This window comes from Heptranchias perlo, chromosome 9, assembly GCF_035084215.1.
Source record: "Heptranchias perlo isolate sHepPer1 chromosome 9, sHepPer1.hap1, whole genome shotgun sequence".
Taxonomy (NCBI): domain Eukaryota; kingdom Metazoa; phylum Chordata; class Chondrichthyes; order Hexanchiformes; family Hexanchidae; genus Heptranchias; species Heptranchias perlo.
This window is the reverse complement of record NC_090333.1, coordinates 78,029,500-78,153,071: the sequence shown is the minus strand read 5'-3', so window position 1 is coordinate 78,153,071 and position 123,572 is coordinate 78,029,500. Positions and strand designations below refer to the sequence as shown.

Here is a 123,572-nt window from a genome sequence, read left to right as displayed (position 1 = left end):
TGAATCTGCTTCTACTACTCTTTCAGACAATGCATTCCAGATCATAATGCTGCTTAAACAAATGTTTCCTTGTGTTGCCTCTGGTTCTTTCGCCAATCACCTTAAATCTGTGTCCTCTGATTACCAACCCTTCTGCCACATGAAACAGTTTCTCCTTATTCACTATCAAAACCGTTTGTGATTTTTAATACCGCTAACAAATCTCCCCTTAACGTTCTCTGACAACAACCTCAGCTTCTCCAGTGTCTCCACATAACTGAAGTCCCTCATCCCTGGCACCATTCTAGTAAATCTCTTCTGCACCCTCTCTAAGGCCTTCACATCCTTCTTAAAGTGTTGTGCCCAGAATTGGACACAATACTCCAGCTGAGGCCTAACCAGTGTTTTATAAAGGTTTAACATAACTTCCTTGCTTTTGTTCTCTATGCTTCTATTGATAAAGCCCAGGATCCCATATGCTTTTTTAAACAGCTATCTCAACTTGTGCTGTCACCTTCAAAGATTTGTGTTCATGCACCCCCTTTAAAATTGTACCATTTAGTTTAATTGCAACTCCTCACTCTACCAAAATGAATCACTTCACACTTCTGTGTTAAATTTCTTCTGCCACATGTCTGCCCATTTCACCAGTCTCTCTCTATGTCCTCCTGAAGTCTGTTACTATCCTCCACGTTGTTTATACATTTCTGAGTTTCGTGTCATCTGCAGACCTTGAAGTTTATACCCTATATATCCAAGTCCAGGTCATTAATACATATCAAAAAGAGTAGTGGTCCTAATACTGACCCCCCCCCCCCCCCAAGGGAACATCACTATATACTTCCTCCTCCCCCCCCCCCCCCCCCCACCCCCCCACACCCAGTCTGAAAAACAACCATTCATCACTGCTCTCTGCTTTCTGTCCCTTAGCCAATTTTGTACCCACGCTGCCACTGTCCCTTTAATTTTGCTAACCAGTCTATTATGTGATACTTTATCAAATGCCTTTTGAAAGTCCATATACATATTAACCGTGCTACCCTCCAACCCTCTCCATTACTTCATCAAAGAACTCAATCAAGTTAGTCAAACACGATTTTCCTTTAACAAATTTGTGCTGACTTTCTTTTATTAGCCCATACTTTTTCAAGTGCCAATTAATTTTGTTTCGGATTATTGTCTGTAAAAGTTTCCCCACCACAGACGTTAGGCTGACTGGCTTGTAATTGCCGGGCTTATCCCTCTCCCCTTTTTTGAACAGGGGTGTGACTTTGCAGTCCTCCAACACCGTCTGCATATCTAAGGAGGATTGGAAGATTTGTGGCCAGAGTGTCTGCAATTTCTACCTTTTACTTCCCTCAGTAACCTTGGATACATCCCATCTGGACTGGGTGACTTTTCTACTTCGAATACTGCCGACCTTTTAAGTACCTTCACTTTATCTATTTTTATGCTATCCAATATCGCTACTATCTCCTCCTTTATTGTTACATTGGCAGCATCCTTTTTAGTGAAGATGCAAAGTATTCATTTAGTTCCTCAACTGTACCCTCTGCCTCCACAATATCTTTTTTGTCCCTAATCGGCCCCACCCTTCCTTTGACTACCGTTTTACTATTTAGCGGCGAACATAAAAGGGAACCATAATCTATTATCATACTGTCTCTTTGCCCCTCTTATTCCCTTTTCTTTTAGATCCTCTTACTTTCTGTATTCAGCCTGCTTCTCTACTGTATCATGGGCGTACATTTGTCATAAGCCTCTATTTTCTGCTTCATTTTAATCGCCATATATTTAGTCATCCAGTGAGCTCTAGCTTTGGATGCCCTTTTCCCCCTCGTGGGAATGTGTCTACTCTGTACCCGAACCTTCTCCTTGAAGGCCTCCCATTGTTGAATTACTGTTTTCCGGTTCTTGATTCCAAACCACCAAGGCAAGATCCCTTTTTAACTCACTAAAATTAGCCCTCTTCCAATTAAGTATTTTTACATTTGATTGTTCCTTGTCCTTTTCCATAACTATTCTAAACCTAATGATCTCTGTTCCCCATATGCTGCACTTGATTCCCTAGAACTAGATCCAGCACTGCTTCTTTCCTTGTTGGGCTGCAAACACACTGATCAAGAAAGTTCTCTTGTATATATTTCAGGAATTCCTTCCCCTCTTTGCCCTTTACACTGTTAATTGAAGTCCCCCATTATCATTACTCTATAGTTCTTGCATCTTTCTGTAATTTGCTCTTCTATCTCCTTCCCACTATTTGGTGGCCTATAGTATACACCCAGTAGCGTAATAGCTCCTCCTATTCCTTAATTCTAACCAAATAGATTCTGTCTTTGACCCCTCAATTACATCCTCCCTTTCCAGTGCTATAATAGTTTATTTGATCAATACTGCTACCCACCACCCCCTTTCTTTCCTTCCCTATTTTCCCTGAATACCTTGTAGCCAGGAATATTAATTACCCAATCCTCTGCTTCTTTGAGTCAGGTCTCTGTTATTGCCAGTATATCATAGTTCCATGTGGCGACTTGAGCCTGCAGCTCACCGACCTTATTTACCACGCTACGTGCATTTACTCACACACACTCCAGTCTCATCTTGGACCGCCTCGCATTTGTCTCCTTTTTGATCCCTCCCATTTCTGAACTATACTTTATTCCATTGCTGCTACTTGCGAGTAGAATTTTCGCGGGGGTTTCCCGATCTCCCCTCCTAACTTCGGCAGAAACAGTCAAAGTTAGAGTGGGTGATCAGAAGAACCCCCAGATTTTCCAGGTTTTTGTGTTTTAAATAATACCCATTTTTAATTCCCATTTTCGCCATCCTGCTCCATTCAGGAAGAGTGGAAGGTCCGAACTGTGGACCCTCCACAGCTGGTGTTAATGCTGATCTAATTATTAATACTTATTGTGTTAAGGAGTCTCAAAAGTGCTTTACACAATTGATTGCTTTTTGAAGACAAACCACACTGCACCAGTAACCTTGGCAGTGAGCTGCCCAACCAGCTAATTATTTTTTTTCTCTCTCTATGGTATTGGTTAAGGGAAGAAAGTTGCAGAACTGTTTACATGAAGCCTGTCATATGGGGTAGGTTGCTTTGCAGATTTACCCCTCCCCTCATCTGAAGATGGAGTGTCTTTCTGCCACTGTGAAGTACTCCATCACATCCTACCCCTGGAGGGTACTTTAATGCTGATAATGTAGGCTGGAATTTAAACCTTTTTGAGTTGTGTTCTACACAAGTGATGGGGTACACAGTATTTTTGACTGAATAACATTTCATTTATAGCATTGAATAAATCTGCAGTGTACATTGATCATTGTAGGTGTCTTGTGCAGCAAACCCACCCCATCCACATTTCATATTATTTGAAAATCCTCATTATTTAATAATTTCAGTTGAATGGTTACTGTACACTTCTGTAGAAATCATATTTGCAGATAAATTATTCAAATGTCAGTGGAAGCCTTTGTGTTTAGGTGCTTGGCTTTATTTATAAGAATAACTTGTATTATCTCCCTCTTTATTGTAAATGCTAAAAAGTTTAATACATCAATGACTTAAGTACTAGGAATGCTTTCAGTGAATTGGTCTGGAAGAAATTGGCATGCTATATATTAAACAAAAAGGGAGAAAAGAAAGGCAAATGATCGAAACCTGAAATAAAAACCAAAAATGCTGGAAAATAAACAGGTCGGTCAGTCAGCATCTATAAATGGAAATGGCAAGTTAACGTTTCACAAGGAAAGAATTGTGAGGAACAGTCTTACACTGAAAATTTAATCTCAACTCTTTACAGTTGCTGACTGAGCTGCGATGTATTTTCAGTGTTCTGTGCCCCTATACTATTAGTCTGTTGAACCTCGCACTAAGTAACTATGATAGTTACCAGCGAAAGTACTCATAACCATCATTTGAAAACTCTTGTTGCAGTATTTATTTGGGTTTCTTTGTCTATAATAGTGCCTCATCACTAAGTCACAGGGTGAAATTGTGTGTCACATCCACTCTTGTGTCCTGCTTGCTCAATAAAATTAGATGCCATTGAAGTTTATGGGACATAACACTGAATGTGGGATGGATCTGATTGACCTGTGATGTAATGAGGAAGCAATGTATTTCACTAAATGTAGCCAGATTGCTAACATCTAAGTAACTAGTCTCTCAATTTTGACCATTGCACACAATCAGTTCGAATAACATGTATGAAAAAGCAAAATTGGGTGGCTTTTGTCCCTACTGTCTTCCAAGTACAACTAGGTCTGATAAATTGCTAATAGTTTGATTTTAGGACAGACCATCCTTTTCCCTTTTTTCACCCCATAAGAGGGTCTCTCTCAAAGTTTTATTGGTCCCACACATTGTTACAGCACAGAAATAGGCCATACTCTACATCAAGTCTGTGTTTTTCTCCCAAGCCTCGTACCCTAATCCCACTCTCTGGACATCCCAAAACATTTACAGCCAATTAAGTATTTTTGAAGTGTAGAAGCCAATTTGCACACAACAAGGTCCCACAAACAGCAATGTGGTAATGACCAGATAATCTATTTAGTGATGTTGGTTGAGGGATAAATATTGGCCACACAGTGGGGCAAGCTCCACTGTTTTTCAAAATAGTGCCATGGGTTCTCTTACATCCACCTGAGGGGGCAGATGGGTCCTGAAAGACAGCACCTCAGAGTGCAGCACTCCCTCAGTACTGTACTGGAGTGTCATCCTAGATTTTGTGCTCAAGTCTCTGGAGTGGGACTTGAACCCATAACTTTCTGACTCAGGCGAGAGTAACACCCACTGAGCCAAGGCTGACACCAATGACTCTGCATTGAGTGTAGTTTATGGCAGATAATTTCATTCTAAGCATTCCTCTGAGGAATTATGTTCTAACCTCCTAATTCTTTTGCGATTGTAGAATTGCTGGTGTTTCAGTGAAACAAAAATGTAATTAAAATCATCCAGTTTGAAAGATGTTCCATTCAATAAGTTTTAATATAAAAAATAGCTTTTTTAAAAATAAACTGACATGCCGTGGACGGTAGTTGCATTCCTGCAATGACGGTCACGAGGGCTGCAGCAGATGTCCCACCACAAGATAAATGGCACAGACACATTTGAATAATTATGTAATTTAAAATAAGATCAGAATATTTTTGTACTGGCGTTAGTCTAGCGCACTCTATTCTAATAAACAAACATTGTAAAAAAAAAACTTAATTAACCTTCAGTTCTGTTTGCTGAAAAGTTTATCGTAGTGTTAGCAGCAGGTTGGATGTTATGAATTAAGAACTAAAATTGTTGAGGGGAATGTCGCTGACAGCCCTTTGTCAAAAGTTGCAGGATCTAACAACTTTTAGTTTTTTAAAAAAATACTGTATTAGTAAAGTGATTTTCTTCACAATGTTTTGGTTTTAGCACACAAATGAATTACCCACTACAGCAACCACTCTTGGAGCATACATGACTGCAGCTGCAGTGGAGCAGTTAGTGCAGAGCAGCAATGCATAGTTCAATTTCTATTTGTTCACTATGCCCCTTAAAGATGGTAAGAATGATGGAGTGGCTTTAAAAGCTAAAGACTGTAAAAGTTAAATCACTACATATCCACACTAATGTTAGCATCCTCTCTTTTTTTCTTGTCTTGTTTGAATGTTTAATTTTGCTTTTAAGTGATTGACTTTTTGTGAAGGAGCTGATTTAATGTAAACCCTTAACATATGATCTGTGAAGCACTCCCAGAATGGTGCATCCAAATAATTCAGCTCCATTGCAATTAGTGGGCTCAGTAATTTCTCCAATCGTGTCACACGTAAGCCTTCTGATTAATGTTAAACCTCATTACAGGCTGCAATTAAAAAGACTATTTCCAAAACTCTGGTTAAACCTGGAGACATTAATGTGAGCATACTGTAGGTGTGGTGTGATGCATTCCCTATGTGGCAGAGAACACTTCACCTCCTTACGGATGGACAGCATCAGCACAAGATCTGCATTGTGCACAGATGAGATGAGCTGCTGAAAATGTAGCCCATGATGCTTATGTCAACTTGTTTTAGCCTTTTTGCTTTGTGAAGACGGTTGTTTCATGATTTACTTTTAAATTATTTTACTTTATCCTTCCAGAATTGTTTTGCTAATTAAACCCAAAGTTTCCCACTTTTCAAAATTTATGATCTAAAAGTACACATTTGCTCACAGCAGATTTCACCCAAATTTAAAGGAAAAATCACAAGGCCTAGTTCTAAGTACATATTTTAATTTTTAAAAGATCAGTATGGTAGAAATGAGTAAGTCAAGTTAGTGGTGCTACTTTTGCCAATTTCCTTGAGTTCTAAAGATGAGACTAAGTATTAGATTTATGCAACTTGGCAATTGCATCAGCTTCAGGTGCTACTTTTTGACTTTTGTAAGTGGTTATGAGAAATAATCAATTTGTGCAATTTCCACAAATAAACTAAGTTTTGTTTCCAAAGGTGTTCCTAGTCAATGTCTTTTTCTCTGATGCTTTATAGGTAAAATTATTGCACCATGCACTGTCACATTTAGGAAAGAACTGTTTGACATCTTTAAAATCAGTTTAGCTATAAGATAACTAATAAGGACAGACTGGCATTGGCACAATAGGCCAAATAGCCTCCTTCTGTGCTGTAATTTCTATATCTTGTGAAAGTCACCCAGGGTGGAAATCTAGTGAATGAGGTCATGGAGACAAAGTCGTCACCAGAAGTGAGGCAGCTGTTTGCAATGTGGGCAGTGATGAGTGAAAGGTTAGGAGAGGGCATTGGATAATGTGAATTAGTGTGTGGGGGTGGGTGTAGTAGGAAGTTGTCTGAGCTAAGCATATCAATGACCAAGTTGGCAAAGTCAATATGAAGGGAGAAGTCAGAGTCTAGCTGTCCTAAACTCAACAGCTATTTGATAGTCCATCTGGCCACTGTAGAGTACATATGGAACATGAGATTTTTTTGGTGCTCAGTGTATGTGTTTACCTCCTACTGGCAGTGTAAGGATATCAAGTTCTTTACTCTTCTATATAGTAAAAATTCACTTTTTAAATTTAGGTTAATACTTTATTAAAGTTCATGTCCTCTGATAAGATAATAGATTTCTCTTGGTGGTTTGGTTCAACAGTAAGTGAGGATGATCATCCTTATGAATGCAGAGAAGAGGAAGATCAAGTAGTTCCACTGAAGATCTTTGACTTAAAGCATTGCAGTTTTCCCTAGTAAGTTTGTTTTTAAAAAAAGATTAGAACACCTGGATTTTTTTCCTTTTGGCACTTACAAGAAACTACACAAACACTTGGGATAATAATCCCAAGTAAAATTCATTCAACACAAACCTCTACTGCAAGCCTTGGCAGGTGTATGAAAGCAGAAAGTTATTGAATAAAGTCTGTGCAACACTTTTTTTTAAAAAGTGGGATTATGGTCCCTTCAGTTCACATCTATTAAAATATAGTCAGAGGCTGACAGTTGCACAGCTTGAATGTTGTACAAGGATCTAAAGATAATCTGGTTTTAGCAACTCAGTTTCATGTACAGACAGAATAAAATTGCATTTGGTGGAATGGGGAGCAGAAATGTTGAATGTTTCTGGTAGCTCTCTAGGCACATCGTATCCACCTTTTCCTCCTGACCAGCCAACAATCTTGTGATTCAGCCTAATAACTGGTTGTTTTCAGAACAGGAATAATGTCATTAAGCCCTTGGGGCTCCAAGGAAGACAAAAGTTTGTGATCCAGTCAAATTTAGTCCATGCTCCTGCAGAGACGAGGTTGGTACTGCATCTGATGAAAAGCCAGCTCAGTTAGGAATGGCAGCACGTGGTCTAAATGCTTCCTGGTGAACAGCTGTCAGGGAGACAAAGGAAAACTAACACCACAGCAGACTAATAAATCAAAGTTAGATAAGCAGTGAAATAGATTCTTACGGTCCATGCAACCTGAACCAAGCACAGAACTCCAGTCTCCATTGCATGTCAACCTTCTCCACACCACTGCCTACCCAAGCTGATGGATGTAGTTCCACTTTGCAACTGGTTACTTTATAGCAGCAAAGAGGAGCCAAATGAAAGCACACCTCCCATTTGCCATGTAAATAAGGCCATTCTCAGGAAAAAAAATTTTGAAACAAAGCCCACTGCTGGAGTGGCAGCAAGAGGACTAACACTAGCTTCACTCAGTCATACATTATGGAAGCAGTGAGGGAAAAATCAGTGGCACCAAAAAATGCAAATGGCAGCCACTTTATTGCATTAGAAACACATAATATCCTGATCTTTCTACAAAATAGTAACATTGAAGAGGTTGGACATATTCTGACTCACCAGTACATACATGCTGTTGTGGGTTTTTAAAAAAAATCAGTTTTATACCCAAGTAGGGACTGCCACACTGCCAGTAAGTGTCCTGAAATTCACTACAGCTGCAATGCAGGGGGCAGGGGCTTCAGCAAGCTGGGGTTTCTTTGGGCCATCATAGGAATGGCTAGATAGTATGCAAATGAAGGAAAAGGGTGAGATATTAGAGTGTGTGTGTACCTGGATCAGACAACTTGCATCTGTCAGTCTTAAAAGGAGATAGGGATTGACATCAGTGAAGCGAACAGATTTTTGTAAGCTTGCCAAATTCAGGAGAGATTTTGAAGCAGCTAACATTACTCCATGGTATATATTTTTTTTAAAGTTGTATTGTTACAATTAAGGTATTGGTCAGGCTGCACCTGGAATGCTGTGTGTAATTAATTGTAGAAGGATGTTGTTGCCAGAGACGGTGTAGAGACTAGCAACAAACATTATGCCAGGCATTTCCACTTGTTTCCCATGGGAGAGAGGAAATTTTAAAGTGATCTAATTGAAGTTTAAGATTATGAAGGGTATAGACAAAAATCTAACCAGGCAAATTGTTCACTATGGCACAGCTTTTCAAACTGGGATGTGCAAAGGGATCTAAAGGGCCCATTTCTATTTGTTGACCAGCGATATACTTTAAAAAAGATAGCTCTCTGCCTTCATTTGGACAGGACAACTAATATTTGTGGTGAGGTTTGCACAGGTTCCCACACAGAAAAATTTGAAAACCTCTACGTTGAAGGATTCCAATACCAGGAGAAAAAGATAAAATGAAGGAGTCAGGGGGCACTGTTTCAACCAAAGGATAATAGAAATCTGGTGGACTACAAGAACATTGATGCTGACACCAGAGCACCTGAAATGGAAATAGTCCTATTTCATAGCACTAAGATCCCTCATCTTGATGGAGAGAAAAAGAAACACACTGCTCATTAAACGAGTTGAGAATTTTCAGATCCTTGCTTGAACTCAAGCTCTGGGTTTGAGTTTGAGGAGTGGTTGGAGTCATGAATGGGCATACGGGACACTGAAAATTTTCTGGAGAAATGGGGAGGGATGAGGCTATGGAGGGATTTAAAAACAAGGAATGAGAATTTTTAAAAGAGACGTTCCTGGACCAGGAGCCAATGTAGGTCAGCGAGCACAGGAGTGAACAGGACTTGGTGCGAGTTAGGATAAGGACAGCAAAGTTTTGGATGAGCTCAAGTGTACAGAGGGTGGAAGACGGGAGGCTGGCCAGAACAGCATTAGAATAGCCAAGTCTGGAGGTAACCAAGGCATAGATGAGCTGACGCGGAAGTAGGTGGTCTTGGGTGATGGAGCGGATGTGGTCGGAAACTCATCTCGGGGTCAAACAGGACGCCAGGGTTGCTAACTGTCTGGTTCAGCCTCAGACAGGGAGAGGGATGGAGTCTGTGGCGAGGACTGAAGACAATGGCTTTGGTCTTAACGTTTAGTTGGAGGAAATTTTTGCTGATCCAGTCAGACAAGCAAATCAGAGAGAATGGAGGGGTCAAGAGAGGTGGTGTTGAGAGAACTGGGTGATGTCGCCAAGGGGCAGCATGTAGTTGAGAAATAAGAGGGGGCCAAGGATAGATCCTTGGGGGACTCCAACATAATGGTGCAGGAGCGGGAAGAGAAGCCGTTGCAGGTAATTCTCTGGCTATGACTGGATAGATAAGAACAGAACCAGGCGAGGACAGAGGAGGTTGTGGACGAGGTTCATGTGGTCAACCATGTTAAAGGCTGCAGACAGGTCAAGGATGAGGAGGGATAGTTTACCATGGTCACAGTCACATAGGATGTCATGTGACTTTGATAAGGGCTGTTTCAGTGCAGCGGTAGAAACCTGATTGAAGGGATTCAAACATGGGAGTTGCAGGAAAGATGGGCATGGATTTGGGAGGTGACAACATGTTTAAGGACTGGAGAAGAAGGGAATGTTGGAGATGGGGCAGTAGTTTGCATAGACAATGAGATGAGGTCAACAGTATTTTTGGGGGGGGGGGGGGGGGGGAGAAGGGGATGATGACGACAGCAGATTTGAAGGGGAGGGGTACAGTACAGAGGACTGTTAACAATATCAGCTAACATGGGAGCCAGGAAGGGAAGTTGGGTAGTCAGCAGTTTGGTGGGAAAAGGGTCGAGAGAGCAGGAGATGGGCCTCGTGGTCAAGATGAGCACGAAGGGAGCCAGGAGAGAAACTAGAAAGATGAGAGTTCAGGGCTAGGGCAGGGGGGAACCTTGCGGGAAGTTTGGCTTGTTGGACGAAGGGAAGTGCAGAGGCAGCTGAACAGATGGTCTCAATTTTAGAAGTCTATAAGCTCCTCTCACTTGTTGAAGGTGAAGATGGAGGAGGCAGCAGAGAGGGGTTTAAGAAGACTGTTTGTAGTGAAGAGAAGCCGGGGGTCTGGAAAACCGAGCAGTTTTGGTAGGAGATCAGGACCCGATAGTGCTTTATGTGGTTCAGCCAGATCTGGTGATTGGCTAAACCAGTTATCCACCATTAACGTTCAATCTGCCTCCCTTGGACTTAAGGGAATGGAGAGGAGGGCCGTACCAAGGGGAACAACCAGGGTGATGGTTTTAATGGAAACAAGGGCATCAAAGGTGGAGGTGAGGACATGACTGAGCAGATCAGTAGCTGCAAAAAATGTTGTGGACAAATGTAATGCACAAACAGCATTAGAATAAAGAGTTCAGAAATAGGAGGGAACAGACGTGGGGTGGAAAACACGAGGTAGACTAAGATGGGTTTAGAGTGCAAGTGTGTAAATGCACAGAGCCTGGTAAATAAGGTTGGTGAGCTGCAGGCACAAGTAGTCAGTAGTAGTGGGATGATGATATAGTGGCAATAACAGAGACCTGGCTGAAACAAGGAGGATTGGGCACTTAATATTCCTGGCTACAATGTATTCAGGAAAGATAGGGAAGGAAAAAGAGGGGTGTGGTAGTATTGATCAAATGGTGACTGTGGCTCTAAACTGGGCATAATTTTTCACATTGTGTAGTATGACATTGTCTGCAGTATAGTTTCTCTAAATCTAAATACAGCTTTGCATCACTGAAAAGGGGATTTTACTTGCCTCATTTGCTTACATGCAAATTCAGCTACCATCTGTTCTATGAAGGCACAAAGTAGTTTCATACACCATCATTTATAAATGCTGACTGTTATTTAATCTGTTGAAGTGAAGCGAAGCAAAGCAGGTAGGAAGGGAAAAAAAAAGTAAAATGTTTCTCTCTCCCCTCCCTCCTCGAATCTAGAGTTCTTTAATAAAAAGGGGAGATCAGCTCGTTGGTAAGGATTTTTTTTTAAATTAATGAACTTTTCCACCATGGAAACCTTTTACGCCAGGATACTCATAGTACAGCGGCATCTGGGTCTGGCTCCATAGCATAATCTCAACAGGAAAGCAGCTTGGCTACCTGAAGGCTGAATTTCAGACTATCTTGTGCCGCTAACCTTGGAGGAGGCTGTACCATTGGAGCAGCTGTTTAGCGAGTGAATTCTTTTGAGTTCAGACTCAAAATGGTAGATCACTACAGGAGGGAAATTAAAAGAAACAAGACAGGAAGATATCAAATTATTCTTCCTGAAATTGTAGACGGGGGCGAGAAGAGGGAACACTGTACTGAAAATTCTCTGCACGTTAATATCCTTCAACACAGAATTAATGCTGTGGAAGTGGCATTCTATTTTAATCCAAAAGGGGCATCAGTTTCTCACCTTTAGTTTCCCATCGCAGTGAGCAGATGCTACAGCTGTTGAGACCTTTACCAGCCGCGTAGCTGCAAGCCGCACCCCGAAATGCCGGTAGAAATGCGAATGGAGGCTGCTCATGAATAGCTGCACCTCCTCGATAGTGATTTCGTCCTCATCTGTGTGGATGCTGTCCCACAGCTCTTTTGCGTCCTCTGGATGAATACTCAGCGAAATGGTTAGTTGCACCGGGGGCACAGACCACTCCAGCTCCATCACACGGTGGACAGAGTCCGAGAAACAATTGGCCCACATGGCAGCCATCCAGGACAGATTCTCCGAACTGATGGGGAAGGCACTGACGTAGCAGTCGAACGTTTTCTGCAACCACTCCCCCACCATGGCCGTAACTGTTTCAGGGCCATTGGCAAAAAGCAAGGGTAGACAGGTGAACTCCACTGGGAGAGACTCCAGGAAGCCCAAGTCTCCATCAACGCAGCACAGCCACCCAGACCACACCACTTTCTCATCAGCTGCCTGCTGCACCCAAGTCTTCGTTGTTATCTGTGAGGAAACAGAAAATCCCTTTTATCCCCATGTCGCACAATACTTTGAATATTTATTTCCCCCTTCTACCAAAAGTCCTAACATAATTGCCCAAGTGGCCATTCTTCATGTGCAAGACAGCACAATGCTCTTGGACATTCCCTGACAACAAGCCCGATGCCAAACTGACCCAGACTAGCTGGGTGTCACTGGATAGTAATCAGAACTCTACATAAACTATTCCCCTTCTGTAGCTCAGGGATGCAGAAGCCAATTGTTATACCCCATTTCCACCTGAGCATAGATCCGCTAACTCGGCAGAAGGTAAGGATCAAATCTGGTGCCTTCCTAGAGTTAAGACAATAGTACCCTATCATAACGAGTTTATCCAATGAGCCACAGAGAAGGGAATATGGTGAAAATGGTAAATAATGTTTTGCAGGTACCATGTGAGAATTTATTTAGGGTGTCACTTTGTACAAAGGGGAAGTGAGAAGGATTTTTTCTCCCAGGTGGAGGGTTATTGGAACATAGAATGCTTAGCAGTGGTGGCAGAGATTTACAGTTAAAGGAGAATGATAAATATTTGAAAAGGAAAAATCTAAAAGGAAATGGCGAAAAGATAGCGAAATCAGATTATGGGCACCTATGATTTCTACGATGAAATATTTTCTTTACTGCACATAGGCAACCACGGGTGTGACCTACAATCCTCCACCTTCATATAACTTGTTGTGCTAATATGCTATGCTGTCATTTTAAAGGTTACCAAAACTGTCAGGGCATTGCCCCCTCCCCAAAGTACTTCAAAATTTCCACATTGTGCAAATTAAAGTCTATCTCCAGCCAAGTCCCCTGCAGCGCCGATATAGGTTGAAAGTATGGCTTAAAGTGTAGTTTAAAAACACTTGAAATTATGGTTCTCTTAACTTGATACCTAGAGGAAATAATATTGAACGCTGCTATACTCTGCAACAAATCTAAGCCTATTTTTAAAAAAATGAACCACATTCTTTCCCGAAGGTGTTGATTCCTGTTGACATACCGTCCCACAGGCACAAGGCACCTCACCCAAGTGGTCATTTTTCATGGATACCCAGAGATAGTGAGAAAATATTTTTCAAGGACGAGTTAAGCGGGCGCCTCTCTATGCAGTTCCACGACTCCAGACTGGCCCAAGAGCTGATCTCCGGACCAGCATTGTTTTCCTGGGATCAAGTGACTCTGCAGCAGCTTCAAGGCTGGTCTGCCAAGTCATAGCTCCCGCTGTTTTCCAGGGAGCCGTTCCAGAATGTTCCCTATCAGTGACGTACTGGAGCAGTCCAGCAGGCAAGAAAACTTAACTCAAGAATCTCTACGCCAGATAGAAAATTGAGAAGTGTGTGTATAAAAAAAAGCATCAATTTTGAATCCACCCCACTACAAAAATGAGCAGATAATTCAATAATGAATACTTTCCCCAGACTTTCCTTCTCCTTTGACTTGTCAGCAAATACTGACAGTATGTTTGTAATATCCCCCCTCCTTTGCCTTTTTTTTGCTTTAAGTGTCTTTTGTACTGCTCCTTTATTCAGAGTGTTTAAGAACTCTTGAAAGAAATACACTGAATATGGATACCAAGGGAGAATAGATGAATACCTACAGAGGTAAATCATCACCTTAAGGAGAGTAGCAGAGGAGAAATAAAAATCAGACAGAACCCACCCCCCAACACAATTCAGGAATTTAGATCCAACACAAAGTTCTATTTTCAAAATAATTGGGCTATATAAAAATATGGCTAAGTCATACAATTGTTTTTGAACCTTCCCTCATGGCTCCATACCTCAGTGAGTCAACAACTTTGGGAGACAAAAACAGTAACAAAATTTTTTTAAAGAGAATTCAGAGTAGTGGGTGCATACAAAAGAACATACAAATTAAGAGCAGGATAGGCCATTCGGCCCCTCGAGCCTGCTCTGCCATTTGATAAGATCATGGCTGATCTGATTAGGACCTCAACCCTACTTTCCCCATCTACCTACTATAACCGTTGACTCTCTTGTTAATCAGGAATCTATCTAACTCACCTTAAAAATATTCAATGACCCTGCCTCCACCGCTCTCTGGGGAAGGGAGTTCCACAGACTCACGACCCTCAGAAAAAATTTCTCCTCATCTCCATCTTAAATGGGAGGTCCCTTATTTTTAAACTGTGGCTCCTAGTTCTAGTGTCTCCCACAAGGGGAAACATCCTCTCAGTATCTAACCCTTCTAGTCCCCTCAGGATCTTATATGTTTCAATAAGATCACCTCTCATTCTTCTAAACTCCAATGTATACAGGCCCAACTTGTCCAACCTTTCCTCATAAGATAACCCCCCTCATCCCAGGAATCAGTCGAGTGAACCCTCTCTGAACCATCTCCAAAGCAATTATGTCCTTTCTTAAATAAGGAGACCAAAACTGCACACAGTATTCCAGATGTGGTCTCACCAATGCCCTGTACAACTGTAGCAAAACATCTCTACTTTTATATTCCATTCCCCTTGCAATAAATGACAACATTCCATTTGCCTTCCTAATCACTTGCTGTACCTGCATCCTAACTTTTTGAGATTCATGTACCAGGACACCCAGAGCCCTCTGTTCCTCGGAGTTCTGCAATCTCACTACATTTAAATAACATACTGCTTTTCTATTCCTCCTGCCAAAATGGACAAGTTCACATTTTCCCACATTATACTCCATCTGCCAAATTTTTGCCCACTCACTTAACCTATCTATATCTCTCTGCAGACTCCTTATGTCCTCTTCACAACTTACTTTCCTACCTACCATCGTGTCATCAGCAAACTTAGCAACCATACATTCGATCCCCTTCATCCAAGTCATTGATATAGATTGTAAATAGTTGAGGCCCAAGCACTGAACCCTGTGGCACTCCACTCGTTACATCTTGCCAACCTGAAAATGACCCATTTATGCATACTCTGTTTCCTGTTAGCTAACCAATCCTTTATCCATGCTAATAATGTTACCCCCATACCATGAGCTCTTATTTTGTGTAGTAGCCTTTGATGTGGCACCTTATCAAAAGTGCCACATCAGTGCAGGAGATGCGATTTGAGTCATTAGAAGACGGACCTGCCCTTGCAGTTTTCACTTATTTAGGAATGGAAGGTAAATGGATAGAAGCAATTAGGAAAAATATAGTGCACGCACATTCTTGTATGTTCTTTTAGGAGAAGTAAACATCCTAAGTCAGTCAAATTTTAGGTGAAGTATATCACAAAAACATCTGCACATCATGAGTTATAAATTTTGCTATATACAGGAAGTCAAAAATATATTTGGGTAAGCCTAAGCCACTCCAGCTTTCTTACTATTTGAAACTGGTTTACAACCTAACCTGTATGAAGACAGCCTCTGGATCACTCTCAGTAGCTCGGAGGCCTGCAAGCATGGAGAATTTAGCCTTACTGGCAAGCTCGATTCCCACTTCCACTGCCATCCCCTTCTTCTTCTTCTCAGTAGCGATAAAGACCGACAGCTCGTTTGAGTATTTCTTCAGCATGGTGTAGGAGAATCTGTACAGAGGGGTTACGTGATACAGACGCCATTGTTTCTGCAGCAACACTGCAATCTGCTCTGCATTCTCCTGCAAAGAGGACAATGAGGTAAGAGTTTTGCCTCCAATGCACACAAGGACCTGGACTGCTGCAATCTTTTGGTCCATCAATGGGCAGTTAATCTTTTAAATATCTGGTGATGTTTCAGTTGCAAATGTGAAGGCTGAGCTCACTTAAGGAACAATAGGGACACATCATCCTTGTGCACTATCGCAGTTCAGGAAGACTTTCAAAGTGTTTCATCACTGTATAACAGTACAATGATTCTGAAGGAGCCGTACTCATTCACCAGACGGACTCGTCAAAGTTTACAAAATAACAGACAACTCACTATAACATAACCCGATGACCACGTACAATAATGCAAAATATTCTTGCTTGTTGACTGCATTACTCGCACCAACTGAGACAACACCCCCCGCCCCATCAAGTGATATTATTGCTAATATTGCAATCCCAACAGTCTAATAATTTTAAGTCAGTAAAAATGCATTAAGCCAAACAATGATGAAACATGGGCCTCCACCAACAACATTTGTGTTTATATAAATCACCTTGAACGTAGAAAAAAAGTGTAATTAAGAAAAAACACCGAACCAAAGAAAGGTATTAGGAGGGATGAATAAAAGTTTAGTCTAAGAGATGGTTTTAAGGAGGGGGTCTTAAAAGAAAGAGGGGGGAGTTGGAGAAGCAGAGAGGGTTAGGGAAGGCATGGGGTGTAGGCAGCTGAAAGTATGGCCATCAATGGTGAGGAGGGAGGGAGGGATACACAAGAGGCCAGAGTCAGAGAAATGGAGAGTTTGGGGGGTACTGTATTCATAGAATTATGATGTGGAGATGCCGGTGATGGACTGGGGTTGACAATTGTAAACAATTTTACAACACCAAGTTATAGTCCAGCAATTTTATTTTAAATTCACAAGCTTTCGGAGGCTTCCTCCTTCGTCAGGTGAACGATGTGAAAATGATTTCGAGGATTTCATTTTCACATCGTTCACCTGACGAAGGAGGAAGCCTCCGAAAGCTTGTGAATTTAAAATAAAATTGCTGGACTATAACTTGGTGTTGTAAAATTGTTTACAATTCATAGAATTAAGCAGCATAGAGGCCATTCAGCTCATCGCGCCTGTGCTTGAAAGAGCTATCCAATTAGTCCCACACCCCTGCTCTTTCCCCATAGCCCTGCAAATTTTTCCTTTTCAAATATATAAAATCGAATTCTGTTTTGAAAGTTATTATTGGATCTGCTACCGCCACCCTTTCAGGCAGTGCATTCCAGAACATAACAACTCACTGTGTAAAAAAATTACTCCTCATCTCCCATCTGGTTCTTTTGCCTATTATCCTAAATCTGTATCCTCTGGTTACCCACCCTCCCACCAGTGGAAACAGTTTCTCCCTATCAACTCTATCAAAACCCATCATAATTTTGAACACTATTAAATCTTCCCTTAACCTTCTCTGCTGTAAGGATAATAATCCCAGCTTCTCCAGTCTCTCCATGTAACTGAAGTTTTTCATCCCTGGTACCATTCTAGTAAATCTCCTCTGTACTCTCTCCAAGGCCTTGACATCCTTCCTAAAGTGTGGTGCCCAGAATTGGACACAATACTCCAGCAGAGCCCTAACCAGTGATTTATAAAAGGATTAGCATAACTTCTTTGCTTTTGTACTCTATTCCTCTATTTATAAAGCCAAGAATCCCACATGCTTTTATAACAGCTGTATCAACTTCTCTTGCCACAGTAAAGATTTGTGTATGTGAACCCCCCCCCCCCAGGTCTCTGTTCCTGCACCCCCTTTAAAATTGTACCATTTGTAGGGCTAGAGGAGGTTACAGAGAAATGTAGGGACAAAGTAACAAAAGGCATTTAAACACTGAATTTTAAATGTGAGGTATTGGGGGATCAGGAACCAATGTAGGTCAGCAAGGACGAGTGATAGATGAGCAGGATGGTGCAGGGTGATGATAGAGGGGTGTATATAATTATGAAAAGATGGGACAGAGTTGATAGAAACAGACTATTTCCATTGGTTGAGAGGTCTAGAATAAGGGGGAATGATACAAGAGATTTAGGAGAAAGCAACAGAATTTATTTGTTTGTCTGACACACATGCACGTGCAACCCTCCACCCCACCTACCCATCTGTGGAATGCACTACAAGTCAGTGAGTGAAGGAAAGTGCATGTCATTTAAGAGTCAGTTACATCGGTGGTTTAAGGAAAGGGATATGGGAACAGGACAAGCGCATGCGATTAGGACTACTTGTGTGGAAGATAACACCATCATGGACTAGTTTGGGCCAAATGGCCTTTTTCTGTGTTCTAATTTCTATAAAATTGTTTTACTCGTAGTGTAAAAATAGTTTACTTTTTTTCCTCTCTCCAATCATAACTCTCCTCCCTCCTTCCCCCTTCCAGTCCCAGGACAAAACAGCAAATGTTCTATTTATGATGAAAATCAAGGCTGTTAGTTTTACTGACTACTGGCAAGTCTGTTCTGGGAATCCTCCGCTTGGCTGGAGTCTGGCGAAATGGTGTCTGCATCCGCAATGTCCTCAGAACCACTGGAGAGGCATCTGTATTGGCAAAGCACACACCCAGCCGTGCCATTCCTGCCTCAGCAGCAGGAGTCAAGTGCTCCATATTACACCTGGAATGAAAAAAATTAAATAAACGTGAAACATGTATAATTTTACACAATATTTGGGCCAATGGAAGCTCCCAGCCCAAAATAGTTGGTTGGTAGCCCTAATTTTTCATTTAATTTCATGAAAAATGAAGAAACAAAATCAATCACTATTAGAACCGTGTAAAGATAACGTGAAGCATTCAAAAACCACTGTAGCTATGCAATTCAAACTTTCTATTTAAAAAAAAAATCACGATTTCCCCCCCCCCCGATTAACATTTTAAAATCCATTATTCTTTTGTACTGTATCTAACAATACTGACTGCCTTGGCTGACACAAAGAATGGACACTGCATGGGGTATCAAAGGGCATCTGTGCAATCATAGCTCAGCAAGATAAGTAATGCAAGGGGACTGGATGGTGCAGCAGTTTCAACTTTAGCCTTTTGCAACAGCGGCCTGGGTTCAAATTAAGCTCAGACCCCAAGTAAGATCAAAGTAGTGTTTACTGGCTATACAATTCCTAGTGAGTTTAGGCATCGCAATCCAGTTTCCAGTTAGCATTACCTCTAACCCAGCACGAATTGGTACTCTTACTTGGCAACAGCACAGTAAGGCTGAAATGGAAAAAGTGCACATTGGTGCAGTAGATGTTCTTCCAAGATTGGGGCAGAGACAAAAAAAAAGGAATTTTGGGGTACAGTCATACTGTCTTGTTAGTGTCATTCCAAAGCTGTTTCTTAATTGAGATAATTTGCTTATCAGTAATGCAAAAGCAACAGTAAAACTCTTTAGTAGGATCCCAACCTGATATCAGACGACAGGAATGCAAGAGCCTCTGGAGGAAGCAGTCTCATGCTGCTTGGGTTTATTAATGTATGGAATACAACTTTCGTGCAATGTAAATATGTACAAAGCGGACAGTGAGACTTTGACGGAGAACCATGCAGTACCAAGGTATTGCTTGCTGGAACCAATTCTGTATAAACACATCTTTATTCTGCAGTTTAAGTTGTTTTTTTTTTATTCGTTCACGGGATGTGGGCGTCGCTGGCAAGGCCGGCATTTATTGCCCATCCCTAATTGCCCTTGAGAAGGTGGTGGTGAGCCGCCTTCTTGAACCGCTGCAGTCCGTGTGGTGACGGTTCTCCCACAGTGCTGTTAGGAAGGGAGTTCCAGGATTTTGACCCAGCGACAATGAAGGAACGGCGATATATTTCCAAGTCGGGATGGTGTGTGACTTGGAGGGGAACGTGCAGGTGGTGTTGTTCCCATGCGCCTGCTGCCCTTGTCCTTCGAGGTGGTAGAGGTCGCGGGTTTGGGAGGTGCTGTCGAAGAAGCCTTGGCGAGTTGCTGCAGTGCATCCTGTGGATGGTGCACACTGCAGCCACAGTGCGCCGGTGGTGAAGGGAGTGAATGTTTAGGGTGGTGGATGGGGTGCCAATCAAGCGGGCTGCTTTATCTTGGATGGTGTCGAGCTTCTTGAGTGTTGTTGAAGCTGCACTCATCCAGGCAAGTGGAGAGTATTCCATCACACTCCTGACTTGTGCCTTGTAGATGGTGGAAAGGCTTTGGGGAGTCAGGAGGTGAGTCACTCGCCGCAGAATACCCAGCCTCTGACCTGCTCTCGTAGCCACAGTATTTATATGGCTGGTCCAGTTAAGTTTCTGGTCAATGGTGACCCCCAGGATGTTGATGGTGGGGGATTCGGCGATGGTAATGCCGTTGAATGTCAAGGGGAGGTGGTTAGACTCTCTCTTGTTGGAGATGGTCATTGCCTGGCACTTATCTGGCGCGAATGTTACTTGCCACTTATGAGCCCAAGCCTGGATGTTGTCCAGGTCTTGCTGCATGCAGGCTCGGACTGCTTCATTATCTGAGGGGTTGCGAATGGAACTGAACACTGTGCAGTCATCAGCGAACATTCCCATTTCTGACCTTATGATGGAGGGAAGGTCATTGATGAAGCAGCTGAAGATGGTTGGGCCTAGGACACTGCCCTGAGGAACTCCTGCAGCAATGCCCTGGGGCTGAGATGATTGGCCTCCAACAACCACTACCATTTTCCTTTGTGCTAGGTATGACTCCAGCCACTGGAGAGTTTTCCCCCTGATTCCCATTGACTTCAATTTTACTTGGGCTCCTTGGTGCCACACTCGGTCAAATGCTGCCTTGATGTCAAGGGCAGTCACTCTCACCTCACCTCTGGAATTCAGCTCTTTTGTCCATGTTTGGACCAAGGCTGTAATGAGGTCTGGAGCCGAGTGGTCCTGGCGGAACCCAAACTGAGCATCGGTGAGCAGGTTATTGGTGAGTAAGTGCCGCTTGATAGCACTGTCGACGACACCTTCCATCACTTTGCTGATGATTGAGAGTAGACTGATGGGGCGGTAATTGGCCGGATTGGATTTGTCCTGCTTTTTGTGGACAGGACATACCTGGGCAATTTTCCACATTGTCGGGTGGATGCCAGTGTTGTAGCTGTACTGGAACAGCTTGGCTAGAGGCGCAGCTAGTTCTGGAGCACAAGTCTTCAGCACTACAGCTGGGATGTTGTCGGGGCCCATAGCCTTTGCTGTATCCAGTGCACTCAGCTGTTTCTTGATATCACGTGGAGTGAATCGAATTGGCCGAAGACTGGCTTCCGTGATGGTGGGGATATCGGGAGGAGGCTGAGATGGATTATCCACTCGGCACTTCTGGCTGAAGATGGTTGCAAACGCTTCAGCCTTGTCTTTTGCACTCACGTGCTGGACACCGCCATCATTGAGAATGGGGATGTTTGCAGAGCCTCCTCCTCCCGTTAGTTGTTTAATTGTCCACCACCATTCACGACTGGATGTGGCAGGACTGCAGAGCTTTGATCTGATCCGTTGGTTGTGGAATCGCTTAGCTCTGTCTATAGCATGTTGCTTCCGCTGTTTAGCATGCATGTAGTCCTGAGTTGTAGCTTCACCAGGTTGGCACCTCATTTTTAGGTACGCCTGGTGCTGCTCCTGGCATGCTCTTCTACACTCCTCATTGAACCAGGGTTGATCCCCTGGCTTGTTGGTAATGGTAGAGTGAGGAATATGCCGGGCCATGAGGTTACAGATTGTGGTGGAATAAATTCTGCTGCTGCTGATGGCCCACAGCGCCTCATGGATGCCCAGTTTTGAGCTGCTAGATCTGTTCTGAATCTATCCCATTTAGCACGGTGGTAGTGCCACACAACACGTTGGATGGTGTCCTCAGTGCGAAGACGGGATTTCATCTCCACGAGGACTGTGCGGTGGTCACTCCTACCAATACTGTCATGGACAGATGCATTTGCGACAGGTAGATTGGTGAGGACGAGGTCAAGTAAGTTTTTCCCTCGTGTTGGTTCGCTCACCACCTGCCGCAGGCCCAGTCTAGCAGCTATGTCCTTCAGGACTTGGCCAGTAGTGGTGCTACCGAGCCACTCTTGGTGATGGACATTGAAGTCCCCCACCCAGAGTACATTTTGTGCCCTTGCTATCCTCAGTGCTTCCTCCAAGTGGTGTTCAACATGGAGGAGGACTGATTCATCAGCTGAGGGAGGACGGTAGGTGGTAATCAGCAGGAGGTTTCCTTGCCCATGTTTGACCTGATGCCATGAGATTTCATGGGGTCCAGAGTCAATGTTGAGGACTCCCAGGGCCACTCCCTCCTGACTGTATATCACTGTACCGCCACCTCTGGTCGGTCTGTCCTGCCGGTGGGACAGGACATACCCAGGGATGGTGATGGAAGAGTCTGGGACGTTGGCTGAAAGATATGATTCTGTGAGTATGGCTATGTCAGGCTGTTTCTTGACTAGTCTGTGGGACAGCTCTCCCAATTTAGTAAGGAGGACCTTGCAGGGTCGACTGGGCTTGGTGTTTTGCCGTTGTCGTGTCCGGTGCCGGGTGGTCCGTCCGGTTTTATTCTTATTATGACTTTTCGTAGCGAGATTTTACAACTGAGTGACTTGCTAGGCCATTTCAGAGGGCAATTAAGAATCAACCACATTGCTGTGGGTCTGGAGTCACATATAGGCCAGACCGGGTAAGGGCGGCAGGCTTCCTTCCCTAAAGGATATTAGTGAACCAGATGGGTTTTTACAACAATCCGGTAGTTTCATGGCCATCATTACTGATACTAGTATTTTAATTCCAGATTTTATTTTAATTAAATTTAATTAATTAATTGAATTTAAATTCGCCAGCTGCCGTGGCGGGATTTGAACTCATGACTCTGGATTTTAGTCCAGGCCTCTGGATTACTAGCCCAGTAACATAACCACTATGCTACCGTACCCTTAAGTTGTTAATTGTTTCCATTTGATTTATATCAATTAGTGTTAATTATATTTAGGAGGAGGTGTGTATTAATTGGGACCTCATTCATTTATAAAAGCTGATCTAGGGTGTGGTGTGTTGTTGGGTGGAGCTCTGTGAATAAAGGCTTGGAAGCAACTGAAGACCAGGATTTAGTATTCTATCCTTCATCACCAGGCTATCCAGTTTAGAACATAAGTCTACGATTCATGGTATCTCATTTTCATGCTTTATTCATTGTGGGGCTTATGATTGTGTTTTCTATCCACAATTATAATGTTTTTTGGGGTTTACTCTAAATATTTTATTTGGGTCCAGCATTACCAACCACTCCCATAAGCAGACATTGCATCCTCTACCCAGTATCTAGGTAAATGAAAGAAAAGACCCAAACTCAAACAGACAATCCTTGTCACTATATTCTGGTTATATCAAAACAGTAAAGATGCCTCTGCCTGAACTATGAGTCAAAATACATCAAACCTTGAAATCAGTCATTCGCCTCTTACGTGGTGAAACACTGTTGCAGAGTCAAATTAGCCCAGTTTTTTCTGTTGGCTACAGAGTAACTGTGAACCGATTGGTAAGCACAGGTAGTCCAATATGAAATCCCTAACTACAAAGTTGTCAGACAAAAGGACTGCAAAGCATCATTGCTGTGAATATTAGCCAGACAATAAAATAAATTCCCTCAAACTTGCAGAAAATAGCCAGCAAGTACTGATATTAATCCAGTCTCTCCTCTCTGGTCAACAATACCAAGAATATAGAAAAAAATATCTTCAACAATTCAGGCACCAGGACTATCTCAACATGTCAAAAACAGTAGATTTTAGTAACTGTCACAGGGCTAATGTCACCAATTTCATACCCACTGACATATTAAATGTGTTTTACTGCTTCCATGGCCATTTAAACTGCATCATATCCAGCATCAATGCAATAAAATTGAAAAAGGCATCACACAGCCAGAAACTAAAGGCAGCTTCATGACAACTTGTGAAAATACAATTGTGAAAACCACTAATTTTACATGTAATGACTCTTCTCACACTAACCAAATCATACCCACAAGTCCTGCTCACCGACCTACATTGATTCCCAGTCCTGAAATTTAAAATTCTCATCCTCGTGTTTTGATCCCTCCACGGCTTTGCTGCTCCCCCATCTCTAACCTCCTCCAGCCCGACGACTACCTCAGAAGAAGTTTCCATGTCTCCAACTCTGGCCTCTTGTGCATCTTCCCTACAATCGCTGTCAGTGGTGGGGCAGAGCTTTCAGCCCCACTCCCTAAACCTCTCTGTCTCTCGTTCTCTCCTCCGTTAAGACCCACCTTAACACCAACTCTTTGGTCAATCTTTTCATCATCCCTCCTAATAACTTCCTCTTTGGTTGTGTCCATTTCTCGTCCGATTCCACCTCTGGGAGGCGCCTTGGGACATAGAATTTACAACACGGAAACCGGCCATTTGGCCCAACTGATTTATGCCATCGTTTATGCTCCACACCCTATCAGCATATCCTTCTAGTCCTTTCTTTCTCCCTCATGTGTTTATCTCGCTTCCCCTTAAATGCTATTCGCCCCAACTATTCCCTGTAGTGAGTTCCGCATTACAGAAATTCTACTTCACAGCAATTATATAAATGTAGCTGGTGGTTGTGAGCAGCCCGGGCCTGGCGCTCGGCATTTCAGTGACACCGGATCGAATAATCCCTCCCTCGATCCGGTCCCTGGTGCAGAGACTCACCGGCTGCCCCGGGGAGGGGCCCTCTGGCGATAAAATCCTTCCGTTCAAAAAACCGCCATCCAGAGGTTCACTGGCGGTGCAGCTTGACGTCCGCGGGAGTCAGAGGCCGCCCCGTTACTCCGGGCGGGGTGGGGTGAGCCCGGCCGCCGGTCCGCTGTGTTTATAACTCGGCCTCTCCCGCGCCTCCCGCTCCGTTTAAACCATTCTCCCGTCCTGCACCGCGCTGCATGACGACAGACCGAAACAATCGAATTACGATCGCACCGCAAAAAAACAGGAGGAGGGGGGAGCGTAGAGTCGATTGGTTGGGTCTGTAGTGAGGGTGAAAGGTCAGAGCAGGAGCGGTGTAAACGCAGGGAGCCGGCGGGACTGTTGCGATTATCGGTGATAGTCTGTGGATCCCCTCCCTCACCAGGAGGGCGCGGGAGTGAGAGGCCCCCCCCTCCCCGACCTGGGAGTTGCTTTTATCGCGAGCGCTTGGTTTGGAAGATGGCGCAGGCGAGGGCGGTGCTGAGCCGGGCCCTGCTGCGTTCTGCGGGACTGAGGGCCCTTTGTACCTCTCGCTGCATCAAGAAGGCCCAGCCTCTCCAGAGCTTCCCCTCAAACCGCCCCCTCAGAGCCCCGAGAGTAAGTCCAGGTGAGGCCCTTGTCACCCTGAATTATTACCTTGAAGAAAGAACTTGCATTTACACGGCGCCGTTCACCACCTCCCCCTTACAGCCAATGAAGTACTTTTTGAAGTGTAGTCACTGTTTTAATGTAGGGAACGTGGCAGTCAATTTGCAGACAGTAAGATCCCACAAACAGCAATGTGACAAATGACCAGATGATCTGTTTTAGTGATGTTGATTGAGGGATAAATATTGGCCCAGGACACCGGGGAACGCTCCCCTGCTCCTCTTTGAAATATTGCCGTGGGATCGTTTACGAGGGCAGACGGGGCCTCGGTTTAACGTATCATCCACAAAAAAAACAGACATACAGCAGATCTTGGTGCAGGGCTGAAAATCTGTGTATCAGATGCTTTTGACACTATGGTCATGTGATAGAGATTTGCATTTGTCTGTTGTACCATATCTCAAAATGATTCAAGTTAAGATGTTATGTGGACCCCCATGGCAGTCCTTTTGTGCACAATAAGTTTGCACTAGGAGCAATGAGCTAATCTGTTTTGGTTATGTTGGTTGAGGAAGGAATGTTGACCAGAGCACCAGGACAACTCCCTGCTCTTTAAATAGTACATCAGGATCTTCAGTATCTATCTGAACAGGCAGATTTTAGTATCTCATGTGAAGGGTGGATTTTTTTGTGAGGGTGAAAATGAGTTTCCTTTTTAAAATATTTTTCTCCCTATGTTCTGCCCCACAAGCTATGGACTGCCTGCTTCATTGCTGTTGTGAAACTGGCCACTTGGAGGTACCCAAGAGTGCTCTCTAAAAGTGTCAGCCTTCCTCATGGTGCTTCCTTTGGCTGTAGGGTTGCGATTGGCAGTTCATCACTTAAGGGAGGATGTTGGTGCTCCAATATCCTGCTATTTTTTAATCTACTGATTCTATGAAGATCAATATTCCTACTGTTGACCTAAACACACTGCATGTTGGCTTATAAACATGGTTATATGAATATGGTGACAGTGGAGTTGTTTAAAATAAAATTGTTTGTGTTCTGTTTCTCTCTACCAAAAAACCTCTCTGACTTTATATTAATCCATTATAATATCCAGATTGCTTAAACTAGGAACTAAAGACCCACACTAAAATAGATGTATTGTTATGGAAGTTGAATTAATTAGTTATTTTTAAGCAAGGGACTAATTGTACAGGATCTCCAGGCATGTCTTTGAACATTAAGGGACCATCCAACACTGACACTTTCATAACAGTGCAAAGAATATCTAAAGCAGGCTGTATGCACCTGTATACAAGTTTTCCCATTATAATTCTTGGGTAGTTTCCATTATAAATGTGGATATGTGTAAACTTGTCACAGTGTAATTATACCCTCCCCTCAGTGGAACTACAGCACCATCACTCATGGGAGTGTGTAATTACGGTGTCTAGACAATTTCTATGATAAATGTGGACATATAAAAATAAGGACAGAATGTATGACTTTATAATAGGGATTGAATTATGTCAGCCCTCTAACTCTGTTTGACCTGATGCCTACACATGGTCTTGACTCCCTGTGTGAGATTGGTTGATAAGTCCTACATTAGAACAGCAAAATCGGTTGCATCTCAGATTCAGATTTATGCAAATTAATGGGAACATTCAATTAAACCATCAAGACTCCATGGTATCCACTGAGTGGCCCATGAAGACTAACAGCTTGGACATTCCTGTCTTATAGTTCTGGGAGAAAGGGAAAATGAAAGTGGCCTCTCTCCACCCTGTGGAAAAGATGTCAGTTATGGATAGACCCAAACACATTGCACAGCAGACCCTCAAAGTGTCAGGCCAAACTTGAGTATAAAAGTACCTAGTTCTATAGGTCCTTTTGTTGGGTTTGGTGTTGTCCATGGCTTCTCATTGGTGGATTTGCGCAATCGTATGAATTTAAATCAGTTACACGTGGAAAGATGAGATTACAATTGAGCTTTTCTTGTCTTAATTTGTGACATCACCTCAACCTCTTGATACATTGCTGTCTTCAAACACCTGATGACTGAGTATATGCTATCTCTTTATAGAAATTGTGTATGTATTTACAGCGTACGTGTATAAACTGCTTTGTTTTCCTGTTCCTTCAGCTGTAAACGGACTTAGAGAAACTACAAGGATGGCTGTGTGGGATGTGAAGAAATTCACACCAGGGCTATAGTGTGTTTGTTTTAATTTGTGCTCAAAATGAATATGTCAGTGAATGCTGGGGAGTGGAACACTTTTTCCAATGTTACCACTTAGTATCAGATTTCAAGCACTCCCAGATCAGGTGGCCATGTGACTTTTTTTTAAATATGTAAAAGGTGCTATATAAATGCAATAGTTGTAGCATAGCCAGCTATTGATCATTACTCTTTTTACTCTGCCCCAACCTCAGTTGCCCCCTACTGCACTAGCACGAATTTCTTCACATCCCACACAGCCATCATTGTAGCCTCTCTGAGTCCATTTAGTCCCAAATTAGATCCCATCTTTTGCTGCGGGCCCATGCCGATTTGGAGCTGGGAAAGCCCAGATCCGTTTCAGACAGGACACTTGCAGCTAACAGAATGAAGGCCTCCTCTCTCTATCGGTCTGGGCTGGAGAAAAAGGGCAGCTGCTGGTCCCCAGCTAGTGTTATTTTTTTAAAAGAGAGAGGGAGAGAAGCAGGGAACTAAGACTGAGAGGACAAAAAGTTGTAGCAGCGAGATTAACAAGTTTAACATCTCGGTTGTGGCATATGCTATACATTTACATTCATTCCCTGTTGTAAATACACAGTTTCAGAACAAATAGCTTTTGTTTGAAGTGCAAGGGAGTTTGGTGGGGAGGACGGGTATTAGCAGGTTTGATCTCCAGAGGCTCTTTAGGTTCCTGATATCACCCAGAACTTTCAATGTCAGCGAACAAAGCCAGGACTTTTTCAAAAATGTTCTATAAAATACATTCTTAGGAGGGAGTGAGGTGACCTCAGCCATCCCACAATGTATATGAACTGCAGTTTCAATTTATCAGGTTATATAAGGGCCTTGATAGAAGTGCTATCCTAAGTCCCATATCATTCCTATATCATCATCCAGCAAGAAGAACACTACATTAAAGCATGTTTTTTTCCTGGCCGGCCTCCCATCTTCCACCCTCTATAAACTTGAGCTCATCCAAAAATCTGCAGCCCATAACCTAACTCATACCAAGTCCCGTTCACCCATCACCCCTGTGCTCGCTGATCTACATTGGCTTCCAGTCTGGCAACTCCTCGATTTTAATATTCTCATCCCTGTTTTGCAATCCCTCCTTGGCCTTGCCCCTCCCTATGTCTGTAACCTCCTCCAGCCCTATAACCATCCAAGCTCTGCGCTCCTCCAATTCTGGCCTCTTGTGCATTCCTGATTTTAATCGCTCCACCATTGGCGGCCGTTATTTCAGCTGCCTAGCCCTAAGCTCTGGAATTCCTCCCTAAACCTCTCCGCCTATCCACCTCTCCCTCCTCCTTTAAAATGCTCCTTAAAACCTATCTCTTTGACCAAACTTTGGCCACCTGTCCTAATATCTCCTTATGTGGCTCGATGTCAAATTTTGTTTGATTACGCTCCTGTGAAGCGCCTTGGGAGGTTTTACTACTTTAAAAGCACGATATAAATTCAAGTTGTTTTTAAACTTATTTTAGCTTATCACACACCATTCTGCGCCTGGCCAGCAGGCATTCATTAACGCCACTCTGGGTAAAAGCGGGCAGGCCCTCTCTCAAGTAGCCTTTCTTCCTGTTTGGGGTGCTGGGAAATGCTTTGCCTCTTCCTTTTGAATTAAAACAAAAAGTGCTGACTGTACACTCGATCTGAAAGAGAGAGAAACATTCGGGCTGCGATCTGTCACCAGAACTGCTGTGCATATCCAGCAATGTTTGTTTTTATTTTGGATTTCCAGCATTCATGGATTTTCTTTTCAGCTTTCCCACGTGACTCCCTGCCTATGATCAGAAACTCACCCGGAAGGAATTATGGGCATAAACTACTCCAATGGTGCTATGCCACCTGAAACAAAGTGGGCTTCTCAAAAGCTGCAAAGGGCATCGGCATTCAGTGGGTCCATTTGGTATTCAGCTGGAGAAAGAGCTATCGGTGTGATTGCCCCATGAAATTCTTCTTCTCTCCCTCCGCAGACCTGAATAGTTTTGTCTTTCGGACTCATACTTGTGGGGAGCTGTGTGCTGCTCACATCGGTCAGGAGGTCAGACTCTGCGGCTGGGTTCAGTATCAGAGGTATGTACAGTGTCTTTTGTTTCTTTTACTGATTTGTACCATTTATAAGGACAGGGATCAAGGTATGGTGCTTAAATGTTTGACATATTAAGTATAAAACAGTGCTAAATTGATCAGAAACAAATTCTAAATAAGCAATAAATAGCTTTTTTGCAGTCTATTTGATTTTGGGGAGTCCACGGGGATTGCTCAAAATCGTCAGCATTTTCCATAACAAACTCCTTTTTATGATTCACACTACAGATACTTTTTCTCATGTCCCATGAAGAAATAGTACTTTATGCTCTAAAACAAGAGACCTCTACGTTCCGTCATTCCTCTACCCCCTGAACTGATATTTAGCAGTTGCTTTTGCCCCTACCCTGCCATTCACAGTGCACAGCTGAGAGAGTGGGTGGCCAGCTCTGCTTCAAACCTCCCCTGGTGCTGCTCTAAAGATGCAATCTGCAGACCCTCTCCCTAAGCTGTAGAAATGTTGACATACTCACCAGTGATGGAGTTTATAAGTTCAGTCTTTCTAAGAAAACAAGCAGGGGGATTAGGAATGGGAATGAATAAAACATTGGCACTGTTTTTAAATATAGCTCAGTCTGAACTTCCTTCAGCGTATTGTTTGTCACTCTCTCTGGATATCTCCAGTGTAGGTACTGTAAGTTGCTAGCTGTTTTCTTCTCTTCCTTGGTCTCCTGGACTCTGCCTGTGGATGCATAGGAGCAATGAACAGCTCCACATCCTCTGCCAGAGTTCCTATGTGGTCACAGCAAGTTGATGGGTGCAATCCCGGCCCACTTTGTTTTTTCCCCCCTTTTAATATCGCCCAGGTAGTGTGCAGCATTGGAAGAAGCCAGGGAGCAGTTCACCCCCAGCTGCCAAGCCTCTTGACTGAGGAATAAGGTGTAGCACTAGTAGGAGGAGAAAATGACTTCCTACTGTTGTGTGTGTCATTAACTGTTTTTGTGTTTGTTCAGACAGGGTGTCTTTATTGTGCTGAGAGATTTTGATGGTTTAACACAGATTGTGATACCACAGGAGGAGGTAAGTAGGTTTAGAGTTTAGCAATTTTTGTGACAGTAACAACTACAGCTGCAGGACTTAATTTTAAAAATTGTAAAACAGTAGGCTTAGAGTTTAAAGAGTTGTCAGTATTAGTGATCTAAAAAAAATTGCTAATTTTTTTTTAAGCCAAGTTGTTCTGAAATCAGAGCATTTGGTAATTTTGTTTTTTCTCTCCTTGCACAACCTCTTGGCTGAGGATTCCAGTGCCAGTGCCAGCAATGTGCAATAATGTTTGAGTCTCTTTTCCTCCTTCCCAGTTTGGAAGTGCCAGTGTGACTCTCAGGGCTTCCTTTGATGCCACAGATGAGCAGGAGCCCACAGCCTACGATTCCATAGCACATTGGGTGGCAGTACAGACCCGACCGCTTGCAGTGGGCTCGTTGGTGGTGTTACGATTTTCCAGCTATAAACGTGGAGGGTAAAACCATAATAGGTTGGCCGGACATATTACCAAGTACAGTCCCCACTGCTTAAGAAGCCTCCTCACTACTGTGTTCATATAAAGAAAGACTTGCATTTCTATAGCACCTTTCACGACCTCGGGATGTCCCAAGTACTTCATTGGCTTTACATAAATGACCAGATCCATCTGTTCTAGTGATGTTAGTTGATAGATAAATATTGGCCGGGACACTTGGGAGAACGCCCCTGCTCTTCTTCAAAATAGTGCAATGGGATCTTTTACATCCACCTGAGAGGGTAGATGGGGCCCCGGTTTAAAAAAGAGGGCACCTCAGACAGTGCAGCACTCCTTCACTACTGCACTAGTGTGTCAGCCTAGATTTTGCGCTCAAGTTTCTGGAATGGGACTTGAATCTACAACCTTCTGACTCAGAGGCAAGAGTGCTACTCTGGTTGGTACATTTGAAAGTCACTGAGTTGCAGCTGCTACTCAGCAGTCATTGATAATAAAGAAGGAGTTTAGTGGCTTTAGGGCCTAGTCGTCTGGAATCCAATTACCAAGACAAAGGGCTGATTTCGTAACCAGACCCTTTCCCCAAGCTGATGTTCTGCCACCCTGATCTCAAAACAAAGGTGTGTAAATCAGTAAATCCAAGGATTTAACACGGTGTGAAGAATTTATGAACTGCCTGAAATAGCCGGTGTGCTTAATACGTTAAAAGTGACACCTTTGTGTAATTGACTCCTATTGTATTGGTTCGTGGTCAGCGCCATTTGCCCGATTTATAGATGGCTATCCGTGATAAGCGTAGACGGTATCAGTGGTGGGGACTGTATTGGTAAATCTCTGCCTTTTAGATTGACCATGCAGTTTACACCTGCAGCTTGTGCTGTGAGATCTGTCAACCAGCCATGTTACACATCACTGATTTTTACATAAGATGTTGACTTTTTTTTTGTCCCTAAAAAGATGGGATTTCATATTTGAATTTGATTGTGATGCCTCTCTCCACAGTCCACTGCACACCTCAAGAAGATACTCTGTGAACTTCCTCTCGAGTCTGTAATCACTGTCACTGGAACAGTCATCCCTCGACCACCGGGACAAGCCAATCTGGTCAGTTAATAATTTTTGTATCTCCTGCACCCCTAAAGTCTTTCAGGATGTGAATATTGTTTCTTACAGGGCTCTTTGCATTATATGTCTCTGGATTAACTGTTGTCCTACTTGCCTGAGACAGATGTGTGTTAAGATTGTCATTGGCTTTGCCAGTTAAAGTGCATCTATCTTCCAAAGATTCTGCTATGGTACATCAATCCAACTGTCTGTTTTTGCCCATTAAGTGTCATTGCACACTCCTCCCCCTGTTTACTCCTTTTAGCTCCTTCATTCCTGCTGCCAGATACCATTCCACATTACACTCACTCTCAGACCAGCCAGTGTTGCTTTTGAACCAGTAATTTTTGAGAATGCTTTGTCCCTGTGGATAGTGCCTATCCTCTGCTCGAGAAGCACACTCAAAGACTGGGAATTTGCTATGTGATGAATCATAGGCATAAACCCACATGGTTACCATTCCATGGCACAGTGTATAGAATACCCTGTGCCTGCTACCAGACTGTGGCAATGTAACAGTACTGTAACAAATTTGTTTTCCCTTGTTTTAAAGTTATTTTCTTTTGTCAATTTTTGCCATTATAAATTCCTACACCCACACTTATAATGGAAACTGCCTATGTAAACTTGTCATGCTGTAGTTATACCTTCCTACCAGTAGTAGTGCTATGGTGCCTCAGGTTTGCATGTCCCAGCTCCCCAGCCTGTGATCCACCAACTCTGTTTCCCTTTTGCTGTATTACTATAAATAATAGTGCAAATCAAAGTATATCATATAACAATATGGACAGAATATAAGACTTTAAAATGCAGATTGAATTATGTCTCTGCACCCTTGATTGAATTACCTCCTATATGATAATGCTGCTTCACCTGCAGAATACAATTGATCTTGACTCCATGGAGTAGATCTTGACTTTGTGCGATAGTACTGCACTGAAGTGTCAGCCTAGATTATGTGCTCAATACTTATAAAGAATGCTATAAACTTTGGGTCATTCAGGGATTATGCATTTTTTCTTTTTCACTGTTGGATATTTTTGTTGTGCAAATTTTAATATGATTTAGTCCGGACAGTGTGAAACCTGCTCGATTTGACAGTTTACCACTTGTGTCTTAGGAGATGCCGACAGGTGAGATTGAATTGCGGATGCAGCATGCTGAGATTCTGAACAGATGCAGGAAACTGCCCTTTGAAACCAAACAGCATGTAAAGGTGAGTCCTGGAGTTTAAACACAACACTGTGTTGTGCTAATTGAAATGTTATTTTTTTCCCCACTTTATCTCTCCTCATAAAACTCTGCGCACTTCATTTCATTTCTCAAGATGGCTGGCAGGTGACTTACTCAAAGGTCTTTGTATCGCACTGTAAGCGGATACAAGATGCGATAGGAAAGAGCCGGGTTGCCTTTCTGTCAGAGTGACATGGAGTGTTTCCACGTCACTCTTACTCTTGTGATGCAACATGGTTTCAAATTTCTCTTGAATTTGAGAATTCAGCCATGATGCTGTTTGAACTCCCGCTTTTTCTTTTCCCCTCAATTTTCCTCCTTCCTGTCCTGAAGCTATTAACTTACTTTGGGTTAAGGTCCCAAGAGTGTCAGCAGCTATACAGTAAATCATCCAGTTGACCATTTTTCTAACTCAGTTGTTTGAGCCTTGCCACAATGTAAGGGTGGGGTGGGAGGCATTGTAGCAGGGCCCAATTCTGTCTACACCCAACAACCATGCATAGGCAGCTTTCAGCACAGGTCACTAGATTGTGATCTGGTGTAGGAGCCCTGGCCAGTCTTTCTTCTCCCTAGGCCAGGGCCAATTATAGACCCCCAATTTCCACCCCAGCTGAGATCAGTTACCTTACCATAGGCCAAGGATTGCACTTGAAACCTTCCTGGCAGCACATTCACCAAATCCACCCTTCACTACTTGGAAGCTGAACATTCTTAAGGATGTTCCCTGCCACAAGATAACCACCGTTGCCTATTCGGCCACTTCCAGCATAGCAGTGCATTCTTTTCTTTTTTTGTGTGTTTTGCTTTTTCTCCTCTCTCTTCCTGAGAATAAACTGCTGATTTATCACAAAAAACAACCCTTAACTGTCATCATAAAGAACTGACTAAAGTCTTGCCAATTGTAGCAGGCTGTTTTGAGTAACTGGTGGCACTAAAATTTAAAGCCAGAGATTTATGGCATATTGGCTGCCATATTTGCCTACATAACGACAGTGACTACTTCAAAGTAATTCACTGGTTGCAAGTCTCGTTGTGATGTCCTAGGTGTTATAAAGATGCAAGTTCGCCTGCCTTATAAAGAGGGCATACGCCTGGATCTCTATTACTGATAGCATTATAGCAAAGGTATATTGAAAAGGGTTTCTTACCCCATTCCCTCCAGTTTTTCTTTTCTGCCCCATCTCTCCTAAAGGCAGTGACTTCTACAGGCTAGAGCCATCCAAGAGATTGTCCTTTATGAGCTTGGACAGTGACTGTTAATGGCCTATTTGATCATGGAGTCATCGCAGTCTAACCTGGTTGTGTCCTCATCTGACAAACTTCCAGCAGTGATGCTCCAGCAGGGCTCCAGGTTGCTAATTTTCTCCCCTCCTAGCCCAGAGATATTGAGGCCAATTGTAGTGACTCCAACTGCTACCCAATTGAGATTATTAACTCAGCTCAGAGCAGGAATTAGTCCTGGATAGTGTGGCTCAATGCCACACTGAGCCATTGGGAGTGGCTCTACTGAAGAACTTTCTAAAGGAGACTTGCTGCACTTGGTGCTTCTCAGATTATATGACTAAATCTGACAACAGCCCTCCTGATACAGAGTCATCAGTGACATTTTAGACAGATTAATAATAACATGTAATTAATAATAACATATCCTCATTTTCCCTCTGGTAAAAGAAGCAGAGGGGAGATGAGGAGAATATTTTTGAAGCAGCGAGTTATTATGATCTGGAATACACTGCCTGAGAGGGCGGTGGAACCAAATTCAGTGGTAACTTTCAAAAGAGAATTGGATAAGTACTTGAAGAAAAATTTGCAGGGGAAAGAGCAGGGGAGTGGGACTAATTGGAAAGCTCTTTCAAAGAACCGGCATAGGCACGATGGGCCGAAAGGCCTCCTGTGCTGTAAGATTCTATATTTTAAGATTTTATTTTTTGCCACTTTCTGGCATGTCAGGCTGTTCTTTTAATTCTGAATTTCTACTATTTTGTAGAAGTCAGAAGCACTGCGTATGCAGCACCGCTACCTGGACCTGAGGAGCTCTCAGCTGCAATACAGCTTGCGACTGCGTTCACAGATGGTTATGAGGATGCGGGAGTTTCTCTGTAATTTACACGGTAAGAAACTCTGGCTTGCATGGATTTCACACCTATCAACCCATTTTGTACCTTTACCTTTCTCCTGTTATAATTATTTTTCCTATTTCTATTGTAGTAGCACTCTTGCCACTGAGTCAGGTGGTTGTGTTCAAGCCCCACTGCTGGGTCTTGAGCACGTTTCTAGGCTGACACTTCAGTGCAGTGCTGAGGGAGTGCTACACTGTCAATAGGGGCGGTCTTTCAGATGAGACATTAAACCGGGGTCCCACCCTGCCATTCAAAGCACAATTCAAAGAAGAGTAGGGGTGTTCTCCTGGTGTGCTGGCCAACATTTATCCCTCAATCCCAACACCTCCAAAAAAAAAGACAAATTAACTGGCCATTTATCTCATTGCTGTCTTGAATCTGCACTTCAGAAAGCAATTCATTGGCTGTGATCCACTTTGGGACATCCTGAGAATGTGAAAGGCACTGTACAACTGCGAGTTGTTTTCTTTCTTTTACTTTATTCTCCCATTACCTTTCCTGAGTCAATGCTGTTCGTTGTCTCTGTGTTAATTCTGACCTGTTGTTACAAGCTGACCCAAATGGATTTTCTCTATTATACTATAATAGTTGGTGTTTAAATCGCACCTTTGAGCAATTCACTCTTCTATGACAAAGTTGCAGTTTGGTAAAACCTTATCAGTCAAAGAATGTACCAAATAATAGGAGGCATGAAACGTGTGTGAAGTTGTGCTGTTCAGCAAGTGTATTCATTCACTACCTGACCACCTTCTCCTGTTTTTGTCTCCAGGTTTTGTAGATGTGGAGACTCCAACGTTATTTAAGAAAACTCCTGGGGTAAGTACTGCAAGATATTTCTCTTTCTCTTCCTCCTCCCCCCCCCCCCCCACCCCCCCTCCACAACAGTTTATTTTCCAATGTATATCATTTTCTCTCCTCTTTCAACCTCCATCCTGACACACACCATTCCTAGCCTAGAGGGCGGGTGGGTGGGCTACCTGCTCCCAGGCCAATGCCATTCTTGATTTGGTCACAACAATGTGTCCAGGAAAAGTCCGTGTTTGTTTTCCCTCTGATATCCTCCCTCCCTATCTCCCTTTCGGGAGGAAGTTGGCCTCCTCTCAGCATCTTGCTGTGGAGGCACATTCAAGAGCAGGGTATTGCCATATGGGGGATTCTGGCTCAAACCTGTTTTCTTCCATTTTGTCATAGAATCATAGAATGGTTACAGCACGGAAGGAGGCCATTCGGCGCATCGAGTCCCACTCCCCCGCCCTTTCCCCATAGCCCTGCAAATTTTTTCCCTTCAAGTACTTATCCAGTTCTCTTTTGAAGGCCATGATTGAATCTGCCTCCACCACCCCCTCAGGCAGTGCATTCCAGATCATAACTACTCGCTGTGTCAAAGTATTTCCTCATGTCACCTTTGGTTCTTTTGCCAATCACCTTAAATCTATGTCCTCTGGTCTTTGACCCTTCTGCCAATGGAAACAGTTTCTCTCTATTTACTCTGTCTAGACCCTTCATGATTTTGAATACCTTTTATCAAATCTCCTCACAACCGTCTCTGCTCTAAGGAGAACAACCCCAGCTTCTCCAGTCTATCCACGTAACTAAAGTCCCTCATCCCTGGAACCAATCTAGTAAATCTCTTCAACACCTTCTCTAAGGCCTTCACATCCTTCCGAAAGTGCGGTGCCCAGAACTGGACACAATACTCCAGTTGTGGCCAAACCAGTGTTTTATAAAGGTTCATCATGACTTCCTTGTTTTTGTACTTTATGCCTCTATTTGTAAAGCCCAGGATCCTGTATGCTTTTATAACGGCTTTCTCAACCTGCCCTGCCACCTTTAAAGATTTGTGCACGTATACCCCCAGATCTCTCTGTTCCGGCACCCTTTTTAGAATTGTACCCTTTAGTTTATATTGCCTCTGCTCGTTCTTCCTACCAAAATGTATCACTTCAAACTTTTCTGTGTTAAATTTTATCTGCCACATGTCCGCCCATTCCACCAGTCTGTCTGTGTCCTCTTGAAGTCCAGCACTATCCTCCTCACTGTTCACTACGCTTCCAAGTTTTGTATCATCTGCAAATTTTGAAATTGTGCCCTGTACACCCAAGTCCAAGTTATTAATATATAATCAAGAAAAGATGTGGTCCTAATACCGACCCCTGGTTGACTCCATTTTATTCCTTCCTCCAGTCCGAAAAACAACCGTTCACCATTAGTCTCTGTTTCCTGTCACTTAGCCTATTTCGTATCTATGCTGCCACTGCCCCTTTTATTCCATAGGCTTCAACATTGATGATAAGCCTATTATGCGGCACTTTATCAAACTCCTTTTGGAAGTCCATTTACACCGCATTGCCCTCATCGACCCCCTCTGTTATCTCATCAAAAAACTCAATCAAGTTAGTTAAACACGATTTGCCTTTAGCAAATCCATGCTGGCTTTCCTTAATTAATCCACACTTGTCCAAGTGACTATTAACTTTGTCCTGGATTATTGTTTCTAAAAGTTTCCCCACCACCGAAGTTAGACTGACTGGCTTATAGTTGCTGGGTTTATCCTTACACCCTTTTTTGAACAGGAGTGTAACATTTGCAATTCTCCAGTCCTCTGGTACCACCCCCGTATCTAAGGATGATTGGAAGATTATGGCCAGTATCTCCGCACTTTCTAATCTTGCTTCCCTCAGCAACCTAGGATGCATCCCATCTGGACCGGGTGACTTATCTACTTTAAGTACAGCTAACCTTTCTAATACCTCCTCTCTATCAATTTTTAGCCCATCCAGTATCTCAACAACCTCCTCTTTTACTGTGGCTTTGGCTGCATCTTCTTCCTTGGTAAAGACAGATGCAAAGTACTCATTTAATACCTCAGCCATGCTTTCTGCCTCCATAGATTTCCTTTTTGGTCCCTAATCGGTCCCATCCCTCCTCTTACAACCTACTTACTGTTTATATGCCTATAGAAGACTTTTGGATTCCCTTTTATGTTAGCTGCCAGCCTATTCTCATACTCTCTCTTTGCCCCTCTTATTTCCTTTTTCACTTCCTCTCTGAACTTTCTATATTCAGCCTGGTTCTCACTTGTATTATCAACCTGACATCTATCATACGCCCCTTTTTTCTGCTTCATCTTACTCTCTATCTCTTCCGTCATCCAGGGAGCTCTGGCTTTAGTTGCCCTACCTCTCCCCCCTCGTGGGAATGTACCTAAACTATACCCGAACCATCTCCTCCTTAAAGGCCACCCATTGTTCAATTACAGTTTTGCCTGCCACTCTTTGATTCCAATTTACCCGGGCCAGATCCGTTCTCATCCCACTGAAATTGGCCCTCCTCTAATTGAGTATTTTTACTCTAGATTGCTCCTTGTCATTTTCCATAGCAAATCTAAACCTTATGAAACTATGATCGCTGTTTCATAAATGTTCCCCTACTGACACTTGCTCCATTTGGCCCACCTCTTTTCCCAGAACCAAATCCAGCAATGCCTTCTTCCTAGTTGGGCCGGAAACGTACTGGTCAAGAAAGTTCTCCTGAACACACTTCAAAAATTCCTCCCCCTCTTTGCCCTTTACACTATTACTATCCTAGTCTATATTAGGATAGTTGAAGTCGCCCATTATCACTGCTCCATGGCTCTTGCATCTCTCTGTAATTTCCCTGCAAATTTGTTCATCTTACTCTTTCCCACTAGTTGGTGGCCTATAGAATACACCCAGTAGTGTAATGGCGCCTCTATTGTTTCTTAATTCTAACCAAATAGATTCTGTACTTGACCCCTCCAGGACATCCTCTCTCTCCAGCACTGCAATATTCTCCTTAATCAATACTGCCAACCCCCCCACCTTTCTTTCTTTCCTTATCTTTCCTGAACACCTTGTATCCTCAAATATTTACTACCCAATCCTGCCCTTTTTTTTGAGCCAAGTCTCCATTATCATCACAACATCATATTCCCAATTGCGCCTGCAGCTCACCAACCTTGTTTATTACGCCTCGTGCATTTAGACACACTTGTCAAAAACCGTTGGAACACCAAAGCACTACACCAGCTGAGTAGAGCTCCTTACCAGCTTCACAATAATGCTTCATCTTATGCATGGTATTTTTTTTAGTCCCTTTCCTCTCCTGAAGGAGGTGACTTATGCTGGGCACAGCAGTTCTAATGTACCTCACTCTAGTTGCTATTTTACATGTGTGAGTCTAGACAATGAGTGTTGGCAGGCTATTTGACCATGAGGAGCACTACACCCAAGCCCAATCTCATCCTTGCCCAGTGTACATGCACTAGTACTTCCCAGCAGGTGACAGTGGAGAGCAATTGGGGACAAGGACCCTGTCTGAATTTTTTTTTGTTCCCCTTCCAAACACTTGAGACCAATCATTGTGACTTCACTGCTGCCTGGCTGGGATCGGATAACTTAGCACAGGCCTGGCACCTTCCTGCTCTGAGTACATTTCCACACTACGTGATGCATTTCCCCACTGAATTACAGGGGAGCTGTTGTGGTAACTGTCACTTAACCTTGCCTCAATGACTTCTGACCTACAGAGATGAAAACTGTACAGATGGTGGACTTCCCTGGTTCATGTTTCCCAAGAGAAGGGTTTTATATGGCAGGATAGGGTTCCTTATTGTTGTAATGGAGCAGCCTGTTGGACTAAGGAACTCCATCCAGTGGAAAAAGATAATCAGCAAAACCGAGAGTAGTTCATTTCCATATCTGCCAAGGCTGGTATTCCAACTCCGTTTCTGGATCAGATTTCAGAGTTGCACTGCTAGATCTACCCGATTATCTGTACAAGTTACACTTAATCTTTATTGTTAAATGGTTACAAGAGCTCCCCAGTGATCTGTACAGACCAGGAAGGTTCCAGGTTCAATCCCCATGGTGTGTTGATGTTAGCTGAACCGCTGTTGGGGCCTCAATAGTCTTGGACCAAGGAGGGGAAATCAGCCAGGTTTCCAGCCAAAACCGAGTGAATTTTTGAGTGTTTTACAGCAATAATAAAATTGTTGTGTGGCTCCCCCCAAGTGGCACATACAAACCAGGTTCAATCACATTCCATCTTTGTCTTCTAGCTGTGCTACAGCACCAGTCAGTGCCTCCGGCAAAAGATTGTTTAATTCTTCTTTCTCATTTGCTGGTAATGCATTTCTGTCAGTTTTCATAAATGATCAAACTCTAGTATAATTTGTATTTTCTCAAAACAGTAGCCCAGGATCCAGTTCCAGTTATAGAAGCACTGTTTCAGCTGCCTGTATTCAGTGTAAATTTGTGAGTAATAAATTGTAACTGGATAAAATCAGGCTCAATATTTTTCTCAATGCTTCCAGTAACAATAGTTCACTTCAAACTGCTGGCAAGTTCCAATAACTTGGCAAATGCAAGCACATTGATTTTATAGACCTCCCAGTTTCAGTGCCAGCAGTGATGGTTTTATGTAAAAATTATTAAAATAAGTGAAAAGATCACAGGCAGCAATTATTAAACCTACACTACAGCACTGAGAAATGACTCTAAGCCTTAGCTCATTTTATAATGTTATCTAGGTTTTAATGTGACATACTATACACTACTTATTTTACATCGCATACAGTTGTAGATGTAATTGTCATGAACACAAGAAGTCTTCTGGTCAAAGTAGTACAGTGACCAAGCAATAAAAGCACCAGTATCAACTCGACAGATTGAAGGGAGTGATAAATGCATACAGCACTTTCAATCTGAAAGCAAATTCATGAGGCACAGAACAGAAATGATTCTTTGGCTCCATCTGGTAGCAATGAACAATCGGTCTGCCCTCTGGTTTGAGGCATTGATTCAACTGTGCTGTGGATTGGTAAAATACTGTCTTTCCTTTCTTCTGTGACACAGCAATCTGCACAGCTGATAAACCTGAAACAGATACTCTGCTTGGAAGAGTCTCATCTCTTTTCTCCTCTGATCATGACCAGGAGAGGTGGATGCTTATTGAAGTCTGGAGAATGAAGAGCAAATGCTAATTACTGGCTCCAAAAACAAATCTCTTCATTCCACTAAAATGTATCATTAAACCTAGTGTGTGAATCTGGGCAAAAGAATTTTGTGGCATACTGAGCCTAAAATTGTTGAACTGTTTCAATTTTTGTTTGAATTTTGTTTCAGTTGATTTCCTAACTAATTCTGTCTTTTAAAAAAAATCAAGAGTTACTTATTTGACAGTGAAGAGATGATTGCCTTTCTGAACTAACTTCCATATGGTTATGAATGCCCATGTTTGGAGCCATGTGATGAACAATAGAGCCCTTGACTCCACTATGATCCATACAAGTACAGTATATGTTTGAAGCAGGTGCCGTCTATATTACTACTGTCAAGAATGCAATACGAGCTTTCTCTAGATTTACCTTGTTGCTTGTTCTTCAGGGAGCCAAGGAGTTTGTGGTGCCCTCGAGGGAGCCAGGGAAATTTTACTGCCTCCCGCAGAGCCCTCAACAGTTCAAGCAGATGTTGATGGTGGGAGGACTGGACAGGTAAGGCCCTATGCTGCCCATGAATGAGTACAAAAATGAGATGGCTACTTTTAAGTTTCGTGGATGTTAGACCAGTCGAGGTGTTGATCTGACCTCATAAGGCTGACTGGAAGAGTACAACGTGCACAATTTAAGGCCCCATTGCAAACCAAATATCTGTGTGACTGCCAGGAATTTGCTTGTTAATATTTGTTCCATATAATTCATAAGATACTAGTCAGCGATTTATTTTCTGTTTTAATGGTTAATAAATCACAATTTGTGTTGGCCAGGTGACGTGTTCTGTAACAGAGGAGAGGAATGTGAGTTTGTGTCTATCATTCATAATGTGGTATCTGCCACATCTCAGCTGGGCTAGGTCATATGGCAAAAGCTGCAGAGAGGAGGCAAGGCACCACCCCAAAGCTGGAAGTGGGAAGCCTTTCCTGTACCATTTAGCAGCACACTAACTCTTTACACTACAGATGAGCAATAGTAGAGTTTGGGTGCAGATCATCTAGTCAGTTAATTGTGGGAGAGTGAAGAGAGAGCCCAAGTTGTAAACTTCGCAAAACCTCTACTGTTTTCAAAGTGTGCATGTTTTTACTATTGTGTAGCATGTGAAAAATGTCGTCTATGAATTTCTAATGCTGATTATTACAAAGCAGAACAGGAAACACAAAAAGGGTGCACTGAGATCCTGGCACATGATCCTTTGAGTCGGGAATGCGAATTCGTAAAATTATCCCTTGCATGCTTTTATATTCTTTTTATATTCAGCTTTGCAACATTGAGCATTAGAATTTCAGAGAAAATATTTTTCAGGTGTTACATAATATAAACCAAAGCATATGTTGAAAACAGTAAAGATGTTGCAATATATTACAGTTCGGGCTCTATTTGTGTTCACAAAAAAGGGTTTTCCATAAGCAGACCCATGTCTCCTATAATCTGAAACATGCAACTTTAGGCGTGACATGAAAGGAATAGTGGGGCACAGGACTAACGGTTATCTGTTGATCGTGGCCTTTTGCATGGACTGTCTAATATTTGTCGCCTACTCCAAAACACCACACTTCCGGACCATATCTGGTCTCCATATTATAACAGTTCTGGCCTCCATATTATAAAAAGGATATAGAGGCACCGGAGAAGGTGCAAAAAAGATTTACTAGGATGACACCAGAACTATATTTATCAGGAAAGATTGAACAGGCTGGGGCTCTTTTCGCGAGAAAAGAGAAGGCTGAGGAGTGACCTGATAGAGGTCTTTAAGATTATGAAGGGGTTCGATAGGGTAGATGTAGAGAAGTTGTTTCCACTTGCGAGGGAGTCCAAAACTATAAGATAGTCACTAATAAATCCAATAGGGAATTCAGGAGAAACTTCTTTACCTAAAAAGTGGTGAGAATGTGGAACTCGCTACCACACGGAGTAGTTGAGGCAAATAGCATAAATGCATTTAAGGGAAGCTAGATATGTACACAAAAAAGAAAGGAATTGAAGAGTATGCTGATGGGGTTAGATGAAGTAGGGAGGGAGAAGGCTCTTGTGGAGCATAAATGCCAGCATAGACAAACAAAGGAACTCTTAAGAATATAGATAATAGAAGCCCATTTTAAATTTACAATATATTGGCCTATCTAAAATTTCATATCAAGAAGATATATTGGAGAGCTTTAAGGTTTGAAGCAAGATCGGTCTTCAGCTTCCATCACACCATGCTCAAAGTACTGCATCAGTGAATAACTCCCTGTGCTGTTATGGGAAAACCAGTGAAAATTGTTATTCTGATGTTGTCTGTCAATAATTGCAAAGAATTGTGGTTAACCTTAGACTCCCATCATGTTTTCTTTAGAACTTTTTTTTTGCAGTATTTTAGTTAAGTAGTAAGTGCTGATTGCACTGTGGGAGAACTGGCTTAAAGGACTTTTTAAGTCACATATTAACAAGCATGAGTGAGATGGCTTTAAACAGTGCCATTTTACTTTCACTGGTGAAATTATACTTGAAATGGCAAGTATGTCAGTGGTGCTTTGCTTTTCTCCAACAACAGAGGTATTACTGCATGAGCACATCAGTGCTCTGACTTTCAGATGAAATTGATTGTCAAGTGTGTGTAGTCTGCTTCAACTAATGGTATACCATTACTATTTACTGGCATTAGTCTATCAGTCGGGCGAGGGGGAGACAAGGGTTAGATTCACAGACCAGTTTCTGCACTATTCTGTTGGTCTAGCTGTTATACTGTAACTGACAACATTTCCAACCCCCTGACCTGTTCAGGAACATTATGGAGGGGGAAGGGGAGTGCTGCTTCCTAACACAACCAAATGTATGTCAGTACCAGTGTGAATTTGGCATCATAATGGTTCTATAATTCAGCATAAAGTAAATCTCAATAAAGTTGTGGTCATCACCCTGGGCTATTTCAACTTCAAACTTGCACATTAATTCCGACTATCCCGTCGTCAAACTCACTAACTCATCTGAAAGTTTCCCTCAACAATGTCATCTGTAGGGCAAGTGCTTTGTTATTGCTTCAATCTGTGCAGAAACTGGCGTTTTCACTCCCTCTGGTATCCTTTATGCAGAATTGCAGTTGTCGGGCAACAAATTGTGCTATAGGCAGTAAATGTAGAAATTCGTGGGGTCACATTTGGCCCATGCCCATCTCACTTGGCATATGCCATCAGTACTTACCTTACCAGAAAGCCAAAAAGAAGTTCGAGTTTGCAGCTGTTGGACATTTAAGGGTGAAACTTCCTCCTTAATGAGTGCCAATTATTGCTCAGGTGACCAGCAAGCAAGAATAAGCCTTCAGGATTTTTTTTCTCCCAAGTTTTACATTGTATATATAAAATAGTGAAGTTAGGTACACATATTGCGCTGATTCACCTGCAACAGTATTTCTACAGGTACTTCCAAGTGGCTCGTTGCTATAGAGATGAGGGTTCAAAGCCAGACCGACAACCTGAGTTTACCCAGGTGAGCTATGGTGAGTTTGGAATTCAAAGGGAAGGAGGGACAGGAATAATTTTTCAATCTTTTATATTGTTGGTGTTAATGAAAATTTAGTCCCCAGTGGTGATTAATCCACTAAAATAAAAAAAATATAAACATTGATACCTCAAGATATATATGATACATAGTAACTTATTTTATAGCAAAGTGCCAGCAAAACTATTAATTTGTGTCACCGGCACTTGATACATAAAGCAATCTATCTGACAGTTTTTGTTGTAATCGCTAGCTTCTAGAAATGAATACATCTGAAGTCAGTGGTGTTGCTCCCTCCCTTGAGTGTTAACTGATTGTTTAAATTATACTAAGTTCTACCATCACTGATCCCCATTGGTGCATTTTAGATCGATATTGAGATGTCCTTTGTAGACAAGACAAGAATTCAGAAACTGATCGAAGGGCTAATAAAGTACTCCTGGCCAGAGGAAAAAGGAGCTATTGATATACCCTTCCCATCAATGACTTATGCAGAAGCAATGGACCGCTATGGTGTCGACAAGCCTGACACTCGATTTGGAATGAAGGTCAGTTTGTTCAGGATGAGATGTATGCTTTTAAACCATCTTTAGAAATTAGTTACCTTGAAATGTATTTTTGAATTTTAAAACAAATGGGAGAGGTGCTGGTGGAACAGAGTGTTTCCCTACAGCAAGGGAAGGGAAAGGGCAGAGTGAGTCACTCTCACCACATTCTTACACCTCCTGCCACCTGGTTCAAAAGTATTAATTGATGATTTTCAGCTCAGTAGCCTGGCGGATAAGAGGCTCCAATGTGCTGCATCAGAGTGGAAGGATGTTGGTTCGTACCGATGCATCTCCCTATGCCTAGTTGCCAGTCTTGACAATTACACTGTGGGGAGGTACTGAGCTACGCTTGTCTTGGCATGGATTATAAGAGGAGACTTATGGGAAGAAAGTATTTTAAAAAAAAAAAGAATCAAAAATGTTTTTTTTAAATTGGCATGAACTCTAGGAGTAAGTCAGAAATGTGTTCACTTGAGTGTGGCTGTGGTGAGAGTTGGGTTGTGGTAGAGGGATTATGGCTTCATGCTGATAATGACTGGTGTTGATGCTGGAATTCCTATCCTTTGGGCAGGGGGAAGTTAATTAGATTTGCTTTGGAAAAAGAGAATAACAAGATTGAAATAGTTGCGGTGATCAAGGAAAGATTTGCAATTAAAATAAATCAATTGCCTGCAGTTCAAATGGAATTTGCATTATAATGCACAAGACGAGTTATAACGAGGCAGTTGAAGCAAGCTGGTCAGTAACTCTAATCCCTGCAATTAAGAAATGGGCGGTGCAATTTACACAGATCCAGAGACCGTAGAAAAACTTCATAATAGAGTTTCAGGGGAACCTCTTCTGTCTGATTGGGCTACTCTGGATAAACGCTGAGTGCTGTCAGGGAGGATTAAAGATGCTTCTCGTAGTCTTGAACTGCTCCTTCCTAATGTGCATTTTTTTAAAAAACAGATTGCTGACGTCAGTGAAGTCTTCAGAAATACAGAGATTTCCTTCCTGCGTGATGCACTGTCCCACCAGTGTGGTGCTGTAAGGGTGATCTCAGTCCCTGATGGGGCGGTAAGTATAACTAAATCGAGGTCGGCTCACAGGAAGGCTGCCTGTATTTGATAGAAATATACCACCCATATGTGTAATTTAGCCAATCTGAAGAATTTTAGTTGTTAAAATTGTGGCTCAGTCATCCCTCCTCATCCTTCTTGACCTTTCTGCAGCCTTTGACACAATTGATCACACCATCCTCCTCCAATGCCTCTCCTCCATTGTCCAGCTGGGTGGCACTGCCCTCGCCTGGTTCCATTCTTATTTATCTTGTCGTAGGCAAAGAATGACTTAGGAACAGGAGTAAGCCATTCAGCCCCTCGTGCCTGCTCCGCCATTTGATAAGATCATGGCTGATCTGTGATCTAACTCCATATACCTGCCTTTGGCCCATATCCCTTAATACCTTTGGTTGCCAAAAAGCTATCTATCTCAGATTTAAATTTAGCAATTGAGCTAGTATCAATTGCCATTTGCGAAAGAGAGTTCCAAACTTCTACAACCCTTTGTGTGTAGAAATGTTTTCTAATCTCGCTCCTGAAAGGTTTGGCTCTAATTTTTAGACTGTGCCCCCTACTCCTAAAATCCCCAACCAGCGGAAATAGTTTCTCTCTATCCACCCTATCTGTTCCCCTTAATAGCTTATAAACTTCGATCAGATCACCCCTTAACCTTCGAAATTCCAGAGAATACAACCCCAATTTGTGTAATCTCTCCTCGTGACTTAACCTTTGAAGTCCGGGTATCATTCTAGTAAACCTACGCTGCACTCCCTCCAAGGCCAATATGTCCTTCCGAAGGTGCGGTGCCCGGAACTGCTCACAGTACTCCAGGTGCGGTCTAACCAGGGTTTTGTATAGCTGCAGCATAACTTCTGCCCCCTTGTACTCTAGTCCTCTAGATATAAAGGCCAACATTCCATTTTCCTTCTTGATTATTTTCTGCACCTGTTCATGACACTTCAATGATCTATGTACCTGAACCCCTAAGTCCCTTTGGACATCCACTGTTTTTAACTTTTTACCATTTCAGCTCCTGCACCATTACCTCTGGAGTCCCCCAAGGATCTATTCTTGGCCCCCTCCTATTTCTCATCTGCCCCTCGGCGACATCATCCGAAAACACCGACATCAGGTTCCACATGTAAGCTGTCGACACCAAGCTCTACCTCGCCACCACCTCTCTCTCTCTCGAGACCCCCACTGTCTCTCATTTGTCCGATATTCAGTACTAGATGAGCAGAAATTTCCTCCAAATAATATTGGGAAGACCGAAGCCATTGTCTTCAGTCCCCGCCACAAACTCCATTCCATAGCCACAGACTCCATCCCTCTCCCTGTCTGAGGCTGAATCAGAACGTGCGTAACTGTGGCGTCCTATTTGACCCTGAGATGAGCTTCTGACGACATATCTGCTCCATCACCAAGGCCGCTTACTTCCACCTCCATGACATTGCCTGTCTCCGCCCCTACCTCAGCTCATCTGCTGCTGAAACCCTCATCCGTATCTTTGTTACCTCTAGACTTGACTATTCCAATGTTCTCCTGGCCGGCCTCCCATCTTCCACCCTCCATAAACTTGAGCTCATCCAAAACTCTGCTGCCAGTCTCCTGACTCGCACCAAGCCCCATTCACCCATCATCCCTGTGCTCGCTGACCTGCATTGGCTCCCAGTCCAGGAATGCCTCGATTTAAAAATTCTCATCCTTGTTTTCAAATCCCCCCATGGCCACACCCCTCCCTATCTCTGTAACCTCTTCAAGCCCTATAACCCTCCGAGATCTCTGCGCTCCTCCTCTTGCGCATCCCGATTTTAATTGCTCCACCATTGGTGGCTGTGCCTTCAGCTGCCTAGTCCCTAAGCTCTGGAATTCCCTCCCTAAATCTCTGCCTCTCTACCTATCTCTCCTCCTTTAAGACAGTTCTTAAAACCTGCCTCTTGGCCAAGCTTTTGGTCACCTGTCCTAAAATCTCATGTGGCTCGGTGTCAAATTTTGTTTGATAACGCTCCTGTGAAGCGCCTTGGATGTTTTACTACGTAAAGGCGCTTTATAAATGCAAGGTGTTGTAGTATAGGATTTCTCACTGATATATTCTGAATTCTGTGTTCTGGTTGTCTATCCATTGCAATTCACACATTAGCTGTTTTTAGTCCAGTACAATGATTCCATTTTAGTTGTGCAGCTGTGTTGATAATTCAGTGCTGTGAATTGATATGGCACTATTTTGTCACTATGACTTCCCACGATGGTGAGTCCTTCACCTCGGTTGTATCATTCGGGAGGCATGGAGGCCTACGAGAGGGAGACAACATTCATGAAGAGTTGCCCAGGATGCTCTCGCACATCTCTTACTAACCAGTTACACAGCACCATGGGCATTAGCCTGGCAGCAGCCACCCACCTACTGTGACCTCATTCAGAACAAGTGAAAAAGTGCTTTTATCTGGGAGTGGTGTAGTGAGACACAATAAAAATTTAGAGCGAAGAGGGGATAACAAGGTCAGATTTTGTAAAAAAAAGTATTTCTTTGTATGCATTGTCTGGAAATCCTGATTGAGGTATAAATGATATTGACAGACCTGTAAAAGAATAGTTTTAAAAATTTTTATCAGGTTGTGCAACCGGTTTTGTTGAGGTTCCTCAATCAGCCACTTTGTACAGTGCAGAGTCGGAGGATGCAAATTCGGGACTCTGATTCCACGCACTGCGAGTTACAGTCTCAACCATTCAATCGTAGGGAAGTGCCGAGCAAGGGCTAGGCACTTTCCCCAAGGTGAGGGAGGCAAAATCTACAGGAGAGTCACCTCAGACTGGCTGCTCCGACACTCCTCCTAGCAGCTGGTCATTGAATCCCAGACTTTGGATCAGAGTGAAATTTGAGTGGAGAGTCAAATTGTATCTTTTCTATATAATTGCATTAATACTTCTATTCTTTACTTTCAGAACTACTTGAAAAAAAAGGATTTAGAAAATCTTACCGAATTGGCAAAGACCCAATTTAATCAGGTAAAAACAGTGATGATTATTGTTTTTACATGAAGAAAGAAAGACTTGCATTTATATATGCACATTTACACTGGCACCTGGAGCATTTTCCAGTTCAGGAACTGCAGTGTTTACACCAGATAGTCCTCAGACAATTAAAATTCAGGGATGAAAGTGGTGAGAATAATCCCAGGCATAGCACTCTTATAATCCAATCAGATCACTTAGACTGCTTCATAATGATTGCCACGTTCCAGAGCACAGCCTGTTCTACCAAAAGAATTGGTCTGTACTCCTCCTGAACAATATTAGTTGTTTGGCTGTCAGAGCTCGATAATGAGCAGCTGCTTCAATTTGTAACACTGGGGTTCAAACTCCCAACTTTACACCTTAAGATGTGCTCTTCTCTGGTTGAAATAATCTCTTTGACCGGATAATATAAAAAAAAATGAACAAATAATTCAAAGGATATGGCTTCGACTCAACTCGTACATTGTTCGCTGAGAGTGAAGCAAGCTTTGAGTGAAGTGGCTAAACTATTGCAGATCATGCCTTAGATGAGGACAGATTAGTGCTGTGTATGGAATTTCCTGGTGATTGGTACGACACTCTTCCATCAACAGTACACCTTATATTATCATTTACACTACCAACCTCCCATCAGGATCACTGAGTGAAGGAATTAATTATTTCTTGCCAATTATCAAAGAAGATGTCAGACAACAAAGTCACAAACAATAAAATGTTTATTAACCTTCGAATCAAAGTTAGCATAACACTGAGTATGCAAATAATTAGTAGATAGTTGACTAAATAAGAGGTCACAAAGGCAGTTCAGTTCTGTCATAGTAATTCAGCATTAAAAGACACAATTACAGCAGCAGAAAGAAAGGATTTCAGGAAGAGTGATCGGGCAGTGGAAACAGTATTGGTAGAACTAAAGAACAATAAAGGATGCAAGATTCATCCTTTAGGATGCAGTAGTGATGTATTAGGGGAATATATAAATGCTGATGTCAAAGAAGCATGTAGCAAAACTGTGGCAGATGGAGTTCAATGTGGGGATATGTGAGGTCATCCACTTTGGATCTGAGAAAGACAAACAGAATATTTTCTTAATGGCGAGAGACTAGCAACGGGGAGAGGTAGTAATTACTAGGAGCAAAGGGATTTGGGTGTCCATATACATAAATCACTAAAAGCTAGTGCAGAGGTGCAAAAAGTAATAAGAAAGGTTAATGGAATATTGGTACAGTCTTGTTTTATCTACATAAATGACTGGGATATAGGCATAAAGGGATTGATATCAAATGAGTGAGACTATTTGGATAGTTCTTTCACAGGCATGATGGGCTGAATGTCCTCCTTCTATGCTGTTTCATTCTATGATTCTATGAAATTAGGGGGTATGAAGCATGCAGGAAGCCCAGTGAGAGTGGGAAATAGATTTCCTGGGCAGACCTGAAGATTTGTCTTGAGTTTTTAATATGGTGCAGCTTCAGCTCACTGCAGTATAATGTTTGGATGCTGCTGTTCCCTACATAGTAGGTTCCCAACTTTGGCTCCAGTGTTATTGCACCAAAGCCAAGTGCTTCTCCATCAGATTCATGAGTCACCTGTTCTGCTGCCCTTCCAGGATGTCAATCACAGTGCAGAGGCCTGGGGGTCTACCAGCCCATTCCTCTCAGCTGGAGTATAGAGTAACCTAAAGGGGGGAAAGCAGGGAGAAAATCACCATAGAAATTTAAGGTGTCATTTGTGATTGGTCTCTGCCAACAGGACTTGACTTTTGTTACCCTGCAACCCGATGGTACGTGGAAATCTGCGCTTGCCAAAATCCTTACAAATGGGGAGAAATCGCAGCTATGTCACGCAACAGATCTCCAAAAAGGTGACGTGATGATCCTCACAGCAGGAGATTGGAAAAAGGCAGTAAGTACCAGTGCAACTCATTACTCTTTTAGTGAGGTTGTAGCTGATTGCAATAATGGGATGTGTGTGTAAAACTGAGACTGATAGTTTCTCACTTACCTGGGTGAAAGCAAGTGAAAAGTCCACATTTTGTTGGGGTTTCTTGTTGCTTCTTTTAGGAACCTTCATGCCCCATCCTATCTTTTGCCTAAGAGACCAGGCGAGTGACCCATTCGATCTGTAATCGACCTCGAGGAGCTGTAAGAGACCAACCCAGGATGAATGTTAATTTAATTAACTCAGTATCTCTTGTGCCGAGTTGGCACAGGTGAGGAACTAGAGATGTGAGGAGTCGCAGATGCAACCCTGCACTATACCGTTCCACAGTAAACTAAGATGCCACGTTATTAGCTCAATGAATAGGTACACTTCTGACTTTGGCAACACTTAAGAGTAAACTGTGGAGGCGATAACTCTCAGGATAGGTATTTGGAAGCAGGCAACACAGTAGTAGCTTTTGTTTCCTGCTGATAATATTCCTATTGATAGAACAGCTCCTTTTGAGCTCTGGATGTCCTCATCTGCTTCTCACCACTTATGTTGGTATGTAGACTACTTTCAAATCAACTGGTTTTCTTTTATGCCTCCACGTCTTGTGCAGTGATTGATCTAAAGTGATACCATATACTGTACTGTACGACTTAGCTGTCACTCTTTCTTGCACTTGTCCCTTTTTCCCCCTCAAAGAACGCTACATTAGGGAAGCTGCGGCTGGAGTGTGCGGATATTCTGGAGTCCAGGGGTGTTGCCCTCCGAGATCCAGGTTTATTCAATTTCCTCTGGGTTGTCGACTTCCCACTATTTCTACCAAAAGAAGGCAGCCCCGAAGAGTTTGAATCTGCTCATCACCCCTTCACAGCACCCCACCCAGATGATGCCCATCTTATCTACACAGAAGCTGGAAAGGTATGGCAGCTAAATGAAAGATGCAAAGACTGATTCATCCAGTTAACTGGAAAATCCTCACCAAACACTACTGATTTATTTTTCACTTAATCTTTTAATGGACAATTTCTAAAACAAATTACACAAATATATTTACAAAATGAACACAGGTTCTCATATTTGTACCTTCGGCGGTGGATCCCTCTGATGTACCAGTGTCCTGTGGTAGGCCTTTAATTTGAGCCCATGATTCCCCAAGGGGCAAGTTGGTGGGTTTGGCTGTGATGTCATGGGAAGTAAAGGGGAGAACCCAGAGCGTCCACCACTCGGTGAGGAAATGATAATTGGAGGATGTCTCACACATCTCATAGTGACTGGCTCAGTAACACCATCAGAAGCCTAAGAATAGGTGCCTGCTCACCGAAGAGATGCTGTTAGCCTGCACGATTGAGACTGTAGCAAACCCACAGCTAGAAGAATAAGGTATTAATGCTGCTTGGGATCTGTGCCAGATTTACTCCAGTGCAAGCTTGGTGGTGACTAGGATCTTGGTCCACCGGTGAGAAGTTGTCCAGAGATGCTTTTAAGTAACTATGTGGTTGAGTGCCTGATATCATGATGTAGCTGGATTTTTGTCTTGTTTGGACTTCTATGAGTCTGCACAGTCTAGTATAACCGGATTCTGTTTTCTGTAGGTGAGGAGTCAACATTATGACCTGGTGTTGAATGGCAATGAAATAGGAGGAGGCTCCATTCGAATACATAATATGGAATTGCAGCATTATGTCCTGGAGAAGATACTAAAGGTATACAGCTCAACTTGTATTGCCTCCGTCTCAGTGAAGTTACATAACAATGTGCTTTACAGTGCGGGATGGATTAGCAATTGTATAGATGGACTCTAAGCCCTGAACAGGAAAAGTGTATGGGTTGAAAATAGGGTTGCTAACCCTCCCAGAGTCTCCGGGAATGGAAGATAAATCTCCCAGGCACTGCTGCTAGCAACTCGGGAGAAAAGTAGAACTTCCCCGTTATTGCAACCCAAGCACCTAGTGACGGGGGGCCGGGGGCTGGAAGATGGTGAGATTGAGGCATGGGGCCCAGTATTTCCTGCAGAGCCAGGAGCAGCAACACAAACATTTTGAGCTTGACAAATATTAACACTTGTGATGCATTTGTATATTTGTCATATTTAATGTAAGATGTTTGACCTCCAATGTGGTGACTGGGTGCACCTCCAGGAGAGGAGCAGCCAGTAAAGGAGTGAGTGAAACCTGGGGACTTTACTGTGGGTAAATAGTGAAAGATTGTTGCCCCTGGTGGGAGAATGGGGAACAAGGGGATGGAGACTGAGGATTCTCACTGGAAGAACCATGGGGGATTCACATAAGTGGCTATTAAAAGGGAATGGGATAGGTATTTGAAAAGGAGGAATATAAAAGCATCTAGGAGGAATGGGGTTAGAGGAGAGAGCTTCAGTGGAAGTGCCAGCACCGGCTATCGATCAGGAGCTGATGTTCCCGCACTCTATCTCTGGGTCAGTGGATAGAGATCAACATTAGGGTGTGGTTACCAAGTCTCCCACATTGGCTGGGAGTCTCCAGGAATGAAAGATTAAATCTCCCAGACACGGCTGCTAGCAACCTGGGGGATAAAATAGAGCTCGCACTTCGCATCCGCAGTTGACACCTGTGGTTTGCGCCTGTGTACTTTCTGCACCTGCTTGCAAGCGGCCTCCTGGTTCTCGGAACTTTCCGCAAAACAGCTACTGGTGCGGAACCGCAAGCTACTCAACTACAGGGGACCCAACCTTTGCCAAATAACGGGCAAGTGTCACATTCATATACCAATACCTCCAACCAGAGTTGGAAAAATGTATTGGATCATTTTGTAGACTGGGCACTCTGCAGATTATGCAAGACTTTCAGTTGAGTAGATCTGAATTAAAAAGAAATATCCCTTTATATTTATTTGTATGTCACAGGAAGACAGTGGGTTGTTGTCACATCTACTCGAGGCACTAGATTCTGGAGCACCACCCCATGGTGGGATTGCATTGGGTGAGTTCCAGATGGAGTTTTTGTGTCACTTTTCTCTCCAATCTAGCATGGTAGTAGCCTGAGATTAGAATATTCCAGGACTTTACGGTTTGTTGATGGACTATCATGCCGTATACAGTTAAATCTTGAGTCTGGGGGATATCTGTAAATCTAAAGGACTGACTTTTTTCAAAAAAAAAGTTGCTGGCAAGGCTGGTATTTACAGCCCATCCCCATTTACCCTGAGAAAATTTGATATAACTGAGTGTCTTGCTAGGCCACTCCAGAGGACAGTCAAGAGTCAACTACATTGGTGTGGGACTGGAGTCACATAGGCCAGACTGGGTAAGGATGTCAGGTTTCTTTCCCTAAAGGATATTAGTGAACCAGTTGAGATTTTCCAACAATCCAACAGCTTCATGGTCACTTTTACTGATACCAGTTTTTAATTTCCAGATTTTTAAAAACTGAATTCAAATTCTCAAATTTCCATGGTGGGATTTTAACTTGCGTGCTCCAGATTATTAGTCCAGTAACCACTACGCTAGGCTCGCTCCTCTTCCATGCTAACGTGGAATGCTGGACAAAGGCAGGCTCTATATTAAAGCCAAAAATAGCATATAATCCTCTTTTTTTCCTCGTGGGCTGGCCCATTGCATTAAAGCATCCATCAGCTGTGACTCGGGGCAGAGGCATGATGCTTATTGTCAATTCTGGATGCTAGAACATATTGTTTCATTTTCTAATCTGTTTTATTTTAGGTCTGGACAGACTGATAGCTCTTACAGTTGGAGCATCGAGTATCAGGGACGTCATCGCTTTTCCTAAATCCTTCAGAGGGCGTGATCTAATGAGTAACGCACCAGACTATTTGAGTCCTGAAGAGCTGAGCCCATATCACATTCAGGTCAGCTGGCCGGTGGAAATCCAAGAAGACACCACCAAATTATGAATTACTGTAGTAACTGGTAACACTTACAAGTGGCAAAAAAGCACGAGATACCAAACTGGGATTTAGACCATATTATAATTTGTACCACATCCGTGCTTGTGGGGGCTGGTAGGTCTGGAGCAGCTCTCCGCTGTGTTATTGTCCACAGACACTCCGTTGCTTCGTGCATATGTTTATCAAATCGTAGCCGCTGAATAATCTGTTTCAAACGGTAAGTAAAGAGAGAGGCTTTGTAATTTAAAGGTTATTAAATCACTAGAAAGTTTTTTTTAAAAAGGAGAGTAACTACTTTCAGGGTAAAGGTTTTTTTGCCTCAATATAGTACTTGGGTTCTCCTGAGAAGCTGAAAGTAGTTACCCTGTTTTCAGCCAGGAGGATCCCATGGCATACATCTGCAAGTTGGTATCACTGTTGAGTTCAGTCTACTTATTGAGTGAGAGGGTAGTTCATCAGGTGGTTTTTAAATTATTCCTCATCTGGATTTCTTTCTAACTCACTGTGGCATTAACAGGTTTGGTTTTTTCAACCCAGTTTGTCACATATCTAACTCCTGTACTTCCCATGCCCCGAAGATATCCAGTTCCTTCACCAACACAAAATTTGAGTCAAACTACACTCAGATTGTACTACTGACGTCATTAGGCAGGTTTCAAACTTGATAACTCATGGTTTGGGAACGCGATGCGCAGAACCGGTAGTGCACAAATTTTATCAAAATAATAACCTTCCCCCCACCCCAGCTATCTGTCATGGTAATCAAGTTACATCTAGATCCTTGAACTAAATTACTTAGTTAAGACAGATTCGGTAGATTTAGGAAATCTGTCAAATTATTTTCTGACGCTCTAAAGTTGATCAGACAAGTCCTAGGCGTCTTCAAACCCATTGGTAATTACCCGGATTCTTACCTTCCTTCTGCTGTGATCAGATAGGTCTTCAGAAATGTGAGGAGTCAGTCCTTACCACCTCTGGAATCTTGTTCCACGGGTTAACCACCCTGTGAGAAAAATAAACTTTACTTGCTGCTTTCCATCAAATTTCTCCCCTTTCAAGTTGCTCCTAGGCTACAAATTATTGGCACCACCAGTTTATTCTTTTACTGGATGCTCTGAGAAGATGGCGAAGCACTGGCCTCTCTGCCTGGCACCTTTCCTATTTGGCAGAAAGTTGCCCCTGGTGAATCACAAGCCCAAACATGTGCCTTTAGTTTGTAACATTACATTTATACAGTGAAATAAAAGCTTTCTGCAGCAAAGAAATATATTCAACAGTATTGAAACTTTAACATGCAGAGAAGCAAGGGGAAATTGGAAGAGGTCCCTGACGCTTCCTGTGCAGTACACAGTGTCTGGTTTCAGAATGGCCATGGTGGGAACTAAGGAATAGGTTGCTCACTTGCCCTCTCAGCTAGGGATGGAAATGGAAGATCTGTGTGAAAGGGATACATTTCTTTTATATAAAAAGGGATCTCACCACTGATAAAACAGGAACATATGTTAAGGGGAAGTTAATAATTTAAACAGATCATTTCAAATGAGTGTGTTTTCATTACCCCCTGTCTACACACAATATTTTTGTATTAAAATAAATTGAAAAAGATGGACTACAAAGATAATGCACTATCTAATGTCAAATTGTACTGTCAATAAAAAAAATTGACTTTATAGAGAGTCATTTACTGTTTGTCATTTTTGCATCAAATAAAATAATGTACAGCAGAGCCATTAACAAACACTGTCTAAAATCTGCTCAGTAAGATAGCATGGAACATAGGTTTCACAAGTAGACACACTGCATAAACATCAAGAGAAATTCGGGCTGAAAATCCAAGGACAGCATCCCAGAATATTTCAGCAGCAAAAACAGCAACGAGAGCGGAGTGCTGAATCTTGAGCCAAATACAGTACCCGTCTTTCACAACACACATCCATGCGGTCTTTATATTGGGAGCCACGCACTTGCTTGGTGCAAAAAGCACCAAGTAACTTCAATTGAGCCATAGGTGAGCCAAGCAAAAACTCAATACTGAGGCCATAAGCAGCAAATTTAGAATTCTGCACACTCTTTCCAAACATTCCCTCCCCCTTCTGAATGTTTACATTAAAAGTGGTGCACTCTGATTAATTTGAAAAAAATAACAATTAACTTTTTATTCTAAAAACAATTACAGGAAAAGTGATGTTTGGGTTTGTCATATTCAACACACCAACTGGTTCCCCAAAAGCTACCTCAACAGCCATTATCCTCCCGCCCAGAGGAACTCCTGCCCTCTAACTCTTCCCAACCCCCTTCCCCAGTTCATTCTTCCTTTGAATGCCACCAGTACACTAATATGCTCCCCTGCCCACACTGCCACTGCCCCATTAATGCCATGGGCTTCAATTTTGCTAACAAGTCCAATATGTGGCACTTTATCAAATGTCTTTTGAAAGTCCATATACACAACATGCAGTGGAACCCAGTCACAGAACAAAGCAGCAGTATGATTCAGTAGGCACATGGTGCTCAAGCTGCAGCACTCCAAAAATAAACGCAGGGTGCCTTTAATGGCCTTCCCAACCCAAAAACCCAAAGGGTACCCACAAGGAAAACCTGCTGGCAACCAAAGCACTGACCACATCCAACAGTGTTACACCAACACCGACTTAAAATAAAATCAAACTGCAGCCGGGATGGAGCTCATTTCCTGAAGAATGCACAATCAATCTGCTGCTCACCTCGCCTGCTCAATGCCTCCACATTCTAAACTGAGAGCCCCCATTCCACAAACTGCCTGCCCATTCTGCTGATCTGCCTCTCTATCTTATGCAGTCCTCCCCACTATTTGACAAACCTACTTTTGTGTTGTCAGCAAATGTAGACTGCATTCCTTATACCCAAGTCCAAATCATCTATAATATATATATATATATATAAATACACACATACACAGAGAACAAAAGTGGATGCATCCTTGGAATATTTTGCTTCAAACGCTTCAGTAATCTTAGCAACGGCCAATTACCCAAACTCTTTGTTTCCTGCTGGCAAATAATTGTCTATCCATGCTGCTATATTTCTTCTTGAAAAATATGCCTGAGCTTTTAAAAAAAATATCCCAGTCTTAACTGCCCCCCCCCCCCCGCCCAACTGCCCCACAAATGTAGCATTACAAGAAAGAATGAAAACCACACAATACATCATAGACAAACATGTTTCATTTTTATCATGTCATCTTCCAGTAAAAAAAGAGCATTTCACCTTTTAACAGTGTAACTGAGCCCCTTATATAACATTAAGGACTAGAACTTTTGCGGTCATAAAGAAACTAGGAAACGTGGCAACCGCTGAGACCAACCCAGGACATATTCAGAAATATAATATATGATAAAATGCCAACGAACAATTAAACAGTACTCAGAGGATAGCAATGATCATTAATTAGTGAAACAATTAAATCTCTTTTCTCTTGCCACAAAGTCCAGAGGTAACATTTTCTTTCCTTCCTGAAGAATCCACAAACTATTCTCTGCCAAAGAACTCACAAAAGATAGCCCACTGACCAGAAGGTAGATCCCCCCCACCACCCCCTGCCCACCCATTCTCCCTTAAAAAGCCCTCAGCAGTCACAGGTGAGATAACCTTGCACTATCCATTCAGAAAAAATACAGATCTTATAACAAGATACCCCAGAGTATAGTGGCAGCAAATATATTTTGAGAACTCTTGTGATAACAGAACTGATGGGCTTCCTTAGAACAGAAATTTCCCATTAGGCATAACCTGTAGACCAAAAAGTTAGACAGTAACAAACAGATGTTGTGTTGTGCTATTGATATGGGACATAAATGAGTGTAGGGTCCCTATTTCAAGCACAGGAAAACCAAAGTCCAACTCCTTGATCAGAAGAGCAATGAAACCATCCTTGAAGTATTTTAAGAAAAATGTCAGGAGTGGGAATTATGCTCAAAAAGAGTGAGGCAGATTGCACACTTATTTAAACAAATAAAGCTATTATACTGCAAACTTTCAAAATATTGCACGGGGAAGATAAGCTTATTATTTTAGGAAGATCTGCCAATCTATCAGGGAAGTTTTGCCATCATAAAAGAAATCAGTATCAAATTCCCTAGCATTAGTAAAGCCTAGCCCATTTACTGCAATGAAATTACTGTGCTGCATATTTAATCCAGAATTTTATTTTATGTCATATTTTTCCAAAATAAATAAAACATTGTATTTGGAGTGAACTGTAGACTGCAAAAATATTCACTCCAGAAAATTTAAATAGGTTTTCCGTTGGCCGCCCTCTATTTTACTCAAAATTGTCACATTTCCTTCATCCGTGGCAGTATAAGTCTTTCAACCCTAGTGATCTGGTAAAATTTTTTTAATAATACAGGATCCAAGAGAAGTAGGTGCATTACAACGGATTTAATTTGCAATTCAGTAGATTTAGAGGGAATAGTATTTTTCTGCGTAAGATTCGTCAAATTAGAGCAAATGCTTAAATTAAAAGCAGTAATGTACACTCTAGTAAGGGCAGGGATGCTAGCGAAACTGATTTCTGAATCAGATTGTTCACATTTTCAATGGGTTGTCTAAATGTTTCTAAAACCTGAACTGGACACTAAAATTCTTAAATTGAAATCATCCTCTCCTCTACGTCTGCATCTTGTGGCAGAAGTGATTAGTTAGCTTGGCTCAGTGGTAGCACTCTTGCCTAATTCAGAAGGGTGTGTGTTCAAGCCCCATTCCAGAGACTTGAGCATATAATCCAGGCTGACACTTCAGTGCAGTGCTGAGAGAATGCTGCATTGTCAGAGGTGCTGCCTTTTGGATGTGATGTTAAACCGAAGGCCCAGCCACCTTTTCAGGTGGCCATAAAAGATCCCATGGCACTGTATGAAGAAGGATATCTCAGTTAACGTTCAATCCTTAAGCAACACCACCAAAACAAATTATCTGGTCACTCATTCAATTTGCTGTTAAAGGCACCTTGCTGTGTGCAAACTGAATGCCACATTTCCCTATGTAGCAACAGCGAGTGCACATCAAAATAAAATCCATTGGCTATGAAGTGCTTTGGGACCTCCTGAGGACATGGAAGGAACATGTACCTCCTGTACCTACAGGAGTTGGCCATTCAGCCCCTCGAGCCTGTTCCACCATTCAATTTGACCATGGCTGAACTGTACCTGAACTCCATTTACCTGCCATTATTCTCTAGAGTTTAGAAGAATGAGAGGTGATCTCATTGAAACATACAAAATTCTTACAGGGCTCAACAGGGTAGATGCAAGCAGGATGTTTCCCCAGGCTGGGGAGTCTAGAACCAGGGGTCACAGTCTCAGAATAAGGGGTGGGCCATTTAGGACTGAGATGGCCTACTCCTGCTCCTATTTCTTAAAGAGCCCCAACCTGTTCAGCCTTTCCTGATAAGTATATCCTCTCAGTTCTGGTATCATCCTTGTGAATCTTTTTGCACCTTCTCCAATGCCTCTATATCCTTTCTTTAATATGGAGACCAGAACTGTTCATAGTACTCCAAGTGTGGTCTAACCAAGGTTCTATACAAGTTAACGTAACTTCTCTGCTTTTCAATTCCATCCCTCTAGAAATGAATCCCAGAGCTTGGTTTGCCTTTTTTATGGCTTTATTAACCTGCATGGCTACTTTTAGTGATTTGTGTATCTGTACCCCAAGAACCCTTTGCTCCTTACTCCATTCAGACTCTTATTATCCAAGCAGTGTGTGGCCTCCTTATTCTTCCGACCAAAATGCACCACCTCACATCTATATTGAAATTAATTTGCCAATTACATGCCCATTCTGCAAGTTTATTAATATCTTCTTGCACTTTGACACATTCTTCCTTTGTATTAACTACACCCCCCAATTTGGTGTCATCCGCAAATTTTGAAATTGTACTTCCGATTCCCGACTCCAAATCGTTAACGTAAATTGTGAACAGTGGCCCCAGCACTGATCCCTATGGAACACCACGTCCCACCTTTTGCCAGTCTGAGTAGTTACCCATAACCCCTATTCTCAATCTTCTGTTTTGTATCCATTCTGCTACCTGTCCCCTGACTCCATATGCTCTGAACGTAGTCATGAGTCTACACTGCGGTATCTTATCGAAGGCCTTTTGAAAATCCAAATATATTCCATCTACTGCATTACCCTTGTCTACTCTTTCTGTTACTTCTTCAAAGAATTCAAAAAGGCTGGTCAAGCATGACTTTCCCTTCTAAAATTCATGCTAATTACTCTTTTTCTAAATGTTTTTCTATTACATCTTTGAGTAAAGATTCCATTATCTTTCCTACCACCGACGTTAAGCTAACTGGTCTATAGTTCCCTGGGGCTTGTTCTATCTTCCATTTTAAGTATAGAGATAATATTAGCTGTCCAGTCCTCTGGCAGTATTCCCTTTTCTAATTAATTTTTATAATAGTGCCTCTGCTATCTCTTCCCTAATTTTTTTCCAATATGTGCAGAGGCAATCCATCCGGACCAGGGGGTTTTATCCTCTCTTAAGCTTAACTAGTTTATCAATTATCTCCCCCTTTCCATCTTAGATGTCTTTATATCTTTTTTGATTTCTTCTTCTAATGTCCTGCCCACCTTGTAGTCTCCCTGGCAAATAGTGAGGCAAAATAACTATTACATATTTCTGCTGTTTCACTGTCATTACCTGTGAGTTTATCTTGTGCATCCCTTAGTAGCTCTATCCCTATCCTGATTTTTATTTTGTTATTTGTGTGTCTGTAGAATACTTTACTATTTCTTTTTATATTTCTTGATAATTTAATTTTGTAGTTCCTCTTTGCTTTCCTAATTGTTTTTTTACTTCTTTCCTAACCTCTTCGTATTCCCTTTATTGTCTATGTACTTAAAGAGTTTTTCTTTAGTTTCAATTTTACCCCTCTTTATCTCTTTATTATTCATCTATGGTGTTTCATTATTGGCTAGTTTGCTCCAGATTTTTAGAGGAAAATATTTCTCCTGAACTCTATTGATCGTTTTAAATATTTCCCACTGCTGTTCTATATTTTTGTCTGTAAATTTTTTTTCCAGTTTACCTTCCCTAGTTCCATTTTCATCCCATCAAAATTAGCTTTTTTCCAATTTATTACTTTGGTCTTCATCTTATGTCTTTCTCAAACATTATTTTAAACCTTATTATGTTACGATCGCTATTACCTAGATGTTCCCCTGCTCTTACTCCTTGTCTGCTGTGGTGCATTTCCCATTACTAGATCCAGCAGTGATTCCTCTCTTTTTGGGCTTCTCACACACTGCAAAACTCCATTTCCCCTTTCCTCTTCGCTTTTTGCCAGTTTATTTGGGGGTAGTTGAAATCTCCTATCATTATTATTCACTACCTTTTTACTCATTTCATAGATTTGCAAACATAGTTCTTCCTCCACTATTAGGTGGTCTGTAGTATATACCTATTAACGTGATCGATCCCTTCTCAACCTTTGACTCAATCCATATGAATTATGTTATTACTTATGTCCCCTTTTTCTTGCCATTATGTTGTAGCTAATTAGTACGGCTACTCCCCCCCCCCCCTATCTTCCTTATCCTTTCTAAATACGTTATATCCTGCAATATTTAACTGTCAGTCCTGTTCTTCATGTAGCCATGTTTCATCTACTGCATCTGGCTCCTTCCCACGAATTATTGCCTCCAGTTCCCCCGTTTTGTTTCGGATGCTGTGCACATTGCTGTATGGGCAATTTAATTAATTTTTTAAATAATTATTCCCCTCACTTTATTTTTAACAATTATTCCCCTCACTTTATTTTTAAGTCATTTTATATTTACGTGCTATAACTGTATTTGTGCCCTGACCATTTACGTTACCCTTATTCCTTACCTAGGTCTGACCTTTACTCTCATCCTCCTATTTTTATCTTCAGCCTAATGCTATTACTGCGCACTAAAAGCTTCGGGCTTCTAAATTACACCCAAGACCCCAAAAATATTTTCCAACGGCAGCTGAACGTTATAAAACATTTACGAAGGAGCTTTCCTTCACACTATTGCTGTGGCGGGCGGCGGCGGCGGCAGCGGCAGCAGCTTCTTCACCAACGGCTGGGTACCGCTCGCGCGTTACTCGGGGGGGGGGGGGGGGAGGAGAGCGCGCGAGGCGGACGTTTTAAACGCACGCGCGCGCGTGCCCGTGAAGGGGGGGCGCGCGCTGGTGGCGGGGGCGCGGAGTGGCTGGAGCCCCCTCCCTCCCCCTCCTCCTCCCACCCTCGGCTTTACTCCTTTGTTGTCGGATGCGGCCCCACCGGCTGTGGTGGCGGCGGCGGCGGCAGCGGCAGCGGAGGGGGAGGGGGGAGATAGAAGGGAGACGATGGCCGCCGACTCGGAGAGCTGCGTCAAAGTGATCTCGGTGTGGGACCACGACGAGACCCTGGCGCTGGTGGCGGCCTGGAGCCGCGACGACATCCAAGCGCAGCTGAAGCGCTCGGTGCGCAACCTGAAGGTTTACATGCGGATCTCGGAGCTGATGGCGGCGGCCGGTTACCTCAAGACGGCCGTGCAGTGCCGGCACAAGATGAAGAAGCTGCAGTACGAGTACCGCCAGGTAAAGTACTGCCACCTCCGGGCCCCGGGCCGCCACAAGGCCTTCAAGTACTTCAAACTGCTCGACAACATCCTCAAGGACCGGCCCCTCGCTCCCCCCAAAGCCGTCCTGCACGCACTCTCCTTCGAAGCAGACCCGGAGGAGTGCGTCGTCCCCCCCGCCGCCGCCGCCTGCCTGCTCTACAGCCCCAGTCCCGACAGTCTCAGCCCAGCCTCTCTCCCTGGACAAGGACCAGGACCCAGCCTGGAGGAGTCGTCCGGCACCCTGCCCACTCGGACGTCGTCCGCCGACAGCCCGCTGACCCTAAGCGGTCCCGGTGCCAGCCCGCAGCTGCCTGGTTTGCACGCAGACTCCACGCCCGTTAGAAGCAAAGGTGCACAGTTCATCTGCAAGTATTAACTCGTTGCTACTTATTGGAAACCCTGGAAAAACATCAAAGCACTGTAATTTGCTGCTGCTGCTTCCCCTCCCACTTCTCTTCACAGCATTCAGTTTGACCATGAATATAAATATCTCAGTCTCAATATCTCTAAATTAATTGGTTGCCTTAATTGTTCCAGGTTGGAAGCACCAGAGATAGAAATAACAGAAAGGAAACACTGCAAATGCTGAAAGTCTGATATGAAAACAGAAAATGGTGGAAGTTGTACAGCAGACCTGTCAGCATCTGAAAAAACAAAGGCTAATCTTTGACATTAAACTCTTCAGCAGAGGGTCTCCATCCAGAACAGTTTGCACTTTACATTAAAGGTGCTAGGTTAAGAATGCCCCCACCGATAGATGTAAGGAAAACTGATGCCGAGGTGGGAAGGGAGAAATTAGGAGGGATGACCAAAAGGTTGGTGGAAGATGGGTTTTGAGAAAGGAGTTAGAAAGATTTCGGGAGGGAATTCCAGAGAGTATGACCCAGGCAGCTGAAAACTTTGCCACCAGTGGTGGAGCGAAAGGGGGGGGGTGATGAACTAACAGCCAACTTCAGAAGATCAGAGTGTTGGGGAGGCAATATAGCATCAGAAGAGATTGCAGAAGTAGAGTGGGGCAAGGCTCTGGAGCGATTTAAAGATTAGAACGGCAATTTTAAATGATGCTTTGGGGATAAGCCACCAATGTAGGTCAGCAAGGTTTGGGGTGATGGGTGAGCGGGACTTAGTGCAGCAGAGGTTTGAATAGGGAGGCATGCATGAGCATTTAAGCAGTGGAGGCAGGTAGAAGTTAAGCAGCCTTTGTCAGAGAGGACGTGGTCTGAAACTAAGCAACTAAGCTCAGGGTCGAACAGTTTGCTAAGGTAGCAACGGTCTAGTTCAGTCTGGGGGGGGTGCGAGTAGGGGGATAGAACTGGAGGTGCAGTAACAAAGACGATGGCTTCAGTCTTCCCACTGTTGAGCTGGAGGAAGTTGTGACTCGCCCCCAAGACGATCGGACAAGCAGTCTGTCAGCATAGAGGCAGTCAGCAGAGGTGATGTAGCGGTAGAGCTGAGTGTCATTGGCATACGTATGGAAGCTAAACATTCTTGGCCTCCTCCACTTCCTCATCTACATGCTTCCCTTTGGTGACCAGCTACAAGTGTGGGATCAACTTCCACCTCTGCAACAGTGACTGCCTCCACTGCTTAAACACTCATACATGCCTCCATCATCACTCAACTACTGCAATGGCTGGCATCCCTTCCTCCAACCTCCATAAACATCAATTTGTTCAAAACTCTGCTGCTGTTAAGTCCCGTTCACCCATCTCCCCAAACCTCACTGACCTACATTGGTCCTCCAAAAGCATCAATTTTAAAATTGCTATTCTCATCTTTAAATCACTCCAGAGCTATGAGACTCTGGAGGTAATGGTGTGGAGGAGTGAAGAAGCAGGTGTTTTGGAAATTTGCAAGTGATGTAATGAGGATCCTGGGGGACTTTTTTTCTCTGGACAAAACTACCCCTCTCCAGATGCTGATTGAAAAAAGCCTAACTTCAACAGGAAAATAGGTGATTTCAATTCCTCAATGCTTGTAGCAGCAGCTTGCATTTATTGCACTTTTATTACAGAAAAAACTACAGTGAGGATTAGTGGAGTAGGAGGAAATGATACACTCCGTCTGTGCACAATGCCATGGAGCAATATAATGCTAATGCACTACGTGCTACAGTGCTGTTTGATGGAGTAGCAAGGTGCTGTTACGGTATGTGGTGTTGCACTGGATTGGCAGTACACAGCCTTGGTGTGCCATGGAGGAATACTGACAGGTTTCACATCAACTGTGTGGATGCCAGGCAGAGATGCAATGCTTCTGGGGGTGGGGGAAAGCAATAGAATCATAGAAGCAGTAAGCACAGTATCATGCCTGTGCCAGCCCCTTGAAAGAGCGAAAGAGCTATCCAGTTAGTCCCACTCCCCTGCTCTTTCATCATAGCCCTGCATTGTTTCCTTTTCAAGTGCATATGATAGGATATATAGTCAAGTACATATTTCCAAGTAAGAGGTTGGAAAACTTAGGAAGATTAGCCAACCTGCAGACCCCTCAGTAGATGTTTGAGTAACAACAGCAGTGTCTTAGCTACAAGGCTAGCTGTCTGTCCTCTTGTAACCAACTGCAAGCAAAAGGAAATCTTTTTAAAAAGGTAGAGGAAAGAATGAATACAATTAGTAATATATTTAAATTTCACATGAACGGTAGAATGACTTGCAGCAATTCTGTTGAGCTGGCCTAGCTGTTAGATCACATATTAAAGTGGTGAGATGTCCCATCTTTTGGGGGGGGGGGGGGGGAGGGGGAGAAAGAGAGTCAGAACTAGTCCAGACCACCGTGTCCTGCTTGAATTTTGTCTCTTGATGGTTAACTGCAAAACAGCATTGACAGTGACCATGGATACTTTCATGCCCAGGAATTTCTTGCATTCCAGTATGCACAAAAGTTCACCCACTGCAACCAGATTAGCATATTCATGAGGATCAGAAACATCAATATGGGAGGCATAGATTTACAATTAGTCAAAATAAATCACCATCTTTTAGAAAACATTTACCATTGATTTATTTTAATTCTGTTAACACTGATTTGCAATGGAGTATACCTTCTAAATCATTCTTGTGATGAATTCACCTTTCCACGGACCAAGGCTGGAATTTGCTCCTCAGCTGACTGGCTATTAACTTTTCAGACCACCAGCATGCTGCCACCATATATTTACTCTGGTAGTCTAGACCACGATTGTTTGTTTTCTTTTGCCTATGGAAATTCCAGGTGGGCCATTTTTGTTTGAGAGTGAGATTGGGTGACCTGCTCCCGTGGCCTGTATCAATGTGTTTTGAAACTAAGAGATGCACAGAACACTAGAGGTGACTTCCCCCTCCGATATATCCCTCCATGTGGAGAAGAGCCTGACAGTCACTTGGAACCTTCCACAGTGGCATGACTGAGGTCAGGACAGGTGCTATTTTTACAAATGGAATGGCAGCTATATAAATTGAATGTCAATTTTATTTGTGTTCCTTTAAAGAAAGGAATGAAGTTTAAACAGTTTCTGTACACCAAGCTGAGGCATGCTGATAGAAGTTAAAAGGGCATTATTTTCATTTAAGTGTTTAGCAAACCTTATATAGGAATGGAGAAGGGCCATGCATAATTTTCATTACAGCAACGTTTTACAGGTTTTCTGTGAAGGTTGGGTCCCTTTGAAATTGAATGACTTCCTCCCCTGATAGCACAATAGCTGAAGCACTCTTATGGTCTGAAATTCCAGGTTTGATCCCTAGTCTGTGCTAGGCCAACTTGTCTCAGGTCAGGTCAGGGCAGCACTACATTTAGTCTAGATAACTCTAGGTTAGGAAGGGCAATAAAAGTCAGCCAAGTGGAAAGTGTGTGTGTGAACTTGAGGTGAAAACTCAGTCAGACTCATCCCTGCCGTCGAAAGCCCCAGAAGCACTTGCTTACATATTAAGAATAACCATTTTGGCATGGTAGCAGAGGGCTGTCAGTGTTTGTGGAACTAGACCCCTGTATCAGTTGCCCACCCCTTCAGAAGGCGAGACAAGAGGGAAGAAAAATGGGTGTTTGAAAGGTAGTATGACTGGATTTTGTTGTAAAAGCAACACCTTGGTGCAGATCAGCAGTGGTGGAAATATAGTTTCATGGTTGCCCTGATTGTTTTCTCCAGGAGTTATAGGGGAACTGAACACTGCTGGACAGCATTAAAAGTGGCCATAGACATTAAGAATCAGTGTTCTGGCCCACTTTAACCTTTGGTGTGCTCTATTTTTCAAGGTTTCCTTTAAAATGTCTTTTTCTGACATTGGAAGCAGTGCTTTAAGCAGGATGTTCAATTTTCCATGTGACCTTTGGTTTATGCAACTTCACCTATATTAACTATAACTTATGCTTTATAGTACGTGAGTTATCGAGCCTCTCGGAAATTGAATCATTATTCCACCAGGGTATACTGAGTATTCTGCTTAAAATATTTAATTCAAATGGAAAGCATCTGTTCAAAATATTTTACATTTATTTAGATGAGTCAAATTATATGATTTAAAGGAATCCTTGAGATAAAGACTTAAAGCAATCTTACCCTTGAATATACATATTAAAAAAAAGTCCTATATTTTTTTTAATGAGGGTATTTAATTAAGTTATTTACTTTCAGTTCTTGTGCTTTTTGATGTTGTAACACTCAGTGACACCATGCAGCTCAAAATGCATTAAACTCGCGAAGTGTCTGGCCCCTGTCCTCTGTCTCCAGAACTTGTTGGTGGAGCAGTGATGTTGTATTGCTGAGGCTCTGCTCTCAGAATCCCCTGCTGTGCATACAGCCAGGATGAGGGTAAGGGTTTGGTGACAAAATGTCAAGCCACTGTATACAGTCAAGGAAATTTAGAGAAGGTGGGGGCTGTGATCAGGAAGCTTAGCTACTTAGAGCTGTTCACATTTTTTTAAACTTGTAAACATTAAAAGTATTTTTTTTTAAAAAGCTGGATATAGGCCTGTACAATTGAGGATAAAATTCACTGTAGGGCTTTATCTGAAATATTTCTTCAATCTCATCAGTCCTCCCATGCTGTTTAAAAATGGTGACTCAGAGTGTCACCTTATACGATGAGAGTTGACACTCTGGAAATAGAAATGTGAACTGTGTGAATAGCAGGCAGCAATGCACCAAGAGTGAAGCACTTTCACCACCTCAGGATATAGAATTATTCGCAAAACAATTTTTCCCCTTGTCAGAAGATACTGATTGAGGCTGGGATTTCCTGGGTGCTACATATTCCCAAGTGGTCTTTCTTCATGTGTGAGGTCTGGATTTTCTTTATTTTTCGGGGTTGCTGCCGAAAGTTGGGTTGAACGAGATTCCGGCTACTGGTCCAATCTCACTGTGACCTTGTCCCATTTTCTTGGGGCAGGGTTAATTACATATTCAGGAAGAGCTCCCAATGATAATAGTGCTCCTCATTAGGAGTCTGCCTCTGAGTGAGAGGGAAATCAAGTGCTGCTACAGTGTTCAACATGCCGAAGCAACTTAAAGGGGCAGGGTGCCAATTGTTCCAGCGGCACCATAGAGAACAGCAGCAATATCTGTGGCAGCTGAGAGGGACTGCCCTCGCCTGGCTCCATTCTTACCTATCCAGTCACTGCCAGAGAATCTCCTGGAATGGCTTCTCTTCCTGCCCCGTTACCATTGAGTCCCCCCCAGTCCTATTTCTCATCTACATACTGCCCCTCGGCGACATCATCCGAAAACAATGTCAGGTTCCACATGTATGCTGAAGACACCCAGCTCTACCTCACCACCGCCTCTGTGTTGTCAGATTGCTTGTCTGACATCCAGTCCTGGATGAGCCGAAATTTCCTCCAATTAAACATTGGGAAGACCGAAGGCATTATCATGGGCCCCACCACAAACTCCGTTCCCTAGCCACTGATTTCATCCCCCTCCCAGGCCACTGTCTCAGGCTGAACCAGACTGCTCGCAACCTCAGCGTCCTATTTCACCCTGAGCAGAACCTCTGAAGCCATATCCTCTCCAAGATCGCCTGCTTCCAACTCCATAATATCACCCATCTCCACCTCTGCCTCAGCCCATCTGCTGCTGAAATCTTAATCAATGTTTTTGTTACCTCCAGACACAACTATTCCGATGCTCTCCTGGCCGGCCTCCCATGTTCCACCCTCCATAAGCTTAAGCTCACCCAAAATTTTGCTGCCCTTATCCTAAACCGCACCAAGTCCCGTTCACCCATCACCCCTGTGTTCGCTGCCCTACATTAACTCTTGATTCACTGATACTTCGATTTTAAAATTCTCATCATTGTGTTCAAATCCCTCCATGGCCTCACTCCTCCCCATCTCTGTAACCTCCATCAGCTCGACAACACTCCGAGATTTCTGTGTTCCTCCATCTCTGGCCTTTTGTCCCATCACCCACTTCCTTCATTCCACCTTTGGCAGCCATGCCTTCAGCCGTCTAGACCCAAATCTCTAGAATTTGCTCCCTAAACCTCTCTGCTTCTTCACCCCACTCCTCTAAGATGCTCCTTAAAACCTACCTCTTTGACCAAGCTTTTGGTCACCTGTCCTAAAGTCTCCTTTGGCTCAGTGTCAATTTTTGTCTGATTACGCTCATGAAGCGCCTTGGGATGTTTTACTGTGTTAAACACACTATATAAATGCAAATTGTTGTAGTTGCAGTACTGCAGTCTGTTTTGTTCAGATTCCTCTAAGAGAGCGCCTCTAACTCTCCTCTGCCTCCATAACACTATCTGCCTGGTGAATGCCTCTTTTTACTAAGGTGTAAATTCTGGGCAGTTCCGTTTCGGCTGAAGTAAAGGGAGATCCCACAGACACTTAAGTGCTGCCTGCTTGCCATCAGGGTGAGTAGGTGGAGGAAAATTCCAGTAGCCCTTTTAGGGGCCCTGGTACTGCCCAAAAACAGGCAGTATTTAGGAGGAAAATCCTGAACGTCACCAGATGATTCATTTGTGAAGGGGCATAACGGCTAAACCCTTTTCTGGTCCTCTGATGTTCACACCTTCCAGCAGGTATCACTAGATGTATTTATACAGGAACCTTAGCAGATCATTTCTCCCCCATTCCTACCCCAGGGTGCTGAGGCGAATAGCAGCCAATTTAGCACAGTCTTGAATCTAGGACATTGCTGATCTATATGCCTCATTTCTATACCAGATAGTGCATAAGCTATCAGGGCAGTCTATTATTTGTGTGTCTAGGAAATGGTGCTTGGTGCAGGGGAACAAATCATTTTATTTTAACAAAAGAACCTGACCGTAACAATCTGCACCTGCACTGTATGCTCATTCAGACTTTTAGTAATTGGAATGACTACATAATGTAACAATGAAATATAATGGGTACAATGATTCTTTTATATAGCTTCCTGAAATACTGACTAAGATAGTTGTAAACAATTTAATTAAACGCATAACTTGTAATTTCAATGCAATCCCAGATATGTCTGGATGAAAAGGGCTCAATAGGTTATAGAGAGGCCTGAATGGGGAAGACCTGCTTATAGCCCAGCGACCCCATGCATAAATACTACCAGAGCTGAACCTAGTGGTGTCGCACAAAGGGATCTTCCACCCTGCATCACAGCTATCCCATAGGCAACACCATGTACCCACCGAGGCTTTGCCAATGGGATAAATGCAACTTCTAGCCATAAATGTCTTTTTTCCAAGCTGCCTCTAACTAGCATTTCGATTACAGAGGTGACTAAGTGTATAGGAAGCTATCAACGTAACCTATTCAATCATGTGATGATTCATTAGAATACATTTTCCTTTTAATTAAAAATACTACTGATTTTTATGTTTTGAAATTGAATTAAATAAATTGTGACCACGATAGCTGCCAGAATGTCATAAAACCCAAGTGGTTCATCAATAGGAACCTGTTACCCGTACTCAGTCTGGCCTACATATAACTCCAGTACTACACTTCATGACTGACTCTTAATAAGAACATAAGAAATAGGAGCAGGAGTAGGCCAATCGGCCCTTCGAGCCTGCTCCGCCATTCAATAAGATCATGGCTGATCTGATCCTAACCTCAAATCTAAATTCATGTCCAATTTCCTGCCCGCTCCCCGTAACCCCTAATTCCCTTTACTTCTAGGAAACTGTCTATTTCTGCTTTGAATTTATTCAATGACAGCTTCCTGGGGCAGCAAATTCCACAGACCGACCACCCTCTGAGTGAAGAAGTTTCCCCTCATCTCAGTTTTGAAAGAGCAGCCCCTTATTTTAAGATTATGCCCCCTCGTTCTAGTTTCACCCATCCTTGGGAACATCCTCACCGCATCCACCCGATCAAGCCCCTTCACAATCTTATATGTTTCAATAAGATCGCCTCTCATTCTTCTGAACTCCAATGAGTATGTCCGCCCTCTCATCCCCGGGATTAACCGAGTGAACCTTCTTTGTACTGCCTCGAGAGCAAGTATGTCTTTTCTTAAGTATGGAGACCAAAACTGTATGCAGTATTCCAGGTGCGGTCTCACCAATACCTTATATAACTGCAGCAATACCTCCCTGTTTTTATATTCTATCCCCCTAGCAATAAAAGCCAACATTCCGTTGGCATTCTTGATCACCTGCTGCACCTGCATACTAACTTTTTGATTTTCTTGCATTAGGACCCCCAGATCCCTTTGTACTGCAGTACTTTCCAGTCTCTTGCCATCAAGATAATGACTTGCTCCCTGGTTTTTCCTGCCAAAGTGCATAACCTCACATTTTCCAATATTGTATTGCATCTGCCAAATCTCCGCCCACTCACCCAGCCTGTCTATATCCCCCTGCAGGTTTTTTATGTCCTCCTCACTCTCTACTTTCCCTCCCATCTTTGTATCATCTGCAAGCTTTGATATGTTACACTCGGTCCCCTCCTTCAAATCGTTAATATAGATTGTAAAGAGTTGGGGACCCAGCACCGACCCCTGCGGAACACCACTGGCTACTGGTTGCCAGTCCGAGAATGAACCATTTATCCCAACTCTCTGCTTCCTGTTAGATAACCAATCCTCCACCCATGCCAGAATATTACCCCCAATCCAGTGATTCTTTATCTTGAGCAATAATCTTTTATGTGGCACCTTGTCGAATGCCTTCTGGAAGTCTAAATACATACGTCCACTGGTTCCCCTTTATCCACCCTGTTATGTCCTCAAAGAACTCAAGCAAATTTGTCAGACATGACTTCCCCTTCGTAAAGCCATGCTGACTTTGTCCTATTAAATTATGTTTATCCAAATGTTCTGCTACTGTCTCCTTAATAATAGATTCCAAAATTTTACCCACCACAGATGTTAGGCTAATTGGTCTATAATTTCCAGCCTTCTGCCTACTACCCTTTTTAAATAAGGGTGTTACATTAGCAGTTTTCCAATCTGCCGAGTCCAGAGAATTTTGGAAAATTATTACCAAAGCATCCACAATCTCCACTGCCACTTCCCTCAAGACCCTAGGATGTAAGCCATCAGGTCCAGGGGATTTATCCGCCATGAGTCCCATTAATTTACTAAGTACCAATTCCTTAGTGATTGTAATTGTAATTAGCTCCTCCCCGCCTAGAGCCCCCTGTTTGTCCAGTGTTGGGATATTCTTAGTGTCCTCTTCCGTAGAGACTGAAACAAAATATTTGTTCAACATTTTTGCCATCTCCATGTTTCCCACCATTAATTTCCCGGTGTTATCCTCTAAGGGACCTACATTTGCCTTAGTCACCCTTTTTCTTTTTATATAATGATAGAAACTCTTGCTATCTGTTTTTATATTTTTTGCTAATTTATTTTCATAATCTATCTTCCCTTTCTTAATCAATCCTTTAGTTACTTTTTGCTGTCTTTTGAAGACTTCCCAATCTTCTATCCTCCCACTAAGTTTAGCTACCATATAGGTCCTTGTTTTTAGTCGGATACTATCCTTAATTTCTTTACTTAGCCACGGATGGCTGTCATTTCTTTTACACCCTTTTTTCCTCAGTGGAATATATTTGTTTTGAAAGTTGTAAAATAACTCCTTAAATGAACACCACTGCTCATGTACCGTCTTACCCTTCAGTCTATTTTCCCAGTCCACTTTAATCAATTCCGCCCTCATACCATCATAATCTCCTTTATTCAAGCTCAGTACGCTTGTTTGAGAACCAACCTTCTCACCCTCTAATTGGATATGGAATGTAACCATGTTATGGTCACTCATTCCAAGGGGATCCTTAACTAGGACATTATTAACTAATCCTGGCTCATTACACAGGACCAGGTCCGAGGTTGCTTACCCCCTTGTAGGATCAGTTACATACTGCTCAAGAAATCCATCCCTAATACACTCAATAAACTCTTCCTCAAGGCTGCCCTGCCCAATTAATGCCCTCTGAAGGCGTAGCAAGCCACTCAGACGCAGTTCAAGAAGGCGGCCGACCATCAGCACCTTCTTGAGGTACCTGGGGCAATAAGTGTAGCCTTGACAGATCCCAAGAACGAATAAAAACAAATGAGCTGTCTTATCTGGTGCTAATTTGAACCCAGTCACGCAAGTTTACTCAAACAACAACAGCGACTGCACTTCTAGAGTAATCCATCACTTGTATAGTGCTTTGGGATGGACAGAGTAAGGCACTTGGTGAATGCAAATTATTCCTTTTTTTGTAAGTACATCCAAACAGCCAATACTGCACAGTATTTACAACATTTAAAAGGCACACTATCCTTTGTGAGTGGAGTGTCTCTTGTGGTTTTAGTTAGGTGGGTCCTAACCATCTAGTTTTTGGAGGGCATTAATCTGCAGTACAAAATTGCCTATAATTTGGCCGTAAAATAATTCAGCTGGGCACGGAAAACCCAAGATTGATGCAGGGAATGTAAATGTCACTCCGAACGACTGATCTTGCACCTGGTGGCCATCCAATGGGGTGTGCTGGAAAACACACATGGACAAAGGACAAGAGGGACAGGATCAGAATTGATGATGATGCACCCCCAGCACAAACAGCCTGCTGATGCTCACCATCTGGGCTCGCCATTAAATAAAGGGCAAATTATGTGAAAGCTGTTGGTGTCTGTGGAACTGTACTCCAGCAGATCATTGACAAAGGGGTGGGCAGTTTTTCCACAGACACAGGGTCACCACTCAGTACTGTAATGTAAGCTGGGGTCTCGTACAGTAGAAACATAAGAAACAGCAGCAGGAGTAGGCTATACGGCCCCTCGAACCTGCTCCGCCATTCAATAAGATCATGGCTGATCTTTAACCTCAACTCCACTTTCCCGCCTGATCTCCATATCCCTAGATTCCCTTAGATTCCAAAAATCTATCTATCTCAGCCTTGATTATACTCAACGACTTAGCATCCACAGCCCTTTGGGGTAGAGAATTCCAAAGATTCACAACCCTGAGTGAAGAAATTACTCCTCATCAGTCTTAAATGGCTGACCCCTTATCCTGAGACTATGCCTCCTTGTTCCAGACTCTCCAGCCGGGGAAACAACCTCTCAGCCCCCTCAGAATCTTTTATATTTCAATGAGATCACCTCTCATGCTTCTAAATCCCAGACAGTATAGGCCCATTCTACTCAATCTCTCATCATAGGGCAATCCTCTCATCCTAGGAATCAATCCAGTGAACCATCATTGCACCGCCTCTAAGACAAGTAATATCCTTCCTTAGACAAGGAGACCAAAACTGTGCACAGTACTCCAAGTGTGGTCTCACCAAAGCCCTGTACAATTGTTGCAAGACTTCCTTACTCTTGTACTCCAACCCTTTGCACTAAAGGCCAACATGCTATTTGCCTTCCTAATTGTTTGCTGTACCTGCATGCGAACTTTCTGTGCTTCTTGTACGAGGACACCCAAAGCTCTCTGAACACCAACATTTAATAGTTTCTCACCATTTAAAAAAAATTCTGTTTTTCTATTCTTCCTATCAAAGTGAATAATCTCACATTTCCCCACATTATACTCCATCTGCCACCATCTTGCCCACTCACTGAACCTGTCTGTGTCCCTTTGCGGACTCTTTGTGTCCTCCTCACAGCTTAATTTCCCACCTAGCTTGTATAGTCAGCAAACTTGGATACATTACACTCGGTCCCTTCATCTGAGTCATTAATATAGATTGTAAACAGCTGAGGCCCAAGCACTGATCCTTGCGGTACCACACTAGTTACAGCCTGCCAACCTGAAAATAACCCGCTTATCGCTACTCTCTTTTCTGTCCATTAACCAATCCTCTATCCATGCTAATATTACCCCCAAACTCATGAGCCCCTATATTGCATAACAACCTTTTATGTAGCAGCTAATCCAATGCCTTTTGAAAATCCAAATATACTACATCCACTGGTTCCCCTTTATCTACCCTGCTAGTTACATCCTCAAAAAACTCCAGTAGATTTGTTAAACACAATTTCCCTTTCATAAAACCATGTTGACTGCCTAATGATGCTACGATTTTCTAAGTGCCCTGTTACTTTGTCCTTAATAATGGATTCCAGCATTTTCCCGACGACTGATGTCAGACTAACTGACCTGTAGTTCCCTGTTTTCTCTCTCCTTCCTTTCTTGAATAGCGGTGTTATATTTGCTACCTTCCAATCCACTGGGACCATTCTAGAATCTAGGGAATTTTGGAAGATCAAAACCAATGCATTCACTATCTGCAGCCACCTCTTTTAGAACCCTAGGATGTAGGTCATCAGGTCCATGGGATTTGTCAGTTTTTAGTCCCATTAGTTTTTCCAGTACTTTTTCTTTACAACCTTGGCTCCCCACTATATCTGGTATGCTTATTGTGTCTTCTACTGTGAAGACAGATACAAAATATTTGTTTAACGTCTCTGCCATTTCCTTATTTCCCATTATAATTTCTCCTATCTCAGCCTCTAAGGGACCAACGTTTACTTTTGCTACTCTCTTCCTTTTTACATACTTGTACAAGCTCTTACAGTCTGTTTTTACATTTCTTGCTAGTTTACTGTCACATTCTATATTCTCCCTTTTAATCAATTTTTTGGTCATCCTTTGCTAGTTTCTACAACTCTCCCCATGCTCAGGCTTGCTGCTCTTCTTCGCAACATTATAAGCCTCTTCTTTTAATCTAAAACTATCTTTAACTTCTTTAGTTAGCCATGGATAGATCACTTTTCCCATGGAGCTTTTATTTCTCAATGGAATGTATATTCACTGAGAACTGTGAATTAATCCTCCATTATTCATTACTATCTTTAAACTGCAGGTGATGTCACTGGTGAAGTCATAGACAAACCCTCCACCTCCTCATCTTCAGGTGATGAATATAGGTATGGAGCTGAAGAAAGACCTCGAGGCACCAACTTGCGTAAGTACATTGACTGTGAACAGAATGAACCCATTTTGTTTTCTTTGGCTTCTTATGTTTGTTGATTACAAAATAATGTGTTTTTTCCCTTTCCATTTAAAATAAGGCAACTTATTCTGCAGTTCGAAAGCAAAATTATACGGCTCATTCTCATGGGCTTTATGGCAAGGGTTCACACGCTTCTTGGGAAAAATTATGTAAAACTTGGTAACACACCTTTGATCTGCCACAGTATTTTTCATCAGAGCGTAGAAGCGGCAAAATGACCTCTGGAATGTCATCAGTGTACAGGGAACTGGAGCCAGTGTAACCCGACCTCAGTGTTCTCAGGAGATCTCACTGCTTCAGCTGGGGGCTGACTGCAGTGTAACCCTACCTCAGTGTTCTCAGGAGATCTCACTGCTTCAGCTGGGGGCTGACTGCAGTGTAACCCGACCTCAGTGTTCTCAGGAGATCTCACTGCTTCAGCTGGGGGCTGACTGCAGTGTAACCCTGGCGAGTGTAGCTTTTTCTCAAGGTTTTGAGACCACTAACTGGTGTCAATCCCTACATTCCATGCACATGACCAAAGCTTGGTTAGAGAGGTGGGTTTTAAGGAGGAGAGGGAGGTGGAGAGGCAGAGAAGTTTATGGAAGGTATTCCAGAGTGTGGGGCCTTAGAAACTGGGTGAGTCAGCAGAAGGAGGGACCTGAGAGAACGGTACTTCTCTCTTCAGATGCACTATTGAATATTTAAGGGATACTGGGTGAGTGCAGTGCAGTACAGTACAGACAGAATCTCGTAAAGGGATGGGGGTCTTCTCCTTCTGCCATCTCCACGAATCGCACATTAACAAAAAAGAAAATACGGACCCTCAACCCACTTCTTATAGGGCGCAAATTACCAGCAATCAGCACTGAATTAGCAATTCCACTCAGAGTCCACAAAGGTAGCTAACATGGGCAATCTTCTACCGTTAGTTTAAAAACAGTTTGTTGACACATAGTCGAGAGAACTGTACCGTGTCTAACCCATTCTGTGTTTCAAACTGACAACCTCCGAAGTGTTCTCTTCTCCAGAATGAATATCCTTCAGTTTCAAAGACCCATCCAAAAATATAAATTAACCATTAGCGTTACACGTACACGTTTGCTGCTACCTCCCTTGTGATCTCCCTTCCTATACCTGTTTCTCAGTCCATCTCAATGCGCTGTGACAGAGAGAGGGAGGGAGTGTGTCAGGGAATCCAGCTGATGGTGCGGGTCAATCCCAGCACCTCTGGGAATTCAGCCCATTGTAATTGACAACAGACGAAGTGTGCCAAAACTTTAAAAAATGTTCCAGTCATTAGAGGGAGAACGAGTCACACAATATAAAGGTGCAGGAGCCTAATGGCTATGGTACCGGACTAGCAACCCAGAGGTCCTGCTTTCAAGTTTAACTCTATAAATCTGATCATTTGTGGGGCACCACCAGCAAGTGACCATGAAAGCTGCCATACTGTTACTAAGCACTGCCATTTGTCACTAAGTACACCCTTGCCACCGTCACCCACATCCCAAGAGAAAACATATAATGAATTATCTGAAGCGCCATAGGTTATTAGCAACTTCTGATTTCATATGATCATTGGCCAGTTGTGTCACCAGCATTTGTAAGGGTAAATTAATCATTTCATTTCCAAGCACGTTAAAGTTTTCAGTGAAAATAGAATGACTGAATTCCAGTGACCTGAGGGCCAAAGGCTTGATTTCACTGGTGGATCAGTTCGTATAGTCCGCCCTCACCCTCCTGCCAGTAGTTTATTTAATTTATTTTAATACTCTTTTTCTCTAATTTTTCTTCTTGTAAACTATCCCCCATTTTTGGTTTGTCTGACTCCACTGTTGCCGAAAGGGAAGCTGACACCCTGCTCCCAAGATGCTGTGTGTGGCCCCTGTAGCTGGTTTCCAAGAGGCATAGAGATTGCCACTGTTCATATTAGCAACTGAACCTGTGTCCCTCTCTACTCCATGGCTGTGTCTTTTCAGCTCACCACTTCTCTCCATCGATAATTCTGTACACTATCAGGCTCATGTCAGTGAAGCAAAGGGTTCTGAATTAGGCTCAGTACTGCTGTGACTGTTGATTTTTGAATCTAATGTAGTGATTAGGAGAATCAGCAGAATAAGAATAATGACAATTTTTTTTTTTAAATTGAATTTGCAGATGGCAAAAAGAAATGCAAAAAGGGAGACACAGGCAACGTCTTATATGATTACATGATATGTCAGCAGGAAATGCAGCGCAGGTACCTGGAGTTTGAGGCTGAGCAGCGTCGGCTGGACAGGGAGGCTGCAGAAAGGAGAGACATGTGCTTCATGGAAATGATGGGGGCACTGATCTCGACTGTCGCTATGGCTGTCAATCGGACCAACAATAACCAGAATTGATAAGGCACCATAGTGGTCAGATATGTACATTTTGCACAATTGTTTTGTATAGGTTTCTTTTTTTTTTAAAAGAGTTTTTGTATAGTATGTAAGGGTTGACTTTTGTAAAGTTAACTTTTTTAAAAACAATAAACTACTTATGCTTTTACCAATTTGTAATTTATTTCCTTGTTGCATTCAGTACTGGTGGGAAAATGTTTAAAAACTTTTGTGCCCTGCAGTTGTTAGGAGTATTCCAGGTTACTAACAACTAGCAGTGTCTGATTCCCAGCAATAATTCCATTCTGTCATTTTGGGTGCACAAAACAAACATGCTTCAAAGTGAATTATTTTTGCACCTTTTCCTTTAAGCATTGACTTTCTGAGCTACAGTTCCACTCGTTCCTCACCCAGGTGGCCTGTTGTCACCCTGAGCCTAGCCGGTAGTGCCACTAGGTTTCTCAGCTGAACCTGTCCTTATTGGACAGCCGCTTGAGTTCTGCAGCAGGGGTTGCTGCATGGAGCTCAGGAGCAGCAACCCTGGCTGCTTTTGAGTTCCACTCCCCTGCCCTGGTAGATACTAAGATCAACTGTAGCAGCACCCCTGCTGAGGTCTGCTAATTCAGCACAGACGAAGGACCTTCCTCATCCTATATGGGTCAGTACCACACTGCAGTACATTTACAAATTGAGCAGGTGAGGGAAGATGTTGTCTAAAGTGCATTTCTTTCACTTTAAGAAGCTATGTAAATTGCTGCTGAGATCATTAGTACTCGTTTGCCACTATACCACAATAAGTCACTGTAGAGCTGCTGAAACACACAAAGAAACTGAATCCCACCTATCCTTTTCCAGTAAGTCATTTAATTAAAAACCCCTTTCTACTAACCAGGAACTTGCATGTTCATATCTATTATGAATATATATATTTTTTCAAAATGGTAATAATGACAATAAATGTATGGAATTTCAGGAAGCAGGACAACGTTAGGATCTTCTGACCTCTTATGAGCAATCAGCGTGTTTTTGGTAAGGGATGCACCTGCTTTGACATTTTCGGCACATGAAATAATCTATACATACTTTTTAATAATATAAAACAGTACGTCTGTGCACATCCTCTCAGTATTAGGAATACGTAATAATCAACACTAACAAATCACACATCATTTAAACAGTGAGAAATCTATCAATGAAAAAAAGAACTGAACCAAATAGCTGATAAAAAATTAAAAATACTTTTGGCTGCCTTTTTTCCTCCTCAGTAATTGAAATTTCTAATGTTACAAACTTCCTTCCAAATTCTTTTACTTGAGATGGGTACTCCTTTCCCCCCTTGGAAGAGCATAACCCAAACTGAACATCCCCTCCTTCCCCAATCACTCCCAGCCTGAGTCTACAGTCCCACATTCTCATTTCAATGTTTTCCATTATCACCACTGGGACAGGTTCTTCCTATTTCAATTCCTACCTCAAACCTGCTACATCTTGCCATCTATCCAATCCACCAAAAAGGGTAAGATATTAAAAGTAGAATAAATATGTAAAGGAACATATAATAATCATTAAGGCCAGCAATTTCCACAGAATTCAATCCCCAAAATCCCAGAATATCATAAAAATATAATTTGTCGTATAAATGCAAGTTCTTTCAATTTGGGTGTATGTTCTGATGAGCAAAGTTCACATACAACCGTGTAGCATGACCATACTCTCTTCCTCTGCACTATTTTTAGCCCGGCTTAGCCCATTTATTTTAGATATAGCCGACAGAGACAGGTATGAGCTCATTAAACATTCATATGTAAACCTAACCGAAAATATACCCTATTCAGTTACCATATTCAGGAGCCTTGATACTACATTGTACATCACATGGTGTAACATCCCTATTAGAAAACGGTATATCCCCTCCACTCACCTTGTGCAACGCTGCTGGAGATCCAACAGTAAAAATAAGTTAGCACTGCGGATGGATTCCTTGACAGTGGTAGCAACACAAAAAAACTTCCTAGCTGTGGACCCTCGGCGCTGTCGCACCTAATTTCTGTACAGGCGAGCAATACAAAGACTGAACAGGTTTAAAGCTTAGCTCTCTCTTCATTTTTAAAAGTGGCCCTGTGCAGTATTAAGTGCCGCTGACTTATAGCCATTTATGGGGATATGAGATTGCTTTGGCAGATAAGGCAAAGGTGAATCCAAAGAGCTTCTACAAATACATAAAGGGCAAAAGAGTAACTAGGGAGAGAGTAGGGCCACTTAAGGATCAACAAGGTCATCTATGTGCGGAACCACAAGAGATGGGTGAGATCCTAAATGACTATTTCGCATCGGTATTTACGGTTGAGAAAGGCATGGATGTTAGGGAACTTGGGGAAATAAATAGTGATGTCTTGAGGAGTGTACATATTACAGAGAGGGAGGTGCTGGAAGTCTTAACGCGCATCAAGGTAGATAAGTCTCCGGGGCCTGATGAAATGTATCCCAGGACGTTATGGGAGGTTAGGGAGGAAATTGCGGGTCCCCCAGCAGAGATATTTGAATTATCGACAGCTGCAGGTGAGGTGCCTGAAGATTGGAGGGTAGCAAATGTGGTGCCTTTGTTTAAGAAGGGCGGCAGGGAAAAGCCTGGGAACTACAGACCGGTGAGCCTGACATCTGTAGTGGGTTAGTTGTTTGAGGGTATTCTGAGAGACAGGATCTACGGGCATTTGGAGAGGCAGGGACTGATTAGGAACAGTCAGCATGGTTTTGTGAGAGGAAAATCATGTCTCACAAATTTGATTGAGTTTTTTGAAGGGGTAACCAAGAAGATAGATGAGGGCTGTGCAGTAGACGTGGTCTACATGGACTTTAGCAAAGCCTTTGATAAGGTACCGCATGGTAGGTTGTTACATAAGGTTAGATCTCACGGGATCCAAGGTGAGGTAGCCAATTGGATACAAAATTGGATTGACGGCAGAAGACAGAGGGTGGTTGTAGAGGGTTGTTTTTCAAACTGGAGGCCTGTGACCAGCGGTGTGCCTCAGGGATCGGTGCTGGGTCCACTGTTATTTGTTATTTATATTAATGATTTGGATGAGAATTTAGGAGGCATGGCTAGTAAGTTTGCAGATGACACCAAGATTGGTGGCATTGTGGACAGTGAAGAAGGTTATCTAGGATTGCAATGGGATCTTGATAAATTGGGCCAGTGGGCCGATGAATGGCAGATGGAGTTTAATTTAGATAAATGTGAGGTGATGCATTTTGGTAGATCAAATCAGACCAGGACCTACTCCGTTAATGGTAGGGCGTTGGGGAGAGTTATAGAACAAAGAGATCTAGGAGTACAGGTTCATAGCTCCTTGAAAGTGGAGTCACAGGTGGATAGGGTGGTGAAGCAGGCATTCAGCATGCTTGGTTTCATTGGTCAGAACATTGAATACAGGAGTTGGAATGTCTTGTTGAAGTTGTACAGGACATTAGTAAGGCCACACTTGGAATACTGTGTACAGTTCTGGTCACCCTATTATAGAAAGGATATTATTAAACTAGAAAGAGTGCAGAAAAGATTTACTAGGATGCTACCGGGACTTGATGGTTTGACTTATATGGAGAGGTTAGATAGACTGGGACTTTTTTCCCTGGAGAGTAGGAGGTTAAGGGGTGATCTTATAGAAGTCTATAAAATAATGAGGGGCATAGATAAGGTCGATAGTCAAAATCTTTTCCCAAAGGTAGGGGAGTCTATAACGAGGGGGCATAGATTTAAGGTGAGAGGGGAGAGATACAAAAGGGTCCAGAGGGGCAATTTTTTCACTCAAAGGGTGGTGAGTGTCTGGAACGAGCTGCCAGAGGCAGTAGTAGAGGCGGGTACAAATTTGTCTTTTAAAAAGCATTTGGACAGTTACATGGGTAAGATGGGTATAGAGGGATATGGGCCAAGTGCAGGCAATTGGGACTAGCTTAGTGGTATAAACTGGGCGAAATGGACATGTTGGGCCGAAGGGCCTGTTTCCATGTTGTAAACTTCTATGATTCTATGTTTGATGCTAGGGCTGGTGTTGTGCCTCTCGTAACACCTGGAAATACCAGCTCCTGAAGTGCATTTCGTGCCATGAGGTACATTAGTGACTCCTTATTTATATTACAGGGTTGCTACCTGAGTCAGGCTGCCTTTGGTGTCAATGCTGTAACAAACGCAGCTTTGTGTATCAACTGTAACAAGCTGAAGCAGGCCCAGGACCCAGTGGTCAATTAGACATGCAGACTAGAGCTTAATGTTCAAAACAAGTGAGGTTTATTCACCCACAGCAGTTGTGTCTTTAAGTGCAGAGATGAACAAAACAGTAATAGGGATTACCTTCCAGCATACAGATTCTCAATCTCAGCTCCTTACTCGCCAGCCTCTCCAACTGAACCATTTCCTTGCCTTTTATCCATCTTTGCTGGGGGTCGTTCCTAATTGACCTTCATTGCCTTTAAAAATTTCTTAAAGCTATACCACCTGGCCTTGGTCATTCTGACATTTTATACAATTTCTTAAAGCTGTACCCCTATCACGGATACAGAGCTCTCAAAAGCTTATGGCTCACATATCGTCCCTGTCTCACTCTGTTACACAACGCAGACGCAGCACTGCGCATCAACGCAGACGCAGCACTGCGCATCAACGCAGACGCAGCACTGCGCATCAACGCAGACGCAGCACTGCGCATCAACGCAGACGCAGCACTGCGCATCAACGCAGACGCAGCACTGCGCATCAACGCAGACGAACATACAAACACTGACGGATGGGAAAAGACTCTCTGGTCGACCCAGCCTGTCCTACACAATTGTGATACCTTGTGTATCACAATATATACACTCCCCATCCCAATTAAAACCACGTGATCTTCAGGGAGCAGTGAAAAAAGATTAAAAACCCAGACCAAATTGGGAAAAAAAAATCTGGGAAATTCCTCTCCAACCCCCCCCTTGGCGATCGAAACTAGTTCAGTAGATCACTCTGGTCCTGATATTTCTATGTATTATATTACCTACCTTTTGTAAGAGGTGATCTTCGCTCCAGCCAGAATCAGGTCCTGCTTTCGCTTGAAGGGATTTGGCAAATCAGCGTCCACTGCACGAGCCGGCAGCCTGTTCCAGAGGTCCACTCTTCTCTGGGAAAAGAACCACCTCCTGACATCTAACCTAGAACTGGCCTTATACAACTTAAAATTGGGACCCCTGGTCTTCCTTAACCTGTTTAATTGGAACAAACTGTCAACTTGAACTCAATCTATTCCTTTCATCATCTTATAAACCTCGATCAGATCACCCCTAAGCCTGCGCTTCTCTAAAGTGTAGAGTCCCAGCTCTTTTAGCCTATCTCGATAACTAAGAAGCTTTAAGCTGGGAATTAGTCTAGTGGCCCTCCTTTGCACCCTTTCCACAGCCTCAATATCACCCACCATGTGAGACGACCAAAACTGGTCACAGTATTCCAAATGAATACTAGAGCACAGACGCAGCTTGTGCATCAACATAGACATGGCGCCGTGTGTCAAGACAGACACAGCTTGTGTATCAACATGGATGAACCGTTGTATATAAACATAGATGCAACATTGTATAGCAACATTTTTCACACGGGAACTTGGGGCTCCAAGGGTTACTGTCACAATCCATTGCAATACACAGGCCTCAATCTTAAATGCTAAGAACTTCAATAATGGGTCTACTTGCCAGTACATTGTTGGGAACTGAGTTTGGCAGCCTTCCTCCTGGGTCAATGTACCACTGTTTGACCCGGCTGCATCGACACTGTGGCCATGTCAATCTTCTAAATCAAGGTTTTCGGCCATTGAAATTAGTTTTCAGCCAATGAAAAGTAAGTTTATCAAAACTTGCACCCAACTTTAAAATGGATGGCAGGAACCTGGAGAAACAAGGTCAGTAGAAAATTTTACTTCAGGGAACAAAGTTAGGAAATATACTATAGGGTAGATTAAAGGAGGGAAAAAGTTCCAATATAACAAATGGAAATAAGAAAGAAGAAAAATCGATGAAACAGGTTAAATGTGTTTGCATTTTAGGGGTACAACATTGCAACAATAATAAAGCTGATCCTGATGTCTCAGTATCTTCACTGCTGTCATATATTCGTTACAGTGCGTGAGATAAAAAAGAAACCTAACTGGTCAGCTCGTGGGCGATTAGGAAACGGAGACTGAACAATTTGGTTCAGCCTGAGACAATTGCTGGAGAGGAGTGATGGAATTTGTAGTGAGGGTATGGAGTTTGTGGTTTCAGTCTTCCCAATGTTTGATTGGACTCCAGACTCTTCCCAATGTTTGACTGGACGTCCAGACTCTTCCCAATGGTGACGTCAGAAGTGTCAAATCATGTAATGGTGATGGGCCGAGGAACTCAGAGAAACAGAGTGATGGACCAATAAGGCTACTTCATTTCTACAATGGGAGGGGTTTGGGGTGGGAGGTGTGGTTGGGAGAAAAGTAAAATAGTGGTCTTCTGGCTTGACCATTAGGCAAACGTTTGCAAACCTGCTCACAGCTAAAACTTAAGGGGGAATCTTTGCCATCATTTCTCAGATTTAGTAATAAACTGAAGAGGGGTTCTGTGGATAAAGCTTAATTCTTTCAACCCGGGAACTGTTTGGGACAGCACGGACCCTCCCCTTGGAATTGAAGTGATACCTTAGGGATTCTCACTAACTGCAAGAGTTTGCAGAAGAATCGTGAGAGGTATTCTGGGTCAAAGGGCTATATCCAAGGGTAAAGAGGTTCCAGTGCCTTGACATAGTAGTACACCCGATTTCCCAAGAGCCAAACCCCAATTTAAATGCAATGACTCAGGCAGGCAGCCTTGATTTTTATTTTGAGAATTCAGATTGCAAAAAGATTTAATGGAGCTGTCTGGCCTTAACGGTTCAAATAAAAGAGAGCATCCAAGCAGTGCTGACAAACACCAAATAATTTTAATTGGGAGGGTGTAGTGTTTGATGCCAACCAGTGCTGCATCAAGACACTGATTGGTACTGCTTTTAGACAAGGGCAAGCTCCCATATCACCTTAGCACAGACTTGCCCAACTCATACCCATTCCTGCAACTCTCCAGAGGCAGGCACAGATCTTACAAGATGCCATGTCACACTGTAGCTTACACCTATTGTCAAGGTTTTATAGTGTTTCACATTGTGCTTGAAGTTGGGTTGTTTTAGAAGTTTGATATATCATGATCAAATTAAACACAAACAATTCACTGAGTAAACAGCTAATTATATGTGAAAACACCAGGAGTACCAACTACCGACAGCAAAGAACTGATGCATCAACGAAGGCATCTTTATACAGTGGGAAAGAGAGAATCTCAAAATCATAACATCGATCATTTAAAAAAAAGTCTGGGACTGTGAGATTTAAGATGTTCTCCATTACTAACAACAACTTGCATTTATATAGCGCTTTTAATGTAGTGAAATGTCCCAAGACGCTTCACAGGAGCATTATCAAATAAAATTTGACACCGAGCCACATAAGGAGATATTAGAGATACAAGAGAGTCTGACCACCTCCCCTTGACATTCCACGGCATTACCATCGTCAAATCCCCCACCATCAACATCCTGGGGGTCACCATTTATCAGAAACTTAACTGGACCAGCCACATAAATACTGTGGCTACAAGAGCAGGTCAGAGGCTGGGTATTCTGCGGCGAGTGACTCACCTCCTGACTCCCCAAAGCCTTTCCACCATCTACAAGGCACAAGTCAGGAGTGTGATGGAATACTCTCCACTTGCCTGGATGAGTGCAGCTCCAACAACACTCAAGAAGCTCGACACCATCCAGGACAAAGCAGCCCGCTTGATTGGCACCCCATCCACCACCCTAAACATTCACTCCCTTCACCACCGGCGCACTGTGGCTGCAGTGTGTACCATCCACAGTATGCACTGCAGCAACTCGCCAAGGCTTCTTCGACAGCACCTCCCAAACCCGCGACCTCTACCACCTAGAAGGACAAGGGCAGCAGGCGCATGGGAACAACACCACCTGCACGTTCCCCTCCAAGTCACACACCATCCCGACTTGGAAATATATCGCCGTTCCTTCATCGTCGCTGGGTCAAAATCCTGGAACTCCCTACCTAACAGCACTGTGGGAAAACCTTCACCACACGGGCTGCAGCGGTTCAAGAAGGCGGCTCACCACCACCTTCTCAAGGGCAATTAGGGATGGGCAATAAATGCTGGCCTTGCCAGCGATGCCCACATCCCATGAACGAATAAAAAAAAATTAGGACTGGTGACCAACAGCTTGGTCAAAGAGGTTTTATGGAGCGTTTTAAAAGGAGGAGAGAGAGGTAAAGAGGCAGGGAGGTTTAGGGAGGTGATTCCAGAGCTTAGGGCCAAGGCAGCTGAAGGCACTGCTGCCAATGGTGGAGCGATTAAAATCGGGGATGAGCAAGATGCAAGAATTTGGAGGAGCGCTGAGATCTTGAAGGGTTGTAAGGCTGGAGATTACAGAGATAGGGAGGGGCGAGTCCATGGAGGAATTTGAAAACAAGGATGACAATTTTAAAATTGAGGCATTGCCAGACTGGGAGCCAATGTAGGTCAACGAGCACAGGGTGATGAGTGAATGGGACTCGGTGCGAATTAGAATATGGGCTGCAGAGTTTTGGATAGGCTCGAGTTTATGGAGGGTGGAAGATGGGAGGCCGGTCAGGGCTCACTCCTGTGGTAAGCGGAAGATGCTGGGATGAAGAATCATATATTAATTTGTACTAATAGAAAAGATACAATACGTCGGATTCAGTGTCAAGATCATTGGAATTAATTGGATTGTTGTTGTATTCGACTATCTGTACCATTACTAAAAGTGCAGTGCTCAACACAGCCACTAGATTGCCTCAGCATGCTTCATAAACTACATAAAAATAAACACATGCATCTATATTTTTATGTAGCTTATGTGCAAAGTTTATGAAATATTAATAAGATGCTTGAGTGAAATTTAGTTGTGTGTATATAAATATATATATATATATATATATATATATATCTCTGTATATATATATATATATATATATATATTTATATATACATGTATATATATGTATCTAAAAAGTCTCAGTTTGCATTATGTTCAATTGTGAATAATGAAAAAAAATGAGTCGTCAAAATTTAACAGAATTGGAATTTCTCCCTAACCTCACCAACCCACCCCTGGAAAGCTCTCCTCCAGCTCCCTCACTCTTTCATTCTCAAACTCCCTCCAGTGTTGTCCTGCTCAACTGCGCCTTTGCCTCTACCTTCAACACCTTAATTCCCACCAGCTGCCTCTACCCCTATCATTCCCCTAATAAAGTCTCATCTTTACTCCAAAGGGCTGCAAACGTGACTGTACCTGGTAATAACTGGCCTAGTCATTCGTCACCAGATCTGACTCAATCTCGCTTTCCTCAGCCAAATCCTCCTACTATTCCAGGATCAAAGTAAGGAGTCGTACAACACCAGGTTATAGTCCAACAGCTTTATTTGAAATCACAAGCTTTCGGAGCTTTGCTCCTTCGTCAGGTGAGTGAAGGGTTCCATAAAGGCACAACATATATAGTCAGAGAACGATACCTGGTGATTACAGATAATCTTTCTAACTGCCCCCTATCACACCTCGGCAGAGAGATAATCACAGCAATCAAAGGAGTGGATAGTGTTCAGACAGGTTAGTCAGGGAAACATTATATCCAAGAATACTGAATACACAAGGGGTCAGATCACAAAGACACAGAGAGAGAGAGAAAGAGAGAGAGAGAGAGAGACCCGAAAGGCAGAGAGAGAGAGAGAGAGAGAGAGAGAGAATGACCAGTTGTATTAAAAACAGATAACTTTTTTTCACTGGTGGGGTTATATGTAGCGTGACATGAACCCAAGATCCCGGTTGAGGCCGTCCTCATGGGTGCGGAACTTAGCTATCAATTTCTGCTCGACGATTTTGCGTTGTCGTGTGTCTCGAAGGCCGCTTTGGAGAACGCTTACCCGAAGATCGGAGGCTGAATGTCCTTGACTGCTGAAGTGTTCCCCGACTGGGAGGGAACCCTCCTGTCTGGCGATTGTTGTGCAGTGTCCGTTCATCCGTTGTCGCAGTGTCTGCATGGTCTCGCCAATGTACCATGCTCTGGGGCATCCTTTCCGTATGAGGTAGACAACGTTGGCCGAGTCACAGGAGTATGAACCATGTACCTGGTGGGTGGTGTCCTCTTGTATGATGGTGGTATCTGTGTCGATGATCTGGCATGTCTTGCAGAGGTTGCCGTGGCAGGGTTGAGTGGTGTCGTGGACGCTGTTCTCCTGAAAGCTGGGTAATTTGCTGCGAACGATGGTCTGTTTGAGGTTAGGTGGCTGTTTGAAGGCGAGTAGTGGAGGCGTGGGGATGGCCTTGGCGAGGTGTTCGTCGTCATCGATGACACGTTGAAGGCTGCGAAGAACATGGCGTAGTTTCTCCGCTCCGGGGAAGTACTGGACGACGAAGGGTACTCTGTTGGTTGTGTCCAGTGTTTGTCTTCTGAGGAGGTCTATGCGATTTTTCACTGTGGCCCGTTGGAACTGTCGATCGACAAGTTGAGCGTCATATCCTGTTCTTACGAGGGCGTCTTTCAGTGTCTGTAGGTGTCCATCGCGTTCATCCTTGTCTGAGCAGATCCTGTGTATTCGCAGGGCCTGTCCATAGGGGATGGCCTCTTTGACATGGTTAGGGTGGAAGCTGGAAAAGTGGATCATCGTGAGGTTGTCCGTGGGCTTGCGGTAGAGTGAGGTGCTGAGGTGCCCGTCTTTGATGGAGATTCGTGTGTCCAAGAAAGAAACTGATTCTGAGGAGTAGTCCATGGTGAGTTTGATGGTGGGATGGAACTTGTTGATGTTATCGTGTAGTCTCTTCAGTGATTCTTCGCCGTGGGTCCATAGGAAGAAAATGTCGTCGATGTATCTGGTGTATAGCGTTGGTTGGAGGTCCTGTGCAGTGAAGAAGTCGTGCTCGAACTTGTGCATGAAAATGTTGGCGTATTGGGGTGCCAATTTGGTCCCCATGGCTGTTCCATGTGTTTGGGTAAAGAACTGGTTGTCGAAGGTGAAGACATTGTGATCCAGGATGAAGCGGATGAGTTGTAGGATGGCGTCTGGAGATTGGCTGTTGTTGGTGTTGAGTACTGAGGCTGGATCTTCCAGGATCATCCTGGAAGACAAGGACTGCCTGAAGCTTCTTTTCTCCATAACATATTGCTTCTTTAAACTCCTATCCCCCACCTCATCTGCCCTTATCTGCAATGTCAGTGTGAAGGGCTCATGGATTTGCCCCTGCATCCTCTCCCCCAGTACCCCACCCAATCCACATCTGATCTCCCAACACTTGACATTTTCTCTCCCATTTACTTCGATGCCCTCTCTGAGCTCATTTCTTCCATGAGATCAACCTCCCACTTCCTCGATCCTCTCCCATTCAACATCTGACCACACAATACCCCCTTCCTAGCTTCCACAGTGCCAACATTGTTAATGGCTCCTTTTGCTTAGCCACTGTTTCTATTACTTTCAAAATCCTGATCATAAACCCCTCCTCAAAAGTCCAATCTTAACCCACCTGTCCAAACTGCCATCTCAGCTCTACCCTCCCTTTCTCTCGAAGTTCCTTGAACGTTTTGCTATAGAATCGTACAACACAGAAAGTGGCCATTTGGCCCATCATGCCTGTGCTGGCTCTTTGAAAGAGCTATCCAATGTGTCCCACTCCACTGCTTTTTCCCCCAAAGTCCTGCAATTTTTTTCTTTTCAAGTATATATCAAATTCTCGTTTGAAAGTTACTAGTGAATCTGCGACCTCCACTCTTTCAGGGAGTTGTCTCTTAGTTTTGTGCCCATCTCTTCTAGAGCTCCCCATTCGAATCTCTTCAGTTCAGCGTCTACTCTTCACACCTCCCCTACACTGCCCTGATCAAAGTCACAAATGAAAGCCTCTGTAATGGTGACCAGTGTGTTATCGCTCCTTGTCCTCCCTGCGGCACTTAATATGTCGATCATGCCATCCTTCTCCGTTGTGAAGCTCGATGTGGCTGCCCTCAAAGTTCCACTCCTACCTGTCCCAACACTGCCAGCACATCTCTAACAATGGATAGTCTTCCCTGCAACATGGCCCTCCTCCCTCCAATCTCACCTCCAATGCAGAAACCCTTATCCACGTTTTTGTCACCTCTAGACTCAATATTGATGTCCTCCTTACCGACCTCCCATCCTCCATAAATTCCAACTTGTTCAAAAACTGAGCTGCCGGAGCCCTGCCACGCACCCAATCCCACTTGCCCATCATCCTTGTCCTCACTGACCTACACCGGCTTTTTGTCCCAATGCATTGAATTTAAAATCCCCCGTGACCTCACCCTACCCTATCTCTGCAACTTCACTGCCGCAGAAGCAAGACATCACCATAAGAAATTCTTTCAATACGTAAAGAGTCAGTGGGTAGCAGGGAAGTAGTGAGAACCATAAAAGATGCAAACTGAATTTAAACGGAAGATGAGAGTGAGATAGTAAACAACCTGAGCGATTATTTCCACCAAGTATTCAAAAGAAAGGTATCAGCACAAGGTACAGGGTTATGCAGGGCAGTGGGATTTCTTTTGGATTGCTCCAGCAGAGTCAGCCCAGGCAGGTTGGGCCAAATTGCCTCCTTTTACATAGAATGTACAGCACAGAAACAGGCTATTCGGCCCAACTGGTCCATACCGGTGTTTATGCTCCACACAAGCCTCCTCCCACCCCTCTTCATCTGACCCTATCAGCATAAACTTCTATTCATTCCTCCCTCATGTGTTTATTTGGATACCCCTTGAATGCCTCTATGCTATTTGCCTCAACTACTTCTCATGGTAGCGAGTTCCACATTCTGGGTAAAGAAGTTTCTCCTGTATTCCCTATTATATTCATTAGTGACTATCTTATATTTATAGCCCATAGTTTTGGTCTCACCCAGAAGTAGAAACACCTTCTCGACATCTGCCCTATCAAACCCGTTCATAATCTTAAAGACCTCTATCAGATCGCCACTCAGCCTTCTGTGCTGTAAACTTCTATTGCCCTCTCCAGAGGTGGCAAAAGCAAAATGAATGACTTTGTATAAATTAAGCGGAAATGCTAGACAGTCTTGTAGGGCTCAAAATCAATAAATCCTAAGGCACAGATGGTATTTACCCTAGTCGGCCAAGAGAAATCATGGAGGCGGTCCATGAGACGTTAAAATCTTTATGAGGGAGTCATTGGACACTGGGGAGGGAGCAATAGACTAGAAAGAGGCTAACATGGTTCCATATTCAAAAACGGTGACAAAACAGATACAGTCACCCACAAACCCATTGGTTTTACTTCAATTTCATGTAAAATGGAATTGATTGTCCTGAGTAAACGTGAGGATTATCAACACAACAATAACTTCTTAAACAGCAATCAACATGGATTCACAAGGAAAAGGTCTGGCTAATCAACTTCCTTAGATTTCTTTGAGGAAGTAACATCCCAAATAGACTGTGGAAAGTTACAACGTATTGCACCTAGACTTCTAAAAGGCATTTGACAATGTTCTGCATAAAAGGAAAAATGTGGGCTTTTCAGGCTACTAAGGAGACTTTAAGAGGTGATCCTATAGAGGTATACAAGATGGTTAGCAGTAGCAAAAAAGTAAATCTGGAAGATTACTTTAAATAAATTGTACTAGTAGAACAAGGGGACACAGGTTCAAAGTAGTAAACTGTAAATTTAGGAACTGATATCAGGAAATTCACCTTCACACAGAGCGATAAATGGACTTCTAACCAGTGTAATGGAGGCGGAAATCCTGGAATCATTTAAGAAACAAGTGAATGCTACAATGGGGAACTTTTGGCACATTTCTAGATGGATGCACTATGATTGCCCAAATTGCATCCCTCATGCTTAATTGCCTAGTGGCAAAAAAAAGATTTGGTGCAATAGTGGTTAAAATAAATTGTGGAATGCTGAAACTTTGATAAAGTAACAAATGAGAATAAAAAGAGTTTTCTTTGAAACAAATATATATTAAATAATATACATAATATATACCAGGAGGCAGGGAGACAGTAGTCCACCCTCAATGCACAAGAAACCTACTGCGCATTCTTGGCAGGTGAAGGGGAGGCAAAACATTTTTAAAAAATGAACAAAAGTTTGAGGGCAAAACTATAAAGTTAGCATGAAACATAAATAAATGGCAAATTAGACCCATCCACTTGAAATGAACAATCCAGCTACAGTAATAAAACACCATAAACAGTCAAAGAAGAAATGGCAAAATGGGAAAAAAAACATTCCCCAGTAATAAAATCAAAAAAAGGATCCAACAGAAAATAGAGCCTATCATAATGCTGTGGGGTTTGAGGCCGCACATGTGCGATGGGTCATAATTTGAAGCCAGAAATGGTCCAGAAAGTCTAGCAGAATAAGGCACTCTTCAGGAAATAACTAAAACTCAAGCCCCAGATTTGGAGAATGGGAAAGGTCTAAGAGTGACAGAAATTCCAAGCATAGAAAATGCAACTCTAGATAAGTTTAATGATTTTCTTCAGAATTATTTAATTTTTATGGGCTAATTATGTTAGAAACTTGTATTTTTAGTATTAAATATCCTCAGGTTACTGAAAAAGCTGTTTAACAGCTGAAAATATTTTCAAAGGATGTTTCGATCCTTGGTAATTGTCCATTAGTTGCTTTTTTGCCGTTACTGATGCCTCATTGGTGGCTTTCCTACCTGCTTGTTGCTCTTTCACTGGTGGTTTTCCGACCATTTTGTTGCAGGTACGTTGATGGTTTTCCTTCCGTTTCATAATACTTCAGGCAATCAACTTCATTCAGGTGATTTGTTGCTCGTTTATGATTTGTTGCTGTCAATGAGGTACAAACGTGATGGATATTTCGCATGTGAGATACTTTCCGTGCATCACAGATGTGATTCAGTGCTTGTAAATTATAAAAAGTGCACAAAAGGTAAAATTCGGTCAATGTAATTAGACTCCAATGAGTTGTTCAAATAGTTTTGATTGAAATTTGAACCTGACTGCCCTTGGTCATAGAATGCCTGCAGTTCTAAACCGAGCTGCACCTGGAGTGCTTCATGGCAATGCCGCTTCACAGGGAGGAAAAACTGTCAAGGGCAGGGCTTGCCATGTGGAAACACTGCAAAATTAGCCAGTCACTAGGACAGGGTTGACACTATTCAGAGAGGTGTGTGGCTTCATCCTCCCAGGTGAAAGAGGAAGCATGGGGAGAAAAATACTTGCACGGGAGAGGAAGAATCCACATTAAAAACACTAAATAAAATCATCCTACCCTATCCGTTCCAGAAACTGTTCCCATTGGCGGAAGGGTCAAGAACCAGAGGACATAGATTTAAGGTTATTGGCAAAAGAACCAAAGGTGACATGAGGAAAAACTTTACACAGCGAGTGGTTATGATCTGGAATGCACTGCCCGAGGGGGTGGTGGAGGGATAATCAATCATGGCCTTCAAAAGGGAATTGGATAAGTACTTGAAAGTAAAAAATTTGCAGGGCTACGGGGATAGGGCGGGGAAATGGGACTAGCTGGATTGGTCTTGCACAGAGAGCTGGCGCAGACTCGATGGGCCGAACGACCTCCTTCCGTGCTGTGATCTATGATCCAAAGTTGAGTAATGTCATCAAGTAGAATTGTGTCTTTTCACTTCTGGTGTATGAGTTTGGGCAATTCCTACAGGGTGCGAGTCCACAGCATAATGCAGCACATAACTGGTGTGGGAGTTAGAAATGTCTGAGCTTGGGGGTTCATCATACTCTTGGGCTCTCTGGAACAGAGGTTCCCAAACTGGGGGGGAGGTGCAATGAGGTTACCAGATGGTATGAGGACACATGGGTTTTGTGCCTCAAATCTCAAGATTACCAGTGCATAGTAATAAAGCTTCATTGACCAATGTGGTCACGTCAGTACCCACTAGCTCCCGCACGCTATATAATTGATGTGAGCGTGATATTTGGTACAGCATAGGAGGAGGCCATTCAGCCCATCGTGCCTGTGCTGGATCTTCGAAAGAGCTATCCAATTAGTCCCATTCCACAGCTCTTTCCCCATAGCCCTGAAAATGTTTTCCATTCAAGTATTCAGCTAATTCCCTTTTGAAAGTTACTATTGAATCCGTTTCCACCACCATGTCAGGCAGTGCATTCCAGATCATTACAAGTCGCTGCGTAAAAAAATGTTTCCTCATGTCGCCTCTGGCTCTTTTGCCAATCAACTTAAATCTGTGTGCTCTGGTTACCGACTCTGCTGCCACTGGAAAAGTTTCTCCTTATTTACTCTTTCAAAACTGTTAATGATTTTGAACACCTCTATCAAATCTCCTCTTAACCTTCCCCGTACTAAGAAGAACAACCCCAGCTTCTCCAGTCTCTCTACTTAACTGAAGTCTCTCATCCCTGGTACCATTCTAGTGAATCTCGTCAGCACCCTCTCTAAGGCCTTAAGATCCTTCCTAAAGTGTGGTGCCCAGAACTGAACACTACTCCAGCTGAGGCCTAACCAGTGTTTTATGAAGGTTTAGCATAACTTCCTTGCTTTTGTACTCTTATGCCTCTATTAATAAAGCTTAAATTAACAGCCATATCGAGCTCCGGGTTTTGGAGCTTGAGCAGCAGCTGCCGTCACTGCAGTGCATCTGCGAGGCTGAGACCTACGTGGATAGCACGTTTCTGGAGGTTGTCACCCCACAGCTTAAGAGAGTGCAGGCAAAGAGTGACGGGGTGACCATCAGATAGACAAGGAGGACCAGGCAGGTAGTGCAGGAGTCTACTGAGGGCATTTCGCTCTTTAACCAGTATTCAGTTCTGATGGGGGATTCAATAGTTAGGGGAGCAGACAGGCATTTCTGCGGCTGCAGACATGATTCCAGGATGGTATGTTGCCTCCCTGGTACCAGGGTCAAGGATGTCACTGAGCAGCTGCAGAACATTCTGGAGGGGAAGGGTGAACAGCCAGGGGTCGTGGTCCATATCGGTACCAATGACATAGTTAGAAAGTGAGATGAGGTCCTGCAGGCAGATTTTAAGGAATTAGGAAAGAGATTAAGAAGGAGGACCTCAAAGGTAGTAATCTCCAGATTACTCCTGGTGCCACGCGTTAGTGAGTAAAGAAATAGGAGGATAGAGCAGATGAATGCATGTCTGGAGAGATGGTGCAAGAGGGAGGGCGTTAGATCCCTGGGGCATTGGAACCAGTTCTGGGGGAAGTGGGACCTGTACAGGGTCGGACGGGTTGCACCTCAATGGAGCTGGGACCAATGTCCTCGCAGGGAGGTTCACTCGTGTTATGGGGCGGGGTGAAACTAATTTGGCAGGGGGAAGGGCACCATGATGTAGCATTAGAAAGAGAAACAAGTTGCACATAGGATTGGGAGAGACAGATAGCACTAGAATAAGAAATAGTACAGTTAGGTTAGTATCAGACGAAGACAGAGTACAAGAAAGTCTAAGATTGGTTTACAGTGCATGTGTATAAATGTACTAAACATGGTAAACAAAGTTGGTGAGTTGCAGGTGCAAATAGCCACATGGGAATATGATGATGTGCCGATAGCGGAGACCTGGCTCAAAAAAGGGCAGGATTGGGTACCAAATATTCCTGGATACAAGGTGTTCAGGAAACTTAGGGAAGGAAAGGGAGGAGGGTGGGGGTGGGGGTGGGGGTGGCAGTATTGATTAAGGAAAATATTGCAGTGCTGGAGAGAAAGGATGTCCTGGAGGGGTCAAGGACAGAATCTATTTGGTTAGAGTTAAGAAACAATAGAGGTGCCATTACACTACTGGGTGTATCCTATAGGCCACCAACTAGTGGGAAGGATATAGAGGAGCAAATCTGCAGGGAAATTACAGAGAGGTGCAAAAGCCATAGAGTAGTGATAACAGGGGACTTCAACTATCCTAATATAGACTGGGATAGTAATATAAGGGGCGAAGAAGGGGAGGAATTTTTGAAGTGTGTTCAGGAGAACTTTCTGGACCAGTATGTTTCAAGCCCAACGAGGAAGGAGGCATCGCTGATTTGGTTCTGGGGAATGAGGCGGGCCAAGTGGAGCAAGTGTCAGTGAGGGAACAACAATCATAGCATCATAAAGTTTAGAATAGCTATGGAAAAGGATATGGACCATTGTAAAGTAAAAATACTCAATTGGAGGAGGGCCAATTTCAGTGGGATAACAACAGATCTGGCCCGGGTAAATTGGAATCAAAGATTGGCAGGCAAAACTGTAATCAAACAACGGGCGGCCTTTAATGAGGAAGTAGTTCGGGTACAGTCTAGGTACATTCCCACAAGGGGGAAAGGTAGGGAACTAAAGCCAGAGCTCCCTGGATGACGAAAGAGATAGAAAGTAAGATGAAGCAGAAAAAAGGGGTGTATAACAGATGTCAGGTCAGTAACACAAGTGAGAACCAGGCAGAATATAGAAAGTTCAGAGGGGAAGTGAAAAAGGAAATAAGAGGGGCAAAGGGAGAGTATGAGAATAGACTGGCAACTAACAAAAGGGAATACAAAAGTCTTCTACAGGCATGTAAACAGTGAACGGATAGTAAGAGGAGGGGTGGGGCCGATTAGGGACCAAAAAGGAAATGTACTCATGGAGGCAGAGGGCATGGCCAAAGTACTAAATGAGTACTTTGCATCTGACTTTACCAAGGAAGATGTTGCCAGAGTCTCAGTAAAGGAAGATATAAGTGAGATACTGGACGGGCTAAAAATTGGTAAAGAGGAGGTACTGGAAAGGCTAGCTGTACTTAAAGAAAATAAGTCACCCGGTCCGAATGGGATGCATCAGAGGTTGCTGAGAGAAGTAAGGGTAGAAATTGCAGAGGTACCGGCAGTAACCTTCCAAACATCCTCGATATGGTGTTGGTGCCGGAGGACTGGAGAATTGCAAATGTTATACCCTTGTTCAAAAAAGGGTGTAAGGATCAGTTTAACCTCGGTGGTGGGGTAACTTTTAGAAACGATAATCCGGGACAGAATTAGCAGTCACTCGGACAAGTGTGGATTGATTAAGGAAAGCCAGCATGGATTTGTTAAAGGCAAATCGTGTTTAACTAACTTGATAGAGTTTTTTGATGACGTAACAGAGAGGGTTGATGAGGGCAATGCAGTTGATGTGGTGTATATAGACTTTCAAAAGGCGTTTGATAAAGTGTTGCCTAATAGGCTTGTCATCAAGATTGAAGCCCATGGAATAAAAGGGGCAGTGGCAGCATGGATACAGAATTGGCTAAGGAACAGGAAACAGAGAGTAGTGGTGAAAGGTTGTTTTTCGGACTGGAGGGAGGTATACAGTGGTGTTCCCCAGGGGTCAGTGCTGGGACCACCACTTCTCTTGATATATATTAATAACTTGGACTTGGGTGTACAGGGCACAATTTCTAAATTTGCAGATGACACAAAACTTGGAAGTGTAATGAACAGTCAGGAGGATAGTGATAGACTTCAAGAGGATATAGACAGGCTAGTGACATGGGCAGACATGTGGCAGATGAAATTTAACGCAGAAAAATGCGAGGTGATACATTTCGGTAGAAAGAATGAGGACAGGCAATATAAACTAAAGTAACAAATCTAAAAGGGGTACAGGAACAGAGACACCTGGGGGCATATGTACACAAATCATTGAAGGTGGCAGGGCAGGTTAAGAAAGCGGTTAAAAAAGCATACAGGATTCCTGGGCTTTATAAATAGAGGCATAGGGTACAAAAGCAAGGAAGTTATGATGAACCTTTATAAAACACGGGTTCGGCCACAACTGGAGTATTGTGTCCAGTTCTGGGCACCGCACTTTAGGAAGGATGTGAAGGCATTAGAAAGGGTGCAGAAGAGATTTATTAGAATGATTCCAGGATGAAGGACTTTAGTTACGTGGATAGACAGGAGAAGCTGGGGTTGTTTTCCTTGGAACATGGAAGGTTGAGAGGGAATTTGATAGAAGTGTTCAAAATCATGAAGGGTCGAGACAGAGTAGATAGAGAGAAACTGTTCCCATTGGCGGAAGGGTCAAGAACCAGAGGACATAGATTTAAGGTGATTGGCAAAAGAACCAAAGGTAACATGAGGATAAACTTTTTTTTTATACACGAGTGGTTAGGATCTGGAATGCACTGCCAGAGGGTGTGGTTGAGGCAGATTCAATCATGGCCTTCAAAAGAGAACTGGATAAATGAAAGGAAAAAAATTGCAGTGCTACAGGGATTGGGCAGGGGAGTGGAACTAGCTGGTTTGCTCTTGCATACAGCCGGACTCGATGTGCCAAATGGCTTCCTTCCGTGCTGTAACCTTTCTATATCAATTTGTCCTGCAACCTTCAAAGATTTGTGTATGTGCACCCTCTAGTCTCATCCTGCACCTCCTTTAAAATTGTACCAGTTTATATTGCCTCTCCTCATTCTTCCTACCAAAATGCATCACTTCACACTTCTCTGCGTTAAATTTCATCTGCCATGTGTCTGCCCATTTCACCAGTCTGTCTATGCCCTCCTGAAGTGTTACTATTCTCCACATTGTTTACTACATTTCTGAGTTTCGTGCCATCTGCAAACTTTGAAATTATACCCTCTATCCCCAAGTCCAAGTCATTAATTTATATCAAAAAGAGCAGTGGTCCTAATATTGACCCCTGGGGAGCACCTCTGTATACTTCCCTCCAGTCTGAAAAACAGCCATTCACCACTACTCTGCTTTCTGTTCCTTAGCCAATTTTGTATCCACGCTGTCAATATCCCTTTAATCCCGTGGGTTTTCATTTTGCTAACAAATCTATGATGTGGTACTTTATCAAATGCCTTTTGAAAGCCCTTATACATATCAACTGCACTACCCTCATCAACCCTCTCCCTTACTTCATCAAAAAACTCAATCAAGTTAGTCAAGCACAATTTTCCTTTAACAAATTTGTGCTGACTTTCATTTATTAGCCTATGCTTTTCCAAGTGCCAATTAATTTTGTCCCGGATTATTCTAAAAGTTTCCCCATCACCGACGTTGGGCTGACTGGCCTGTAATTACTGGGTTTATCCCCCTCCCCTTCTTTGAACAGGGGTGTAACATTTGCAATCCTCCAGTCCTCCAGCACCATCCCCAAATCTAAGGAGGACTGGAAGATTGTGGCCAGAGCCTCCGCAATTTCCTCCCTTACTGGTGTTCGATAATTGTGAATGAATGGAAGATTTTTTTTTAAGTGCAAAGTTGAGGATGTTAATCCTGGGGGAGGAACAAGTAGAGCCAGGCAAAAAGATAGGAAACACCATCTTTCCCATTTGGGACTTGGGATTCACATTTACCAGTTCTCCACTGCAATGTTTCTTCGAAGGGGTGGAGTGTGCTTTGGACATGAATCTCCTAGAGGTAAGGGGTGGTGGCGGTGGCGGGAGGGAGGTTCGCAGCGAAAAAGGTTTGTGCACCTCTGTTCTAGAGGATTGTTGTGCTGTTCAAAATCTCTGTATCTGTCTCGGGAGTACTTGACTCTGACAGTGTGCAACATTATTTTATTCTGCAGCAAGTGCATCCGCACTAGTGGAAACAAAAGTCCATCAAAAAGAGCAAAACAATAAAAACCAAAACACAGAACACTTTGGTTTCTTTGTGGATTTCTAACTGAAAGAGCAGTTAACTACAAGTAGTTACATATCACTCTAACTGAGCTCCCCCACAACATCAACTTTTTAAAATACAGAGTTTTAGTTCAAAGAAAGATCTCTGACCCACAAAATTGATATCTCCCCCTACCTGGTCTTGCAGTGGCTGATCCCAGTAAAGTTTATTCCCTCACTGCCCCAAAATCTCCACCAATTTTTTTTTTGCAGAGGCTGAGCAGGAGACGTGATTATTATTGTTGAGTTAATACAAAAATTTACCTCAGCAGCACACGAGACAGGAAAAAAGCAAGATGATCACAAAAGGGAGATTCACGTTCTATGGAGCAGGATTGAAAGGGATGTTCAAGGCTAATGTCAGCTCAGCACATGTGTTTCATTCTGCCTGCCTGCCTAACCTAAAGGCTTGCAGGGCTCCTTAAATAAAAAATTATCAAAAATCTATTTTGTTCTAATATGGAGGAATAACTGTGATGGTACCTACATACAGAGCTTAGACAGGTGTCTTTTTTAAATACATACCACTATTTGTTCTTAAGGGGATTGGAGAAATAGGCAGTAGGAGTTCACACACAACTCATTAACTATATTCTAACGTCCACAATGCTGGGCTCCTGAGGCAGTCAAATGGTGCGTAATTTATAAAAACAATGTTTTCTTTTCCCTACTGAGGTGACAATTAACCACCAGCATAAAAAGATTATTTGTTTAATGGGAAAATTCCAGGCACACAATGAAAAAGAATAACAGTTAGCTGCAATTATTCACTATTCTGATTGTAAACCAAAAGCCAACCAGTGCTTAAAATGTAAAACTAATCATTTGTCATTCCATTAAGCTCAGTGCTGGAAGGTGGTGATAGCAAATGGTGTGAAAACCAAAAAACAGCCAAAATATAATGGAACGTACACAAAGACACACTTGGTTCAGTGGGTAGCACTCTCGCTCACCTCTGAATCCAAATGTTGTGGGTTCAAGCCCCACTCCGCGGACTTGAGAACATAATCTAGGCTGACACTCCAGTGCAGTACTGAGGGAGTACTGCACTGTTGGAAGTGCCATCTTTCGGATGAGACGTCAAACCAAAGGCCCGTCTGCCCTCTCAGGTGGACGTAAAAGATCCTATGGCACTATTTTGAAGAACAGCAGGGGAGTTCTTCCCGGTGTCCTGGTCAATATGTATCCCTCAACAAACATTAAAACAGATGATCTAGTCATTATTTCATTGCAGTATGTGGAATCTTGCTTTGCGCAAATTGGCTGCCATGTTTCCTACATTATAACACTTCAAAAGTACTTCTTCAGCTGTAAAGCTCGATGGGAGAACCTGAGGTTGTGAAAGGCACTATATAAATGCAATTTATTTCATTTTTTTCAAAGCCACACAAACTGCCCATGGACTGGAATCTGAAAGTCCATTAAGTCTACACTGCACAAAGTTGGACTTGATTTATATGCCATTTCACCTGCACCAGAGTCCAAAGCCCTGAAGTACACATCCCTTGGTGTGAATGCCCCAAACCATCACAGGCACAAAAGATGGTGGCAGTAACTATAACCTAAATCCTGTGAGAATATTTGATTCCAGGGCCTATCATCTCAATGCCAAAACCAAAGCAAGCTCTATTTGTACTAGGTTTCACATTAGAACCTCACTGAACTACTGTCCTTGTAGCCCTGTGATAAGTCAATGGATACATCTGCAAATTCTGTAGCTATAGACAAGCTGCAACTACAGACAGGCATTTCATCAGCTGAAGGGAATACCTGGTATTCCTGAACTATGGCCGAAGTATATGTAAGCAACCATCTGTGAGGTTTAAATCAGCCAGCTTCCTGGAGAGGCTCATCATCTTCAGCATTTTGCTTCCCAAGAGGTTTATTTACTGGTACTGGTGCTGGACAAGAGATAATGCCTTGGATTGTGAGAAGGGGGAAACTACACAGTAATAGGAATAAAATTAATTCCTCTATTAACCACCAAATCCTTCGTTTTGACACATGGCTTGATTTAATTTGCAAAAGGGTATCCAAATGCAGGGTTATCCAAATGAGCTATTCCCGAAAATCTAAGGAATCCTGATGAAATGTAATAGGTAAACACAGTCCATAGTTTCCCCTGAACCATGTTTCTGAGCTAAATGCACTCCCATTGGGCTGTAACACCAAGATTCAGACTCTCTCGACTGACATATGCAGCTGGTGAGGTTTGAAGTATGGAACAACTGTAGTGTGGTTGGGCAGGGTTCTTCTGGCATATCTTACTGCAGGGTGTGGAATGAGGGGTCTGAATGCTAACAGCTGCACCCCAAGGTGGTTGTTGATATGAACCTCGCCTTGGACTGTAAAAAGGCACGGAGGGCAGGATTTTCCTCATCGACAAATTTACCACTGGAAGTGCACTAGAACTGTCTTAAACCCACCAGTGCTGTACCACTAGGAACCCACCCAATTTTCTGCAGTCCACCATTATATATTAATGATGGGCTCCAGACGCTATTAACGCTCTCTACAGACAACCCATTCAGTGCTGTTGCAACAGCTGAAAGGATCAAGGCAGCTACTTTGTATCTGTAACCATGTGGCTCAATGCAATGTCTGAGGCTGGAGCTTTTTCAAAGCACCAAGCCCACAATTTTTAAGACTCTTCAGTTGAGGTAATTTGACCCATCTTTTAGGCCCAAGGGAAGGAAGCCCATGAATGGCATGATGGACCTGTGAAAAGAGGTGTCTTTGGCAGTCAGTGCCACCCACATTAAAGAATGCCTTGTAAAAAAAAAACCTTGATTGCATTTCATATGACAGCACTGAGAGAGCAGTCACATTTTTTCTTAAAGGGGAAACGGCCAATATGAAAGACCACCTCAGACTCCCCATGGCTTCTGCTGCAAATCATCAGTCAACCGCCTCAGAAGCTTCTAGAAACATAGAAGCAGAGAAAATAGGAGCAAGAGAAGGCCATTCGGCCCTGCTCCGCCAAACAAAATGATCATGGCTGATCGTCTAACTCACGTACCCTGTTTCCGCTTTTTCCCCATATCCCTTTAGCATTAAGAAATATATCTATCTCCTTCTTGAATACATCTAAAGACTTGGCCCCCACTGCCTTCTGTGGTAGAGAATTCCACAGGTTCACCACCCTCTGAGTGAAGAAATTTCTCCTCATCTCGGTTCTAAATGGCATACCCTGTATCCTGAGACTGTGACCTCTGGTTCTGGACTTCCCCATCCATCGGGAACATCCTCCCTGCATCTAGTCTGTCTCGTCCTGTTAGAATTTTATATGTTTCGATGAGATCACCTCTCATTCTTCTGAACTCTGGTGAACATAGGCCTAGGCGACCCAATCTCTCCTCATACGTCAGTCCTGCCATCCCAGGAATCAGTCTGGTAAACCTTCGTTGCACTCCCTCCATGGCAAGGACATCCTTCCTCAGATAAGGAGACCGAAACTGCACACAATACTCCAGATGTGGTCTCACCAAGGCCCTGTATAACTGCAGTAAGACATCCCTGCTCCTGTACTCAAATCCTCTTGCAATGAAGGCCAACATACCATTCGCCTTGCTTGCTGCACCTGAATGCTCGCTTTCAGCGACTGGTGTACAAGGACATAAACCCATGCTGACTTTGTCCAATCCTGTTAATGCTCTCCATGTGTTCTGTTATCACATCTTTTATAATAGACTCTAGCATTTTCCCCACTACTGATGTTAGGCTAACTGGTCTGTAATTCCCTGTTTTTTCTCTCCCTCCATTTTTAAATAGTGGGGTTACATTTGCCACCCTCCAATCTGTAGGAACTGTTCCAGAGTCTATAGAATTTTGGAAGATGATCACCAATGCATCCATTATTTCCAGGGCCACTTCCTTTAGTACTCTGGGATGGAGATTATCAGGCCCTGGGGATTTGTCAGCCTTTAGCCCCATTAATTTCTCTAGCACTATTTTTTTTTTACTAATACTGGTTTCCTTCAGTTCCTCCCTCTCACTAGACCCTTGGTTCCCTAACATTTCTGGGAGGTTATTTGTCTCCTCCTTTGTGAAGGCAGAAGCAAAGTATGTGTTTAATTGTTCTGCCATTTCTTTGTTCCCCATTATAATTTCCCCCATTTCTGACTGTAAGGGACCTACATTTATCTTCACTAATCTTTTTCTCTTGACATATTTATAGAAGCTTTTACAGTCAGTTTTTATGTTCCCTGCTAGTTTACTCTCATACTCTATTTTTCCCCTCTTAATCAATCTCTTTGTCCTCCTTTGCTGAATTCTGAACTGCTCCCAATCTTCAGGCTTGCCGCTTTTTCTGGCAATTTTATATGTCTCCTCTTTGGATCCAATACTATCCCTAATTTCTTTTATAAGCCATGGTTGAGGCACCTTTCCTGTCTTATTTTTGCGCCAGACACGAATGAATAATTGTTGTAATTCCTGCACACGTTATTTAAATATTAGCCATTGCCTGTCCACTGTCATCCCTTTTAGTAAAGTTCCCCAATCTATCATAGCCAACTCGCACCTCATACTTTCGTAATTTCCTTTATTTAGATTCAGGACCCTAGTTGCGGATTCAACTACTTCACTCTCCATCTTAATGAGGAATTCTATTATGTTATGGTCGCTCTTCCCCAAGGGACCCTGCACAACAAGATTGTTAATTAATCCTTTCTCATTGCACAACACCCATTCTAGGATTGCCTGTTCTCTAGTTGGTTCCTCAACGTATTTGGTCTAGAAAACCATCTTGTACACTCTCCAGGAATTCCGTGCCCACAGTATTATTGCTAATTTGGTTTGACCAATCTATATGGTCACCCATGATGATAGGTGTACCCTTCTTGCATGCGTCTCTAATTTCCTGTTTAATGCCCTCCCCTACATCTCCACTACTGTTTGGGGGCCTATAGACAACCCCCACCAACGTTTTCTGCCCCTTGGTGTTTCTTAGCTCCACCCATACAGATTCCATATCGTGATTTTCCGAGCCAATATCCTTCCTCACTATTGCATTGATTTCCTCCTTTACTAACAATGCTACCCCGCCTCCTTTCCCTTTTTGCCTGTCCTTCCTAAATATTGAATACCCCTGGATGTTCAGTTCTCATCCTTGGTCACCCTGCAGCCTGTCTCCGTAATCGCAACTATATCATAACCGTTAATATATATCTGCGCTGTTAATTCATCTAGCTTATTGCAAATGCTCTGCACATTAAGACACAATGCCTTTAGACTTGTCTTTTTAAGATTGCTAGTCATCTTAGTTTTATTTTGCACTATGGCCCTATTTGTTTTTCGCCCTTGTTTTCTCTGCCCTCCACTATTGCTTCTTCCATTTCTGTCTTTTGTTTCTATCCTTGTTTCCCCCTCCTCTGTATCCCTGCTCGGGTTCCCATCCCCCTGCCATTCTAGTTTAAACCTTCCCCAACAGCACTAGCAAACACCCCCGCGAGGACATCGATCCCGGTCCTGCTCGGGTCCCACCTTCCCCAGAACCAATCCCAATGTCCCAGGAATCTAAATCCCTCCCTCCTACACCTTCCCTGCATCCATGCATTCATCCGGTCTATTCTCCTGTTCCTATACTCACTAGCACGTGGCACCTAAAGTGCTGCAAGCTGCAGGGCTACGGACCAGGTGCTGGAAGGTGAGATTAGAATGGGCACCTGGTTGTTCTTCGAGCCGGCATGGACTCGATGGGCCAAATGGCCCCCTTCTGTGCTGTATCTTTTCTAATGGTTCTGTAAGAATGGAACCAGGCCAGCGCAGTCCCACCCAGCTGGACGACGGAGAAGAGACGTTAGAGGAGGATGGTGTGATCAACTGTGTCAAAGGCTGCAGACAGGTCGAGAAGGATAGTTTACCATTGTCACAGTCATACAGGATGTCATGTGACTTTGATAAGGGTCGTTTCAGTGCTGTGGCAGGGTGGACACCTGAAAATTGGAAGGATTCAAACATGGAGTTGTGGGAAAGATGGGCACAGATTTGGGAGGTGTCAACACATTCAAGGACTTGAGAGGAAAGGGAGGTTGGAGATGGGGCGCTAGTTTGCAAGGACAGAGAGGTCAAGCAAACCCTGATGTGACCTGATAGAGGTCTTTAAAATTATGAAGAGGTTCGATAGGGTAGAGACATAGAGATGTTTCCACTTGTGTAGGAGTCCAAAACTAGGGGCCATAAATGTGAGATAGTCACTAATCAATCCAATAAGGAATTCAGCAGAAACTTTTCTCAGAGAGTAGTGAGAATGTGGACCACGCTACCACATGGAGTAGTTGAGGCGATTAGCATAGATGCATTTAAGGGAAAGCTGGATAAGTACACAGGGGAGAAAGGAATAGAAGAATATGTTGATAGGCTGAGATGAAGTAAGGTGGGAGGAGGCCTGTGTGGAGCAAAAACACCAGCACGGACCTGTAGGGCCGAATGACCTGTTTCTGTGCTGTAAAATTCTATATAATGTTATTGGTTTCTTTTCAATATATATTATATTCTATATTCAAAATATACCTTACAAGGAGTCTCCACTATAGGGCAGTTTTAAGGTGTCATTGATGGAATGAAGAAATGAACATTATAATACTTCACTTCATCTGAAACATAGAAATAAGAGTAGGCCATTCGGCCCTTCGAGCCTGCTCTGCCATTCAATATGATCATGGCTAATCCTCCATCTCAATACCATATTCCTGCTCTCTCCCCATACCCCTTGATGCCTTTTGTGTCTAGAAATCTATCTAGCTCCTTCTTAAATATATTCAGTGACTTGGCCTCCACAGCCTTCTGTGGTAGAGAATTCCACAGGTTCACCACCCTCTGAATGAAGACATTTCTCCTCATCTCAGTCCTAAATGTCCTACCCCGTATCCTGAGACTGTGACCCCTTGTTCTGGACCCCCCCCCAGCCAGGCGAAACATCCTCCCTGCATTCAGTCTGTTTAGCCCTGTCAGAATTTTATACGTTTCAATGAGATCCCCTCTCATTCTTCTAAACTCGAGTGAATACAGGCCGAGTCGAACAAATCTCTCCTCATAAGACAGTCCTGCTATCCCAGGAATCAGTCTGGTGAACCTTTGCTGCACTCCCTCTATGGCAAGTATATCCTTTCTTAGGTAAGGAGACCAAAACTGCACACAATACTCCAGGTGTGGTCTAACCAAGGCCCTGTAAAACTGCAGTAAGACATCCTTGCTCCTGTACTCAAATCCTCTTTGCAATGAAGGCCAACATACCATTTGCCTTCCTAACTGAAAGGTGAAACTTGATCCAAAAATCCTAGTTCAAATCTCGCGAGAGAAGATTATTTGATTTTGGTATTTGGGGATGGGGCAATCAATATTGGGATGGTGATTGTGAAATAAATACCAATGACTTCCTGCCAAAGTCAGTTTTGCTGCATCAGTTGGAACTAAAGGAGGAAAAAATCCAGACAGACATCTATACAGTGCATTGGCAAACTGGGTAATAGGTTATACAAATCAAAACTGGTGAAATCATAAAGGATATCTCACAAAGATTGAGGAGATCAGCTGATGCCGCACTTGAAGAATGTTCGGTAAGAATGACTTCGACGAGGAATGTGCAACTTAATGACTCCTGCAGTGCACTTGGGTCTTGGTGAATGGCCTGCTATTTCTGCACCAGATATCTAAAGCAACTTTTAGGTGTTCATACTATATTTGTAACACAAGATAAACAAGAAACAAAGAAATGCAACTTATTAAATCCAACACTTCAGTAATTCTGTGCCCCTCAGAATGACAGAAGGGAACAGCTCACTGCTAATAGTTGGGATTCTTAATGATGACAGTTTAAGATTACTCCAGTCTGTGGAGGATGCAAATGAAGAAATTAAATCAAGTTTGTTATTGTGAACCTCATACATTGCACAAAATATATTTCCATCGGCAAAATGCTACCACAGTGCCTTGTTGCTCCAGTGCACTATGCCATGGAGTAGTAGAATGATAGTTCACAATATTAGCAACTCTCACAGCAAGAAACCAGTTATGTGTTGTCAGTTCCCTGAATTGTCAGGGTGAGTTGCTGGCCAAAAGCCAGATGAAACGAGACCAAAAGAAAGGCGAGTTATGCAGCTACCTTAAGACATGAATTGGCACTTGTCTGTGAGCAGGATACTTGCTTGCCTTCTATGGAGAGAATGGTCTTGTTTAAGAAGAGGAAGAACATTTTTTAAAAATGGAGCATTAAAAGTGGCTAGTTTTAAAATAAATTTATGAACTCAAATACCCCAGCATGAAATTCATACAAAACAGAAAGTAAATGACAAGAAACATTACTGACTGACGACCTTTAATAGAGACTCGAGAATTTTATAATGTACTGATCAAAAGGCAGATTTGTTGAAGCTGTGCTTTAATTTTTTTAAATTAAAATAGAAGGGCCTTATCCTACACATTGCTTAAATCATTTATTTGCAATGGAGGTGATCAGAACATTATTTCCAAACAATTCTCTGGGCAACCAGAGAATTTAAACCACAGCTGCAGCCATCCTCTCCACTAAAATATGGAGTAATCTTCCATTTATAAATCAGGTACACCAAGCAATGCAGAGATGGCAATAGCCCAAGACTACTCCCAACAAATAAATTATCTGTATAATTATTTACACACCACTTTATTACTATACTTCAAAAAAAAGTTTCCATGTCTTGCTAAAGTTTGAATTGTTGATTTAAACAGTCCAAGCCTTCCTGCTTTACAGGAGTTATTGTAAACATCCAACCAAAAGCTGGTGGATCATAAGTTGAGGGGGAGAGGAACAGCCACTGACCATCAACTATGAAAGTTCCACTGTCAGGTTTTGGGTATCTCACAAACTCGTTTAGTGCACACAAACATCAAAACAGTAAACCAACAGCTCAAACTTGGCACAGTATAAAGCAAAGAACCCCAACACAGATTTTTTTTCAAATGACAAACAATTAGACATTCTTTTCTGTTATCTTTTACTTAAGTCTCAATACCTTTTTTTAAAAAAAAATCATTCAAACGACAATAAACGTAGAAATTCACAACTTTTTTTTTTAAACCCAAGCTCTTCCCCAGGAGAACAGTCCCAACCATGGACTCGAACTGTTCAATTGGTCCCACGCTTGTGTGATGAGCAGTACTAGTTATCTCTCCCTTCCCCAACACTACCTCACAGTGCTCGATAGAGTGGCCTGGCTGAGAAACGGCAAAGTCCATCCACTAAGGCAGGTAAGTTTGAATGTCTGTTGGGCGCTGAGATTCAAACTGGTTAGGAATTGAAGATTATAGTCCTTACATGAAAAGAATTATGATTTGAAGTTCACCATTTGCACTCATTGTTGTACTTTAAATAGGACAAGTCTGATTGAGCACTACTTCTACAAAAAATAATTGAACTTTATCTTAAGAAGCTCAGCAGTGACATACAATTTTAAATGCTCAAAAGTTAGTGAGAAAATAAATATTACGTTCTGTAGTTTAAGATAAATAATGGATACATTTTGAATACTTCTGAGGGCAATCCTTCAGATTCTGCCTCTTTTGCATCTAATTTGCACTGCAGCAATTCTATTACTGTATAGGCTGGAGTTGCTAAGAAAAATTAAATTCAGCAAATTTTCAAACATATTTCCAATTTCTATTGTCAGAAAAAAGTCAGACAGGAACTGCATTAGTGGTGTTTGTAATTTGTCCATATAAATATCTTCTATGTAACCCAGACAGGCTTGTTAAGTAAAAACTAATCCAGCTAGAGAATGTCCTGGATTCCACTACTGGCAGTGTAAGATCAAGGATTTAAATAATCTTTCACTCCCTGAAGGTAACAGATATGTCAGAATAAGCAGAGATTCATTACCTTTCTTTAGGACATTTAGAACAAGTCTGCATTATTTGACATGATAAAACCACAAAGAACATGCTTATGGTTGCAGTAAAGATCAAGTGAAAGCATTAGTTCAGAAAGCAATTTTACGCTCCTTTTATGCTCATCTGTGTGTCAGTGCATCCATGGTCGGTAGATTTCAGTTGGACCAACTGATTTTCCAGTACTTGTCCCAGGAACAAGCCTACTTTTCCAAATAATTTATACCCCTAAAGGGAACGGAAACATTTCCTTAAATTTCCTTGAGTTTGTATTCCATACTGTGCAGTTTACACTGTCTATGCTTGTTTGACATATGCAGAGCAGTAGTATTATATGGTTTTCATTTCAAGCACCTTATTTCAAGTGAGATAATTTCATTCTGTCTTCCACCAGCACGGTGTCTGTCCCAAATTGTTCAATGCACTGCTTGATAGTTGCTATGACACCCATCAGCCGGCGGTCCATGGCCTCCAAATGGGCATCTGTCAAAATTGGGGTGATAGGATCATGTGACATGGCAGTCCGCATAGCAGTGCTGAGAACTCCATTTTTTAGGTAGTTTAACCTGTTCCAGGTAGACACTCTAATACTGTAAAAAGAAAGTCACATCTTGTGTAAAAACAAGGTTAAAACTAGACAAAGTGAAGAAAACTCCCAAAAATTATACTATGACAAGTGTTGAGTGTGAACGTTATGGAAACAAGAGTCCAAATGGAGTGCACACAGATATGCAAATATCATTGGAAATCATTTAGATTTTTTCCCCAACAATTTTGTTGGCTTTATCAAAAATACACACTGAAAACAATAAATGTTTTGAACATGGGGTGTAATGGGGTAAAGAATTATAATCCAATGTGTGTTCCTCATCACTTCCAACTTTGAAAAAAAAATTGCTCTCCCTGTATCTTGTGAGTCTTACCTGTTCCTAGGTCTTTAACAATGGCGTCTGGAAACTGGCCACTGGGAGGTGTGTGAGAGGGGTCCGCTGTGACTCACCTATACCGTGAAGTGCCTACACTATGCTTGTATTAGCTGATATCGGAAACCGAGATTGAGAGAATCGCAGACACAAACTCATATCCGATCACACTATAGCTCCACACACTGCCCTGCACCTCTCCCAACACTGCCATTTTAGTAAGTCTATGTTCTCTCCTTTTACCAAACTCATGTCATATAGCATTTCTCAACTGAGACAGGACACAATTCCAAGCCTCTGCCAATGTTGCTCCTACCCAGTTACTAAGGCTCCCCATACCTTCAGAATTGTCCATTGTGTCCTACAGCTCATGACAAACTCATCTTGGGGGGGGGGGGGGGGGAGAGAATCTGTGCCCTAATCCAGTACGAGACCCTATCCTAAGCCCTAAAAAAGCACTGAGAATATTTATGAAAATGCATTTTATTTATTTTCTTCTTTTTTATCTCACCCCCCAATATTTTTTTTGAATCTAATTGTTTGCTGCTGCTTTTGAGCTGTTAAAAATTGTAAACTGCTTCTGCAAATAATCCTGTAGCGGCCCTCTCGGAGTCAGATTATTGTCATTAAGTTGAAAAGGACCACAGTACTCCCTTGCGGGCTTTTAACCCAAATCACAAAGTTTACATCAACTTACTTAAAAAGTAACATATTGTTGCATTATAATAAAAGTCTCCATCTGGATTTTTAAGCCAAACCACAGGGATAATTTAAACTGCTAACAGAACGTCCATGTATACCTCCTATTTCCGATGTAACCCCTTCATCTGAGGCAGCAGGACAATCTGTATCGCAGCCATCACCATAATCACCACTCACAATCTGCGACACTATTTCTTTGTGGGGTGCAAGTTCCAAATAGATTTTAAGAAAAAAATGTGTGCATGGATGTTACATTACTGACATTCTCTCATTCACGTGAAAACTGTCATGATTCAATATGTGAAAATTATGGACCTTTTCACAAGTACATATGAATTTTCAAACCACACCACCTCCAGAGCAATATCTTGAATACATTTCAAGTTCCAAATTCAACTTTTGTTTTTATACATAAATTCAAAGAACACAGAAATTCGAAGAATTTTTTTCCCAAACACAAATTTTAAAAAAAGTGTTCTAAACTATCACAAAAAACATTTCACAATGAAGATTTGAGATTTATTACTGAGCTTATTTTCTTCCACCTCATGTGAAGACATTGGGTATGTTTCTATGGGCACTTTCGGCCTTCCAGTATCTCAACTGCATTCTTCGTCTGAGTGTGTCAACAGTCTATTTTATTTTGAGCGGCTTCACAGTCAAGCTTAATCCTGTCCATATCAGGTGACCATATGTATGAATTTTCTGGCAGAAGTCACTGAATTACAACTAGGGCAGGAGGGCTGACTGAATTTTTTTCCTCTATACCTGGGAGCACTGTGGCCAATGCTAGCGTCCACATTGCCACGCTGGCAGAGATTAGCTAACCCGGTACATAAAGGAATCATCCAAGGGACCTTCCAGTATCTCTGCCGCTGAAATAAACCAGCTGTCTCATTTACCCAATGAATTTTTAGCAACCTTTGCATCTGGTTTCTAATCCCTTTTTCTGCATTCCAACTGTACAACCAGGAGGATGCAAAGGTTTGGGCTGTGGACTTGTCTATAAAGGAGAATAATTTTTCCATGTCGCACACAGCCGATATTTACTGATGAAATAGTACCAGGAATGTCATACACAGACAGGATTGGGCCACTTCAACAACTGCAGTTTGAGCCATAACAAATGAAATCCATTGGTTGATTCATCATGAAGGTAGTTGGTACAGGCATAATCAGCACTACATAGACATTGGACTCTTCAGAGGAATGACCCAGCTAATATCGTAAAATTAGAACACATTTATTTAAATACCAACTTAGACCTTAAACAGCAAGATTTTTTTTAAAATAAGAAAACTATAAACAAATTTGTGCCTAGTTCATAATTTGCTCATTTACAATGGACAAAACCATTTAAGCACAAATAGCCAATTAAAAAAAAAGACATTTTCTCCCCGTGGGTCACTCTGTACCCAACCGAAGTAGTGGATGGCCTGCTCCCAGGCCTTTAGCAATGTCACTCCTGAATGGCACATGAAGGTGGCGTGGAGTGACACTGTGTCCCTCTCCTTGTTGGATAGTATCAGGACTGCTGTGTGAAGGAATGGAGGCACAAACTCACACACTACCACTCTGTAGGGTGTAGTATTATGGCTCTAACACACTGTCTCACCACAAAACAAATAGTCTAAAAATAAGATTAAATAAAAGGATTTTGCACAAGCACATTGTTGACAAGTATCCACACACACTGTGGTGTTTGGACAGTTGTTTGTACAAAAGAAAGACTGTCACTAATGCAACAGTACTTTTTTTGCACTTCCACAGGACCCCTATTTTCATGTTTCAAAGACTTTTTGGGATTAGATGATTAAGTGACAGAATAATTTATGCCTCTGGAGTCATTTATTTTACAGCAACCTTTTAGTACTGCATGGTACTTACATGCAACATTGATAAACTGATGCTAGGATGCTTCTTTCATCTAAACTTGGATTCCCAAAACTAGAAACAGAAACAGAAACAGAAACAAAAATAACTTTTAAAATCTTTTTGGAGAACATAAGAACATAAGAAATGTGAGCAGGAGTAGGCCAATCGGCCCCTCGAGCCTGCTCCGCCATTCAATAAGATCATGGCTGATCTGATCCTAACTTCAAATCTAAATTCATGTCCAATTTCCTGCCTGCTCCCCGTAACCCCTAATTCCCTTTACTTCTAGGAAACTGTCTATTTCTGTTTTAAATTTATTTAATGATGTAGCTTCCACAGCTTCCTGGGGCAGCAAATTCCACAGACCTACTACCCTCTGAGTGAAGAAGTTTCTCCTCATCTCAGTTTTGAAAGAGCAGCCCCTTATTCTAAGATTATGCCCCCTAGTTCTAGTTTCACCCATCCTTGGGAACATCCTCACCGCATCCACCCGATCAAGCCCCTTCACAATCTTATATGTTTCAATAAGATCACCTCTCATTCTTCTGAACTCCAATGAGTAGAGTCCCAATCTACTCAACCTCTCCTCATATGTCCGCCCCCTCATCCCTGGGATTAACCGAGTGAACCTTCTTTGTACTGCCTCGAGAGCAAGTATGTCTTTTCTCAAGTATGGACACCAAAACTGTATGCAGTATTCCAGGTGCGGTCTCTCCAATACCTTATATAACTGCAGCAATACCTCCCTGTTTTTATATTCTATCCCCCTAGCAATAAAAGCCAACATTCCGTTGGCCTTCTTGATCGCCTGCTGCACCTGCATACTAACTTTTTGATTTTCTTGCACGAGGACCCCCAGATCCCTTTGTACTGCAGTACTTTCCAGTTTCTTGCCATTAAGATAATAACTTGCTCTCTGATTTTTCCTGCCAAAGTGCATAACCTCACATTTTCCAATATTGTATTGCATCTGCCAAATCTCCGCCCACTCACCCAGCCTGTCTATATCCCCTTGTAGGTTTTTATGTCCTCCTCACCCTCCACTTTCCCTCCCATCTTTGTATCATCCGCAAACTTTGATATGTTTCACTCGGTCCCCTCCTCAAAATCGTTAATATAGATTGTATAGAGTTGGGGACCCAGCACCGACCCCTGCGGAACACCACTGGCTACTGGTTGCCAGTCCGAGAATGAACTATTTATCCCAACTCTCTGCTTCCTGTTAGATAACCAATCCTCCACCCATGCCAGAATATTACCCCCAATCCAGTGATTCTTTATCTTGAGCAATAATCTTTTATGTGGCACCTTGTCGAATGCCTTCTGGAAGTCTAAATACACTACGTCCACTGGTTCCCCTTTATCCACCCTGTACGTTATGTCCTCAAAGAACTCAAGCAAATTTGTCAGACATGACATCCCCTTCGTAAAGCCATGCTGACTTTGTCCTATTAAATTATGTTTATCCAAATGTTCTGCTACTGTCTCCTTAATAATAGACTCCAAAATTTTACCCACCACAGATGTTAGGCTAACTGGTCTATAATTTCCAGCCTTCTGCCCACTACCCTTTTTAAATAAGGGTGTTACATTAGCAGTTTTCCAATCTGCCGGGACCTTTGCCGAGTCCAGAGAATTTTGGAAAATTATTACCAAAGCATCCACAATCCCCACTGCCACTTCCCTCAAGACCCTAGGATGTAGGTTGCTTATCAAGGTGCTTATCCCAGATGTTAGTGCTAGGCAATGGAACTCTCCCTCCATGTTTTGTACAAAATATGAACAGTAAGGTTCTTGGAGGTCAGGTGCAGAACAAGTTTTGTGCTGGCTAAAGCTCTCCATATACTGCTGTGACACTGTGCCTCAAAGTTAGCCTCAGAGGAACATCTTGTACACTAGTGTGACATTTCCATTTTCCTCTTAGCCTCATCGGGAAAATGCCAGATTAGTGTTGCAACTTTTGCATTCCAGCTCCAAATCTACTGGGAACTGGGGTGACACTACCCAAACTAGTTTCATTTGGAACCCGTACACAGATGTGAAAGAGTAAGGACTTTCACCCCATTAGTCTGAATTGAAGTGCATTAGTGAAGAAAAGATATTAAGTCATACGGTCAAAGCTGTACCCTAACTTTGAGAATCAAATGACTGTTGTAAACTAAAAGTTTCAACTTAGGTGATCCATGACATCATCCCAAATCAAAGAAAATTTATCATTCCCAGGTACCACTAACTTTCTATTAAACATATTACATGACAGTAAACAAACTAAAACGATGCAACAATGAAACAGAGGAATCAGGCCTCCAAGCATAAGGACTGAGGGCAGAATTTTCTGAGAGTCTCCCAGTATGACCTCATAGTGGGCAGCTTACTGGAAAATTGCAGCTGCACTTCCCATTGATTTCAACATTTGAGGCCCGGCTTGTGGAGTGGGGGCGTGCAAAATTCCACCCTACGATATTGGAAAAACACTGTACTGATACAATTCCCATTAATATGGGTCAGGTACATCATTGGTTTCCTGGCTCCAGAATCCATATTTAGCGAGAAGCTTGGTTACTGCCAATGAGATAGTCAGCTGCACATTAACTTGCAAGTAATCCAATCCTTCATTTGACCATTCCAGGAAGATATGTAGATCCTGGCATCCAAGCCATGAAAGCAGTGAAAAACCAATGACAATAGACAGGAGCAGATAACAACTTTTTGTGCATTACTGTCATAACCTCGCTTAGTTTGAGGTATTTCATGAACATAAGCCCACCCTAACATGCCCTTCTGAAAGCTTGTTTGCACATAAGCAAACATACCAATATGGAGCAAGACCTATTACAATCGATTTATTTAAAGAAAAAAATTCAAATCTCTCTACCATTTTTACTTATTCTCCGTCCTCATTTGTATTGGATGTTAATAGTTTTAGTGTGGCAGCATGATGCTATTGTACTAATTAGGCGATTTAGTAGAAGTATAAATGAAGGCTCTGTCGGTACCTCTTTGCATTGTCCAACAAAATTAACATGCTCGCTCCACCATCATCTTGAAAACTTTCGTAGTGATGACGGTCTGCATTACCAATCAAGTAGTCAAAAATTGCAGTATCTATTATATCCAGGAGACGAGGGCCGGAATCATAGGGAGGGGTCTTCTTTACTGCATCACAGTAACTCTCGTCATATTCCCATCTATAGAAAAGAGAAATTACATTGAGGAGCAATACCCAAAAGTTTAAAGAATAATTACAGTACATACCACAAAATAAAGATCAATTACGTCATTGAGGATTGCTCACTAACAAGATATTATTACAACGTTCATTGCTTTAACTGCAAAGTATTGTAGCTTATTCTGTTGGATGAAGTTAAGCATTTTCAAAGAATACTATGCGTATGTGCACGTGTGCATGTAGGTTTCTATGTGCTGTTCATAGTAGGTACAGCACAGTAGGTGGCCATTCGGCCCATCGTGCCTGTGCTGGCCCTTTGAAAGAGCTATCCGAATAGTTCCATCCCCCTGCTCTTTCCCTATAGCCTTGTAAATTTTTTCCCTTCAAGTATTTGTCCAATTCCCTTTCGAAAGTTACTATTTAATCTGCTTCCTCCACATCATGACCATCCTTACAGGCAGTGAATTCCAGATCATTGCGACTCGCTGTGTAAAAAAGAAGTTTCCTCATGTCGCCTCTGGCTCTTTTGCCGATCACATGAAATGTTCTTTTAATTTTTTTTTAAATCCCCTTTCTCCTCCTCTCCTGAAGGCAGTGACCCAGGAGTTGCAATATCATAGGCACCAGAATCCCCCTGGAGCTTGCCCAAGTGTTGCTTATGCTATGTGAGCCTATATAGTATGAATGCTGCCCAATAATTCAACCACAGAGTAGCATTTCAGGTCAGCTCAATCCTGCCACTCATCACTTCCTGTTTGAATCCTTTTAGTCAAGTTTCCACACTTTTTAAAAATTCGTTCATGGGATGTGGGCGTCGCTGGCAAGGCCAGCATTTATTCCCCATTCCTAATTGCCCTTGAGAAGGTGGTGGTGAGCCGCCTTCTTGAACCACTGCAGTCCGTGTGGTGAAGGTTCTCCCACAGTGCTGTTAGGTAGGGAGTTCCAGGATTTTGACCCAGCGATATATTTCCAAGTCGGGATGGTGTATGACTTGGAGGGGAACGTGCAGGTGGTGTTGTTCCCACGTGCCTGCTGCCCTTGTCCTTCTAGGTGGTAGAAGTCGTGGGTTTGGGAGATACTGTTGAAGAAGCCTTGGCGAGTTGCTGCACTGCATCTTGTAGATGGTACACACTGCAGCCACGGTGCACCAGTGGTGAAGGGAGTGAATATTTAGGGTGGTGGATGGGGTGCCAATCAAGCAAGCCTCTTTGTCCTGGATGGTATCGAGCTTCTTGAGTGTTGTTGGAGCTGCACTCATCCAGGCAAGTAGAGAGTATTCTATCACACTCCTGACTTGTGCCTTGTAGATGGTGAAAAGGCTTTGGGGAGTCAGGAGTTGAGTCACTCACCACAGAATACCCAGCTTCTAACCTGCTCTTGTAACCACAGTATTTGTCCTGCTTTTTGTGGTCAGGACATACCTGGGCAATATTCCACATTGTCTGGTAGAGGCCAGTGTTGTAGCTGTACTGGAACAGTTTGGTTAGAGGCGCAGCTAGTTCTGGAGCACAAGTCTTCAGCACTACAGCCGGGATGTTGTCGGGGCCCATAGCCTTTGTTGTACCCAGTGCACTCAGCCGTTTCTTGATATCACATGGAGTGAATTGAATTGGCTGAAGACTGGCTTGTGTGATGGTAGGGATATCGGGAGGAAGCAGAGATGGATCATCCACTCGGCACTTCTGGCTGAAGATGGTTGCAAACGCTTCAGCCTTGTCTTTTGCACTCATGTGCTGGTCTCTGCCATCATTGAGGATGGGGATGTTCACAGAGCCACCTCCTCCCGTTGGTTGTTTAATTGCCCACCACCATTCACGACTGGATGCGACAGGACTGCAGAGCTTTGATTTGATCAGTTAAGTGTGGAATCGCTTAGCTCTGTCTATAGCATGCATGTAGTCCTGTATTGCAGCTTCAACAGGTTGGCACCTCATTTTTAGGTATACCTGGTGCTGCTCCTGGCATTCTCCTGACACTGTCGATACTGCCCTGATCAAATTCATCAATGGTATCCTATGCAACTGTGGTGCACCACTGTGGTGCCTCCTGAATCTCCCCACATACTTCAGCATAATCATTCCACTAGGTCTCTCTGTGGTCCATTTTTGTTCCACTTCTACCACTCTAAATGGAGCAAGTAAATCTTCTCCAATTGTTTCTCCTCTTTCGATGAATTGTCACTTCTGCCATGCACCAAAGCTTCATCTTTGGGCACCTATTCTTCTTCTTTACATACTGTCCCTAAGTGACATTATCCATTAGCATGGGGAGAAAGTCCATATCTTAAGTGGATGAAACCCAACTTAGAACCATAGAAAAGATACAGCACAGAAGGAGGCCATTCGGCCCATCGTGTCCACGCCGGCTCGAAGAACAATCAGGTGCGCATTCTAATCCCACCTTCCAGCACCCGGTCTGTAGACCTGCAGCTTACAGCACTTTAGGTGCAGGTCCAGGTACTTTTTAAAAGAGTTGAGGGTCCCTGCCTCTACCACCAATTTGGGCAGCGAATTCCATACACCCACCACCCTCTGGGTAAAAAAGTTTTTTCCTCATGTCCCCTCTAATCCTTCCGCCAATCGGCTTAAATCTATGTCCTCTAGTTCTTGAACTCTCCACTAGGGGAAACAGGTACTTCCTAGGTCTACTCTATCTGGGCCCCTCATAATTTTGTACACCTCAATCAAGATACCCCTCAGCCTCCTCTGCTCCAAGGAAAACAACCCCAGCCTATCCAATCTCTCCTCGTAGCTGCAATTTTCAAGCCCTGGCAACATTCTTGTATATCTTCTCTGCACTCTCTCCAGACCAATTACGACCTTCCTGTAACGTGGTGACCAGAACTGCGCACAATACTCCAGCTGTGGCCTTACCAGCGTTTTATACAGTTCCATCATTACATCCCTGCTTTTGTATTCTATACCTCGGCTAATAACGGAGAGCATTCCGTATGCCTTCTTCACAACCTTATCTACCTGTACTGCCATCTTCAGGGACCTGTGCACATGCACGCCAAAGTCTCTCATTTCCTTTACCCCTCTCAATATATTCCCGTTTACTGCGTATTCCCTTTTACTGTTTGTCCTCCCTAAGTGCATTACCTCACACTTCTCCAGGTTGAACTCCATTTGCCACTTTTCCGCCCACTCCACCAACCCATTGATATCTTCTTGGAGTCCACAGCTATCCTTGTCACTATCAACTACACGGCCAATTTTTGTGTCGTCTGCAAATTTGCCAATCATGCCCCCTACATTCAAGTCGAAATCATTAATATATACCACAAACAGCAAGGGATCTAACACAGAGCCCTGTGGCACACCAATGGAAACGGATTTCCATTCGCAAAGACATCCATCGACTTTTACCCTTTGTTTCCTGTTACTGAGCCAATTTTGGATCCAATTCGCCACATTTCCTTGTATCCCGTGGGCTTTTACCTTTCTGACCAGTCTGCCATGTGGGACCTTGTCAAATGCCTTACTAAAATCCATGTAGACAACATTCACTGCACTACCCTCATCAATCCTCCTTGTCACTTCCTCAAAGAATTCAATCAGATTTGTAAGGCATCACCTTCCCTCAACAAATCCGTGATGACTATCCCTGATTAAACCATGCCTTTCCAAATGACAGTTTATCCTATCTCTCAGTATAGATGTTAATAGTTTGCCCACCACTGAGATAAGACTGACTGGCCTATAATTGTTCGGCCTTTCCCTCGTACCCTTTTTAAACAATGGTACTACGTTTGCAGTCTTCCAGTACCTCCCCATCTTTTCCTTAGCTATCCTCTTGTTCTTAATGTACTGATAAAACTTCTTTGGGTTTTCTTTAATCTGACTAGCTAATATTTTTTCATGCCCTCTCTTTGCTCTCCTTATTTCCTTTTTTACGTCATCCCTGTACTTGAGGGGACGTGTCTGCATTGTACCCGAGAATTTCACTTTTTAGTGCCTCCCACTGGTTTGCCACTGATTTCTCCTCAAGGAGATGTGTCCAGTCCACTTCTGCCAAATCACCTCTTAGTTCTGTAAAATTTGCCTTCCCCCAATTTAAAACGTTTACTCCTGATTTAACTCTCTCCTTTTCCATAATAATGCTAAAACTAACTGAATTGTGGTCACTATCCCCAATATGGTCACCCACTGTCACTTCACCCACTTGCCCATCTTCATTTCCCAGGACTAAATCGAGAATTGCATCCCCTCTTGTTGGGCTGGTCACGTACTGGCTAAAAAAGTTCTCCTGGACACTGATCAAGAATTTTGTGCCCTCTGTGCCCCTCACACTGTTTGAATCCCAGTTGATGTTAGGGTAGTTGAAGTCCCCTACTATTACTGCCCTCTTATTTTTGCAATCAGAAATTTGCCTACATATTTGTTCTTCTATCTCCCTTTCGCTATTCGGGGATCTATAGTACACTCCTAGTAGTGAGACTACCCCTTTTTTTATTTCTTCGCTCAACCCATATGGCCTCGATTGATGATCCGTTTAGCACATCATCCCTTCTCACAACTGTAATTGATTCTTTAACCAATAATGCTACCTCCCCCTCCTTTTTTATTACCCACTCTATCCTGCCTGAAAACTTCACCTCTCCACCATCACCTTGACCCCACAGCTGCTGATGTGCTGTCCAATATTGAGACAAACATGAGTCAATACTTTGTTCTGCTCGTCAGAAAAAAGCCATCCTGTTCAGTTCCTGCCAAAAACTGCGAGCTTTAAGTGCTGATTCAAATCCCCTTCAAGCTGATCTAGACACTGCACAACCATGGCATCTTCCGTGATCCTGAGCTGAGCTTCAAATGCCACATCCAGTCCGTCATCAAGACCTTTGCTACACTCCTTGCCGGCCTCCTGAATTCTACCCTACATAAACTCCAACGCATCCAGCACTCTATTGCTGGCATCCCATCTCATACTAAACCTTTCACTTCACTCACCTCTGTCCTTGCCAATCTTCTTAGCCCTCAGTGTGTTGACTTTAAATCCTTATTTTCAAATTTCTCCACGGTCTTGTTGCTCTTCATTGATGCAATCTTGTCCAGCATGACGTACCAGCATACACCCTCTGATCTACTGTGGATCTACTCTAGTTTACTGTCATCCTGTCTCACCCTGTTTCACTCAATGGGGACAGTGCCTACAGTCACCATCTCCCTGCAATCTAAACCCCTCTGCCTTATTACCTCTGCCTCCTCAAAACTGACTTCTTTAACTGTGCTTTCAGCACTTGCCTAAAATATCTTCCTCTTCCTGCTCGAACCCCGACACCCTGTAAAGTGTTTTGGAACACAAACGGTACTATAAAAGCGCACATTGTTGTTGCCCCAAACTAATGTCCCCGAACTTTCAGCATTGGGTCAAATGTCACCAGGGA

General features: G+C 42.9%; 4 protein-coding genes and 1 long non-coding RNA gene across 16 annotated transcripts in view; 2 read left to right on the top strand and 3 right to left on the bottom strand.

Annotated features, from left to right (window-relative positions):
• Positions 1 to 6,154: 6,154 nt before the first annotated feature.
• Positions 6,155 to 25,632, bottom strand: cenpl (centromere protein L). 2 transcript variants are annotated; one of them, XM_067990787.1, is made up of 5 exons: positions 25,558 to 25,632; positions 18,677 to 18,845; positions 15,972 to 16,220; positions 12,063 to 12,599; positions 6,155 to 7,832 (listed from the first exon to the last, which is right to left on the bottom strand). In XM_067990787.1, exons 1-5 carry the CDS (start codon positions 25,575 to 25,577, stop codon positions 7,731 to 7,733), a joined length of 1,077 nt encoding a protein of 358 aa, XP_067846888.1. In that variant the 5' UTR covers positions 25,578 to 25,632; the 3' UTR covers positions 6,155 to 7,730. The 2 variants fall into 2 exon arrangements, with proteins under 2 accessions (XP_067846888.1, XP_067846889.1); XM_067990788.1 differs by lacking the exon at positions 25,558 to 25,632 and adding an exon at positions 24,892 to 25,096 and having other exon boundaries at positions 6,156 to 7,832.
• dars2 (aspartyl-tRNA synthetase 2, mitochondrial) lies at positions 25,197 to 57,308 on the top strand. Of its 3 annotated transcripts, none has more exons than XM_067990783.1 (17): positions 25,198 to 25,528; positions 29,695 to 29,794; positions 30,763 to 30,829; positions 32,268 to 32,369; positions 33,490 to 33,585; positions 35,590 to 35,713; positions 36,492 to 36,538; positions 42,130 to 42,236; positions 45,134 to 45,203; positions 45,584 to 45,763; positions 46,715 to 46,822; positions 49,750 to 49,812; positions 51,571 to 51,723; positions 52,450 to 52,668; positions 53,343 to 53,453; positions 54,632 to 54,707; positions 55,448 to 57,308. In XM_067990783.1, the coding sequence occupies exons 1-17, from the start codon at positions 25,381 to 25,383 to the stop codon at positions 55,636 to 55,638; spliced, it is 1,962 nt and encodes a 653-aa protein (XP_067846884.1). In that variant the 5' UTR covers positions 25,198 to 25,380; the 3' UTR covers positions 55,639 to 57,308. The 3 variants fall into 3 exon arrangements, with proteins under 3 accessions (XP_067846887.1, XP_067846884.1, XP_067846886.1); XM_067990785.1 differs by having other exon boundaries at positions 25,445 to 25,528; positions 29,482 to 29,794; XM_067990786.1 differs by lacking the exon at positions 54,632 to 54,707 and having other exon boundaries at positions 25,197 to 25,528; positions 55,448 to 55,548.
• Positions 50,520 to 64,634, bottom strand: LOC137325553 (uncharacterized). Of its 3 annotated transcripts, none has more exons than XR_010963899.1 (5): positions 64,166 to 64,634; positions 56,547 to 56,635; positions 55,666 to 55,837; positions 51,823 to 51,960; positions 50,520 to 51,496 (listed from the first exon to the last, which is right to left on the bottom strand). It is a non-coding gene; the product is annotated as an uncharacterized lncRNA (long non-coding RNA). The 3 variants fall into 3 exon arrangements; XR_010963901.1 differs by having other exon boundaries at positions 55,724 to 55,837; XR_010963900.1 differs by lacking the exon at positions 64,166 to 64,634 and adding an exon at positions 63,509 to 63,737.
• On the top strand, positions 63,803 to 80,124 carry LOC137325552 (uncharacterized). 2 transcript variants are annotated; one of them, XM_067990791.1, is made up of 3 exons: positions 63,803 to 64,598; positions 77,464 to 77,565; positions 79,753 to 80,124. In XM_067990791.1, the coding sequence occupies exons 1-3, from the start codon at positions 63,992 to 63,994 to the stop codon at positions 79,974 to 79,976; spliced, it is 933 nt and encodes a 310-aa protein (XP_067846892.1). In that variant the 5' UTR covers positions 63,803 to 63,991; the 3' UTR covers positions 79,977 to 80,124. The 2 variants fall into 2 exon arrangements, with proteins under 2 accessions (XP_067846892.1, XP_067846891.1); XM_067990790.1 differs by having other exon boundaries at positions 63,803 to 64,613.
• A 29,829-nt stretch (positions 80,125 to 109,953) lies between these two features.
• Positions 109,954 to 123,572, bottom strand: part of fam20b (FAM20B glycosaminoglycan xylosylkinase) — a 206,369-nt gene continuing 192,750 nt past the window's right edge. For all 6 annotated transcript variants that reach the window (XM_067990780.1, XM_067990776.1, XM_067990782.1 and 3 more), the window contains 3 exons: positions 118,014 to 118,205; positions 115,030 to 115,089; positions 109,954 to 112,107 (listed from right to left, as the gene is read on the bottom strand). In XM_067990780.1, coding sequence (XP_067846881.1) covers positions 111,873 to 112,107; positions 115,030 to 115,089; positions 118,014 to 118,205 — 487 coding nt within the window. In that variant the 3' untranslated portion in view covers positions 109,954 to 111,872. The remainder of the gene's footprint in view (positions 112,108 to 115,029; positions 115,090 to 118,013; positions 118,206 to 123,572) is intronic.

Bases quoted from the DNA above. Each gene is read 5' to 3' on its own strand.
- dars2 (XM_067990783.1), top strand. From the start codon at position 25,381: ATGGCGCAGGCGAGGGCGGTGCTGAGCCGGGCCCTGCTGCGTTCTGCG. The intron at 30,830-32,267 runs GTAAGTAGGTTT...CTCTCTCCACAG, and splicing joins TTGTGATACCACAGGAGGAG to TCCACTGCACACCTCAAGAA. The intron at 46,823-49,749 runs GTAAGTATAACT...CTTTACTTTCAG, and splicing joins TCTCAGTCCCTGATGGGGCG to AACTACTTGAAAAAAAAGGA.
- cenpl (XM_067990787.1), bottom strand. From the start codon at position 25,577: ATGCAAGTTCTTTCTTCAAG. The intron at 12,600-15,971 runs GTTAGGTTGTAA...GTTTCCTCACAG, and splicing joins CAGAGGCTGTCTTCATACAG to ATAACAACGAAGACTTGGGT. The intron at 7,833-12,062 runs GTGAGAAACTGA...TCTCCCTGACAG, and splicing joins ACTGCGATGGGAAACTAAAG to CTGTTCACCAGGAAGCATTT.
- LOC137325552 (XM_067990790.1), top strand. From the start codon at position 63,992: ATGGCCGCCGACTCGGAGAGCTGCGTCAAAGTGATCTCGGTGTGGGAC. The intron at 64,614-77,463 runs GCAAGTATTAAC...TTTAAACTGCAG, and splicing joins CAAAGGTGCACAGTTCATCT to GTGATGTCACTGGTGAAGTC. The intron at 77,566-79,752 runs GTAAGTACATTG...TTGAATTTGCAG, and splicing joins ACCTCGAGGCACCAACTTGC to ATGGCAAAAAGAAATGCAAA.